Consider the following 120,849-nt stretch of genomic DNA (forward strand, 5'->3'; position numbering starts at 1 on the left):
ATACTTTTGGGTGATGAAGCCAAAAGTAATTCAAAGTTTACCTTAAATCAGTTTTTTAGCATATTTGGCCTAGTTTTAACTGTACTTTTCATGTGAAGTTCTCCCCTCCCTTGTCTCCCCAGTACGCCTAAGTGAGGGGTGTGCTTGGCCTGAGGACTTCAAGCATCATTTGGTAGGAACGACCTTCCTTGGCTCTCTCACCTTCTCGCAGATACATGGGTTGTGATCCCCCAGCTCATGTCTACAGAGGTTGTGAAGCCAAGATGAACAATTAGAAATGCGATCAGTTTCCTGAATGATGTGGAGATATTTTATAGTTGGTTTTTCTTTGCCTCTTAAAACATGCTTAAGTGAGAATTTAAAAGCAAGTTATAGAAGTTTCTGACAACAAATACATAAATGACATCTTTATTGACAGTGGGCCAATAAGAACAATCAAATTTTGTTTACACGTAACCAAAAACATTCGAAAAGCAAAACACTAAAACTTCCAAGATTCCTGTGGGAGCACAAATACACAGTCAGAACTGATTGAACTCCAAGCATAAAAGGAACAAATACTGAAACGCAAAGGACCAGAGCTCTCAGTAAAACTAGCTTAGAGTAAGTCCTTTGACACTAATTAAATGACAATAATACTTGAGTCTCTGGAACCATGGTGTGGCTCCTGGTTAAGTGATAATTAGAAGGAAAAAAGGCAGATTCCACGAGGTCTCCAGGAGGCTGTGCAGGGAGCTGCACCAGATGGAAGCAACAGCAGAAAGAAGTGAAGCCCTTCTCTACGATATGCCAGGCAAGCAGGATGGTCGGCTCTAGATCAGTAAGTAAAGGTGTGGAAGACTCACTCATTCTTAAGTCATTTCTGATTGATGCTTAGTCACTTGCTATAGACAGAATGTTTTGTGTCCCCCTCAAATTCCTGTGGAACCCCAATCCCCGAAGTGGTGGTATTTGGAGGCAGGACCTTTGGGAAGTGATGAGGTCATGAGGGTAGAGCCCCCATGAATGGGACGAGCACCCTCATGAAAGAGGCCCCAGAGGGCTCCCCTGCCCTTCCACCATGGTAGGACACAGCGAAAAGATAGCCATCTGAGAACTGGGGAGGAGCCCTCACCAGACACTGAATCTGCCAGGGCCTTGATCCTGGACTTCCCAGTCTCTGGAACTGTGAGAAGGTTGTTTATAAATAAGCCACTTAGTCAATGATATTTTGTTACAGGTAGCCTAAAACAGACTCACCACTTCATTAAAATATATGTAACAGTGGATCCTCCAACTGCATGGGTTTGAACTACTCAGGTCCACTTGCGGGGATTTCTTCAATAAATACTGTCGGCCCTCCGTATTCGAGGGTTTTGCATCAGCAGATTCAACCAACAGTGGATCCAAATTTCCATCCATGGTTGGTTGAATCTGAGGATGCAAAAGCCAAACATACGGAGGGCCGACTGTACCACACCATTTAACATAAGGGACTTGAGCATCTGTGGATTTTAGCGTATGTGAGGGCTCCTGGAAACGACAGAGAGAAAGCGAATGACAGAGGCGGAGGTCTCTCAATACAACTGACTATGTGCCAGGTTCTTTACATTCATTGTCTTATCCTCACAACAGCCTTGAGAGAGGGTGGATCTGTCCCCATTTTACAGATAAGCAAACTGGGGCTCAGAAACAGTAAGTAGCTTTCCAAAGTCACATAATTGCCAAGTGGAGGTGGCAGAATTCAAACCCATTGATTTTGGGTTAGTCAAATATTGGCCCCCAGATAAATTTCTTCTCACTCAAGCATTTGGCCTGTTGAGAAACAGCAAATATTTTCTGGGACATGTAATCTCTGCTCGAACTATTCAACTCTGCTGTTTTAGCACAAAAAGAGCCAAACACATGTAAATGATGAGTGAAGCCCAGTTCCAATTAAACATTATTTACAGAACTAGGTAGTGGGTCCAGGCCATAGCTTGTCAACTTCCACCTCAGACCGTTAATCTGAATATCGAGGTGATGAGAGGGCTGAGCTCTATTTTGTTTATTTTGTCCTGTGTCAGCCATTCTCCGACCCTCACCTCTCAGACCTCGGCCCCTTTCAATGTATTCGTTTTTTAAAAATTCTTTTCAAAGCCTCTTTCTTCCCAGTCCTTCCCGTCCCATTTCCTATTGTTTTGATTTCCATCGTTGCTGCATTAGACTTGACCTTGACCTCTTTTACCACCACTTTTTTAAACTCTATTCCTCTTCTTTTCCTCAGTAATAGAACTAAGGTCTACAGAGGAAACTATAAAAATTATAAGAAGTAACTGGGATAATGTGTAGGGGGAAGAGTGCAGGCTGATTGCTGAAAGTCCAAGGATAGGATTTAGGAGAGGAGAAAGAAGAAACCTGTAACTAATCTTTCCCTCTCTATCTTTTCTATAATCTTCTTTTCACACCGTATAACAAAGCAACAATAAAAACTGACATTTGTATAGTGTTTTGCTAAATATTTATTTGAACTTTTGCTTTTGTTTCCAATCCCATCACACGGTTCTTTGGTCACCCATGTAACTTATGTCAATCGATCACTGTGGCTTCAAGCCTTTTCTACCTTCCTTGGGGCCCTGGGATACAGCAAAGACCAACCAACATACAGGAGGACAACAAAAAAATGTGGGTAAACGTGAGGCCTGAGAAACGACAACTTCTTCCCAGGGTGCAGGGTAGGGGGAGAAGCCGCTTGTCCTGAAGTCACTGTCCTGTGACTCTCTTCCATATGTGACATGGTGTTTGTGCCTCAAAGCTGCTTCAGTTCTTCTTCTTGTCCGAGACCCTATATGTAACCACACATGGAACCCATCAACTTTTCACTCTGCACATCCCAGGGGCTTTCTCTCCAAGTGACAAAACATACTTTACAGACAGCAGAATAAGGTAAAGAAATGAAATTTCCCTAATACTGTGATTACAGAAAACCAAGGATTCATTCAGTGCCAAGGCTAAGAAAAGAGGGACTTGATCAAAAACTACAGTTAAGGTTCTGACTCTTTCTCTACCTCAGGGTAACTTCCAAGGAAGTGTAAAGTGAAGATGTACCCAGCGGGGGGATAATAATCATCTAAATCTCAGCGTAACCCATGTGAGCATAATTTAGACCTCTTATATTCATCAAATGAGATAGTAGCCTTTGGGATTGGGAGGGAATCCAAAGCACATTTCAGCTCTTAACCTTTAAGTTTTTATAGTTAATGTAAAAGAAATGACATTCTCTGTATATCTGGGTCTCCACTTTGGATTCAAAGAGGAACAGCTCTGTGTCTTCCCAATGATGAGAATATAAGCCCTCTGCCTCACCTACCAGATAAGAATGTCCTTACAAAGTGAGATGCTGTAACAGGCTTTGATGTGACAAAGAGAGGGGAACTGGATTTCACATTGATTGCATTGCTACCCACTCCCAAGGATTTTCTGAATTTCCACAAAAGGGTATTGGGGGCAAGGGGGGTGGGTTAGGGATCAATCTATGAGATTCCTGGATGGAAGCATTCAGAATGATCAAATCAATGGATAAAAGGAACATTCTGTTTATGCCTCAAAGCTATGTATTATGTAAGTAGAGTTAGATACACACAGAACTGGTCCTCAGACAGCAGTTTATGTGTCTTCCACACAAAATGCTCAGGTATTTAACACAGCGATAAAACCAACTCACATTTCTTCACATTCAGTCATTTTTCAGGGCTGCTCTTCCGTGTGAATCCTTTGATGTCTGATGAGGGATGAACTGCACTTAAAGCTTTTTCCACATTCGTTACACCTATATGGTTTCTCCCCAGTATGAGTTCTCTGGTGTTGAATAAGTGCTGATGAATGAATGAAGGCTTTTCCGCATTCGTTACATTTGTATGGTTTCTTCCCAATATGAATTCTTTGATGTTTAGCGAAATTTGAGCTCCGGCTGAAGGTTTTCCCACATTCGTTACACTCGTAGGGTTTCTCTCCGGTGTGAATTCTCTGATGCTGAACAAGATGTGTGCTCTGACTGAAGGTTTTTCCACATTCACTACATTCATAGGGTTTTTCTCCAGTATGAACCCTCTGATGTTTGGTAAGGGATGAGCAGTGGCTAAAGGCTTTCCCACATTCCTGACATTTATAGGGTTTCTCTCCAGTGTGAGTTCTTTGATGTTTAATGAGTGCTGAAGAATGAATGAAGGCTTTATCACACTCGTTGCATTCATAAGGCTTCACCCCTGTGTGGATCAGCTGGTGCTGCACGAGGTGTGTGCTTCGATTAAAGCCTTTCCCACACTCACTACACTCATACGGTCTCTCTCCAATGTGAATCCTCTGATGTATTGCAAGGGATGCGCTTTCTGTGAAGGCTTTCTTGCATTCGCTGCACTCGAAGAGAATTCTAGTGTGAGTTCTCTGATGTTTAGTTAAATTGGCCCTGTGGCTGAAAGACTTCCCACACTCAGTGCAGCTGTAGGGTTTTTCCCCGGTATGGACTCTCTGGTGTCGAATGAGCACTGAATGGTAAGTGAAGAGCTCACCACAGTCATTACATTTATGAGGTTTCTTCTCTTTGTAGGTCCTCTGCTTTTTCATTAAGGTTGATTTCTGTTTCAATCTTTTTTCAAGGGTATGGAAGGCACAGGATCCTTTGGGAACTCTGTCTTGAGTGAGAAGTACTGACTTCTGGTTCAAGTTTTTCCAGTAAACACCATGCTCACGAGCTCTCTCTTCCGGGAGTGAATTCATGTGGGTGAACATTTCTCTTAAGCATCTCTCCTGATTTCCTTGCTGATTCTCTAACCGGTTTTCACATGCGAGAGTTGTTTCCAAGTTGGAGTCATAGACACCATTCCTTGTCAGCCTGTCTATGACTGCAACCTGGCATGACTCTTCTTTGGAAAAATCTTGCACTGAAGTTGAATCTTTGCTCCCGGGTCTAGTCTCTGAGTCTGAAACAAATTGGAAATGCAAATTTCCTTTGTTTTCTGAGTTCAACAAAAAGGCAGGTCTGTAACGGGTAAGAGTTAATGAAGGTGAAGAGCATGGCTTCAACGAATAAGTGGATCTGACTCTTAGAAGATGACTTGCAAAGAGAAGCAAATGGAGGGAAACAAATGCACAGTAGATGCAGAGAAAATCAGCAGACCCTATCCAGGAATCAGAATGGGGGAAAGATGACCAGAAAGACAGGAGGAGGGATGCAGATGAAGCACCATTTCACCAGATGAGCAGGAAATGAGCATCCCAGATCAGGAAAGGGGAGGAACAACCTCTATAGAATATCAAGTGCTGTCATAAACTTCCAGGCAGTTACCACCTTAGTGCAGGGCACAGCGATGACTTCTAAATTTTCAGTTACCCAACCCTACTCACATCCTAATATGCATTCCATTTCCAGTTTAAAATCTTCCCTAAGAATTCTTTTATAATATGTCCCTGTTGAAAAATCAGTGATCTCCCAAAGATATAATGGCAGATACATTAAATTATATCTGAACAAGGCTAATCATTACAACACTAATTGAGGTAGCAAAAAACTGGTAACATCTCAAATATTAAAATACAGTAATATTTTAATACTATAAAGAACTGATTAAACTACGGTGTATACACATACAGTGAAGTATGTGCAACTTAAAATAATATGAGAATGACCTCTACATATTGCTACGAAGTAATCTTCAGGATACATTAAACTTAAAAAACCCAGCAAGCTGTGAAGGAGTGTGTATGGTTTGCTACTTTTTGTGTAGGAGAAAAAAGGGGAGATACAAATATATAGACATATTTGGCTATATTTTCCAAAACTAAGAACAGATAAATGAAATACTAATAAAAATGATTGCCTACAGAGAGAACACCAGAATAGAGAGGGCAAGGATGGAAGCCAACCTCTCTGAATATATCTACTATAAATCTATTAGAATTTTTATATTCAATATGAAACTATAAAGCTAAAATAAAGAGTTTCGTTCAAAAGAATAAGTAAATAGACCAATGAAACAAAAGGGCAATTTCAGAAGTCAAGTAAATACAGGAATTAAGGACAATACAAAGGTAGTATTTCAGTCAGTGAATTAAAGATAATTTGTTTTTACAACAAATGGTCCTGTGAGTGATTAAACATTCAAAAGACAGTTAAGTTAGATCTGCCCCTCATTCCACACAGCCAAGTGAATTCTGTTCCTTCATCCATATCCATATCCAATGGATATTCTTCTATCCATTTATTCAACGATTACCTATTGGATGTCTACCATACGCTAAGCTCTGGGGAAAAACACACAGTCCCTATGCACATGAAGGGAGAGAAAATTTAGTCTAACATCTACAAATACATATAAAAATGCACCTGTGGTAAGTACTAAGAAATAAAAGGCAAATAATGCTGTGAAGGATGATAAGGGGAACCCAGGGGGATGAGGAGAGGCCTCCCTGAGAAGGTAAATGACTGAGCTGAAATTGAATTGGGTTTGGGGCTCAGGTGAATGTTCCAGGTAACAGGTACAGCAGCACGGGGGTGTGTTCCAGGTAACAGGTACAGAAGCATGGGGGTGAGTGTTCCAGGTAACAGGTAGAGAAGAACGGGGGTGAGTGTTCCAGGTAGAGGGAATGACATGTACAGAAGCCCCGAGGTGAGAGGGGACATTTAGGAAGAGTACAGTGGTTGAGAGCAATGGACTCTGAAATCAGAATGCATGAATTTAATCCCAGCTCTGCCACTTACTAGCTGCATGACCTGGGGCATGTTTTTTTACGTTTCTACTTCAGTTTCCTTATCTGTAAGATGGGGCAATAACGGTACCTACCTCATGAGGAATAAAAACAACACCTACCTTAAGGAACACTTAATGAAAATATTTATAAAACACTTAAAACTCTGACACAGCATCGGTGCTACGTGTTTGTTAAATCAGTAAAACATAAATTGATACAAGGATAGTGTAGGTACGTAGAGGCTGTGACCTCAAAGTGCGGTCTGAGGACTCCTGGGAGTCTGTAGGTTCAAAACTATTTTCAGAATAATGCTTAGATCTTATTTGCCTTTTTCATTGTCGTGACATTTGCATTGATGTTGCAAAAGTGATGGTGGTAAAACTACCCACAACTTATGCACAAATCAGGACAAGACACCAAATGTACTAGTAGTTGTTGTATTTTTCCCCACCATGTACTCTCAGTTAAAAAAAAAAAGCCAGTTTCACGTAAAAATTTCTGAGGAAACAAAAGGAATCGTTATTAACTTAATAAATTAATTTTATTTATTAAACCTTGACTACATGCCTTCTTAATATTCTGGATGATGAAATAGGTAATATTCATAATGCAAGTCTGCTCATATCAAAGTATGATGCTTGCCTTGAGGAAAACCACTCATGAGACTGTTTGAGAGCTGAACTGGCCATTTTTTTTTTTTCATGGACCATCACTTTTACTTGAAAGAATCACTGACAAACTACGTTATCCATGTTGGGTATTTGGCAGATATTTCCTCAAAACTGAAAAAAAAAAACGAGCCTGTCACTTCAAGGAAAACAACTGACAGTATTTGATAAAACGTGAGCTTTTGGGCAGAAATTAGAATTTTGGAAAACTTTTATCTACCACTGAGAGCTTGATAGCTTCCTAATACTTAAAGGCTTTTCTGGTAAGGTCAGTGGTGACACTGAAAATTGTGGTTTTTAAAATATTGCATGATCTATTGTGTCAATTTTTGGAAGATATGCATAACTCAGTGAACCAATATTTCCCAAAAGATCAATAGATTTTAAGAGTAGGAAAAATTCATGGATATGGTTTCAGATGCACCTTGCACCTAACCTTTAAGAAACTACAACTCGCCCAACTTTGGTGTAGTATCAGAATAGCCAATTATCTGGAAAGTATATTAATTATATTTTGTTTGTGTCTTTTTTCTTTATTTTTTTTATTAGTAAGGTTGTTTCTTGATGTGGATGCTAGCTACATGAATGTGTTCAATTTGGGAAAATTCATAAAGCTGTACAGTTATGACATTTTAATCTATTTTACTTTACAAAAAGAAGGAAAAGAAAAAAGGCAAATGAAGCAAATGTGAGCATGCGTTTGATCTCAGTGTTGTTTTATTTCCTTGACTTTGTATGTATTCAAAATGCAATATAATTTAAAATAAGATATTTAAAAAATAAAAGCATGTTGGCACTTCTATATTCTTTCTTAAGCACTGAAGAGCGCCACTTCTTTACTGTCTTGTGGGGTTATTCTTTCCGAAGATTCCCGTCTATCTGACTCACCTGAACAGCTGCTTTTGGGGGCTTTTCTCTCAAGCATCAATGGTTCTTTTCCATTCTCCAAATTGTGGTTCTCAGGTTTGGAAACTGGAAGCCCTGCTCATTAAAAAAGAAAAAAAAAAAAGAAAGAAAGAAAAAAAAGAAAAGGGACTTAATTCTTTGTGATGGGCACAAAGCTCTATTCTAGAGCACGGTCCCAACCCCTGGATCCACAAAAAAGACAGGACATCATAGGAAGTTTTGGAATAAGGGAGCGGGGGGCCTCAAAATGAACCTTAAAACAGGTGCAGCAAGAGCCTGGGCCTCATAAAGAGTTACACGCATTTGAAAAGACAAATATTTAGCCTGTAAAAAAAATAGAAGAGAATTTGTCTTGTTTACTGTGGGAGTTCTGGGGAGATACTGCAGACCAGTCCTCAGCTGAGGGAAGGAGTTGGGTGAAGTGGGACCCCAGTAGCAGCACCACAAGCCTGTGACTCTGTGACTAGCTGTCTTCTGATGTTTTTCCTTTCTTCCTTCTTCAGTTACTAGAACCTGCTTTCTTAGGGAATTTATTATACGAGGTTTGGGAGGAGCTAACATAGTTCCTTCCACCACTGATACGAACACATACGTGTACATGCATGTGTCTACATGTGTACACATGCAAATACCTCCCCCCGCCCAGAGGCGGGCACAGTATCCAAACTGGTCAGAGCATACTCTATCTCCCTGGCTCGAGTTACTGCTTCACTGATGGACATGTGACCCTATCTGCTCAAACTCCCAGGATAGAAGCCTTCTTTTTTTCCTTAGCTCTGTAACTGGAAGAATAATGTAACCCTAGAGCGGCCAATGGCCATCTGTGCCACACAGGGAGATCAGGACAAGCTATACCACATAATTAAAAAATAAGTAAATAAAAAAAATTCCTGACAATATATTTGATTCCCTTTTACGCTAGTGTGAATTCGGTTTCTGTCACTTGAATCCAAAGACTCCAGATACAAAACAAGCCTAAACATTTCACCAAGAACCCAGAGCAGAAACAGATTTTCTCTAGGCCCAAAGGGATCACTTCTTTACGATTACTGGCTTTGTTATGCTACTTCATTGTCAATAAGGTAATGATGTCCCCATAAGCAGGAGCCGCAGTCATGGCAGGAGCCCATCCTTACAGAGTGAGACGAGGTTCCTGTAGTTCTCCAGCATCACGTCCCTCTGTGCAGGATCCAGCCTCCCCCACTCCTCTGGGGTAAAGTCCATGGCCACATCCTTGAATGTCACTGATGCCTAAGACACAAAACATACTTTTGTTCACCATCTGTCACTCCACAGCCTCCCTTTCATGCCCCAGTTTCTGTTGGCCCTGGAGTAGATGCGTAGATGTATTCAATGGGGGAAATCACTGTGAAAAATGACAAGCTTTCTCATGTGTCCTGGACATTCCATGGAAAGTCACTGGGCATCAATTATGTGCCAGGCACACTGTCGAAGATTCAACATGAGAACCAAACGAAACAAGACCACGGTTTCTCCACTGACAGACTAATTTTTCTGGGGAAGAAAGAGTTAAAACATGAATCAACAATGAATCAACAATGTAGTCTGGCAAAGTAAACAAAATATAGGCAGAGAAAAAAAGGCATGTGTCTGTATAATTCTCCTTGTGAGACCTCACCATGGAATGAACAGACTGGCACCAAATCCAGTGAAGCACGGAATCAATTCAAGGCAAGATGCATTAAATTGGAAAATGACAGCAACAAATTCATTAAGGGTACAGATATCACATATAAATGTTTATGGGTAAACACCATAGGATTATTTACACAAGACATAAAATACAAAAACTGTATGGAGATAGACACATACCAGTACTGAACATGTCTCTTTAAGTAAAGACATAGAGAATGGGAATAATATTCCAGGTTACTGAAATAAATATATACCAAATGCTCTAACTGGATAGAAAACACCTTCTATTTAAATGTTCATGAAGCACTTGCAAAAGTAACAAAGTAAATGTTAATAAATTCCAAAACAGAAAAGAAAGTGCAATAACTGATAACTAAAAAAAGTATCAAAATTTCAAAATAATAATGAAATAAAACGCAAAAATCAATGCCATAAGGCTAAAATTGTACTCAGAGGAAATACTTCAATTTCATTAAAAGAAAATCAATGTAATTAAATGAACAAAGCATACAAATCAAATTAGAGACAGAACCCAACAACAAATTAGGGAAAACAGAAGGAATTACAGGATAAAAGTAGAAATTAAGGGGAAGAAAAACAAGAAAAATAAGACAGCTGGGAAATCTGAATAAGAGCAGTGGGTTATAGTACTATACCAATGTTAACTTCCTGATTTTGGAAAAAGAATAATAAAAGTGAGGTGAAATGCTAAATTTTGGAGAATCTGAAAGGAGAGCATATGAGAAATCTTTCTACCACTTGCTAAATCTCTATAAGTCTCAAATTATTTCAAAATAAAGTTCCTCAAAATGGAAATAATCTGAGACTTAAAAAATATAAGAATCATCCTTGGAAAATAAAATGTAAAAATCATTAAGCTGCTACTAAATAGACAAGATACTGTGAGAAAAAATAACTTTGATCCTACAATCTGCATATCTATAGCTAAACTGACAGTGGAAATTAACTTCCAAAGCATAAAAGAAAAAAAAAAAAATCAGAACAAAAATGCGAACTACAGCACAAAAGGCACAAAAAAATACAAAAGAACAAAGCATAGTAAACAGAATTATAAAAATCACATAGCAAGAAAAATGTGAAACATACAAGTAATCATAATAATATGAATAAATTAATTTCTCTTATAAAAAGGTTTCTTAAAATAGCCACATCCTCTTTACAGAAAAAAGATCCAGACAAAACCCCAAAGTTGGGGATGGAACGGGGGGATGGAAGGAAATATAGTATACTACATATTTGAATACAGTACTTCAAGCTCAACAAAAACATATGGAAAAATATACACCAAACTGTTATCCTCAGTAGGGAGAGGTGGTGGACTGAACTTGGGAAAGTAAGGACGGGTAATATACTTTAATATTTATATACGTCTGTACCGTTCACCTGGTTATCATGAGCAAAAATTAAAACTCTAATTATTAAAAAAGTCTAATAAGTAAAAGATAAACAGCCCAGGCAAATTCTAATAAGAAAGACAGTTGCAGTATTAGCATCAAACAAAATCCAATGCAATGCAAAAAGGACAGTTTAAAAAATTTCCATAAAAGGTTTAATCAATTCTGAAGCTATACAAGCAGTCTTGAATCTAATATTAATGTGCTGAAATGTATAAAGCATTCACCCTTTTTCTGGTATCTGTACTCTGACTTTCCTCTGGCTGCTATGCCTGACCACTTTTAGTCCATGCAGTTCAGGTAGTACAACTCCATCTCTGACCCATGGGTGGGATTTGTGTTTGTATGTGTATGTACAGGTATATTTTCTAGTCTGATCACACTCAGATTTGCCAATAATGGTCCAACAATGGGCCTAATACCCATTATAGAGTTAACCTCAGTCCTTCTTCTGGAACGACCAGAAGGGAAGATGCCCCTTTTCTCTGATCTTCAACGTGGGAAGATGTAGGCCTAAATTTGTTAGGGGCTACCCTGCACGAGAAGAAAAGCCTGCTTGAGTGCAAAACACACAGAAAGAAAAGAAAAGGTCACTGAAATGGAGAAAATAGATTCTAATGTCACTGCCTGAACTGAATTTTAGCCAGACCTGGATTTTTCACTTATAATAGTCAATAAATACCTCTTTTTGCTTAAGCCAGTTTGAATCGAGTTTTCATCAGGTGCAACTTAAAGCTTCTTGACTAATAAAGTCTTCAATATTCACGTAAGGTATTTAAGAAACCAATGGAGGCAAGCAAGTATACAAGGATCCTGGGAAATCACGTTGACAAACGGCAGCAATGTGCAATGTCCACTTTCACACTTTGGATTAAAGTAGCAAAAAGAGAGGCTAGTGGAGGAATCTTTGCATTGTGGTATGACACACACCATGTGGTATGACACACTCCCGCTCAACTTCGTTTAAGAAAAATGTTCAGACATACAAAAAGTTGAGAGACTAACACACTAATCACCCATATACAACTACCGCTTAAATTCAGCAATTCTTAATATTTGCCCTTGGGGAAGTGAGAGTTTGGAAACTGAGTTGTAACTTGGTAACAGTTCACCTCTAAAATACATCCGCATTCATCATCTTGTTGGGCTGGATTCTAACTCTTTAAAGTAAATCTTCTATAGGCTTCCTTTTTTTTTTTTTTTTTTTTTGTGGTACGCGGGTCTCTCACTGGTGTGGCCTCTCCCGTTGCAGAGCAGAGGCTCCGGACGCGCAGGCTCAGGGGCCATGGCTCACAGGCCCAGCCGCTCTGCGGCATGTGGGATCTTCCCGGACCGGGGCACGAACCCGTGTCCCCTGCATCGGCAGGCGCACTCTCAACCACTGTGCCACCAGGGAAGCCCCTATAGGCTTCCTTTTCCAGCATTCCTTTGAACTATTTGAGTACTCACTATGTTCATAATTCACTCCAGCACTTCAGGTGTTTTCTTAAATTCCTACTTAACAGTCATGTGTATGTTGTTTCCCCTAGTGAAACATACATGTTAAGAGGTATGCACCACATTGTCTTTTAAAATCGTTTCCCAAATAACAAGCATAGAAATTAGCTAATGGGCTAAAGAAGGGCAATGCTTCTTCCACGCCTTCTGAGTGATAATAAATACTAGACGGACAAGATACCACGAAGAAGCAGAAAACATTTTCCACTGAGCCCTTTAGTCACTTGAGTCATCTCTTAGAATTCAGCTCTAGTGGACACAGAAGCTCCACATCAAAAAGAAGGGAGTGCATCTGCACTCTGAGAAATAAGGTGGAATTTCAATAACCAGCAGAGACTCACTCACCTGTGATCTGGCTGTGAGGCGCAAAGCTGCCACTTCTCCCTCTTCTGTGCTCTTTTCTTGGGAAAAGGGAGAATCCTGGGAAGACAGAGCTAAGGGCAAGAAAGCAGTCATGATAGGGCCTAGATCTACCTTGTGACTCAGATTTATGAGCTTAAAATCTCGGGACTTCCCTGGTAGCCCAGTGGATAAGACTCCGTGCTCCCAATGCAGGGGGCCCCGGTTTCATCCCTGGTCAGGGAACTAGACGCCACATGCATGCCGCAACTAAGAGTTTGCATGCCACAACTAAGGAGCCCTGGAGCCACAACTAAGGAGGCTACCTGCCGCAACTAAGACCCGGCACAACCAAATAAATAAATATTTTTTAAAAAAAATTCCCACCACCGTACTCCTTCCTGGTCGTCCCTACAAACACTGCAACTGAAGGGAGCCTGAAACAACGACGTCCTGGAAGATGGCACTCTCTGATCTGGAAATTAAAATAAGTTTTTCTCTGAGCTTAATCTACATTAAATTAATATGGGAAAAAGAGGCTCAACGGTTCTGAAAAATCACCCTGCAAGCTTAGTCCAAATGTAGCTTGCTGGATCCCATCTCGAAATAATTACCACTAGTTGAGACTGGGGTACAATCTAGAAATCCAACAAGCACAGGTAGGGGCGGGGTGTGGATTCTGATATAAGAGGCCACAGACCAAACTTCTAGGAGAACTGGAAGCCAGTCACTGACTCCTCTGCCTGGTGCCTCCTCTATTAAGCAAAAGTATCTGCTCTACTGAAACCAAAGGGTTTTCGTCCAAAGTGGAGGAACAGGAGTGGAAAATACTTTTGCCAACCAAAAAAAGCTAAACTGTCAGACCCACTGATGAGGCTAGGATGGTATAATCCCCCGGGAGGAAGAAGGTGTGAGACAAAGTACGAGACTATGCTCAAGCCTCAGAAGCTGACATTTCCCTCACATTTTGGGGGTGTCTTTGGAGGGTCCGCTGTGCACCCAGCTGGGATCCCACAGCAAGCCCTCCACTCTCACCCAAAGAGCCCTTCCATCCCCAGACAAAGGAGCCGGACAGCAGTGACTCCCGTTCAGGAGGAAGAATTCGGCCCGGCCCCCAGCACAAGTTCAACACCGGCCCCCCTCACCGCTCTTCCCAGGCATTTCGGCCATATCTGTCTCCATGGTCACCACCTCCCGGCCGCGAAGGTTCAGCTCTCCCCCCAGCGCAGCCCTCTCCGCGCGGAGGAGCGGGAAGCCCCGAGGCCTCGTGGTCCTCCTTCCCGCCTCCCCTCGGGGGGCTCCTCCGAAAGGCTTCGCTCCGTCCCGAACCGGCTTGGCCCTCGAGGCTGGCACCTGGAAAGCCGGGACAGCATCCCTGAAGCTGGGCGCTCGCGCCTGGCGCTGCCGCTCGGAGCTGCGCGGGGGCCGAGCGGCCGGAGGAGAGGCGCCGGGGCCGCAGCCAAGGAGCCGCCGCGCAGACCAAGCCCCCGCCCACCCCGCGCCCCGGGGCTTCGGGGATGGGGCTCGTGCCTGCCCTCGACGCCCCTTTCTCCAGCGCGCACTCCACCCGGCTCGGCGCAGACTAACGTCCCGGGGGCACCGCCGAGGCCGAGCAAGGAGAGCCGCACCTGAGCAACAACTCACCTCCCGCACCGGGCCTCACAAAGGCTACGAACTTCTCTGGCCAGCGGGGCCGCGCATGCGCAAAAGCGCAGGGCAAGGCTGGCGGGCCTCGTCCGGCCCCGGAACTACGATTCCCAGAAGCCCGCGGGAGTGGCCGGACTCCGCTCCTCAGCAGGTGGGAGCTCTCGTAGCGCGGTTTGGGGAATCCAAGCAGCTGCGGTCTCCCTACCTCTCGCGAGAGTAGCGGTCGCTTAGCTCGTGCGGGATCCCGCGGACACGCGAGAGCGTGAACCACAGAGCTGCGTTGTTGCCGGTCCGACGGTGTGTCTGTACTTGGTGCTGCTGAAGCTACGCACGCACGTCACTCCAGTGCAAGGTATCTTAGAGTATATGGCTTTCCCCATATTCTTGTCTTCCCAAGGCTCATCCGTTGCCGTCAATGTGAAAGGTGTACTTTGCAAACCGATGTGCATGCGTCCGTAGGCTACTTGTTATACTGAAAATTCACACGTGTGAGATAGGGGAGTTGAAAAGATTTAACCAGTTTCAACAAATTTGAGCAACAGGTTATTTGCAAGCATAAAAATTAGATTTATCATAGGAGGTGTTCTCTCAAGGGAGCACGTTTCGTCTCTAATTCTGTTACTGCACACACCCAAACTCAAAATGTCTAAATGACCCTCTTCTTCTTAGTGAATAATATTACTGCTCACAAACCCATTTGCAAAAGCCAGAAGCAGAATATCCTCAACTCTCGCTCTCTGTTCATCACGGAGTCCTATTTATTGTATTCTCCAGTTTGTCCATCTTTCTCTTTTCCCACCAGTATTACCCTAGTTCTAGCCACCGACATTTCACTAGGATTACAGTACCAGTCTCTTAGCTGATTTCTACAAGTCGGGTTTGCTTTCCCACCAATCTGTTTGCCACACGTTCTGGCTTGTGATCGTTCTAAAGCAAGAATAAGATGTTACTTAACCCTTCAATGGCTTTCAGAAAGTTTGGGAAAGATGATTTTTAGTTCCTACAAGAAGGCACCCCCTTATCCAGTTCTCATTTTCCAATGTGGTTCTCATCATCTGAGCCTCCTGGTATTCACACCTGTGTGTAATCCACCCCCCACTGACTGTGGATAGGACTTGTGACTCACTTTTAACCCATAAAACATAACAAAGGTGACATGATTCTAATGCTTGTTTTGCTAGGGTAATCCACTTTGCTGGCATTGGTGAAGCAAGTGTAATGTTGGGGAAATCCACATGACAGGGAATTGTCAGCCAGCAGGGACCTAACCCCTGCCAACAACCCCCAGGTGCTTGGAAGTGGATCATCCCTAGTAGAGTTCATATGAGAACCCAGTCCTGGCTGAAACCTTGACAGCTGGCTGCAGACGACCCAGCTAAGCTGTGCCCGGACCTTCAGCCACAGATACCGTGAGATAATAAGTGTGTGCTGTTTTGAGCCACTAAGTCTGTAGTAATATTGTTATACAGAAAAAGTAGCTAACACAGCATCCTAATGTAAGTGGCTAGCTCCTTGTCCAAAACCCAACCTGGAGGCCTCTGGAAGGAGGGAGGTTGTTGGATTGAGAAACTATTGAAAAACTGATTGGAGACCTTCTGGGAGACAGATGGCTACAGTTGGTCCTACAGGGTGTGTGTGTGTGTGTGTGTGTGTGTGTGTGTCTACATGGGGAGGGAACGGTAGCAGCAATGGATATCACCAGATGCCCCAAGGGGACTGCAGGGAGGTGCTTTCTGTTGTTTTGGGTGCTCCTTTCTGTTCACTCCCAAATTGCCCCAGGTAAATCTTTGCCCACTCTTTCACCATCACACAGGGTAACCTTAGAGCTGGTCTGGGAGAGGTGTGGATAGTAATACAAGATACAGGCAGCTGCACCTCAAAGGTTTTTATTCACCTTTCTCCCACCCTGATACACACAAACACCCACACACACATGTACATGCACAAACACACGGTGAGCCAGGTGATTATTGCAAAAAAGAGGTGGGACGATGAGATTCCTTGTGGGATAAGATCACCTGGTAGGAAGAGGGAGGTAAATGGGGAGTGGTCTTGCCCCAATTTTAACATCATAGATTCTCTGCTTTGAAAATAACTCAAATTTCCGTAAGCCCCCTTTTCCCTCCCCACATACACATACATACATATAATTCAGCCACAGCTTGTTCCCTTCCTAGTGAGTTGAAGGAGGTATAGGAAATACCCCAGGGTTTTGGTTCCCTTTGTCCCTACATTACCAGCTTATATCCTGGGATTGGGGAATGTGGACTCACAGTGAAAAAAATAAGACCTGAAGCATTCTATTGCTATAAAAGAAAAACAATAATTTGAACGATCTATAACAGATAAGGCAGAATTAGTGGGCCATTTAGAATGTATGTATTTTTAAAAAGCTATCCTAAAAGAGTTAAAGGAGGACATAAGAAATATTAAGCAAGAACTTGTAGTATTCAATTTTTTATTGACTAGCAGAATGTGTAAAACTGAAGAGTGAATTTGAAAGCTGGACTCTCGGATCAAGGAACTCTACTTTGCCATAAGATATCAGGAAGGGATAGAAACTTGAAAAATGTGAAAGGAATGTGAAGCAATGTAGAAACTGACTAGATATTCATATAATGAGAGTCCTAGAAGGGGAGAAAGAATAGACAGAGAGGAGGGCATGTTTTAAGAAATAACAACCACAAATTATGGAGAAATAAAGGTTAAAGAACTTGGATGGAAAGTGCTCATTGAAAGACAAACAGGAAATATAGGAAAAGACATTACACGTTATAATAAAATCTAACAACATAAATGTTGGTTCACAACTTCAGGAGTTTCCTGGGTGAAATTCGAAACTGGCCCCTGTATATGGGGGGCAAGGAGAGACCAAAGAAAGATGCAGACCACAATCCAGGTTGGTAGGTGGCAGGATTAATAAGGGAACTCAGATACGAGCCTTGTCTTGGGCCTGCCACAAGACGAGTTGATCTCTGCACCCAACCACCAGAGTCTTAAAAGGTTACACAGAGGCCTTAAGTGGGTTCAATCACGTATTCAGTCCAGATGTTCTCAACAACACACTGCTCTCTCAAGGCTGCATCCCTGAAACAACTCCTACTGTGGGAACAGTGGGCAGAATGTACATTCCAAGGACAGGGAGGACATGAGGAGCCTCCAGTTGCCTGAGTCTAGTTCTTGGGTCAAAAACCAAAGTGTCAAAAGCAGTGCCTGGCATTTTGTGGCCCCTCAATGAGTAACAATTGACTAAATAAATCTGACTTGTCAGTAGCACTGACTGCAACAAGAAAATGTAATGATATCTTCAAATTGTAAAAGATAAAACTTTGAATCTAGAATTTGATATTTTACTTAAGAATCATGTAAATGAGGTAAAATATAGATACTCTTATGCATGTAAGACTTTGGAAATATTCTTGGAGGAAGTATTTCAGCAAGAAGAGAAAAAATGAGGGAGATGCTTCAAGATACAAAGAAAGTAAGGATAAGAATAATTTAGTAAAGGGCTTCCCTGGTGGCACAGTGGTTGAGAGTCCGCCTGCCGATGCAGGGGACACGGGTTCGTGCCCCGGTCCGGGAAGATCCCACATGCCGCGGAGTGGCTGGGCCCATGAGCCATGGCCACTGACCCTGCGCGTCCAGAGCCTGTGCTCCGCAGCGGGAGAGGCCACAACTGTGAGAGGCCAGCGTACCGCAAAAAAAAAAATAAAAATAAAGAATACTTTAGTAAAGAGTTTGTTATCGTCTTAATAATCAAGGAGCAGAGATAGTGAGACAGGGTGACACCGAGTACATGTACATAACAGTGGGATACTAAAATTTTAATGATACCAGTGGGGAAGAGGGTAGGAAGTAGAAATGAGAAAGTGAGAGTAAGTTACTTGTCTTGATTAGAGAGGGGATGTACATATTCACAAGCTTAATAAATGGATAGGGAGAGAAGAAACATAGGTGTGGATTTTACAACTTAGGTACAAGTACCATGAGAATAAAAGTAGAACATATAACACTCAAACCAGAAGAAAACAATTGATTATTCAATAGAAAACTGGACAAGAGGAAAGCAAAAAACAAGAAAGTGGTAAAGGGAAAACACAGAATAAGACCTGTTATATCATTTATCACAATATATGTAAATGGGCCAAACCTACTGATCAAAAGGCAGAGAACTTCAGTTTAAATTAAAAAGAAACAAACAAATGGAAAAAACCCCCACAAAAGACAAACCCCAAGATGCAACAATATGTTCTTTACATCAGAAACCAAGCAACACAGAAAGATTAAAAACAAAGTGATGGCAAAAGATATACCAGGCAAATATGAATTAAAAGAACACCCAGACCACAATGTTAATAAAAGTAGATTCAAGATAAAACATCATATGGGACAAAAGAGGAACATTATATATTTGTAAAACTCATGAGGATAAGTGTAGTCAATTGTATTTGCCCATATTTCTGCTCTTTCCATTTTTCTTCTTTCCTGATGCTCCCTGATTCCTTCCTTTAGCATTCATTTTTTGATAGAACTTCTCTTAGCCATTCTTTAAGGGTAAGTCTGCTAAGTGACAAATTCTTTTAGTTTCCAGTCATCTGAGAATGTCTGGATTTCCTCTTCATTCCTGAAGGATAGTTTAGCTGGATATTCAATCGTGGTTGACAGTTCTTGTCCTTCAAGTTGACAGCACTTGAAAATGTGCCATTTCTTTCTGGCCTTCATGGTTTCAAATGAGAAGCCTGCTGTCATTCAGATTGGTGCTCTCCTGTAGGTAATGCGACATTTCTCTCTGCTGCTTTCAGTATTTTTTTCTTTGTCTTTAATTTGCAGAATTTTAATTATGATGTGTCTCAGTAGGGATTTTGTTGAGTTTATTTCTTGAATCTGTTAAGTTTATGTCTTTCACCAAATTTGGAAACTTATCTGCCATTGTTCTCTTGAATACTCTATCAGCTCCACCTTCTCTTTCCTGTGCTTTTGGGACTCTGATGTTACGATTGCTGGATCTTTTGTCATTGTTGCAACAGGTCTCTGAGGCTCTGTTCATTTCTTTTCAGTCTGTTTTCTCTGTGTTGTTCAGATTGGGTACATTCAATTGATCTGTCCTCAAGTTCACTGATTCGAAAATCTGTCATTTCCGCTCTGCTGTTGAGTCCATCCAGTGAGTTTTTAATTTCAGTATTTGTATTTTTTAGTTTTATAATGTTCCTTCGGTCCTTTTTTTTATAACTTCTTTTTCTTTGCTAAGATTTTCTATATAGTTTGTTTTGAGAGAATTTGTAAATCCTTATTGAACATTTTTTTCAAACAATGGCTGCTTTATTTATTTATTTACTTTTTGGCTGCGTTGGGTCTTCGTTGCTGCACACAGGCTTTCTCTAGTTGCGGCGAGCTGGGGCTACTCTTCGTTGCGGTGCGCGGGCTTCTCATTGCGGTGGCTTCTCTTTTTGCGGAGCACAGGCTCTAGGCACGCGGGCTTCAGTAGTTGTGCTGCACGGGCTTCAGTAGTTGTGGCTTGTGGGCTCTAGAGTGCAGGCTCAGTAGTTGTGGCGCACGGGTTTAGTTGCTTCATGGCATGTGAGATCTTCCCGGACCAGGGCTCAAACCTGTGTCCCCTGAGTTACCAGATGGATGCTTAACCACTGCGCCACCAGGGAAGTCCACGATGGCTGCTTTAAATCCTTGTCAGATGATTCCAATGTCCGATTTGTCTCAGTATTGGCGTTAGTTTGTTGCCTTTTCTCCTCCAGGTTGTGATTTTCCTGGCTCTTGGTATAATGGATGATTTTGTATTGATTCCAGGATATTTTGTCTGTTATGTTAGGAGACTCTAGGTCCTATGTAAATCTTCTATTTTAGAACATCGTCAACCTACTTGGAGGTCTTGGTGTACTTTCGTGGGCTGTGGTTTCAATGGCAATTTAATTTTCAGAGCCTTTGTGGTACTCATTTGGTCTGCTTGGTTTATCTGGTACTGCTAGGGCTCCTGCTGGTGCCTGCTGTTGCTGCCTGAGTGGGTGGAAAGAGCTTCCCCAGGCTGGTCCAAGGTGGGGAAAGGGGTCTTCAGCCCTTGAGGAAAAAGAGTGCTTCTTGGGTCGGGTGCTTTGTGTGGTGGCATCCCACTGCCAGTGCCACCCAACCACCTGCTGTCTCTAGGGGGTGTGTGTGTGTGTGTGTGTGTGTGTGTGTGTGTGTGTGTGTGTGTGTGTTTTGGGGGGGAGTGGAGATTCCCAGGTCCGGTTGAGACAGAGTACTTCCTGGGCCAGCCGATTGTTGTGGCAGGATCCCCCTGCTGGTACCATCTGGAGCCTGGATTCTCTCTGTGGCCGAGTGGGGTCTCAGGTTTGGGGGGACAGAGAGGCTTCTCAAACAGGATCCCCCTCGTCAGTGCCACTTCACCCCTGCTTCAGCCCTAGGTGGGGGAGGGAAGACTCAAGTCCAAGGGATAAAGAGGCTTCCTGTCTGGGTGATGGTTGTGACAGTTGCTGACTGGAGCACTGTGATGAGGCCGCAGCGTGGATCGCTGTGAGTTGCTGCCAGAGGTCTGAGTAGAGTGTGGGGCATGTGTGCCAGGAATCGCCATCCTTGTTATTTCTGCCTGAGGCTGTTGTGGGGGTCACTGAATAAGAGGGGATTTTCCTGTTAACTGAATTTAAAGCTCAGAACCTCACAAAGCTGCGAAGAGCTGCCGTGGGTTAGAGTTCACTCCTTCCAGCTGACATGAGGAACTTATCTCGCAAAGACTTTGCCTCATGTGAGCTGTTTGTGAGCAAATGAACAAACACATTTTATCTATTTATTTTGCATTCACAAGAGTCTTAGATCCATGGTTCTCAACCAGGGATGCTTTTGCCCCTAAGGGGGACAGTTGCCAGTGTCTGGAAACCTTTTGCCAGTGTCTGGAAATGCTTTTGCCCCTAAGGGGGACAGTTGCCAGTGTCTGGAAACCTCCACTTGGGGAGGGGGTGTCACTGGCATCTAGAGACAGAGGCAAGGGATGCTCTAGACATCCTACAAGGCACAGGGCACCCTCCCTGCAGTAAAGAACGATCCCGCCCCACGTGGCAACAGTGGGCAGGCTGAGAAACCCTCAGATAGGCAACCCGCCATGGCGGCATGTGACCACCAGGCGGCAGTCATGCCTGCTGCTGAGATGTTAAATCACAGGAGCTCACCAGCCCCATAGTTGATTGTAATAACAGTCCATCACTCTTAACATACACACGAGTTGTTTTTAAATTACAAAAGTGAAACATTCTTTGTAACAGGTTCAAATAACATAGAAGTATATGAAGTACAACATAAGGGTTCTTCTGTTCCCCCTTACCCTTAAAGTCTTACCCTTAAAGAATTGGGTTTGAATCTGAGGCTCTATCCCGATTCCTTTCTCAGATATGTGTGTGTGTGGACACACACGTCACTAGTATCATACTGTTTCTTTTGTTTAGCAACTCACTTTTAGTTCTCAACATCGTACTGTGGACACATTTACAAGTACTTTAGAGCTACCTCACGTTTCAAATGGATGGTGTATTAATGCACTATAATTTATTTATATATATTCTTATTGATGGGCGCTAGAGTTCTTTCCAAATTTTTTTTTTTTTTTTGCTGATGCAAGCAATTTTGCGGTCATGCTGCTATTTCTGTAGGATAGCTTCCCGGAAATGTGATAAGTCAGAGTGTATGTTCGTTGGAAACTTGATGACACGGCAGCACTAATTCATGTTCTAACAGTGCAGGAGAGGACCTGTTTCCCCTACTCTCACCTACATTGGATACTATTGATATTTTACTATCTTTAGTTTATATTTTATTGTATGAGTTGGGATATATTTTTATATGTTTATATTTTCATATGTTTATCAGTGTATTTCCCTTTCCCATTTTTATATTTGTTTTTTTAAAAAAATCAATTTGAAGTAGTTCTTTATATGTTTTGCTTATTAATACTTTGTCTGAATTTTGATTTTGAATAAGGGGTGAGTTAGGGATAAAGCTTAATATTTTCTCAAATAGCTAGCCAATCGAACTAACAGCCTTTATTAAATAATTCCTTCCTTTCCCCTTGTAATGAGTTGCATGCATCCCTGTGTCTGTTTTTGGACTCTGTTCTATCTAATCTTGTGCCAGCTTCACAGTGTTTTGTTCATGATAACTTTATAGCTGGTGAGGAGGGAGGGGAAGAGTGCTAGGATGAGTACTGTGATGTACAAAAGCCGAGTGGGAGGAGAAGACATGGCAAGAGACTCAAAGTCACCAGAAGCTGAGGAAGGCATGTAGGCGGGAGGAGAAGGGGATAGAGTTGGAGTGAGAGCAGACTCAGATCACACAGGGCCCTGCAGGCCGTTTCAAATTGGATCTTCATCCTTAGAGCCATGGATCCATAGACGGATTCTGACCAGAGGAGTAATATGATCAGCTCTATATTTTATTCAGCTTTCTCTGGACTTCTGTTTCCACCCACGATGGAGTAACTGGTACCAGACTAGCCCTCCCACCACACACAGCTCTATAAAACTTGACAAGATGTAAGAGATAACTATTTTCAGGCACTGACTGACAGGCAGCACAAGACTGTTGATCCCTGACAGAAGGAAAAACTCATGAGGTGAGCCCAATGGCCACCCAACTTTCTGTCTGGGAACAATTTCCCAACCATGACACGGAGAGCTGGAGTCCAGCAGAGCACAGAGGTCCCGCTAAGCTGAGGGTCTGGAAGAAATCAGGGTTCAGAGCAGCTGAAGCAGCTGGAAGCTGTGGGGCGAGGTACACAGAGGAGGGTGTTGTGTAAAGAAACACAACACTCCGATTACACCTCGGTAATGTGGATTTGAAAAATCTTTCCCTCGGGAGTTCCCTGGTGGTCCAGTGGTTAGGACTGTGCACTTTCACTGCGGTGGCCCTGGGTTCAATCCCTGGATGGGGAACTAAGATCCCACAAAATAATAAGTCAATAAAAAAATAAAAAAACTTCTCCTGGATGCACTATGGAGAACGGATTGCAGGGAGTGGTGAGTGGATGCAGGGGTTCCAGTTTGTGGGCTGTCACCGTAATGCAGGTGAGAGACAGTGGTGGCCCCGACTACAGTCATGGAGCATAAAGAGTAAAGGTTCCGGAGGTACTTGGAATGTAAAATGGTGATGGAATGGACGTGGGCGACGAGGGAAAGGGAGGAGCGAGGGGCGCTCCCTGGGTATCTGGTTGAGTGCTGACAGCAACCTCAGGGAAGAGAACCAGGAGGAGGGCCAGCTTTGTCTGGGGGGATCCGGAAAGGTCGTCAGTTTCATTCGGGCTGTGCTGTGTTTGAGGCGACTGAGAGCGTCAAGTCTTTATATTTAGAACGTAGTTGGAGATACGGATTTGAAAGTCTGAGCTGGAGACGTCAGTTTGTACCGACGGTAGCTGAAGTCCAAGGAAGGGGTGAACTCATCGAGGGCAGAGAGTAGGTCAGGAAGGGGAAGTGATCGTGGCTTGAGCTTCAAAGAGCTTCTCGTCTTTACCAGCCGGGGAGAAAGAGAGAAGTGAGAAGAGCAGATGGGAGAGTAGTGGCCGGGAGATGAGGGCGACTGGGAGAAAGGGGGTCCCTGGAAGGCTGTCTAGTCATTTTCGAACTTCCCACTACATCATCCTGATTTAAAATTTAGAATCTTGCCATAACCCTGAGAGTTAGACAAAGTGAGTACTACTCTAATTTTACAGGTGAAGGAACTGGAGACGCGGAAGGCAAATGACGTCTGGAAGTGGCTAACGAACAGCCGAGCTGCGTGCAAACCCGTCTTCTGACTCCTGAACCCTGGGCGTCTCTGCTTGGAAGACGATCACTGAGCGGCCACAGGAGATGTGCCAACAAACAGGTTTATTTTTTAAAGTTGCAGTTTTATGATTTTGTACATTATGAGTTGTTGATTTAAAAATTGGAAAATATGAGGGCTTCCCTGGTGGCGCAGTGGTTGAGAGTCCGCCTGCCGATGCAGGGGACACGGGTTCGTGCCCCGGTTGGGGAAGATCCCACATGCCGCGGAGCGGCTGGGCCCGTGAGCCATGGCCGCTAAGCCTGCGCGTCCGGAGGCAACAACAGTGAGAGGCCCGTGTACCGAAAAAAAAAAGGAAAATATGGGAAAAAAGTAACTACCCGCGATAATTTCATGGAGCTCTTTTCCCGCTGTCTACACGTAGACACACATACACTAAAGCTGTTCTTTTTGACATAATTAATCTCAAAGTGTACGATCCATTTTATAACCTTTAAGAAACTTAATATATTGTGATCCTTCCTCATACCTTTAAATAACGAGTAACTGGTTTGAATGACTTAGAAAGAAAAGCAAACAGAACGACTTGCCAAAAGCAAACAAGGCTTATTGGCTGGATGACCTTCAGTCCCACCCAACTGCCTGTGACCTTTTTATATACTTTCTATTGAACATTTGCATCGGCTTTTTGGACTGAGCGGTGGTGCAGGAACTGAAGCTTCCACGGCACAGACTTGTGATTTCCACCACTCTCGTGCAACCCTGGAGGGCGTGAGCCTCGGCCTGACCCGATGTTCCCAGGCCCGTGGGTCCACTTGGGCTTCTGGCTTATGGGGACAGAATCAACACACTCTTCCCCCATCCAGGCTTTTTTTTTTTATCCCCTTTGCTGTCCTACAGCTCTCATATTTACTATCCCCATCTGCTGTGCGTTATGAATCCTCCAACCAGTTTTGACCATCCTGATGCTGATTTAACTTTCAACTTCATCCAAGCCTGCACCCCACCGTGGGCAGGTGCTCCTTTCTGGGCCTCACCTGCCCTCCCCTCTGCCGCAAGTCGGGAGATGGGGTCACTGTGCTGCCTCTTCACCCTTACAGCTGACATGTCATCCCAGCAAAGTGTGAAACGCGCCCGTACCACCCTCTAAATTACAGCTGCCACCATATGAGCCCGTTTGTGCTTTTCAAAGATGATCCAGAACGGGGGGTTCAACTTGGCTCTTAAATCCCATTTTAGCCACTGTATTGCCCTGGTTGGCCTGTGTTCACCATAAGGGACCCATGAGGTGTGGTTTTAGTCAAACACTGTGCCCCTCCTTTGTGGCCATGGGCGGATTCAACGTCCAGTACTGCTTTCTGGGCTGCCCACCATTCTGTGATCCACCAGACTGACCCAGGGTATTACTGGTAGTGACCGACCTGGGGTGGGCAGGCAGGGTAAATGGCATTGACTAGACCTTCCATGACATTTGCTGTGCGGAGACTGGTGGGAAGAAGGTCTCTTCCCTTTTGGATCCCAGGCTGTAAGGGTGTAGATCGGACCTGCTTCTGGGAACCTTTCCTGCCACGTGGAGAGAGTGTACCACTTACAATGCTTCCAGCTGGACCTCAAGGACATTTATTATCTCATATGACTTGAAGCCTGAAAACAAGCAGTTTTGAACAGCTCAGCAGTGTCACCGAAGCTCTTCCCATCTTCCTGTTCCATCTTCCTCAACTACTGGCTTGGCCCTTGCCTTGGTCCTCACGACTGCAAGGTGGCTGCCGCAGCACAAAAAGCAGAGCTCTCAGCCCAGTCAAGGTGGAATTCCGGAGATTTTGTGAAGGTAGGACTGGCCAACTGTGCCCTTTGTGGGCAGGGCCTGTGGCATAGCCTGTATGTGTTTTGTGACCTGCACAGGATCTCACAACAAGCGTGTGATGGGTGCAGCCTGGATATAGATGGATGAATGAACCCATCCGGGGGTGGGGGAGACACATGGAGACCCTTTTCACTGGAGGGCACTTTGGTGTTTGGGAAAGAATTGAAATGAGGTAAAGATGTTTCAGGAGACAATGTGCCCGTTTTCTCCTCTCTTGGGGAGGAGGGCCTCCTGAGAAGATTCAGCTGAAGAACAGACAGAGCTCGAGCATGGGCAGCCCACTTCTCCACTACCAGCCACGTCAGAAGAAGCTTCCCCAAATCTGCTGGTAAGGGACCACCTCCCTGTCCGCGGAGATGAAAGGTACCTCAGAGCAACTCTGCCCCTCCCGAGGACCAGCTGGGGCTTCTCCTGGCTTTGGAGTGACCAACGTGCATTTAAATCCCAGCTCCATCATATGTGAGATGTGTGGCTACCCAATCTCATGTATAAACCCGCTCTCACAGAGATGTTATAACATGTATCCGCCACTCAGCACGTGAGCGGTCAGCGGTGGTGCTGGTGCTGGTGGTGGCAGTGGCTGGGATTTCAGAGACAGTCCTGCTGCCGGGCTCAGGAAGAACACAGCCTTGTCTTGGAAATGCTCTGTGATTGGGGGTCACGTGGACGTGGTCTGAGGGCCTGATTGTGTGAAAGATGAAGTTGGAGGACCAGAAACCGAAGGATTCAAAGCAGCATGTATGCAATGTCTGTAAATAGTGGACGAGACATAGGTGAGTCTGAACCAGGAAGTTCAAGGAAACCCCAGCAAGGTCATGGTACGGAACCTGGGACGCTTATGAAAACTGGGCCGGAATCAGTACAAATAGAGACCTGGTTTTGGGGCAGCCGTACCTGAGCTCACAGCTGACTCTGGGCCTGGCCTCTCACAGCCAGGTCTCAGGAGGATTCACTTTAACAGGTATTTATTAGGCACCTACTGTATGTGTTATGTAATCTGCCAAATGCTGTCTTTTTCGAATAGATGAGAAGCTCTAGGGGCAGTGAGGAAATGGGAAAACCAATATTTATTTATGAAGGGGGCAGCGCCTGAGCTGGTACTTGAGGGGTGATGTTTGGAGGGAAGTGGGTGGGATCTTGAGGCAGAAATGATCCCTTAGCTCAAATCTAGGACTCAGAGTTTCTTTAAGAGTCTGTCAGAGAAGAAGCCAGAGGAGAGAGTGTGGGGCTGAGAGGGCAGGACCGGGTCTGGAGGAGGGAGAAGTGGCCTCTGAGGGGCTCGGAGGCTGGTGGGAGCGTACTCAGCCACCATTCACCTTCTGCTAAATCCCCACATGGGAGTGACCCCGAGGACGCTGGCCTGCTGAAAAGGGAGGCTGTACGAGACATGCACCGTACAATCTAACGCTTTCAGCATCCTGGAGGCTGAGTGCTGGTATCGCTTCCATCTGGGGAAACGTGGAGGAGGTAAGGACGTGTCCAAGGTCACCCCTGAAGGTTTGAACCCAGATGACCTGATTACAGAGCACGCACTGCAGAGCTGCAGGAGTTGCCAGTTTCCCGGCCAAGACGAGGGTGCAGGAGCCGCCTCGGGTGGCCACATCACACAGGCAGCCTGAGCCTGCCATTATACCCCGAAAGGAGTACCAAGAGTTAAGGATGGACGAGGAAGGCAGGAAGCGTCAAATGCCATGCTGCGACAGGGGGTGGGGAGCAGCATCCGGTGACTGCCACCAGTAGAAATTATGCCTGTAAAGTGAAAGGGCTCCTGCGTGCTGAGGAGACCATCTCACGTAGCTCCAAGGGTGTTGTGATGAGCTTTGTGGTTGAGGTTGCCTGGCAATGTCCATTCCTCCCTGAGAAAAGGCCAGTAGCACCTGGAGGTACACTTGACTTAAAGTTCTTGTGGCAAAAGAATTCAAGCTGGGGGCTTCCCTGGTGGCGCAGTGGTTGAGAGTCCGCCTGCCGATGCAGGGGACACGGGTTCGTGCCCCGGTCCGGGAAGGTCCCATGTGCCGCGGAGCGGCTGGGCCCGTGAGCCATGGCCTCTGAGCCTGCGCGTCCGGGGCCTGTGCTCCGCAACGAGAGAGGCCACAACAGTGAGAGGGCCGCGTACCGCAAAGAAAAAAAAAAAAAAAGAATTCAAGCCGGTTTCAGGGCACATGTTTTTGAAAGTATTCCTCCGTCAGGTCAGATGTTTCAGGCTATTTGCTGACCAATCCAAACATTTAAAAATCATAATGAAATGCTTAGAAAGTGGATCAGTTTGATTCTGCAGCTCGATGGTGCCAAGGACGAGGTCCTCTTAGTCTCTCTGCTTTGCTGTGTGCAGTGAGGGTACCATCCTAAGCTGGTCCCTTCGTACCTAGGATGGTTGCCAGGAACAGCGCTTCTTAGTCCATTTCCAGAGGGAAAGAGGCCAGTTTCCCAAGTATCTCTTAGGAGCCAGGAAAACCCCAGCAAACTTCTCAGGTATCTTTGGCCTAAATTTGCATGGACATCCCCATCCCTGGAGCAGTCAGCATAGGCCAACGGGATGGAATGACCAGGCCCGGCGTAGATGAACAGAGTCTATCCCTGGAGCCCCCTGGGTGCTGGGGAGTCCTGTTTTCCAAGCTGCGGAAGAAAAAAAATAAAAAGCCATGTTCTGGTGATTTAGAGTGAAGCTAGAATGTGGGATTCAGAAAGTCTGGGCCTCTCTGGTGAACTCATGGGGCAGCCCCCCAAGGGGTCTCCGCACGAGAGGCCAAGGAGGGTCCCAGCAGAGCGCCTGTCCCAAGGGAAGGGGTCGACTATGGTGGGTTTGGCTGTGCACAGCTTCAGGGTCAGAGCGGAAGGTGGTCCTGAGGAGGGCAGAATATGTCCACAGCTAGCCTCTGTGGGGTCATGGAGTTTCAGGGAGAAAAGGGGCTCTGAGCAAAGAGAGAATGAGCAGTTTCAGGAAGATGGGAGGGACCCTGGGTTTGGGACGCCTCTAACAAAACATGTTACGGGACCTCCCTGGTGGTCCAGCGGGCGCTCCCAGTGCAAGGGGCCCAGGTTCCATCCCTGGTGGTCCAGCGGGCGCTGCCAATGCAGGGGGCCCGGGTTCCATCCCTGGTGGTCTGGTGAGCGCTCCCAATGCAGGGGGCCTGAGTTCGATCCCTGGTTGGGGAACTAGATACCGCATGCATGCCACAACTAAGAAGTCCACATGCCACAACTAAAAATCCCATGTGCCGCAACTAAGACCCGGTACAGCCAAAACCAGCAAACAAACAAACATGTTACAAATCCCTGGGCAACCCTGGGCCCCTTTGGACTCTAGAGCATCAGAGGCAGCAATGGTGGGAGAAGAAGGTACCCAGTGGACAGTGATGCCCCCGGGGACCCCCAGAAACACTGGGAGGAGGGGTTGTACGGGTCTGGGACCCTGGCCTTAGTCTACAGGGGAAGGAGCAAGGAAACAGGAATGGCGACTATAAATGTGACCCTCTTCATACTCACAGGCTTCTGTGACCGGAGGAAATTAGGGCTTCATAACTTTTAGAGAGAGGAGGGTCATCCTTAGCCTGTTCCTTGTCTCACAGCTTAAGAGAATTCATTTGAAGGAGTCTTCTGCTCATTAAATCCTGGTGTGTTTGTGACCATAATATCATTAGTATACAGATTCACTTGCATTATATGATGGCTTCACTTCCATTTTTTCACAAACCATACTATAAATTAGTTGGAGCAAATATTGCATCCCCATTTGTTGGATGAAGAAATGGAGATTCAGAGAGGTTAAGCTACTTACCAAGGTCACACAGCTGGCAGGTGCTAGGATCAGGGCTCTGACCACCTAACGCTTCTACTCCAGGTTCCCTTTCTGACTATATTTGGATTCCCCCAACATATACAGACACATTTCCTGTTTAATAAGCTTGTTTCTTTCCTACTAAAGTATTCGTGGCAAGACAGCAGTTATTTCATTCCCATGGAGGTAATAGCTCCTACTCTTGGTGTTTTATTTAGTTCCTGAGTCTGTGCACCAGGCTTTGGATCAGGGTGACCTCCTCATCCCTGGAAATCCAGATACAGATGTTATGCTTCCTCCACCCAGTCAGGGGTACAGAAATTCAGAGCGTTCTTCAACTTCTGGTTTGCAACAGTGAGGTGGAAATTGAAACCATTTGAGCAAGTGTGTGTGGGCTGTGGCAAAGTACAAGTAAGGATGCAGCTTCTATAGCTCCTGAGACACAGCATCTTCCTGCAGGGAGGGGGCTTTGGTGAGGAAGAGAGTATATTATGTATACAGACCTTTTGTCCTCAGACCCAGCCACAGACAATCCCTGGGGTGGGAGGTGGGGAAGGTCTGTGGTTTTTACTCTCTTTGTTCAGGGATCTAGGTCAGTAGTCCTTATTTATTATTAAAAAATGAGTAAATAACTAAGGAGCCCATTCCAAGATTGCTGGAGGAGAGTTAGCACAGTGCAGTGTGGTAATGCACATTGTAATAGAAACTGTAAACATGTCCTGGTTAGCATTGTTGGGGGAGGAAGACATTTCCCTCTACCCTTCTAGGTTCTTCCGGCTGGTCTAAGAATTAAAGTGACATGAAACAGATCAACAGGAGGAAATTAAATGAAAGTTTAATAACGTGTACATGGGAAAGACCCAGGAAAAATGAGTAACTCACCAAAATGGCTGAAACTCTCATCTTAAATACCATCTTCAGCTAAAGACAAAAGAGGATGTTGGGGGTAGTGGTTTGGGATGTCAAAGGGGAGGAATGCAATTCACATGAAGATGGAAAAGCGAATGTTTGGAAAACAAGTGTTTGCTGGGCCAGCAAGACAATGGGACTCCGAGAAGAATTTTAACAAACAGCCTTGGCTGGTTCCTCCCTGTCTGCCACTCAGTTCATACTATCTATATCTATGGGGATAGCTCACTTACTGGAATGGCTCCTTGCTCTACATTCTTTTAGGCTGCTCAGGGGAGGTAAACAGAAAGACTTCTTGAGTCTTCTGTTTCTTAAAAATAATCAGCCTAAATTAGTCCTCATGCCTAAGAGACACATTTTGGGGTCTACTTTTGCTCCCCTGCAGTGTCATGGGTTCTGAATCAGCCTCTTGGGTTCAAATCCAGCTGGTTCAGAACCAAGGGTCTTTGGGCAGGTTATCTAACCCCAGAAAACGTAGTTTCCTCATCTGCTAAATAGGAACAGTAGTGGCCGCTGTCTCAGGGCTGCTGTGCGACTCACCCAGTTGGTACGTGAGGGCCCTCAGCATTTATACTGGTGTCAGTGCTATCACCAGCACGCTCCTCTGGGCTTCATCTAACTCCACATGTAGAGATGCCTGAACCACCGTTACTGCATTTTGATTTTTTAAATACATTCTTTTCTTCCATGGCTAAAACCGATGTGCAGTGTATGTGTGACAGGCCACAAAGCAGACTGTTCTGGGTAGCGTAAAGTTTCAGTTAAATCACGTGTAAGCCAGAAAGACTTCTGCGTACTTCAATATGTGAAAATTTCCTCTGTCATTTTCCTCTTTTGATTGCAAGTATTTTGACAGAAAATATTGATGAGGAAAATATTTGTCCCTTGATGCCAGGGTGGTTGCTGCTTGCCCTGGGTCCATCATGTCCCTTGTTGCTAGGCAGAACACTCTGACATAAATTGTAACAGTATATTTTTGGATATGTCTCCTAAGGCAAAAGAAATAAAAACAAAAATAAATGGTACCTAATGAAGCTTTAAAGCTTCTGTATAGCAAAGGAAACCATTGACAACATGCAAAGACAACCTACAGGATGGGAGAAAATATTTGCAAATGATATAACCGATAAGGGGTTAATAACCAAAATATATAAACAGCTCATAGAACTCAACAGCAAAAAAACCCAAACAACCCAATAAAAAAATGGACAGAAGACCTGAATAGACATTTTTCCAAAGAGGACATGCAGATGGGCAACAGGCACATGAAAAGATGCTTAATGCCACTAATCATCAGGGAAATATAAATCAAAACCACAATGAGATATCACCTCACACCTGTCAGAATGGCCATCATCAAAAATAACACAAATAACAAATGTTGGAGAGGGTGTGAAGAAAACAGAACCCTTGTACAATGTTGGTGGGAATGTAAAGTGGTACAGTCATTGTGGAAAACAGTATGGAGTGTTCTCAAAAAACTAAAAATAGAACTACCATATGATCCAGCAATTCCACTCCTAGGTATATATCCAAAGAAAGTGAGAACACTAATTTGAAAAGATATATGCACCCAATGTTCATAGCAGCATTATTTACAATAGCCAAGATAATGGAAGAAACCCAAGTGCCTTTCAACAGATGAATGGATAAGGAAGATATGGTACATATCTACAATGGAATACTACTCAGCCATAAAAAAGAATGAAATTTTGTCATTTGCAGCAACATGGATGGATCTAGAGAGTATTATGCTAAGCGAAATAAATCAGACAAAGACAAATATTCTATGTTATTACTTATATGTGGAATCTAAAAAATGAAACAAAGGAATGAATATAACAAAACAGAAACAGACTCACAGATATAGAGAACATACTAGTGGTTACCAGTGGGGAGAGGGGAGGGGGAATAGGCAATAGGTAGGAGATTAAGATGTACAAACTACTATGTATAAAATAGATAAGCAACAAGGATATATTGTACAGCACAGGGAAATACAGGGGCTTTGGGGTCATTTTCTGCATCTTTCCATCTGAGGTGCCCATTCTGACTGGTTGGGGTTGCGCAGCTGTCCCAGGTCCAGAAAACTGGCCCAACAACAGTGGTACCAAAGCAACAGCTGTCCTGGGACCTCTGGGGTGAGCTAGACTTGGAACCCATCTTCCATCCCCAGGGAAAGAGAGAGCATTTGTTGTGCGTTTTAAAAGATTTGCTCATTTGGTCGGAATAGGTTGTTTTGCCATTTTAAGCCTAAGCCGTATAGGTGACTAGAGTTTACTCTGTGTAGTTACTTTGGGTTTTCTCAGACACAGCTCTCAGAGTTCGAGGAATGTGCTAACCGTGTGCCACATAAAACGTCATGTCTTTGGGTCTGGAATTTACGAGGGATGATTGCAGAGTGTGGTCCGGGTTCTGGGCTCTTCGTTTCTGGGACATTGAATGCTCCTGCGGGGGTTCCTGGGAGGTCCAGCTGCTAATTCTGGCCCTGAGAGCCTGGGTGACTGGAGGATTGCTGCTCAAGGGTGCACCATGGCCACACCTTGTCGGCAAACAAGAGTGAGCTGGGAACAGCCCCGGGCCAGACCTTCTGTGGCCTCGGCAGGAAATGACCCCGTGTGCTTCCTTAGTTGCAGGTGGTCTGTAGGCCAGTTTTCCCCACCCATCATCAGGAGTCCTGCAGGTGCTGTGTTAGGTGCTCACGGGCAAGGCAGACCCTATGCAGGCTCACAATCTTGTTTGCTGAACCAACATGTGTGCCCCCGTCTTTGTGAAGAGCAGGCATATGGAACACCCTGGGACAGCCCTGCCTTCCTTAGTGGGCCAGTCGCTACCTGACAAAGAGACAGGAGGCTTGGGGGAGGACCTGAGAAGGGGTTTAGGTGGTCACAACTGTTGTGCTCTGAGACTAGGAGCAAAGATCCTTTGAGTCTGTTCTCCTCTCCTGCAGTTTGTTCTCTTGTTTTGCAGTAGAATTACCAAAAACGATCTAAGAGGCTGGCTTCTCATTTTAGGAAAAAAGCAGGGTTGGGGACCAGTTTGCTGATGGCAACCCCAGGCCAGAAAGTCTATTGGGCCCACCCCCCTCAAGGTGAATCAGGAAAAGTCTGGGCTGGTTTCTGGAAGAGTGATGATGCAGCTTCCAGCTCTGTGGTTCTCTGATTTGGGGATTTTACCAGAAAAACTGCACAGTGAATTTGGAGGACTGACTTAAATGGAACTCTTCCAGGTAACTCCACCTCACTGTATCACCATCGTTTCATAAAAGATACGACTTTCAATTCCAGAGAAGGAGGAAGGACATACTCTTCATCAAGTATCATCCCTTGAAATCAGTCAGAGTCAGATCTGTGACTTGTTTATTATGTTATTCTTATTCTTCTCAGTCTGCTTTTTCTTAATTTGTGACGGACAAATATTAGCTAGGTTTGTGAATCACAGCTTGGCAGACACAGATGAAAAATATCTAGAGAGATTTTCGAAGCTGTTTCCTTAGGAGAGAGGCTGCGGGGCTTCCTCAGTCTGAAACTGCCCGATAGAGTCTTTGGGCTGAGAATGCTCTTCTTGAATTCTTCCAGACCCCTCAGGGTGATGGCCTTAAACCCGTAAACTGGGAGGGCATCTGTTGGCGGCCGTCGTTCGTGTGACTCCAAGGGAGTTTGTCAGTCTGTGGGATTATTCATCACAGAGTCAACCGGATGAAAGATTAATGATGACCTACCTGCCGACCGATTTCCTACCACATGGCTTGGTAGAGTTTGAGTTTCAAAATTCTGAGCAGGGAAACCTCCCTCAATTCTGGGAAGGAATACCAAGCCACAACACGTAGGATGTTGGCCCTAACATCCCTGGTGGCAGGTTTGATTCAGGAAAGAAGGAAATTACAAAATTTGTAATGACAAAACTTGTTTTGTGCCGAAGAGAGAGAGACACTCATTTCATGTGAGGTTGAGTGATCGGAGGCTGGCCTGGAGGACAGGAGAGGGCGGAATTGCAGGGCCATCTGACGTCCGGGGAGCAGGTGTGATGAGAGGGCCGGGAGGTGGTCTGGACATTGTGACGGGGGGTCAGGAGGACCCCCACCTCAGCTCTGAGATACGTTGGCGGGGGGCGGTGTGGGGGAGAAGGATAGCACCAGCTGAGAGGCGGCAGGAGAAACAGCGTCTTTGGCGAAAGCCGAGCTTCGGTTAAGGCAGGGAGGCAGGGGACTGTCTAAGAAGAGGCTGAGGATGTTGGGGTGCTTAGGGCGCAGCGGGGGTGGGGTGGTGACTGTGAGCGCTGGGTCAGTAGGGAATTAGGGTCTAGGAGATATGTGGGCATCAGCCCCGCCTTCCGGTGCGGGAGTGTTGACCCAGGAGGCCTGGGTGTGGTGAGGTGCCCTGCAGCTCCTGGAGGCTGTCCGGAAGGTGCTGTGTCAGGCCGGGCGCAGGAGGGGATTTAGAAATTGGGGTGGATTCTGTGGTCCTGGGAGGGCCAGAGGCCGCCACAGGGTCAGTGCTCTCAGGCCCAAGTCCAGGCAGATGTCACAGCTTAGCCACGGCGCCCTTTCCCCACAAGCTCAGGTGAATCTCAGACACAGCACAGTTTCCACGAGAGCCGCACCGGGAATCTGTTTCCCGGCCCTGGCTTCGGCCAACCTGCTCACTTCATAGATGAGGAAGCTGGGGTCGAGAGAGGACAAATGATTTTCCCAGTTCAGGCTGGGACTGAAAATTCAGGTTTCCTGTTTTCCAAGCTGCTGCAGAATGTCTGGTGGCTTGGAGCTCCGATGGGGCACCAGGAAGGGCTGAGCAAAGCTGTGGGCTGCCCTCCGGGGTCAGCAGGAGAGAGGGGGGGGGGGGAGATGAGAGAGAGCCTGGCTCAGTGTCCCCTGATTGGCGCCTGAGGTTGTGGAACAGGTCAGAATGGGCAGCCACCGCCCCCCCCTCCCCAGAAATATCAGAGGCTCTGTGGCATATGGGGTGGACCAGTTCAGCTTCCAGAACCAAGCCATTCAGAGAAAGGGGCAGAAAAGAAAGCAGCCCTATTCGTTAATGTTGGAGAAAACTCCAGGAATGTTCTGGGCTGCGAGAAGCCAGCTCCTTTCCCTCCTGGCCAGAGATTTAAAACCATGAAATGAAATGCAGGGGAACCTCTTCTGGGGTATCTTCAGCAGTGGAAGAGGACAGTCAGGTCAGGGATACTCAGGAAAATTCATACTGCTGAAAAGGGCCGCATCTAGGCCATCATGACATGCATGCTCTGTGCATGTTGACCATCAACAGAGCTGCCTCTGACATAGATTTTTACTGTCTTCCACGCCCTCCAACACCAAGCAGGAATTCTTGGTCAGTGACAAGAACTGCCCCTTGGTTTACGTGCTTTAATGCAGATCCCACCAAATCACACGGGGTGGAGAGCCATGGGGGAGTGCGATGGCTTGGACCCACCCCAAGCCTAATCTCAGGGGCGAGCTGGACTGGCCCCACCCCATTCTCTCTCTGTTCCATTAGTTTTCCAAATCCACTTGAGTGTATATGAAGAAATTCTGCGGGGGAGCTGGAGAACCTGTCCATGACAGGGGTCCCCAGTCCCTGGGCCACGGACCAGTAGTGGTCGGTGGCCTGTTAGGAGCCAGGCTGCACAGCAGGAGGTGAGTGGGGGGAGAGAGAGCGAAGCTTAGCCTGTATTTACAGCCGCTCCCCATCGCTCGCATTACTGCCTGAGCTCCGCCTCCTGTCAGCATTGTGGTGGGTTGTGTAATTGTTTCATTATACATTACAATGTAATGATGATAGAAATAAAGTGCACAGTAAAGGTAATGCGCTTGACTCATCCCGAAACATTCCCCCCGACCCCAGTCCGTGGAAAAATTGTCTTCCGTGAAACCAGTCCCTGGTGCCAAAAAGGCTGGGGACTGCTGCTCTAGGGTACAAATATTGGGGGCCAGGCACCCTGGAATAGTCCTGGGTTCCTTGGTGCCCACCTGGCAACCCCACCCAGTGGTGGTGCCCAGGAGCACCTTTCTTCTGAGGAGCTAGATGCTTCCCACCTTATCCCCTGGCATCTGTTGTGGGCTGAATTGTGAACTACCTGCCCCCTGCCAAAACCCCGCATCGTATGTTGAAGTCCTCACTGATGCCGAAAGCGCAGCTTCCCTGTACTGGTGCCGAATTGAATCTCGGAGTTTTGGGTGAAGTAGAAAGAAAAGAATAGCTTTATTGCTTTGCCAGGCAAAAGGGGCCACAGCCAGTGCCTGCCTCAAAGAACTCAGGAGGATCTGATGAGGGGTTTTATAACAGTGGTTCAGAGGTGGGATCTCTGACAAGATTCGGGTGTGTGCCGGGTCTCAGGTGGGTCTCCTAATTTTTTTTTTTTTTTTTTTTTTTTTTGCGGTACGTGGGCCTCTCACTGTCGTGGCCTCTCCCGTTGCGGAGCACAGGCTCCGGACGCGCAGGCTCAGTGACCATGGCTCACGGGCCCAGCCGCTCCACGGCATGTGGGATCTTCCCAGACCGGGGCACGAACCCGTGTCCCCTGCATCGGTAGGCGGACTCTCAACTACTGCGCCACCAGGGAAGCCCGGATCTCCTAATCTTGATGAGGTTCTCTGGTCCCTTGAATCTTGCCTCAGGTGGTTTTTTGACTGCTTCTCCCTTGATGAGCAACTGTTCAAAGGGAGTCTGCCCTTTGGATCTCAGGGAAGGTCATGGAGGCTGGAGTCTTGCCTACAGTAAATGCGGGACAAAAGAAAAAGCCCTCCATGTCTGGGAGCCCCACGGGGCCCCGTTCGGTTTCATAACCCCCAGTACCTCAGAATGTGACTGTATTTCGAGACTGGGCTTTTCAAGAGGTCATAAAGGTAGGATGAGGTCATGAGGTTGGGCCCTAATCCAAATCTGACTGCTGTCCTTATAAAAAGAGATTAGGACACAGATGTGTACAGAGGGGAGAGCATGTAAAGATACAAGGAGAAGACGGCTGTCCACACGCCAAGGAGAGAGCCCTCAAGAGAGACCAACCCTGCCGACACCTTGATCTTGGACTTCCAGCCTCCAGAACTGGGAGAAGATAAATTTCTGTTGTTTAAACCAACCAGTCTGTGGTACTTTGTTATGGCACTGGGAGCAAACCCATACACCTCGTCTAGGAAAACCTTAGTAAGTAGATAAAGTGCCCACCCCTCTCTAGGAGCCACCGGGCAGGTTGTGCAGCCCGGGAGGGCTGTCTGCTTAGAGCTTTATGTGGAAGGAGGCACGTTCTTCCTGAGCCTCCTGATCGCCACTGAATCCCCCTCCGAGAGAAGTCCATCTCCTGGAATGTGCCAGAAGGTCATATGGAAAAGGTCAGGGTCAGAGACACAGATCCTCTTCCCAGCTGTTTCACGTCCAATTCTACGAGGTGGGAAGGGATGAGGGCTGCCCTATTGCTAAAGTCCTTACATTCTGGGTCCCTTTAAAAATTGAAAACAGGCGACTTCCCTGGTGGTGCATTGGTTAAGATTCCATGCTTCCAATGCAGGGGGCGCAGGTTGGATCCCTGGTCAGGGAACTAAGGTCCCCCATGCCACGCAGTGCAGCCAAAAAAAATAAATAGAGAAAAACTGAAAACAAAAAAATCGAACCTGTCAAGCCACGTAAAGCAATGTCGGCTTTGACTGCAGAGCTCAGGAGTCTCCAGTCCTTTCCAGACCGATCCCCCAGCTTGGGTGAGATTATGGGGGGCGAATGATTCACAGAAGAAGAGCAGTTTCGGGTCTGGGCTGGAGGACGGGTCGGAGCCTGTGGGAGACAGCCTGGGTCTCCCTGAGCCTGGGGACCCGGGCTGCCCTGTGGCCACTGCAGCTGGCCGTCCTCTAAGCTGAGCAGAGTGGACGACCGACTGAGCTTCCTCTGTGGGGAGGAAACAGTTAAAATCCTGAGGCAGCTGCAGTCAGCTGGGCGTGGTGCTCGCATCGGACTGGGGCCACAGGATTCTGGGCCCAGGAGCAGAGGAAGCCCAGCTCTGGCGCAGAACTTCCACATGGCTGAGTTTGATCTGACGGCTCCAGGGCCGCTGCCCGGGGTTCCCGCTCACCCTCCGGCCACCCTCAGCCCAGACCGTGGGCGGGCCAGCCCAGCAGAAGAAAAGGACGCAGCCGCCCCGGGGAGCTCCCCGGGGGAGAGCTGGGGACAGAGCCATGGCTCTGCCTGGCAGGGGCGTCCTGGGGCGGAGGCGGGGGCGGAGGCGGAGGCGGAGGTCCTGTGCGACTTCTGCCTCGGGGCCAGCAGGGTGAGGGCCGTGAAGTCCTGCCTGACCTGCATGGTGAACTACTGCCCAGAGCACCTGCGGCCGCACCAGGAGAACAGCAGGCTGCACGGCCACCAGCTGACAGAGCCCGTGAAGGACCGGGACCTGCTCGTGTGCCCGGCCCACCACAGCCCCCTGGTTGCCTTCTGCTGCCCCGATGGGCAGTGCATCTGCCAGGAGTGCGGCCGGGCCGAGCACAGGGGCCATGCCTCTGTCTCCCTCGATGCCGCCCACAGGGACAAGGAGGCAAGTGCTGGGGTCCGTGCGGAGAGGGAGGTGGGGAGGCCGTGGGCCAGGGAGAGCCCTGGCCTCTGCCTCAGCTCCTGGGGCTGCCGGCTTCACTCCTGTGCTCTTAGCTTTGGCCCCTGGCCGTGCAGCCAGCAGCCCTGTCTCTTGCATTTGCTTTGGAAACTCTGAGTCGGTTACTCTGTCGCCATCTCGGTCCTGCTGTCCCTGTACCTCTCTGCGTCTGTCGCTCCTGTGGCGAGTTTCCTACTACTTCTCACTCAGCTTTTGGTGACTTATCCGGGGGTGGGTGTTGGGTGCAGAAGGTGTTTCCCTCTGGCTGGATCTGAGTGGCAATGAATGCAATGTAAAGCTTAGCAGAAATTCAAGAGAAAAGAGCCTAAACTTTGCCCGAAGTTCTCTTTTTCCCTTTACCCCAAACAAGAGATCAGTAGCAAGGGCCCCTTTGGAGATACCGGGTATGAAATCCAAGAGCTCGAATAGTGCCGAGATAACAGAGAACTGGAAACTTCCCTCCGGGTACAATGTCAAGGCCTGCTTACCTTAGGGAAAATAAATCTCCTCACCAGATAGAGGTATCAGGAGAGACTGAGAAATGCTGTGCTCACAGCCTGTAATTTTATTCCCATCAGGTAGGGCAACTGTTTCTAGAACAGCTGACTTTTCTTTGCCCTGAGAAAGCCGAGAGCCTGGAGAAGTTCCTGGGAATGGATTCATGTGCTTCGTTTCTCATACTCGGACTTTCCACGAGCACGTTTGTTCTCAGTGGGGAAGTGCAGTTCTTTTGTCCCACATTTCTTGTGTCCAGGCTCCGGGCAGCTCCCTGTCTGCGCTGAGCACGGCCCGTGGCCGCGTCTTGGCCCCGGGCTTCCTGGGCAGCAGACAAGGAGCTTCCTGGAGCAGGACCCGCTTCTCCACACCCTCCCTTAGTGGGAATTGTTCCAGAAAGCTCTGCATTCCAGATGCCAGTGAGTCACTGTTATCAACTCCACAGTCCACTTGCCAACAGTTCCCAGCATCTCCAGTGCCAGGAAATGTCCACTCAGGAGAGCAGGTCACTGCCACCTGCTCCCCATGTTCACAGCCACGTTCACAGAGGAGGCTCTGCGTCAGCAGACAGGTCAGAAATTAAAGCTCCATGTAACTGACTACACGGTCTTCATGGAGCCTTGCCGTGTGCTATGTGCTTTCCGTGGAGTTTCCCATCCAGTCCTGGAATAACTCACTGAGGTGGTGACTCTTTTCGTCTTCACCAAATTTGTCCAGACTCATACAGATGACTAAGCCATGGAGTGGGAATGGAAGCTTCTGGAAAGCCACCCCACTGGAGGAACACAGGGAAGGACCCCGAGGTCACAATATTATGACCTTACTTTAGTTTTTTGCACCCAAACCCTGCCACACATGTCGTAGAGAGATTAAAGCAGAGTGTACTGCTTTTCCCTTGTTCAGGGTATAATATCTGAATTCTGTTACATTTGACTGGAAAAGTGGTGCATGCCCCTGTTCAGAAACAATCCCCACCAGATACTGAGGTAGATTTTCCCAGAAAAGCCCTCCCTCCCAGCCTGGATCTGCCCATCTCCCTCCTCAGAGGCAGACACCACGATCTACTCTTTTCTTCTGTTTCCTTTCAGAAGTTCTATGCCTGTAGCAGCATAGCTACAATATGAATTTTAATGTAGTGTAAGCTGGTGCGTTACAGAGACATAGGGTAATTGCCATTCTGAGCAGGGAGAGTTGTGTTGCTCCTGTGTGGAACCCCAAATTCAGACATCCCAGGAGGGAGCTGTGTCAGGTAAAATACAGACAACTGGGGCAGTTCTTGGTGCTGAAAGCAGGCCAGTTACAGGTGCGATGCAGCAGCCCCGTACCCCAGATCCTTGGTGCGGGCCCAGTTCCCAGCCTCTGCTCCCTGGTGTGCCTATCAGAGTTCTGCCTTTCCACCCTGCATCCTTGCTTTCAACCCTGAGAGTGAGTGTGTGCTCTGTCAGCGCTTTTTGGGTGGCCCTGCCACGGCTCAGGAGCCAAAAGATTTCTTGCAAGGAGCCCAGGAGACCAGCTCCGAAGACACAGTACCTGGATGAGGCTTCGGCCACCACCAGGATTATTTTGAAAGTCTTACTAGACGTCAGTAAGGCTCCGGAAGCTCCATCTTTCCTCCAGCCAGCCCAAGCCCGCTGGGGCTGCTTACTGAAGGTCACTTTGGATCGAGTCAAGCGCTAGTCACTCAGGAATGTTGTGCAAGGGAAACCGTGAACAGCAGGGCCAGCCACAGGGACACAGAGCGGCCGGGAGCTGCATCGGGTCCACAGCGATGGATTTCTCAGTTCACCGACAGAGCCCTTTCTGAGGCTCCCACGGTCTCTAGCTATGCCAGTGGGCAAAAACTCTGGATTTGGGAATCTGGGTGTTCTCTGATTATTTGTTCTGTGCCGCTGGGCTTCCAGAGCCCAGCTCTTCCCAATGGGGACTCAGCTCTTCCCCTTGCCCAGGCCAGCGTCCCAAAGCCTCTTAGTTGTTTTTTTTTTTTTTTTAAATGGAAGTGTAGTTGATTTACAACGTTGTGTTAATTTCTGCTGTACAGCAAAGTGACTCCGTTTTACACATATAGACATTCTTTTTAAAATATTCTTTTCCATTATGGCTTGCCCCAGGAGATTGGATATGGTTCCCTGTGCTCTACAGTAGGACCTTGTTGTTTATCCATTCTACATGTAATAGTTTGCATCTACCAACCCCGAATTCCCAGACCATCCCTCTCCCTTAGCTTTTTTTTTTTTCTTTTTGGCCGCACCCTGCAGCATTGCAGAACTTCCCCGACCACTGTGCCCCCTGCAGTGGAAGTGCAGAGTCTTAACCACTGGACCACCAGGGAAGCCCTTCCCTTAGCTTTTAAGAGCAGCTGATCTTAACTCCACTCACCTTCTCTGAACTCAGGCTCGCTGCTGGGAAAGGAAGCTGTGGCACGCGTGTGTGTGAGTTGTGAAGTTTGCACTCTTTCTGTGACTGCTTTCCTGTTCTTTTCTGTTCCTTTTCAAGTTTATCAGACATTATGGAGCACTTTCTATGGGCTAAGTGTGCTACACTATCTCAGGGAGCGTGGGCTGTAGTCAGGAAGCCAGGGCAGGTCCACGTCTGCCTGGATGCCAAAGGGCTGGGGCAGCACAAGGGCCCTGCTGCGTGTTCCAAGGAGGAAGACCCCCGGCAGTGAGGTCAGGGCAGGTATCTTGGGGGAAGGAAGGCTCGGCTGGGCCCCGCCTTAGACCTTCAGGTCCATTAGTGGCAGGTCACCGCATCCGATCTCAGCATTGGTTCCAGAAAGCTCAGGATATGGCAGGGGTCTCGGACGCAGTCTGCAGCTAGAGCGGGAGCTGAGCTCTGAGAGCCACAAGTGTTCCCGCTTCTTGGGGGCGCCGATAACCAGCGTTGTTCACGGCCCGTCTGCTGCCAAAAGGCGGATGGCTTGAGGCTGTTCAGGAGAATTTCTTCTGGAAGTTCCGAGGAGTGCCTTGGACTCAGTATTATGCGACTTGTTTTATCCTGAACATTGCACCAGGCTGTGCGTCTTTCAGGAGCAGGGGCGGTGTCTTGTATAACTGGACTGACATGTAGTGAACTCTGATCAGCAGGCCAAGGGGTGAAGTCAGGGCCCAGCTGGGACCCTAGTGTTCCCAGACACAGACTCTCTAGAGGGAAACACAAAGCAACTGGCACCATGTGGAATCTCCTTCTCTCTTCTCCCTCCGTCTGCTGTTCCAGTTTGCATCTCTACCCGGACCCTGGCCACTGAGCTGGGTACCACCTTTGCCCTGGAGACAGAAGCAAGAACGATTTTGTTAACATATTCTTGAGGCACTGGAGGAGACGCTAAACCATCTGATGAGGGTCGTAGAGCCTGAGAGAGGCAGGTCTTGTACCCTGGATGTGGTGCCTTTTGCTGAAGCGGGGAGGACTCTCTGTGCCCTTGGACATGGGGCCGTCTACTCTCATTGGCACTGCTGTCCTGCTTTTGTGTGGGGCCTGCCTGGGCCTGCGACCCGGAGCCAGGGTCTAAGGCACCCCGTCATTTCCTGGGAACAGGAAAAACTGGAGATGCTGGTCTCCGAAGTGGCCCTGCCTCTTGTGATAAGCAGGAGTGCCTGCTTGTGGGGTGACTCACTCAGAAGTCCCCGTTAGGCACTTGGGAGTCCCTTTCTCCTTTTATGGTAATCCGCAGACAGTGGGGAGAAGCCCCCTCCCTGGACACTCTGGGGGTCTCCTGTGTCCCCGGATGGTGCTGGGGCCGACCGCTTTAATACGCTCTGCACTCGTTGCTAACGTGTGTTCTGTTGTGTCTCCCACCACCTTTCAACAAGCAGCTCATGTCCCCTCCGTCGTGGAACAGGTCACTGGGTAATAAGCCTTCTAGACAGACCAAGATTCCACGTTGCCCCCGAATAGGTCGGACCCCGCATCTTCCCTGCTTCCCCCACTCCCGGGCATCAGACCTCAGGCCTCAGGGGCGGGAGGTCACCCGGGCTCACTCGGCTCTGAGTCAGGGCCGCAGGGCCTAAGCAAACGTTGCCAGGCTTCTGCAGAGGGAGGCGAGTCCCCTGCCTGCCTGGGCTGCCACCACTGGGGCCTGGGATTCCCGTGGGCTTCAGTGGGAGGAAGGGGAGACGCGTCACGGTGCCCCCGCACCCCGAGTTCTGTTAGGGCGAGTGCAGACACGCTGCTGTGAAAGTCAGTGAAACCTCTTCTTTCTGTTGCTGCTGTCTCGTGCCCTTGTGGACGCAGAAAGTGACAGGGCCTCTGAAGTTTGCAAAGGCTCTGGTTTCATGCCTCGGCACGTTCTCGGCAGACAGTGCTTGGGGAGTTTCAGGAGGCGAGAGTGGGGCTGGGCAGGGGCGTCGACGTGGGCAGACCCGGGGTTCTCAGGCGGGCACTTGCCTCGGTGGGGAGGGTTCGCTCTGCCTGCATCCGGCAGAGCATAAGAGTCCGTGATGGAAAGCAGCCGAGGTAGTGCTAGTAGCGATGAGGATAATGACACCACCGACACGGATGGAGCGCCTGCAACGTGCCCGCTACTGTACAGAGTTCCTGCTGACACGCCTCCCGTCCTTGCGGAAACCCTGTGAATTGGGCACTTTAGCTGCTCCCACCTCACAGGTGAAGAAATGCAAGTGTGGAGGCGTTAAGTAGATTTTCCCGAAGTCTCATCTGCTAACTAGAAACCCTGGGATGCCCACCCCCGACTTCAAGCGCCCTGTGCTCCTTGTCAGGCCGTTCTGGGCCGGATGGGCTGGACTCAACTCCACTGACAACTGTGTGACCTTGGATAGGTGGCTCCACTTTCTCACCTGTACAAGGGAGATAATGTGTTTACCTGCTATGGGCATGGTCAGGATGATAAGAGGTGACACAGAGAAATGCTTGAAGCGATGCCCAGCGCAGCGTAAGCTCTCCCTGCATTTTAGCCAGTTCACCCCAGGAAGTGCTGGCACACAGCTGACCCTCTGTGCCTCCACTGAGGGTGGGTGCTCCAGCCGGGCTTCTGAGAGCAGCTTCTGAGACAGACTCCCCTTTCCGTGGAAGAAGGGCAGACGGTGCCCTTGCTCCTGGGGACCTTCCGAGTGCCCTGGGCTCCTTCCTCCTTGACGCTGACCTTTCCTCTTCTTAGGCTGAGCTTCGGATCACCCGGTTAGACCTGGAGCGGAAACTCAAGTTGAATGAAAACGCCATCGCCAGGCTCCAAGACAACCATAAATCCGTTCTGGTAAGGCTGGCCGGGGTCACCTGCCGGGCTTTGGCACACCTGGCAGCTGCTGCATGCCCAGCCAGCCCCACCCGGGGTTGTGGGCTGCAGGGTGCAGGCCCGGCCCCCATGTCCACGGGCCCCATGGGTTCTGTCATTGGGTGAGAACTGTGGGTACAGATAAGGTCGGCCACACTGCAGGGTGGCTTCAACTTGTTATGGGGATTTGCTATGAAATTAGTTCAAGATTCAGAACTGGCAAGTGATTTACTTTTTAATGTTATAGAGTAGAAGCAAGCTAGTCCTGTAATGACAGTGTCCTTATTTGTACATGTGTATATGCTTTTTTGACCGGGAGAAAAGGGTGTATGTGGGAATCAAGGGGGTGGTTAGCCAGAGCTCCAGAAATTATGCATAATCTTGGATTCTTCCGTCATAGGAGGGTGTTCTGCATGCAATTCTCACCAGTCCTAAATCCTGGCAGCCAGAAAAGGGAGGTGAGAGCTGCTGGATTAGTGGATGGTACTTGATAAGGCCAGTGGCGTGCCAGGCTACTTAGCTTTAGTCTCTCTGGTTTGTGACCACTTTCTATAATAAACCCTAAGTAGACCCAAACGGTTCCACAAAGGCTTCTCATTAGTGGCAAGCCAATAACCGCAACTCAGAGTAGAATGCAAAACAACTACCCTATGGCAGTCAGTCAGCAGCAGCATCTTTGCATAGCAAGAATGATTCTATCCATTCATCCATCAATCCACCTATGTATCCACTATCCATCCATCCACCCATCCATCCATCCACCCACCTATCCATCCATCCATCCACCCATCCATCTATCCATCCATCTATCCATCCACCCATCCATCTATCCATCCATCCATCCATCCATCCACCCATCTGTCCATCCATCCATCCATCCATCACCTACCCATCCACTCACCCGTCCATCCATCCATCCATCCGTCCGTCCATCCATCCACCCACCTATCCATCCATCCATCCACCCATCCATCTATCCATCCATCCACCCATCACCTACCCATCCACTCACTCATCCATCCATCCACCCACCCACCCACCCACCCATACACCTATCCATCCATCCATCCATCCATCCATCCACCCATCTGTCCATCCATCCATCCATCACCTACCCATCCACTCACCCATCCATCCATCCATCCATCCACCCATCTGTCCATCCATCCATCCATCACCTACCCATCCACTCACCCATCCATCCATCCATCCATCCACCCACCTATCCATCCATCCATCCATCCACCCATCCATCACCTACCCATCCACTCACCCATCCATCCATCCATCCACCCATCTGTCCATCCATCCATCCATCCATCACCTACCCATCCACTCACCCGTCCATCCATCCATCCATCCGTCCGTCCATCCATCCACCCACCTATCCATCCATCCATCCACCCATCCATCTATCCATCCATCCACCCATCACCTACCCATCCACTCACTCATCCATCCATCCACCCACCCACCCACCCACCCATCCACCTATCCATCCATCCATCCACCCACTTATCCATCCATCCATCCACCCATCCATCTATCCATCCATCCACCCATCACCTACCCATCCACTCACTCATCCATCCATCCATCCACCCACCCACCCACCCATCCACCTATCCATCCATCCATCCATCCATCCATCCATCCACCCACCCATCTGTCCATCCATCCATCCATCACCTACCCATCCACTCACCCATCCATCCATCCATCCATCCACCCATCTGTCCATCCATCCATCCATCACCTACCCATCCACTCACCCATCCATCCATCCATCCATCCACCCACCTATCCATCCATCCACCCATCCATCACCTACCCATCCACTCACCCATCCATCTATCCATCCATCTATCCATCCACCCATCCATCTATCCATCCATCCATCCATCCATCCACCCATCCACCCATCCACCCATCTGTCCATCCATCCATCCATCCATCACCTACCCATCCACTCACCCATCCATCCATCCATCCATCCACCCATCGGTCCATCCATCCATCCATCACCTACCCATCCACTCACCCATCCATCCATCCATCCATCCACCCACCTATCCATCCATTCATCCACCCATCCATCTATCCATCCATCCGCCCATCACCTACCCATCCACTCACCCATCCATCCATCCATCCATCCACCCATCTGTCCATCCATCCATCCATCACCTACCCATCCACTCACCCATCCATCCATCCATCCATCCACCCATCCATCTATCCATCCATCCATCCATCCATCCATCCACCCATCCGTCCATCCATCCATCCATCCATATCTAATACATGTAACCATTTCAGCTTAATTTCTTCCTTCTTGGTGTTTATAACTAACTGGCTGTGGAAGAATGAATACCTATTTCTTACCCATATAATCTTATGAAAAGAAGAACAATAATTATCCCTTTAAAGCCTTGGAAGCCTTCAGAGATTGTTGATTTCCGTGCTCAGCGTAATCTGGAGAACCGCATGGAGCATCTTGCCTTTTTCCAGCTCTTTATTTTCCAGACACTTTGATCCCTACTCAGTTCTTCTCTTAACTGCATGGTAACCAGGTGAGGTAGTTACCACAGTGGCCACCATGGAGGAGGTACATGAGGACACAGAGACAACAAGAATCGTCCAGGGTCCCTAGATTGATGGGACAGGAGAGCCTGCGAGTGTTGCTCCCTTGACCTAAGAATTACTCAGTCTGTTGAAATGGTGGTGCTTTAGTTTCTTTATCTAAGAAATGGGGACTGTAGTAGTACAGTCGTGCCTTGGTGTCCTCAGGGGATTGGTTTTAGGACAACCCCCGATCCCCCCACCACGGATACCAAAATCCACAGATGCTCAGGTCCCTTGTATAAAATGGCCTAGTATTTGCACGTAAGCTTACGCATACCCTCCCGTATACTTTAAATCTTCTCTAGGTTACTTACAATACCGGATAAAATGTAGATGCTATGTAAATAGTGGCCAGCTTGGCAGAGTCTAGTTTTGCTTTTTGGAACTTTCTGGAATATTTTCCCAAATATTTTCGTTCTGTGGTTGGTTGGATTCGTGGATGTGGAATCCGCAGATACGGAGGGACATCTGTATTTACCTTCTAGGGTTGCCATGAGAGAATATGTGTACAGTGCTCAGAACAGTGCCAGGCCCACGATAAGCACTTACTAAATGTGGCCGGTATTGTATTACTATGTTATGTAATTAAAAAATGACCAGGCAGGCAGCAGGACCCCAGGAGAACCGAAAATAGTACCTGGAGGGGCTGCTCAGAGGGCTCTCAGATGGGATGGTCATGGAGGGACAATGAGGGAGCTTGAGGCAGGCAGGGCATGGGCTCCGGGCTGTGGAGTGCGGTGAAGGGAGGGTGAGCAAAGGAAAGTGTTTCCAAGAACTTTACATGAAGTTTAACCAGGTAGTTTGTGTTGGGGCAACGATCTGGAGTTGGGCATTGTCAGAGGGAGCCGTCAGCACCAGGACCTAAGAACTACCAAAGAGGAGTGGAATCCGTTGAAAACGTGGATTGAAGTTGTAAATATGACATTGACTGAAGGCATTTGTAAAGGATGTGGAAGGATAGCATCCCACATGCACAAGTGCCGTCATGCAGATCCTTGCTATTCATCACATGGAATTTGTTTTATATGTTTTTGAACGTGGCATTCCATTCTGCATAGGTAGGCTGGTCCTGCGATGCTTAGGTGCTGTGGACACCTGCACACACCCTAAACATTTCGTGCCTGGCACAGACACCATAGGGTTAGATGTGCTTTTGGCTCAGATGGACCCGGTGGGCAGTTTAACTGGACATAAATGAAATGCTAAGAAAGCAAATTCATGCTACTGATTTGTACAAAGAAGCCAAATTATTGTTTTACCGCAAGAAACATGACTATCAAGTATACTGAATACGCACATTGTCCTGGTGGGAAGACTGATGTCACAGACTTGAAGAGCAGCCCAACTGTCAGAGCTGGACTCAGAAATCAGATAATTCACTCTCTCATCTGATGGATGAGAGACTAAGGGAATGATTGGTAAATAAGTCCTTATACCCTGGAGAGTCCTTCTTGTTTCCGGGAACCCAGGATTCAAATGAGAATAAAGGCTTCCTTTTACAATAGGAAATCGCTCCCTGATTTGCGGGTTTCTCGGGTTTGTGTTTCTGCGTGTTGAGCTTTGAGAAGCTTGGACGCCTCACTAACAGGTTCTTCACCCCCCCCTCCCCCGCCCCCGCCAGGTGTCGGTGTCAGAGGTAAAAGCGGTGGCCAAGGAGCAGTTTGGGAATCTCCTTGCTGCCATGAGGAAGGCCCAGGCTGACGTGATGCTTTTCTTGGAGGAGAAGGAACAAGCTGCCCTGGGCCAGGCCAATGGCATCAAGACCCACCTGGAGCACAGGAGCGCAGAGATGGAGAAGACCAGGCAGGAACTGGACAGAATCGCTGCCATCGGCAACCCCGTGCTTTTCCTGGAGGTATGGGCTGCCGTGCCGCTGATGCCGGGGAGACCTTCGCTCTGCTCAGCCTGTGGCGCACGGGGGAAGGGGACTGCCCGCTGATCAACGGGTGCGCAGGGAGCTGTGAGGGCAGAGAGGAGCTGAGTACAGGGGCACAGGAGGGAGGGCTTTCCAGAGCGGAGAGGCTGGAACCGGGTCGTGGAAGATGCATCCCGTGCCAGCAGAGGTAACGGCATGTGCAGAGGCAGAGAGGTTTGAGACAACACAGCTGATGTGGGGAACTAAGGTGCTTTCACAAGGATGGGGTGTGGGACGCTGGGCACAGGGTGATCGGAGGCGAGGCTGGCGGGGCCAGGTGGGCCTCTGGCTGTCGAAGCTTGTTCTTCATCGTGAAGTCACAGCAGCCCAGGGAGGACTTCAGCTGAGGGGTGATGAGCTCAGGCCTCAGTGTGCTTTATAAACCACTCCGACAGTGGGGGGATGCTTGCTGGGCCGGGGTGAGACCCGGGTCCTGCTGCCTTTCGGAGAGGGCTGCACGTGCTGGGGGTGACTGAGGACAGACAGCCCAGCAGAGAAGATGAGACCTTTCATTACAATGTGCCATTCATTGTATGTTAAGCCACCTGCCCTCAGACGTTCCATCCTCCTGGATCTGTCACTAGAGCGCTGTGTAGTTTTTAGCAAGTCACTTAACCTTTTTGGGTCTCAAATTCCTCATTTATAAACAAGCAGGTCGGAGTCAATGGTTTCCAAGGCTCCTTCAGTGCTAATGTTCCTACACACAAATAATTCTTTTATTGCATTTTGGGAAGATTCCCTTCTAGTTAATGGCAAACATAAATGTGTATTATGAAAAAAACCTTGGAAAATATGGAAAAATATGAAGGAACACGATCATTCATATTCCCATCACCCAAGATAATCATCGTTAGCCTTGTGGTGAGTGAGAGAAAGAGAAGCAGACAGAGACAGACAGACATACCAAAGAATGTCTTTCAGTTCCTTTACTTTTCAATATCAAAGCAAAGAAGCTGTGAAGAAAAATTTGGCTTCCCATGTCATGAGTTTCCTAAAGAGCATATAAATAATTTAAAAAAAGAAATAAAATCTCTTTATTTTTTTCTCCTTTTGTAACTTTAACATAAAAACTTTAATATGTATAAAATATATTTTAGTATAGGACAACTTATTTTAGTTAAACATAACTTCTTTTTCCACAAATTTTTAGCCCATCGAAATGACATGTATTGTTCCCCCGTGATTCTTTTTTTTAGAAATAGACCATTTTATTTTACTTTTTATTTTTTTGCTGTGCCGTGCGGTATGAGGGATCTTAGTGCTCCAACCAGGGATCCAACCCTCGCCCCCTGCCTTGGAAGCATAGAGTCTTAACCACTGGACCGCCAGGGAAGTCCCCCCAGTGATCTAAAATGTTACTTTTATCATATATGGCACTAATTCTGCATATGGTGTTAAAATGTTCATTTTCCTCCCTGTCTACTCTCTGGCTTGGCCTCGTTCTTCTCTTCCATTATTAATCTAACCATTCTGGTACAACTGTTTTCGTCACTAAGTTTTCTGTGGTACCCACTCTGTAATTCAGTGCTTCCATTGCATTTGAATTTTGATAATGTGTTAACACCTGAAAGCAACCTTTCCTGATCGCTGCAGAGTTTTGAAGCATGAGAGGCTTAATGTGATTATCTATGTGAAAACACTTTTCAAACTCTAAAGCACAGAACAAGAATTAGAGAACACGGTGTATTGGATTGAACTGACCAGGAAAATGCAGCAGCAAGCACTCCCGCCTGAGGACTTGTCTGTGAATCTTCCACGTGCTACACCCCTTCCTCCGTCCCTGTCGTGGTTTGTGTTTAAATTAGTTAAAAAAAAAAAGAAAAGTACCGATAGAATGAAGGTTGCAGGAATGTTACCGCCATCTGCGCTGTTGGTGTAACACGTTTGTTCTTCGATTCCCTGTCTGGGCTATGTATTGCATCTGCTCGTGGGTGCCTAGTATCTCTTGATTTTTGAAAGTCCACTTTCCCAGTTAAAAAACACGAATGCTTTCTACATGATCAGACGCTGAGCTGGATCCATTACACACACGTTCTTTGTGAGGTGCACGTCACCATCAGTCTTACAGTTTTACAGATGAGGAAGGTGCCGTATTGAGGAGGGCAGCCCTGTTTAAGAAGCACAAAAGCCAGGGCAAGTTCTGCCATGTGTCCTTTCCTGCAGGAGTACTGCAAGTTCAAGGACACGAAGGACGATGCTTTCCCCAGTGTCTACATTGGACTCAAGGACAAGCTCTCGGGCATCCGCAAGGTCATCACGGACTCCACCGCACACCTGATCCAGTTGCTGCAGAACTACAAGGAGAAGCTCCAGGAGTTCTCCAGGGAAGGTGAGAAGCTGTGGCTTGTAGTGTCTCGGCGGGGCTGACGCGGGAGGTGGGAGTTGGGAGGGAGAGCAGAACCGGGGAGCTTCTCATTTTCAGAGCCATCCTCTGGCTAGCCGTGCTACTGATGGACACTTACCTTGATGACAGAGACCAGAGGATGTGAGTCAGTCACATCACGCCCGTGGCCAGCATCTCCGAGACTAGCTTCCGAGGTTGCTGATGCCTGTACTTTCAAGGGAAATGCAAGTCAGGCTGGAGTCTTTCCTCGGCGTGTTTTACTTTAGTGTGGTCCATTGAGCAGGGGTCTCTGACACGTGACTAGTGTCCGGGCCCTTCTTCCCCGAGGAAGCCCAGGGAAGAGGGGCTGGGGGTTCCTGCTTCTTAGGTTCTCCTGCCCACCTGGACAGGTGTGCATTCACAATTCTCTGCTTTTCTAGAGGAGTACGACATCGGAACTCAGGTGTGTGCCATCACTGAACACAAACACTGGACCTCAGAACCGGAGCCCAGCACCAGGCAGCAGTTCCTCCTGTGTAAGTCGTGAACAGCTTCCCTTTCCCTGGGTGTGGGTGTACGTGTGAGGCTTTGGAAGCAAGGATGCCGTCTCTCACGTAGGTTTCAGGTTCTTGCAACATCAGGGTCTATGCCCAAATGGTACATTTTAAAAAGTTTAATTTAAAAAAATTTGAACTTTTCATTTTGAAACAGTTTCAAACTTACGAAAACATTGCAAAAAGAGGACCAAGAATTCTTGTATACCTTTCATCCGGTTTTTCCAAACGTTAACACTTTACGTTACAACGGTCCACTGAAACAAACTGGAAAATGAAATTACTGCAAGTCTATTAACTAATCTATGGAATTTATTCAGGTTTCACGAGGTATTCCTCCCAGTGTCCTTTTTCTGGCTGCAAGTCCAGTCCAAGGTCACAGATGTTTCTTTGTCTCCTGTCTGGGTCCAGTCCCTTTGTCCTTCTGTGTCCTTCATGACCTTGGCCCTTTCAAAGATCCTGGCTAGTTCCCAAATGGCTCCCTGTTAAGTCTGACTTGGCCAGAACTGCAAAACCCATTGTCCCGTCATGATATGGGAGTGTCCTGGGCTGTCAGCATTTTTGAAAACACGTTATTTCCAATCAATACTTCCTTATGGTTAACAAGGCAGGGAGGTTTCATCTCCCAGGAGAGGAAGGGCTGCATCTGGGTAGTCAAGGCTCACTTTTAGGACATGCAGCTGCTTCATCTCTTTGGAACGTGTGGTTGAACCCTGCTTCTGCTTGCTTTCTGGGGGTGAGCGCTGGCTGACCAACTCCTGAGCCCCTTTTGCTCTGGTCGTGACGTGGAGCCTCGGGTTCGATGACTGTCTCCTGTTCTTTCCACAGCTCCTCATTTTCCCCAGGACCTCTCAGTTTCCACACAGTTTCCTTGATTTATTCTTTCCTGCTTCCTGACACCAGCACATCTATTTTTTTTTTAAATAAATTTATTTATTTATTAATTATCTATTTTTGGCTGCGTCGGGTCTTCGTTGCTGCGCGCGGGCTTTCTCTAGTTGCGGCTAGCAGGGGCTACTCTTTGTTGTGGTGCACGGGCTTCTCATTGCGGTGGCTTCTCTTGTTGCAGAGTGCGGGCTCTAGGTGTGCGGCTTCAGTAGTTGTGGCACGTGGACTCAGTAGTTGTGGCACATGGGCTTCAGTAGTTGTGGCTCACGGGCTCTAGAGCTCAGGCTCAGTAGTTGTGGTGCACGGGCTTAGTTGCTCCATGGCATGTGGGATCTTCGTGGACCAGGGCTCGAACCCGTGTCCCCTGCATTGGCAGGCAGATTCTTAACCACTGCGCCACCAGGGAAGCCCCACATGTATGTTTTACTAACAGATATAGTTAATACAAGAAGCCAAACACCTTTTGTGCTTAACATTAAAATAAAAGTGAACCACATCCTATTATAATCTGTTTTCTGTTGCATGACAGTCGTCTCTTTTCATGCATGACATTAACTTTTGCTCCTAGAGTATTGCTGTGAACTTGTAGCCTTTTATGGACTCAGATCGTTTCACCTGTCCAAGTTCTGTCAAATTGCCAACTTGACTGGCCAGTGGGAGCCACTTGTAAGCTGGCCACTGTGACCTTTAAGCCTTGACCTTCTGCCCTTGAGATTCTAAAAAGTATTGCAGCTTTCTGGCACTAACAGAATGTTCCAGACCCATTCTGGTTTTCTTGTCCCAAGGCATAGAATCACCTACCCTGTAAGGAGCCCTGGGTCCCCCTAGATGAGAAGAGTACTAACGCACTCATTCATTTGGCACGTGTATACCGAGCATCTTCTCAGAGCTAGAACCCCAGGATAGAGTCCCGCATAAAATGTGGAGCTGACAGAGTAAAAGGAGAACATTCACGAAACAAGCACACTGATAAATAATTACACATTGTGATGAGTACCAGTAAGTTATAAAGCCAGGGTGCTCCGAGAGACATTGACAGGCAGGCATGGAGACCTCTTTGAGGACAGACTCACAACCGCAATCCGAACGGATCAGTTGGGATCTCCCTGACTCAGGTCAGGGCGAGGACCCCACCGCGGAGGGAACGGTCTGTGCTGAAGCCGCCCGAGCGGGTTCAGCGTTGGGTGGGTCTGAGGTCAGGGTGCTGGAGTGTGGAGGTTAAGGGGGAGAGGGCAGGAGACGAGGTTGCTGAGGCAGGCAAGCGCCAGTCTCGCAGGGCCGGGAGGCCAGGGAGGCAGGTCACCGCTTTTTCCTAAGGGCAGGGGCGCCATCAGAGGCTGTAAGCCGGGGCGACGTGATTCAGCTCGGCTGGCTCCCTGAAGCGAGCTCCTGTCGGGGAGAAGGTCTGGGTGGGGGAGGCGGGAGAGAGCACCCCGACCAGCGTGGGGCTACTGCACGCTCTGGGGGAGATTTGGGGGTGGCTTAGATGGGGGTGAAGCAGGGCACTGAGAGGACTCAGGGCTGCCTGTGTGTGTGTGGTGGGACAAGACGTGGGAGGATGAGGGAAAAGAAATGGAGTGTGACTTGGGCACCTGGGTGTGTGGAGGTGTTGTTCTCTGGGACCAGGAAGAGAATGTGTGGGGCAGGGGACTGCTTGAGGGTTCCCCTGCTGAATACTGGCCAGATATTTTAACAAATGAGTGAATCAAATGTGGGTGTATGAGTGCCTGTCTGCCCCAAACCCTTGCCAACGCTGGGTAGAAAAGTGCCTGGATTTCAGGACGTATTTGTCGAATGAATGAAAGCATGAGCCCATCCGTAGGTTTTATTTCTTGATTCAGTTCAGCAAATAATACAGCAAATTCCAAGCAATTTGAGCTTCAGGAAGGAAGGAGGTGGATTGACTTGTCAAAAGGGGTCTGGGACCACTTACGACCTGCGTGGGCGAGGTGTCCCCCGCAAGCAGTTCTCCGTGACACTGGCCTGGCGTCCCACAGTTTAACTCGGTTCTGGCACTGCCTGGAGATGGCGTCAGTTCCCACAGGATGGCTCCCACTTCAGATGCCAGTCGCCAAGTATTGGGTCTCCAGGTGACGGACAACTTCTGTCCGACTTGGCTACAAATCAGAGGTTCCCAGGACCACCCCCCCCCACCCCTTGGACTTGAGCATTTGCTAGAACAGCTCACAGAAGTCAGGGAGACACTTATGTTCACCAGTTTATTAAAGGATGTGGTAAAGGACACAGATGAGCAGCCAGATGGAGAGAGAGAGGCACGGGGCAAGGCCGGGGAGGGTCCCGATTTCAGGAGCTTCTGCCCCCATGGAGATGGGGTGCATCGCCTTCTGGTGTGGATGTTTGCCAACCTGGAAGCACTCAGAACCCTGCACTATTGAGATTTCATGGAGGCTTCATCTCATAGGCATGATGGCCCACTAACTCCATTTCCAGCCCCTCTCACTTCTCATGAGAATAGGAGTCAGGGCTGCAAGTTCCAAGCTTCTAGGCATGACTTGGTCTTTCTGGTGACCAGCCAGCCCCCTCCAGGAGCCCACCCAGAGTTGCCTCGTCAGAACAGAAGATACATGTATAACCTGGGAAATTACAAGGGTTTCTGGAGCTCTGTGTCGGGAACAGGGGCCAAAGACCAAATATTAGAACAACAGATGGTCCTAGTGCTCTTATCACTCAGGAGATCACAGGGAGCTTTGTGCCGGCAAACGGGAACCAGAGACCAAATATATATTTATTATAAATCACAATATCACACTTGCGTTCTATTTTCTGGTTTTCACCCACCTCTTTTCTGGGAAGGAACAGGGGTCTGGGAGACGGATGTCTTTTCGTCCTTTGGAGGCTCGCTAGGTTTGAAGTGTTGGGTCTGAATCAGCTGTCGGTCCCTGACTTTCTGTGTCCCCTCAGATGCCTGTGACATTGCCTTCGACCCCGACACGGCACACAGGTACCTCCGGCTGCAGGAGGACAACCGCAAGGTCACCAACACCACGCCCTGGGCGCACCCGTACCCGGGCCTCCCCAGCAGGTTCACACACTGGCGGCAGGTGCTGGCCCAGCAGAGCCTCTACCTGCACAGGTACTACTTCGAGGTGGAGCTCTCCGGGGCGGGCATCTACGTGGGCCTGACGTGCCAGGGCATCGACCGCAAGGGCGAGGAACGCAATGGTTGCATTTCCGGAAACGACTTCTCCTGGAGCCTCCAGTGGGATGGCAAGGGGTTCAGGGCCTGGCACAGTGACACGGAGACCCCACTCAGGGCCCGCCCTTGTCAGAGGCTGGGGGTCTATGTGGACTTCCCCGGAGGCGTCCTCTCCTTCTACGGCATTGAGCCGGAGGCCATGACGCTGGTGCACCGTTTCGACTGTAAGTTTTCGGAGCCCGTCTACCCAGCCTTCTGGCTTTCCAAGAAGGACAACGCCATCCGGATTGCGGATCTGGGAGAGGAACCCGAGAAGCCGGCACCGACCCCAGTGGAGCCTGCACCCTAGATGCCGGGGTCCAGAGCCCAGACCTGTGCTAACACACAGACGGGGCGGCAGCTTGCGTTTTAAGGCTGACTGGGGGGCAGAATCCCTGCCAGCAGTTGCTGGCTTTAGAAATTACATGGGTCAGAGGATGAGGAGAAGGGTCTCTGGCTGCCGCCTTGGGCTCCGTGCAGCGCTGTTCCCCACGTTTGCAATAATCCTCAGGCCCTAAGTCCCCCTCGCCATCTTCTCGTGATGTCCTGTCTGCGCGGGTGAACGGTGCACTGTGCCCAAAGGTGGTCACCAGGAATCCTCAGAACCATCAGAAAGACTGCAGAGGAATCAGAATAAATCGCTAACTTTATCTCGCTTCCCCCGCGTCCCCGGCACTGTCCTGAGCTCCTCCCGTGCGTCAGCCCTCGTGGCTCTCATGGCAGCCCCGTGGGGTAGCTGCTCACACCGTCCCCATTTTGCAGGTGGGGAAGCTGTGGTCCGGTGGGGGTCAGTGAACTTGCTCGGGGTCACCGTGGTCACGTGGTGAGTGAGTGGCCGAGCCAGGATTCAGACCTGGGAGGGCTGACGTTGAACTTCTAACCCCGACCCCACGCTGCCTTGCTCCTTAGACGGTGGGTGTTGTGTGCACGGGAATAAACCACATCATGAACTGCGTTCATAGGAGTAGAGCGTCTTACGGCCTCTGTCGCTTTGCACCCGCACGTCTGACCGGGCCTTGCAGCTGTGCCATGATGGAGAGCTCACTACCTCACCTGGAAGCTCACCTGGTTTGGGGACAGTGAGGATTGCAGGAATGTCTTAGTGGGGTCCGAGTCCTATAGTCCCTGTGACCTCAGGCGACGGGGCTCCTTCCTCGCTCCTGGAGCCACCCGGACGGTGTGGACGTGTCTGATTCCTCATTCAAGGGCAGTTCTCCACGTGTTTGGGGGCAGCTCTCACACCGTCCCCCCTGGGAATTATTCTTGGCTTCTCACTCTATCTCCCACTTTCCTTTGTGGTTTCCGGACCTTCTACTCCTCTGATCACATCCCCCTCCTTTCTTCAGACGCGCTCCCTAAGATTAATGATATACATTCATCAGACCTTTAGGCAAATGACAAACCGTATTTAAATGGGTTTCTGAGGACATAACCTGAGGCCCCTTTCGGGATTCCCTGGAAATACAACTTCTGGGTCTTTTCCGTGACCTGTGTCAAGTCAAATCCCTTCCTCTTTGGCCAGTCTGACGGTCCTGTGTCAAGAGTACTTCACTTCAGCGTCACTCGACTCGTTTCCAGAGACCCTGCCCTACATTTGAATTCTAGGATTTGTATAGTATAGGATTTGACTTTTTTAATTGAATTTAAAAGCTTTGAATTTTATTGACCTTGAAAATATTAAAAAATTTTTTTATTGGTGTATAGTTGATTTACAATGTTGTATTAGTTTCTGCTGTACGGCAAAGTGAATCAGTTATACATACACATATATCCACTCTTTTTTAGATTCTTTTCCCATATGGGCCATTACAGAGTATTGAATAGAGTTCCCTGGGCTATACTGTGCGTCCTTAGAAATTTTTAAATTTGCATTTTCAATTTCATCACATGATTGCTGCTTGCGGAGATAGTTTTATTCATGACTCTGTGCCCAGTGTAATAGCTCTCCTTCCTAGCCTGGTGTCACCTACAGAATTGGTAACCTTTTCTTCTTAAATCTTACTCTTGTTGATATACATATTGATTAGGTTGATACCTATATTGATTGGACTCTTGCAGTCCTCAGCCAATATCTTTTGGGTTTAGCTATTCAGTAAGTTATGCATCAGTAGAATTGTTTGCTAATGTAGCCCACCTTATGGCCCTTTATCCACTGCACACCATGAAGGGCTTTTCAGTGGCAGAGATCAGGATATACTATGTCAGCGTTTCCTCTCTAATGATGCCCTCTAGGGGGAAAGTGAGATCAGTGTGGCTGGGTTGTTGCTTGCTCCCTACTTTCTTCCCCAAATGCTCACATAATATTTGACAAACCATTTTGGAATTCTGGTGTAAGTTCACACATCATCTGTGGTTCCAGAATCTACCTTTTTTTTCTTTTAAAAAATCAAGACAACGTTGCCTGTCTTCGTCCTCCACCATTCTCCCTAATTTCTCAAAATTTACTGCCTGGATTTCAGTCACGTTGGTAAACTGTGTCAGTGTCGTGAGATGTAATTTGTTTAGGCCACACTCAGATTCATAAAAGGAACCCTTTGGGTGTCTCCTTACCTGTTTTGAACTTCAGTTCCTCTTTTTGTCCACTCATTTTTGGTTTTAAGACCTTTCTTCTCGAGATAGAAGATCAAAGCAAAATTGAGCATTAGCATTGCCTTAAGCGATGGGCATACCTTTCTTCTTCCCCTGGGTCCAAAAACTGAAAATCGCCTAAAATAAACAAAATTAAAAAAGATAACAAAGGCCAATTTTACGCCCTCTGTCATTTTCCCCAAGCTGTGTCAGTGTGTGCCACTCTTCTGGATGTCCCACAGAAGCCTCCACGGTCTTTGGCAACTCCCTAAGCATAGACAGGAACATATAATAGCAGATGCAGCTGATCCGACATTCCAGAGGTTCTGGGTCCTCTTTCCTCTTCACACCCACCGCTGGCTGCCGCGTTCCTTCACTGAAGTTTTGCTGAGGCCCTCGGGTTTCCTCTAAAAAGCTTAGGTTTGGGGACTTCCCTGGCGGTCCAGTGGTTCAGACTCCACGCTTCCACTGCAGGGTCGGGGGGCTCTGGTTTGATCCCTGGTCAGGGAGCTAGGATCTTGCCTGCCTTGCGACGCCGGCAAAAAATAAAAATTAAAAAAAATTTTAAAGCTTAGATTTTTAAAGTTAATGATGAGTAGGGAGGGCTTTGGCATTTTGAGGACCGTTCCCCATTTCTTACCTCATTTAATCTTTGCAGCCCTGTGAGATAGGGAGTATTTTTCCTGTTCTATGGAATGAAAATGAAAAGGTTGGTGGCTCAGAGAGTCAAAACTTGGTCAAGGACGCTCAGTAGGACGTCTTGAAAAAAACGTTTGTGTTTATTTCTAAAATGAGGTTACGTTCACAGGTTCTGAGACATGAACATCAGTGGTTCTCAGAGTGTGGCTTCCTGACCAGCAGCATCGGCACCACCTGGGAACCTATTAGAAAAGCACAGTCTCGGGCGTCAGCCAGACCCACTGAATCAGAAGCTCTGGGGCAGTGTTTTAACAAGGCCTCTGGGGGTTCTGATGCAGACTTGGGTTTGAGAACCTCTGTCTGCCCCATCTACTCTCTTGAGTCTGTTCCACCCTTCATACCAATGGCAAGTGGCCGTGAGTTTCCGAACAAGCAGGAAGTCACCCGACCTCCTTGAGGACCTGGCCGTGTCAGCCAGGTCAGAACTTTTCTGTGCTCTCGTGTTTCTCCCCCTCCCGGAGAGGGAGACATTTCTAGCCAATGCCCTCGTTCCCCACCTGCTTCTCTTTTTTTTTTTTTTTGGCGGTACGCGGGCCTCTCACTGTTGCGGCCTCTCCCGTTGCGGAGCACAGGCTCCGGACGCGCAGGCTCAGCGGCCATGGCTCACGGGCCCAGCCGCTCCGCGGCATGTGGGATCTTCCCAGACCGGGACTCGAACCCGTGTCCCCTGCATCGGCAGATGGACTCTCAACCACTGCGCCACCAGGGAAGCCCCCCACCTGCTTCTCTTTAAACCAAAGGGCAAATGGCAACTGGAAACTCCACGATTTCTCAGGAACGAAGACTTGTCTCAGTTAACTTTGCCAACAAGTGTGACGCCACCTGATGGGCAGGCGGTGGCTCAAACACGATGGTTTTCCCACCTTTCCTCTTGAGAACGAGCCTAGTACAGCTTTTCCCATGTGATCAAGTGCCTTTGCAAAGACATCACCCGCCTGTGAGCGAGGTGGACTCACGATCTCCATCTACAGAGGCGGGCAGCCGAGGGCGGCAAGGGAGTCGCGGGGTGGAGGTATGTTTGCTGCTCCGTAGCCGAGACCCTCCTGCTCTGCAGCCTGAGCCCTTCCCTGATTTCCCGCCATCTGACCCAGGTCAGGTGCACGTCGTTGGGCAGGACAGCGGAGCCGATGGGGGTACAGCAGCCATGCCCTCTGGGGCTCGCTACGCCATGCAGGGGGCGGGCAGAGGAGGTGAAGGCTTGGGGCGGTGTAGGCTTTAATCAGTCATGAACAAAACAGAATGCAAAGGGCAGAAGGCAGCTCGGGGACTGCGTGGAGCCTGCAGGCTGCTGGTAGCCTGGATATTTGAGAAATCTCCAGATGTACGTCTCAGCCCCAAAGCTTTCCTCTGAGAAGTGTTTTCCCCTCCTGGGTCTTACTCCAGCGAGACCTGTTTGCCCGCCTACCTCTCTGGGTACCACCGGCGCCACTTCCCCACCACTGGCTTACCCATCAGGCCGTCGCATCCCGCCATCCTCCAGGGTCACATTCTAAACTCTAACACCCGATCTCAAATGGCTCCAGCGTCCCTGCCTGAGCCGGCTGACATGCCGTGTGTGCACGTGTGTGCGTGCTCACACCTGTGTATGTGGGATGCGGCGGCAGCAGAAGTAACCACCAGGCTTAGTTACACTAACGAATGTAAGCCTCACCCTACGACACCCTGCAGGGCACTGGTGATCACACATCTTCTACAGAGGAGGAGAGATGGGGGCCCAGAGGGGCCGAGGGGCTTGCCCAAGGCCACAGCCCTAGTGAGAAAGCAGCAGGATTCCAGCCAATCTCTGACTCCAAGGCTGAGTTGGATTGTAAAACTGCTCCCTTGAAGTATGTCAGCTTCACAGATGAAAATCCTCATTTATTTGGACCTTTAGGAACAAGCTATTGTATTTTCAGTTTGTAGCATTTCTGGGGCTAATGTGGGGCTTATATACTCAGGTGCTTTGGGCCTCCCTCCTCTGTCTGGCCTTCCTGGTGGGTGAGATGCTAATCCACTCTGGCCTTTTCTCCAGGCATCTGTCAGTTAGAGGAGCTCGAGCTGTTAGCACTGACCTCCTTCCCGGCCCGGTTCCTGTCCCCACCCCCACTCTTTACAAGACCTTCACAGCCAACCAACCCAGCGATGACTCACGCTGCCTTTCTCTATCGGTGCCCGGTCGCCAGACGCGGGCGCTAGACATGCTCACGGTATTGCCAACCTTTTGGTTTAATGCGGGGTAGTAATAACAACACCAAGAGCAGAGGCAACTGGCCTCACACATTTGATCTGATGGTAGAAGGTAGCGTAATTTCCATCATCTGCCTTCATCTCCTTCCTCATCATCAGTAAGATGGAGAAACTGAGGCTCAGAGAAGCCAGGCAGGGAGCTCATGATCATCCAGCTCCGTGGTACCAGAATCAGTGTGTGAACCTGGTCCCACCTGAAGTAGCATTGTCTCAGTGTCTCCTCAAAACTCTTTTCTGGGTTGTCCTACGTTTGCAAGGGCATTTTGGCTGCGGTGGTGAGCTGAGGGGCTATGGTTACGTAGTAGTCTTTCACAGTCATTTTTCCTAATTTAGCAGTATAGCTTTATTAGTTATTTTGAAAAATTTCAGACCTGTGAAAAGCTGAAAGAATAGAATGATGAACACTCATATGTTCTTCACCCACTTCACCAGTTATTAGCAGTTTGTTGCATTTGTGCTCTCTTTCTGTGTATGCAGATATACACACTGAATATGCGTGTAGTGTGTGTGTGTGCGTGTGTGCGTATTTTTCTCAGACCTTTTGAAAATTATTTGGAGACACTTCATTCTGAGTACGTCAGCATTTAGGAGTGATTTTCAAGCTGTTTTCTGTGGACTCTCTGGGTTCTCTGGAGCTGCTGCTAATTTAAATTTTGTGGAGTCTGAAGCTGGTGTAAGACAATGTCTGTCATCTTTGGCCTCAGGTGTAGAGGTTTTGTCTTCAGAATAGCCCCGTGGCTCTCAACAACTGCCCTGCTAACAAGTCAACTTTTGAACTTCTAAATTTGTACTAATAGACTATCACTATCTCTATGTTGCATGTTGGGTTTTTTACAGAAGATGTAATTTGCAAACAGGCTTTTGTTACTAAAAAGTTTTGGAAATCTCAGTGAGCCCCTGGTCTCCTTCTGGGTTATCACTGACCATCTTTCGGGGGCCCCGAGGGCCGTGTGTGCTCGCGTGTTTGGCTGTAATGGCCCAAGTCACCACTTCTGAGTGGATCCCAAGCCAGTGCTAAATGGTAATGATCTCATGAAACAGGTAAGTCACTGTCATGTCATTTTTCTTTTCAAAGCTCCACACATACTGTTTCTTCCCATGCATCTCAATGTCTGTACATATGCATGTATAAACATCATAGTGGACATTGATTATGTGGCTGCCCAGAAGAATGATCGCAGTGACAATAATACTGATGACAGTAGGACGATAGTTAGCATTTATTGGGGGCTGAATATGTACCAGGCAGTCTTCTAAGTGCTTTGCATATAATACCCCATTTCATCCTCACGCTGCCTCTGAAGTAGGAACTACTGTTGTTTCCATTTTACAGACGAGGAGACTGAAGCATAAAGGGTTAAGTAATGTGCCCGTGTTCACAGAGCTAGTGAGCAGCTGGGCTGGGGTCCAAACCCAGGAGTCTGACCCCAGACCCCACACTCCGCTCAGCTGTGCTTCCTCCCAGATACCTGGGTTGGTGTGTGATTGAGGCTGGAAGTCCCCCAATATATTCTCAGGCCCACGGACATTTTTTTCCACTAGGGAGTTTTCCCTGCAGAGGTTTCTGGTTAACCTTCTGAAGCAGTTAAGTAACAAATATATATTAAACATTTGTGTTTTCACTTTGATGATGAGTTAAGAAGATGACCATAAACATATTCAAGATCATTCTAACCAAACAGCCATACACAGACGTTTCCATCTAATTTCATATTCACAAATATTTAAAAGTCACTCACAAACAGCAACAATGGAAGCTCAACACCAGGCTCCACGATGTTTTTTTTTTTCCCGCTTTGAAAGGGGTCCATACATTATTTAAATTTGACTACCTCTCTTCCTGTTGTTCTACAAACGACATGACCGGCTCTTTCAGAATATACAGCAACTGCCTCCTCCTGAGCAGCGCCAGGCTTAGGAGATTTACGGTAAAGGCATGTTTCCTAGGAGGTCGGTACGGAAAGCCAGACTCAACGGCAGTTTCTGGGGAGAGCAGCCTTCTGCCCATTGCAGCAGTTTCCTTTTTCTTTGGGAGGAAGAAAAGGCTCAATTGGGATATTTATCAGCCTCTCCTGTTCCTCTGGGGTTTGGTGCAGTTGACAACCGGCAAGGATCAAATGAGCTGGTCGTCTCGGGACCATGGAAAACATGGCATCGAGGCTCAAGAATGCCCCTTATTTTCTATGTGAGAAGGGGAACAATTCTGTCCCCGTGTGCCAGAAGTGTGAGACGTGTGTCCTGGCCTGGAAGATCTTCTCCACCAAAGAGTGGTTCCGAAGGGTGGGCAAGATGTCCCAGAGGAGGTTTCTGGTCAGCATCCTGCAGCAGCTGGATAGCTTGCATTTGTTACACTATTTTCAAAATATCCTTCAGACCACGCAGGGGAAGGATTTTGTCTACCACAGGTCCCGGCTCAACCTCAGCAAGAAGGAGGGGAAAATCATCAAGTCCTCCTTGAACCAAATGCTGGACAAGATGGTGCAACAGAAGATGAGGGAGATTTTGTACTGGTTTGGGAACAGCAGCTACCGGACGAAGACGAATTACACACTCTTGCTGCTGCAGATGTGCGACCCCGAGTTACTGCTCACTGCTGTTGATGTCATCAGAGTCCTGTTTCTGAGAGGGCGGAACGATGCCTCAGGTGAGCGAGTCCACAGGTAGAGACCTAAGGGTCCCCAGAGACCAGGAGGCCAGACTTCAGGAGCCCGTCAAGGAACGGGAGGTGTGGACAAGCTTAGGTAGATGGGGATCTTCCAGATTGCAGAACAGAGCGCTTTGTCCTGACACCTGATCCTGTTGACCGAAGGAGAAGCTGTTGAATGTGACTTCCTTCTAGAAAATTCTAAAAGGACAAATGCAGAAGGAACTTTCAACTGTCAGGCTTTTCAAAGGGATTTCTGCCTCCCTTAGGCCCAGAAGTGGCGGGTCTGCGCCTCTGTTGCTTAATGCTGGGGCGGTTCCTGCTTTAGCGGGTTAGGGGTTGAAGCGGGTTTGAGAAGGTGGTAAGGGGGGTGCTACTGAGTTGTCTTGCCCTTCGGTTTGCACTGCACGGAAACTAGGCCAAGAGGTCATTCATCCCACCGTATTCCTTGCTTGCACATAAAGTCCAACCTCGACTTGGAGTTTATCCAAGGCTGGAGGTAGTGGAGGGGCCACATCAGGCTGGGGTAGGCGTTCTCAATCGTCGCTTGTATCAGAATCACTGGGAGGGCTTATTAAAACCCAGGTGGCCGGGGTCCTCCCCGAAAGGTCCTGAACCAGCAGGTGCGATGTGGGCCACGAGTCTGCGTTTCTAAAAAGTTCCCAGCGGATGCTGCTGCTGGTCTGGTGACCTCACTTGGAGAGCCGGTGGTCTGGGGTGTCGGTGACAAGGTCTTGGACATGTTTGGCCAGCTGGACTGGGGCAGCAAAAGCAACCAGAAAGGAGGCAAGGGACTGGGGGTTGCAGGGGGTCCAGTACGAGAAGCAGAGGATTAGCAGACTGGGACAAGGCTGGGAGAGGGCGTCAGATGGAGGGATTCAGAGGTTGAGCTCTTGAGGGCGGGGAATTCCTGCTGTCCACGAGACCTGGTTTGTGGTCCTGTTTGCAGACTCATAGAATCCCGGGAAAGTTTAAAGCTACGTGACCTTGGGGGCAGTTAGATCCCGTTATATGCCCTTGATTTCTTTGGTGTGTCCAGGAAGTAAAAGAATAATCATCTGGAATGAAGAAGTGGTGGAGAAAATCAGAGGATCCCATAAGTTAGATTAGAGATTGATCAGTCCAGCTCCTTCATTGTATAGGTAAGGAAGTCGAAGTTCAGGGAACCTGAGTGATTTGGCCGTGGTCACCCAGTCGGCCCCCCATCCTGATCATCTCCCATGGGCAATGCTGGCCCCCGGACAGGGGCGGCAGGCTTGAGTAGCCTCATCTGTACACACAGGTCCTCACCCACCACAGGAATCAGCTCCTTGTATTAAAAGTTGTGTAAGTCCAGTTATGGGTTGTGGCAACCTTCCCCTTTTCCTAGGGGAGCTTCTCTCTTAAAAATTAAATTTTCTAGGACTTCCCTGGTCGTCCAGTGGTTAAGACTCTGTGCTTCTCCTGCAGGGGGCATGGGTTCGATCCCTGCTGGGGGAAGTTCTGCATGCTGCGTGGTGCGGCCAAAAAGAAAGAAAAAAAATTAAATTTTCTAATTTGATTCAAGGGCATTTATTCATATCATTGAAGAACATGACGCAAAAGCTTCAGAAAAGCAGTCCCTCTTCCAGCTCCTCGCTCTCTCTCTTCCTCTTTCCCTCCCTCTCTCCCTCTCATTCTCTCTCTGTCCTCCTGTATATAGAGCTCTGATGAAGTTTGCAGTGCAGGTGGGCTGGCAAAGGCTAACAGAGGCTCTCTGTGATTTTTATGTAGAAACTCAGAGGCCCCAAATAAAAACAGACATAACTGGCCTGGTCCGTTTTGTGTCGATGAAAAAGAAGGCAGTAGAAATAACACCATCTCTCTCTACCGCTTCCTTTCCACACACCTGTACGGAAGAGCCACTCATCTTGGCCTTTTGTTTTTCAGGGAACGACCCAGACTCCAAGGATGTGCTTTTCGTCCCTGAGAAAGGCCACACGCCCCCGTGCGAGACCTCACAAGTCTGCTGGGCAGCCAGACCCGGGCACACATCCTTCCCGTTCTCCAAAACTACAGGAAAAGCAAGCTTGCACGAAAATGTGTCGTGGGGACCAGCCACTACTGGTAAGTCTGCTGGTAGGAGGAAAGCCGATGGGGAGGGAGTCCCGTGGAGACGGAGGGGCTGGTAGGGCAGCCGTATCTGGGGAGGACAGAGGTGGGCAACTAACATTCCCTTGTCACCTACGAAGTGGGTTGGGCTCTGTGATAGTTATTCCCTCATTTAATCCCACATCTGGTAAAGAGAGAAACAAGGATTAAAATCAGTCAGTGTGGGACTTCCCTGGCAGTCCAGCGGTTAAGACTCTGCGCTTCCCCTGCAGGGGGTGCGGGTTCCATCCCTGGTCGGGAGCTAAGATCCCACATGCTGTGGGGCGTGGCCAAAAGATAAAATAAAATCAGTCAGTGTGAGCTTAAGTCCCCTTTTGCCCCAGGCCGGAATCTCTCGGTCTAGCCCCTGACCTCTGGTGTGGGGGGATAGGGGGAGGGGCACCTCCAGAATCCAACCCACCAGGAGCTATTTTTGCAGCATTGGATTCAGTCTTGAGGTGGAAACAAAAGTAGTGGGGAATTGGGCCCTGACCTCAGGGCCGTCCGCACTTGGGTTTTGAAGCAAGACATATACACGGAAAAATTACGGGAAACACAAAACGTAGATTCAGAAACGCTTTGTATACAGAAATTTTCAAGTTTCAAAAGTAGGTAGAACAGTGTAATCATTACCCACATAACCGTCATCCAGCCTCAACAATTCTCACCGCCTTACCAATCTTATTTCCTCCAACCCCCTCTTTTGAAATTGCGACTTTTTCTTGTTGGGCTCATTTAGAGGAAACTCCAGACACCATGCCATCTCACCAGCAGGGCAGTTTGGATGCCACAGACATCGACTTGAGCTGGGAACGTTGAAAACTGCTGGTGCGTTTGGTTGGGGAAGCTCTGTTTTCATTTTGGCGGAAGAAATGACCAAACCCCGGTGGCCTCAGGGTAGACCCTGGTGAGCTCTGTTTTGGGGAAAGCTTTTGGCAAGGACTTGCTCTCGGCCCGGAGTCACCCCAAAGACGCCCCAACCGTGCCCCCTTCTCCGGCTTTCCTCTAGAAGGACAGTGGAAGAGTTCACTCCAGTATATTTCCGAGATGAATAGGCTGTCTTCTGAAAAAGCAAGCGTGTTCAAAGCAGGCTCGGCCCCCGCCGCCGATGTGCTGGTGGATCTGGAGGCCGTCAGAGAGCTGTCTTCTGGGGTCAGCACATACCGCGACTTCATCCGTCACCTGCCGGTCCATCTCTCCAAGTATATCCTCGGTACACGGGGCCTGTTGGGGGATTTCTCAAGACTCGCCCCCTCACCCCCCGCCACCATCGCAGCGCAGTTGGGAGGTCCCCAGGTCCACCTCTTGTTTTCCAGGTATGCTGGATAAGAACAGCCTGAACAGGTGTGTGTTCGTGAGCCAGCACTGGGCAGTGCTGGCACAGCAGGTCAGGACCGACCTGTCCATGCAGTCTTTCATCCAGCACCAGATCACCGTACTGCAGGTACTTTCTTTGGGAGGGGACAGCTGTAGACCAGCCTCATGTCTGCACCAGCCTTTCCATCTGCGGTAGACCCTGAGCTGGCCTCCTGCTGCTTCCTCAACTGCCTTTTTGTCCGGACTCCCGATATCCCCATTTACTCTCCCCTTGTTGGTGCATCTAGCAGGGATGACGTGTATAGAAACCTCTTGGCAAGACAGAGGCAGAGCCTTTCCGGCGCCTCACAGAGCGGGGAACTTTCCCCAGGCAGCCATACTGCAGCTTGTGCCATGTAAGAAAGCCTCGTGTACACAGATGTTTACAGAGCCACAGAGTATTTTTTAGGTTAAAATGCAGTTTTCCCTGGATAGTAACCATCTCTGGTATTCATACTTCTGTTTCTTGCCAGAAGCCTGACCCTAAATCATGGGTTCCTGGTAGCTTGGATTTTTCCCAGCAGAGGGAGAGGAGGCCTTGAGCCAGGGGACATGCTGGAAGCTGGGAACTGCCCACCATCCTCGCTGGTCCCTCTCCGGATGTTTGGTGGGTGTTACCCTCCTTCAGCCAGTCTACACACACCACTGGCCTAGCTGGCCAGGCCCAGGCCTTCCTTGCCCAGAACTAACCCATCTTTCAGATCTTGCCAAACACTAGTTTTTCCCCTCCTCTTGGAGTGTAAGAACTAAGAGTAGCCATTTTCGGTTCTTTTCCCCCAGGGGTCCTACACCAGGGGAATAGACCCTACTTACGCCAACAAGGTTACTATCCCAGTTCCTAAGATGGCGGATGACGGGAAGCACCTATGCGTGAAAAATCCGAAACGGAAACTGAGAACGAAGGTGGGTTCCAATGGCACCTGGGGCAAGCGACTGTGGGCGTCGTTTCCTACTGGCCATTGAAGGCTGAAGTCCAGACTCGGCCCTCACATACGGATGTCGGATATGGGAGGATGTAGGGTGGGGCATATGACTGTAGGATATGGGAGGCTGTAGGTTAGAGCATATGGATATAAGGTATGGGAGGGTGTAGCACAGAGCATACAGATGTAGGATATGGGAGACCCTACATTCCCTAACATTCCCTAAGGGAGACCACAGTTGGGTGCTGTGTGTCCTTAAGGGGGCGACTTTCTCTCCTTAAGCCTTAACTACCTCTTCTGTTAAATGAGGGCGCTGATATGGTTGTCTTCTCAGGGTTCTTCCTGACTGCAGCTCCCACGTCAGGTCCTGTGTCCATGGCATCTGTCGTCTAGCGGGGAGCTCAGAGTCAGGAGCAATGTCAGGATCGCTGGGGTTTTCCTCACCACCTCTGTCCCTGCATTGAGAGGCTGCAGGGGGGTCTGTCGCTCGGGATTGAGGACATGAGGGCAGGGCTAGGGCCGTCCCCAAACGTCCAGGGTCCAGAATGAATTAAGCTTTCCGACCTTTCACTTCCAGGTTCATTCTGGTTCTAGGACGGAAGGAGAGCGTTACTTAGCCTCAGACCTCTCTACAAAACCTTGGGTAGTAACAAAAAAAGTGCCGTGTTTCAGATGGGAGACTCTGAGCTCTGGGTTCTGCCCATTCAGCCGTGGTGGTCGTTCTCCAGACCATTGGACTCCTGTCACCTCCTCTCTGCTCAAGGGCCTTCTATTTTGAAATCTATTCATAGGAAGACTGTGCAGTTTCAATTAGAAGTTGAGAAAGAGAAGGGTCCAGTTCTTATGTCTGTAGAGGCCGTTCTGGTGACACAAAGGAGGGAGGGGGGCGGGGAGGGCAGCAGGATGATGGGACCGTGGTGACTCTGGGGGGTCCAGTCAATACTCAGGTCCAGCTGAGCATTGCCACGGGAGACTGTGCACCCCGGCTTCCCAGGCTGCCTGAGCTTTCAAGGGAAGTGAGAAATCTGAATTATCACGGGACAACTCTTGCTTTTCTTTAATGCAGGCAACCAATTAAAAGCATTAAAAAAAACCCCAAAACTACATGGGCCAAAGAAAGCACATTTGTGGGCCTGCAATTTTTGAAATCTTTGAGTTGGCCCCTCCACTCATTTTATAGAAGAAGAAACAGAGTGTCAGGCCTCCACTGGAGGGAAAGAGACATAAGTTCAAGGCTGACCCGCTCTTTCCAAGCCCGTCGTTCTGTTAAGTGTAACACAGCCAGCACCCTTCTTCCTTAGGTGATGTAGCTAGTAATTGCCAGACAAACAAGGACTACCCGGACAGTGTTTGCTGCTTAGAAATGTATAATTAATTTAAGAAAAGAAAGAGAAACAGGTAAAGATATGGAGACCGGTAGGGAGGCAGTGGGACTCAGCAGAGAGCGGGCTGCTGGGAAGAGGCCGAGGCGAGTGGCGAGTGCTTCCGGGGGTGGTGGCTACAGCGGGTACTGCCTGTGCTTGATTTCCGTGATCTCCTTGATCTACTTGGTCCTCACAACGGGTCGGGTGGACAGCGTTGCTCCCAGTGTGTGGGTGTGGAAATGAGGCTGTGCTGTTAGAATACTTGCCCAAGGTCTCCTGGCTGGTCATGGCAGAGCTGGGATTCGAACCCAGATCTTTTTCACCCCATCGACTCCACCGAGTAGCCTCCAGGCTCTCAAAGCTCAGTGGGTAGGCGAGAGCCAAGGAATTCCAACCTGGACTGTGAGAAGCCAGGGAAGCCTCGTTTAATTCACGGCAGGATATCAGAGCTGCCTGAACACGCGAGGGGGAGCAGGCTGATGGATTCTTCTGGGGAGAGACTTCTATGTGGACGTCGGGACCTAGTGAAAGATCGAGAAGGAGGATGGGCTGAGGAAGAGTGGACAGGCATGGAAGAGAAGGCTGAGGTTGGGAAGGAAGACAGGTCCCCAGACACAGACGTCGTGCTGTGGTCCTCTTTGCTTTCATCATAAACTCACCTTGTCTTATCGGTTTCCTGTTAGTGTGATTGCTATTTCCTGCTTTTTGAGGTTGAAGAAAATGAGGCTGGGAAAAAGACTGGAACTGGAATTCCAGTTGAGTCATCTATACCAGAGTTTAGCATCCCTGGAGGGCCATAGCTACTCAGAAAGTGTGTGATGAAGGGAGGGAGTGGGGAGGGAGGAAGGAAGGAAGGAAGGAGGGAAGAAGGAAGGAGGGAAGGAAGGAGGGAAGGGAAGGGAGGGAAGGAGGGAGGAAGGAAGGCGGGAAGGGAAGGAGGGAGAGAGGAGGGAGGGAGGATGGAAGGAGGGAAGGGAGGAAGGAAGGAGGGAAGGAAGGAAGGAGGAAGGAAGGAAGGAGGGAAGGAAGGAAGGAAGGAGGGAAGGAAGGAAGGAGGAAGGAAGGAAGGAGGGAAGGAAGGAAGGAGGGAAGGAAGGAAGGAGGAAGGAAGGAAGGAGGGAAGGAGGAAGGAAGGAGGGAAGGAAGTGAGGGAAGGAAGGAAGGGAAGGAGGGAGGAAGGAAGGAGGGAAGGAAGGAAGGGAAGGAGGAAGGAAGGAAGGAAGGAAGGAGGGAAGGAAGGAGGAAGGAATGTTGGAAAGGGACGGGGAACACCCCTGTTGAGACCTGATAAAATTGATTTCCCCTCTCTGAGGCTCAGATGCATCATCTGTAAAATGGTGGGAATACTTTGTGGGGCAAGTGATGTACTTTGTGAGGCAGCTGTAAGGAGAAATGAAGGTTGCAGATGAATGAAAACTTTGACACACAAGTGCTTAGAGCGTGCAACAGGAATTTCACATGTGACTTGAGTTCCCACGAGTACGCTCTGTACTGTCTCGTGCACACACAACAGGAACTCGAAACCCCGGCTTCTGTGAAGTGGGCACCGGTGACTTTATTTTGTGTGCATCCTGGTCGTGAGCTCATTTTTGGAAAAGTTGTGCTATCAGCAGCATCGGAAGTTCACAGAATCAGAGGTAGAAGAAGGGTCAGGACCTTCAACTCAGTATTTTCTCACCCAAGGGTTCCTTTTGCTCACGGGTCCCTCCCCATCACCACATAGCAGTGGCCACAGCCTGAAGAGAAGGAGCTCTTGGGCCCCTGTACCCTCGCCATGGGAGAGTCATAGGGATGTGTGTCTGGGGTCAGGTTGCTGCCGTCCTTTGACTGTAAGTGTTCCCTTGTTAGAATGACTACAACCTGTGGACCGCATACCAGAACCAGGAAACTCAGCAGGTGCAGATGGAGGAGAGGAATGTCTTCTGTGGCACTTATAACGTCCGCATTCTCTCTGACGTGTAGGTACTGTGGTCAGAGCCCAGGTCTCCAGGGACCCCTGAACTACCCACACGGGCATCTGAGGACTCCCATGACCTTTGCTCACTTGGAAAGGCAGTCCTTCCTCACCTCAAGCCCCAGCCTCACACCCACATGAGATCCCATTTGGAGAATAGGTGCTTGATGTTTGCACCATTCTTGGCATTGGGTGGAGGTCGCTCTCCCCTTATAAATTTTCTGTACACTGACCAGCAAGCTTTTGCACAATTCACAGGCATGAAATCTTTTTAAAAAACATCTTTATTGTTTAATTCTTATTTTAGAAGTAATATATCCTTACTGGAAAAAAAATCCAAAAAATGCCAGGAAGTGTATAGAGGAAAGGAAAGCTCTCCTACAATCTTGTCACATAGAGATGACTACCATTCATATCGATGTCTACCCTAGAACTTTTTCTTTGCCTCTATAAATACGTATTTTAAGTAGAAAGGGGGCTATGCTATACATAGTTCTGTAACTCACTCTGGCAAGGTACTGTGAATGTCTTTCCATGTTAAACATGAAAATGGTATTTATGATAACTACCTAGTGTGGCATCGTTTGAATATGCCGTAAGAAGACCCTTTAATAGGCAACTTTCTTCCATACTTTAGACCTAGGACTTCACTCTTTACTCATAAAGTTCTGTGAAGACCATCATTGTTCTATTTTTGTCTGTGAACCTTACTAACATTGCTTCTTGACCAGCCAGTAGGGGGAAGACAGAGCAGATGGGAAAAGGCAGAGCTGAGATTTTATAGATAGTATGGTGATACGTGCTCTTTAGAAGAGAAGGTGACTGGTTGAACTCTAGATAGGACAAATGGAATGAGGACAAAAACGTCAGGAATTGCTTCTCATATTTAGAGTGACTTTATATCCCTGTTTACTGAAACAATTCGATTTTACTCTGTGGTCCTCAAATAATTAACAATAGTGTCCCCTTTCACAATAAAAAAACTCAGTTTGGACAATAAATTATTTGGTCATCCTGCTCATATTTTACCTATTTGCTAATAATCTTATGATTGGAAAATTAATTCAACTCACCCTGTTTTGTTAGACTGTAAGCTCATTGAGGGCAAGGTCCATTCATATCTTATTCATCTATCTTTGTATTTCCCATTAGCACCTATTATCCCAGGACTTTGCCCCTAATATATGCTCACTGGATATTGGTTAAGGGAAAAAAGGAAAACAGCAAAAAACCAACAATGGGACATGCAGTGGGTACAGGGCTTCCCAAGTGTGTTCCTCTGAGGTTTTCCATGAAAAAAGGTTTCCGTGGTCAAATAAGGTGGGAAATTCTGCATGCTCTGTTCTGTGTCTTGATGATTTATCATACATTAGCAGAAATTATTAAAATAGTTTTGCCTTTTGTGTTTAGGTTTTAAATCTGTTTGAAATGGATTTTTGTTATGGTGTGAGGTGGGGATCCATCAGGAACCATTAACATTAGGCCTTGCCTTCTGCTATATCCCTTGTTGGAAGGCCCTGTATTTTCCATTATAGTATTGCTGCAGGTGAAAGGCACTGTGCTAAGTGAGTTCTAGGAAGGACACTAACTCTTCTTTCCACGGATCATCCTTTTTCTGGCAACTCAGGTGGGACCGAAACAGAGTCGTCCACTATTCTGGGGGACATTTGTTAGCTGTGTCATCCAATCGGAAGATCCAGCTTCTGGACATCGTACAGATAAAACAGATACCTGTCAAGTTCCGAGGCCACACTGGGAGTGTCCGTACCCTCTTCTTGTGTGAGGAGGAAAACTTTCTCCTGAGCGGGAGTTACGACCTGAGTATCAGGTAAGTGGTCCAAGAAAGCTGTGGTCCCCAGCCTGCTGAGGCCTAAATGCAGTTTGTGGAAAGAGCATGCATGCTTTTACCTTTTTGTATTTATGCAAAAGTTATCCTAAATTACACTGACTTTTAGAATAACCCACTTTTTTTTTTGGCAAGATAAAAACCAAAAATTTGTATATTGTTTAAACTTTGGGTGAGATAGATGTATAGCAATTATCAGATCTATTTTCTAGCTGAAGGCTGTGACTCAAAAAGTATTTTCTTTAGCATTATTAGGTGAAGGCATAATTTATATATATTTTTATAGATTTCTTCAGGGGAAAGTAGTTTTTTGTGGGTATGGAAACCAAATAGTGTTAAATATATATATATATATATATATATATGTATATTTTTAAACAATATAATGAACACCCATGTGCTCATTACTCAGGCCAGGAAATAGGGTGTTACCATTCCCTAAATCCCCTATGTGCCTTTCTCTTATTCCTTCTTTCTTCCTCCCAACCAGAGGTAATGTTATCCTGAATTTTATACTAATTATTCCCTTGTATTTCTTTATAGTTTTGCTACTTATTTATATATACGCCGATATATTAGTTACTTTTGTCCATTCTTGAACTTAACATAAATGGAATTGTATCTTAAAAGTTCATCTGTACTTGATTCTTGCACTGAACTGTGATTTTGAGGTTCATTTGTAGGATGTAGGTAGCAGTAATTAATTTATTTTCACTGAGATACAGTATTTTATTAGATGAATACATCATAGCTCGTTTATGTACTCTTCTGTTGGTGGATATTTGCATTGTTTATAGTTCTTTATTCTTTCAAAGAGAACTGCCACAGACATTCCTGGATGTGTCTCCTGGTACCCATGTGCATGAGTTTTTAAATTTTTTATTGAGGTATAATTGACATAAAGTGTTAGTTTTAGGTGTACGGTATAATGATTTGATATATGCATGTATTGCAAAATGATTACCACAGTGAATTTAGTTATATCCATCACTACACATAGTGACAGTTTTTTTTCTTGTGATGAGAACTTTCAAGATCTACTCTCTCAGCAACTTTCAAACGTACAATACAGTATTGTTGGCTTGTTTTTCTGTTCTTGCATCAAAACCGCCTTTTTAAAAAAGATAGTTTTTATAGAGCAGTTTTAGAGTCACAGCAAAATTGAGAGGAAGGTGCAAAGGTTTCCCATATACCCTTTGCCCCATTCTCAAGATACCCCATCAGAGCAGTACATTTGTTACATTTGATGAACCTTCACTGACACATCATAATCACCTAAAGTCCATAATATACCTTAGGGTTCATGGCTGGTGGTGTACATTCTGTGAATTTGGACAAATATATAGTGACGTGTATTCATCATTATAGTATCATACAGAGTATTTTCATTGCCCTAAAAATCCTCTATGCTCTGCCTATTCATGCTTCCCCCTAACCCCTGACAACCATAGATCTTTTTACTGGCTCCATAATTTTCCCTTTTCCAAAATGTCATATAGTTGGAATTATACAATACGTAGCTTTTTCAGATTGGCTTCTTTCACTTAGTCATATGCATTTAAGGCTCCTCTGGGTCCTTTCATAGCTTGATAGCTCATTTCTTCCTTAGGCTGAATAATATTCCACTTTCCGGATGGACCACAGTTTATTTATTCATTCATCTACTGAAGGACATCTTGGTTGCTTCTAAGTTTTGGCTGTTATGAGTAAAGGTGCTATAAATATCCATTTACAAGTTTTTTGTGTGGACATAAGTTTTCAGATTCTTAGGGTAAATATCAAGGAGAACAATTGCTGGATCACACGGTAAAGTATGTTTAATTTTGTAAGAAACCTCCAACTGTCTTCCAACGTGGCCGCATCATTTTGCATTTCCACCAACAATCAATGAGAGTTCCTGTTCCTTCACATCCTCACCAGCATTTGGTGTTGTCAGTGTGCTGGATTTTGGCTATTCAGATAGGTGTGTAGTGGTGTGTTGTTATTTTTTTTGCATTTCCCTGATGACCTGAGATGTGGAGTATCTTTTTGGGATGTCTTCTTTGGTGAGATGTCTGTTAAGATCTTTGGCCCATTAAAAAAAATTGACGTATATTTGATTTACAATATTGTGTTAGTTTCAGGTGTACGGTAAGCTGAAATACATACATATATATATATTTCAGATTATTTTCCATTATAGGTTATTACAAGATATTGAATATAGTTCCCTGTGCTATATGGTAAATCCTTGTTGTATATGTATTTTATGTATAGTACTTTGAATCTGTTAGCCCCATCCTCCTAAATTATCCCTCCTACCCTCCCTTTTCCCTTTGGTAACCATAAGTTTGTTTTCTATGTCTGTGTGTCTGTTTCTGTTTTGTATATAGATTCATTTTTATTATTTTTTAGAGTCCACATGTAAGTGATATAATATTTGTCTTTCTCCATCTGACTTACTTCACTAAGTACATTCTCTAGGTCCATCCATGTTGCTGCAAATGGCAATATTTTGTTCTTTCTCATGGCTGAGTAATAGTCCATTGTATATATATATATACCACATCATCTTAAGCCAGTTGTCTGTTGATGGGCACTTAGGTTGTTTCCATGACTTGGCAATTGTGAATAGTGTTGCTATGAACATTGGGGTGCATGTATCTTTTCGAATTAGAGTTTTCATTTTTTCCAGATATATGCCCAGGAGCGGGATTGTTGGATTCTATGGTAGCTCTATTTTTAGGTTTTGTTTTGTTTTGTTTTGTTTTTTTGCGGTACGCGGGCCTCTCACTGTTGTGGCCTCTCCCGTTGCGGAGCACAGGCTCCGGACGCGCAGGCTCAGCAGCCACGGCTCACGGGCCCAGCCGCTCCGCGGCACGTGGGATCTTCCCGGACCAGGGCACGAACCCATGTCCCCTGCATTGGCAGGCGGACTCTCAACCACTGTGCCACCAGGGAAGCCCATATTTTTAGCTTTTTTAAAGGAACTTCCATACTGTTTTCCATAGTGGCTGCACTGTGGAAAAGTGCAGTGTAGGCAGGTTCCCTGTCCTCCACACCCTCTGCAGCATTTATTACTTGTAGACTTTTTGATGATGGCCATTCTGACTGGTGTGAGGTGATACCTGATTGTGGTTTTGATTTGCATTTCTCTAATAACTAGCGATGTTGAGCATCTTTTCATGTGCCTGTTGGCCATTTGTATGTCTTCTTTGGAGAAATGTCTATTTAGCTCTTCTGCCTAGTTTTTGTTTTGGTTGTTTGTTTTCTTTTTGTTGAGTTCTGAGAGTTCTTTGTGTATTTTGGATAATAGTCCTTTATCACATGTGTCCTTTGCAAATATTTTCTTCCAGTCTGTGCCTTGTCTTCTAATTTTCTTGACATTATCTTTTGCAGAGTAGCTATTTTAAATTTTAATGGAGTCCAGTCTATCAATTCTTTCTTTCATGGGTCATGCCTTTGGTGTTGTATCTAAAAGTCATTGCCATACCCAAGGTCATGGTTTTCTTCTATGTTATCATCTAAGAATATTATAGTTTTGTGTTTTATGTTTAAGTCCGTGATCCATTTTGAGTTAAATTTTGTGAAGGATGTAAGGTCTGTAGCTAAATTCTTTTTTTTTCTTCTTCTTCTTCTTTTTTTTTTTTTTCATGTGGACGTCCAGTTGTTCCAGAACCATTTGTTGGATAGACTCTCTTTGCTCCATTGTATTACCTTTGCAATCAGTTGACTGTGCTTACATGGGTCTGTTTCTGGGTTCTCTGTTCTGTTCCATTGATCTATTTGTCTATTCTTTCACCAATACCACACTGTCTTAAGTACTATAGCTTTGTAGTGAGTCTTGAAGTCAGGTAGTGTCAGTTCTCCAACATTATTCCCCTCTTTCAATATTGTTTTGGCAATTCTGGGTCTCATGCTTCTTCCTATAAACTTCAGAATGAGTTTTCAATATCCGCAAAATAACTTGCTAGGATTCTGATTGGGACTACCCTGTTTTGTTTTGTTTTAAAGATTTTTTTTAAGTTGTTGTTGTTATTTTTGATGTTTTCATATGTGATGGTGGGGCAAGTTTTACATTTCACTTTCCTTTTTTTTATATAACTTAGCTATGGTATATATTTTTTGAGTTTTTAGGGTAAGTTTACCGACTTGAAAAATCTAACTAGACTTTCAATTGGAGTTGCATTGAATTTATAAACAATTTGGGCAACACATTCATTTCTTTGTTCTTTCTTAGAACTTAAAACTTTTTCTTTATAAAAGTCTTGTGTAGTCTTACTTAATACTTGTAAACTTTATAACTTTGTTGCTATTTTGAGTGGTATCTTATTTTCATTTATATTTTAAAGTTGGTTATTGCTGGTATTGAGAAATGGTATTGATTTTTATAGGTGGATCTTGTATCCAGCAACCTTGCGAACCTCTCTTGCTAACCTCAAAGTATGTATGTTGGTTTGGTTTTTCCATGTAGATGATCTCATCAACTGAAATAATGGCAATATATTATCTTCTTTTCTGAAACTTACACTTTTTTCTTTTTCTTTCATTCTAACTTTGCCTTGGCCTTACAGTTAAACAGTAGCTGTGAAAGCCATCTTTATCTTTTTCCCCTTTTTGAAGGGAGTACATCTGTTTTTTCTCCATTAAGCATAATGTTTGCCATTATGACTTTCTTTTATAAGTTTGCTAAGGCAAGGAAATCCCTTCCATTCCTATTTTTCTGAAAGTGTTTCTCAAATATCAATACCTTTTCTGCATGAATTACGAAGACAACCTGGACATGTGGTTGGCCATGTTGCTAGAAACAGAAGTTCAAAACATGCTTTTTGGGACTTCCCTGGTGGCACAGTGGTTAAGAATCCGCCTGCCAATGCAGGGGACACAGGTTCGAGCCCTGGTCCATGAAGATCACAAATGCCGCAGAGCAACTAAGCCTGTGCGCCACAACTACTGAGCCTGCGTTCTACAGCCCATGAGCCACAACTGCTGAGCCCACGTGCCACAACTACTGAAGCCCGCAGGCCTAGAGCCCGTACTCTGCAACAAGAGAAGCCACTGCAATGAGAAGCCTGCGCACCACAACGAAGAGTAGCCCCTGCTCGCCACAACTAGAGAAAGCCTACGTGCAGCAACGAAGACCCAACACAGCCAAAAAGAAATTTAAAAAAAAATGCTTTTTTTTCAGACCAGTGGGACATTGTTGAACGCACTGTGGGTGCGGAGCAGGCTCTGACGAGCAGGTAAAGCCATAGGACCTTTAGGAATATTAGAAGGAAAAGCCTAACAAATCTAAAGAAAAACAGAACCAAAAAAACCATTTACTAATCATTTATTATGTGCCAAGTCTCATAATAACTATGAGGTAAGTACCATTATTATCCCCAATTTACAGATGACGAAACTGAGGTACAGAGTGATTCAGTAACTTATTCGAGATCACACAGCTAGTAAGTGATGGACCTGGGATTGGACCTCAGGCAGCCTGGCTCCGGAGCCCACCATCTTGACATTATATTGATACTTTGTACTGTCATAAAGGCATTTGGCTGAAGTGGAAGTCAGTATTAATGATAGTTGAGAAACCTCAGGCAGGTTTGCATATTAAAAAACAGTGTGACTCCGGGAATTACCTTTCGGTCCAGGGATTAGGACTCTGTGCTTTCACTGCCAAGGGCACCGGTTCAGTCCCTGGTCAGGGAACTAAGAACCCACAAGCTGCGTGGCCAAAAAACAGACAAAAACAAACAAACAAAAAAACAGTGTGACTCATACACGTTCCCACGTTATCTCTTAGATATGCTTTAGAAATGCACATAAAATATTCTAGTGGCTCTGGGTCAATTGTTGTGTTGTTCTTGTTTGAAGGTCAGCTCTACCACTGAATCAGTGCCACGGATTCTGAGCCTGGTGACCATTCTAGGGACCCTTCCACCTAATACGAGCTAACAGTTATCAATTATTTTCTACTCACTGCTCATTGTTCTAGTGTTACATGCATTATTGCAGAGTTTCTCAACCTCAGAAGCATTGACATTTGGGGCTGGAAAACTCTCCCTGTGGGGGGTCATCCTGTGAATTGTAGGATGTTTAGCAGCGTCCTTGGACCTTGCATGCTAGATACCAATAGCACCTCCCTACCAACTTGTGACAACCAAAAATGCCTGCAGACATTGTCACAGGGGATGGAAATCACCCCTGGGGGTATAAATCACCCCGGTTGACAGTCACTATGTTAGTGTATTTAATTCTTCCCAAAAACCCTGTGAGGTAACTACTATTACTATCATCTCCATTTTATCAATGGGGAAATGAAGCTTACTCAGAAATTAAGTAACCTTCCCAAAGTTACAGCTAATAGGCCCTGCAACTGGGATTCAGATCCAGGCCTTGGTCATAAAACTCTGCTGCCTTCCAACTCCCTATTGAACTCTATACCGTCTGATCCCTTGGGCCCTCAGAAAATCTCAAAAACTTATTATTATTATTTTTTTTGGCCTGATTCCTGCAGATACTGGGATCTGAAGAGTGGGGCTTGCAAACGCATCTTCAATGGCCACCAGGGGACTATCAGTTGCATGGATGTGTGGAAGAACAAGCTCGCATCTGGAGCAAGAGATTGCCAGGTAAAAGGTGAGAAAGAAACACCTCCACCTCTCTAAGAAGTTTCCCCAAATCCATGGGTTGCCAAAGGACTTGTTTTGCTCATTTCTATGGGCGGTCGTTTATCCTTTCAACCGTCCATGTATCCATTGACCCATTCACTGAACAACTATTGATTGAATGCCAGGTGCTGTGCTAGACGGCAAGGAAAAAAGCACTTATGATATGGCCCTTCCGACGTGGCTTTTTATTTCCCCAAGAGTCTCATGGTCTTCTAATGGACACACACTTAGAAATATATAATGGGGGATTATAGTAAATATGTGAATGATAACAGTTGCCATTCATTGAGTACTAACCTTGAGACAGGCACTGTGATAGGTGCTTTGCATACATTATCTTATTTAACTCTCACAAGAATCCTATGGGTTGACTGTAATTTTAAATTACAATCAATTTTAAAAAGAAGAGAATAAAAAGAGGGAGAGAGAAAAAAAAAGAATCCTATGGGATGGATGCAGATAAGGAATCCACAACTCAGAAAAACAACTTGCCCCAAATCAAAGCTAAGTAGTCGGGTGGGGATTTGAACCCAGGGCTGTCTGGCTCTAAAACGTGTGCTCCAATGAGCTTGTGGGGTACTAAGGGACCGTAGATATAAGGGTAAAAGGGAAAGCACTGCAGGCAGGGTGCTTTTTGAGTGTGATCTTGAGGAGTAGTTCTACACGCAGAGGGAGAGTGTAGAGCATTCCAAGCAGAAGGAACACCTCAGGCAAATCACAGAATACTGAAAAACATGAAGAATTTGGGGAATTTCCCTTTGCTCTGTACAGCTGGGCTGCAGCGTGTGGTGTTGGAGATCAGGCGGATACGTTTGTCTGGGGCCAGATAGTCAAGGGCCTTCTGCGTCGTGGTTGGAAATTGAACTTTATTCTATAAGACGTGGGGGCCGGTAGATGCGTTTTAAGCTGAGGATTGATATGATGAAATGTGTATTCGAGAAAGATTGATCTGGTGATATCGTGGAAGAAGGATTTGGAGAGGTGGTGACTCCGGGGGACAGGGGGCAAGTTAAGGGACTTACTCAGTCTAGAGAACCTGTGATGTCTTCAGAATATCCGAGAACAGGCAAGTGTGAAGACAACAGATGGATGCGAGTTTACACGAGATGGTACAAAGAGAAGGGAGACTTCTAGAAGGAGAACTGGCGGGACTTCAACACTAGCTGGAGATGAAAAGGGAGAGAGGAGGGCAAAGGGTGAGGCCAGACTTTATAACGCAGGCCTCTGGGTATCTGGAAGTACCGCTGATGGAAACGGGGCTTCAGAGGAAGAGTCGGGTGGGGGAGGGAAGCAGGAGGGGGTGAAGGCTTCCATTTTGGACACGTTGAGTGTGGCAAGCAGGAGGATGGCCGACCAGAGATGGTCACGTTCTAATCCCAGACACCGGCGTCTGTGTCATCTTGTGTCTCGCATGGCAGAAGGGACTTTGCAGAGGTACTGAAGTTAAGGACCTTAAAATGGGGAGACGCTCCCGGGTTGTTGGTGTGGGCCCATGGGTGATCACGTGGATCTATAAAAACAGACATTTTCTTACCTGTGATCAAAGGGAGTCATGACTATGAAGAGTGGTCAGAGAGATACAGTGTTGCTGGCTTTGGAGATGGAGGAAGGGGGTCGTGAGCCACGGAATGTGGGTGACCCTAGAAGGTGGAAATGGCAAGGAAATGGGTTCCTTCCCGCCCACCCCCCAGAGCCTCCATACACGCACACAGCCCTGCTGACGCCTTGATTTCAGCCTTGCGAAGCCGTGCCGAACATCTGTAAGATAATCCATTTGTTGTTTTCAGACACGGAGCGGGTGGTAATCTGTTACAACAGCAATAGGAAGCTAACACGTTGAGCGTGGGATTACCGTGGACATCCGGGGGAGGGCAGCAGGAGGTGGATGCAGCCCCAGATGGGTCAGCTTGGTGGTTACCAAGTAACAGTGAAAGGGGGAAGCCCCGGATGTGGGTGGGATTTCCTTCGCAGAGCAGGAGGAAAGAGTGAAAGAGAAGAGAAGCCAGGGCCTCAGGAACCCACAGCATGTTAGGTGTGGGCGGAGGAAAGTGACGGGAAAGGGACAGTGGGCTGGTGGGACACACACGGATGCTCAGAGCTGCCTGGGAAGCCTTACTCCCTACCTCTTTGCCCTCCCCAACTGACTGAGTGTCTCATTGCCGTGATTGCTTTGAGGGGTGGAGCAGAAAGGATGAAGGATGAGGCTCTGAAGATGGAAGGGTGGATGTGACCTCCCACTCACCTGAGAGAGTCCTGTGGGCCGCCAGCAGGGCTATAGGGCAAGGGGAGTTAGGCCCTCACCTCTGGTGCAAAATTTAAGGGGATAGAAAAAAAACCTCAGTGATCAAGATGGTTATTTTAATGCAATACTTTAAAAGTCAAAATTAACGTGCAAAATACACAATGAAAAAAGTATCCGAAGGTCTCTCACTCCACCCTAATCCTGGCCCCAGCTACCAGCCAGCCTGCTTGGGCTCTTCCCACCTTCCTGGGTTACCAAAATAGAACAAAAAGGAGACAATTAGAGACCTGAAGGGTACCCCCCCGCCCACACTTTAAAAATTCTTTAAGTCAGGACACCTTACCAATAACTCCTTTAATTCATCTTTCAATTTTCCCACTCCTCATTTGATAAAAGGGCCAATATATATTTAAAAACAAGTGTAGAGAAGTGTATTCACATAGTTCTGGTTAGTGGTTAGGAGCGTGGCCTGTGGACCCAGACGCCCTGGGTTTGAATCGCAGCTCAATCTGCTCACTGCCTGTGTGATATTGAGCAGGTTGCAGAACCTCTCTGGGCCTCAGTTTCCCCACCCGTACAGTGAGGCATAGTAATCGCTCTGCCTTGTGAAGATGAGTTAATGCCTGTCAGGCACTTTGAGTGGCATCTGGCTCACAGCCAGCGCAGCGTGGATGCCAGCTATGGTTACTCTCCGGTCCTAGCGTACGCGTTCTGTTACCCGAGGAGGAAGGTTCTTCGGGGGCTTTAACGCCCTCAGCCCCCTGAAATCGTGGTGCCTGCTTTCAGCCTCTTCCTTTAAGCTCGGCTCTCCCACCCACCCAGGGACACAGACCCACCCAACACTTACAGTGTGGGGTACAGTGGCTCTGACGCCGTCTGTGTAGCAGCAGCAGTAGACCTGCCCTGAGCTGTGACAGTCTCGCAAAAGTAAAATCAATCCAAAAGTCAGATTCAGAACTATTTTAAAATGTAAATGAGGAGAGACAGCTTTCTTTCCTTTGGGGGATAGAAGGTGGGGGTCAGGAGGACAGCATGCGGGAGGAACGAGGACATGAACATCTCCCACGATTTTCCTGAAATCCACTCCATAGGAAGCATTTTTCAGGCTTATTAGAGCTGAGGAGGCTTATCAGAGATGAGCTGTCCACCTCTCGGACCCCGAGGCTAAGTTCCAGGGTCAGAGCCAAGGTCCATGCGCTGCTGGCTCTCCTAAGGGCTGTGTTCAGGGAGTGCTGGGTTGCAGGTACATGGAGTGTGGGTCAGCCTCTGGAGCTGCCGGGCCAGGTGAAGCCTTGCAGGGTCTGACACAATGGGCTCGGCTGGTCTTAGCTTCTGCGATGGGGTGTGGAGCTCCACTGCCACCCTCTCCGTGTACCTACCCCTCTCTCTCCCTCCCTTTCAGAGTGGGATATAGAGACAGGAAAGTGCCTGAAGACCTTTAAACACAAAAACCCCATCCTGGCCACCAGGATCAATGACACGTACATCGTGAGCAGCTGTGAGAAAGGGCTGGTCAAAGTGTGGCACGTCATCACAGCCCAGCTGGTAAAGGTGAGGGGTGGGGACGGGGGGTCGGGGCACTGGGGGTGAGGGGCTGGAGGACACTGGCAGTCCCCCTCCAGGTAGCTCCCCAGACTGCCCTAGAGCAGTTGAGTGGCAGTCACCTAAAGAGGGTGGTCCTGAAAAGGGGGAGGGGAAGGCCCCCCAAGAATGGGCCATTCTGAGCCAGTAGAAGGTCAAGGCCCGCGTGAGCCGCCTCGTCATGGGTGGGTGGCGGCGGCGGAGGCTGCATTCTGACTCCGCATGGTACGTGGGCTCGGGGTCTTTTAACAGCAGCACGAGTAAAGTGCCTTCTCCTCTTCTGGAACATTCCAGCCTGATTCTGGTGTGGGGCATAGGAATGAACAAAGCCACAACTGTTTTCCTCCTTCCTCTCAGGAGAAGAGAACATTGGCTGTCTAGAAAGTGATTGTTCACACACAAAAAGCGTTCTCGCTGGATTGGAAGCCCCCTGGCCCTGGTGGGCGGTGGGGAGATGTCATTTGTGCCGGGACACAGGATCACAGTGAGAAACACTGACCTGGCTGGCAGGCTCTTGCCACCAGCGGTGTCGTCACTGTGGTCTGCCCAGCAGTTGCAGGCACAGAGAAGCCCAGCTGCCTCCGGGTCCTGGCAAGGAGCTGGGGACGGAACACCTGAGCCTTGCCCTTCTGGCAGCAGAGGAAGGTGAATCGTGGCCCTCTCTGGCACTCTAGAAAGGTGGGGCCTGCCCTGCCGCAGACCCGCCGGGAGCAAGGCCTCGCCCTGCTCACCTTCCTCCTTAACTCGGGAGAGAGCTCCGGAGAGCGGGGGGGCATGGAGTCCGCTGGCCTCATCAGAGCCAAGGCGCGGTCAGCTCAGATAAATGCTAAGTGGTGGTGGCCACGGATTGGTGGAGCGTGGCTTTGGGATTCATCTCGAGAAGCCTCCAGCTCTGGCCTTTGAGGAGTCACAGTCTGAGTTGAAGACGGGCTGAAAACAGAGGCATCTTTTCTTGCAGACACTCAACGGCCATGAGGGAGCTGTGAAGTGTCTGTGCTTCGACCAGTGGCATCTCCTGTCGGGAAGCGCTGACGGCCTGGTGATGGCCTGGAGCATGGTGGGAAAGTACGAGCGGTGCCTCATGGCCTTCAAGCATCCAAAGTAGGTGCCAAGGAAACCGGGACCCAGCTCCTGCCCCGCTGTTTCCTGCCAGAGCCCAGACTTCGCTCTTCGGCAGATCGGTCCCCTCTGCTGACCACCTGTTGCCTCTGCTCCTCGTCCGTCTCTGCTCCCTCTTCTTCTGCGTGTCGTCCACTGTGACCACCCCCTCTCCTGTCCTCCCTTATTTCTCTTAAGAAATAATACTAAATGTGGATTTTGAGAGGTTATTGGAACTTTACACTTACGGCACATGGGATAAATTTGTATCTGTTACCTACCAAACCTAGGAATATTGGCAGAACTGTCCCCCAAATAATGCCAGCCCCACTAAGCTTAAAATCTTGGAATTGCGTGTTCACAAAAGCTTAAAATTATCCAAGTGCCAAAGGTTTAAAAATAACCAAGGGCTTAAAGAAGGAGCTCCCTTAAAGCCTGCGGGCTTGATTCTATTCCAGGACAGCAAATGGATTTCATGGTACACTTCCAATCCCAGTTTAGTGATGGTGGCTGCTTGGAGCCAGTTAAGAAGTACTCTGAGGTCACATCTAAGCTTATTTGAAAGGGGATTGTGGTCAGTTAATGGTTCTGCCACAGTCATGGGTTTTACAGGCTGCTCTATGCCACTTCTGTACTGCATGAATAATGCTTCTTCCCCTGAGTGCATTATAAGAAATACCAGGAAACTAAGTGCTGTCCCAATCGATTGAAAGAGTAAATGGGCCTTCCAGGAGGATCTATCACGGGATAGTTATTTAGTGAAATATGGCCCTATATTTCCTTGTACCCTCACAGGAACCTCTTGAACAGGCAGACTGACTTTGTGGGCGGTGGAGGGGGATATGGGCGTTTATGTGTATGTTCTCTCTCTGGCGTGTATGACTGCATTGTTGACAGGTGGGTGTCAGGAAAGGCCGGTGTTCAGTGATTTCCCCAACCCTTGAGTGATTATCAGTAAGCTTCTCAGCATATCATCTGGATTGTCAAAACTTGACCTCAAGGAGGGACTCAAACTTTGTGATGTCACCTGAAAATTGTAACTCTGCGTTTTTAAAACCTTCCAAGCATGATTCAGTAAGATTTAGTTTACTTACTGGAAAATAATTGTTCCCAGCAAACTCAGCAGTATGTTCAACATTTCATCAATCTATGAGCCTCCCACTCTTCCTCAGCTATGAGACCTTAGACCATCCGTCGAATGACAGCCCAACATACCATTCACATTGGCTCTTGATGCCTTGCACAGTTACAGCAAATCCCTAGACAGTTACAGCACACCTGGAGGACATTGTCAATGTTCTCATTTTTAGGGACCTTTCTCCCACTCATCTGTAGTAGTGCTGTGTATATGTAAGTGCTTAATAAATATTTCCAACTGATTGATAATGAGGACTAATTTGACAGATTGCCTTCCTGGAGGGTTCTAATGATGCACTGATACCCATCTTTAGAATATGACATGGATGAAAAAACATATATTTGCTCTCTGTCCTTCATGGAAGAAGGACCAGAGAAAGAGGGCTCCTTTCTGTTCTCTTGGTCCAACATTTTTTTTTATCCAAAATTAAGATTCTGTATACAGTGTAGGAGAGAATGGTTATGAGGAATGAAATTAGAGGATGCAAAGTAGGGCTGACAAAAATGATGATCCTTAGAAAAGCTTCTGTACCCTGGAGTGTCTTTTTTTAAAAACCCCTTATTCTTTAATGTCTTTTCCATAGCTAGTATTGTACTAATATTTTTTTTGCAATTTTAAAATTAAGATATAATTCACATTACATAAAACTTACCATTTTGTAGCATACAATTCAGTGGTTTTTAGTATATCCATAATGTTGTGCAACCATTACCACTATCTAATTACAGAATATTTCCATTAGTCAGTAGTAATGTCCTCTGTTTCATTTCTGATTTTAGTAATTTGACTTTTATTTCTTATTTTATTGGTCAGTCTAAGCAAAGATTTGACAATTTCTAGCTAAAGGTTTGTTGATCTTTTCAAAGAACAAACTTTTCATTTTATTAATTTTCTCTATTGTTTTTCAATTCTCTTTTCATTGATTTCTGCTCTATATTTTCCTTCCTTCTGCTTGCTTTGGGTTTAGTTTGACCCTTTTTTTTAGTTTCTTAAGGTGAAAGGTTAGGTTATTGATTGGAGAAATGTGAGTATTTACTGCTATAAATTTCCCTCTGAACACTGCTATAGGCTGCATCCCATAAGTTTTGATATGTCGTGTTTTTATTTTAATTTATCTCAAAGTATTTTCTAATTTCCTTTCTAAATGCTTCTTTCCCCCAGCGGTTATTTAAGAGCATGTTGTTTAATTTCCATACATATTTATGAATTCCCCAAATTTCCTTCTGTTACTCATTTCTAATTTAATTTCATTGCAGTTGGAGAACATACTTTATATAATTTCCATCTTTCAAAATTTACTGACACATTTTATGGCCTAATGTATGGTCCACCCTGGAGAATGCTTCATGTGCACTGGTATGAATGTGTATGCTGTTGTTGGTGGAATGCTCAGTATATGGGTGTTAGGTCTACATATAGTTTATAATGTTGTTTATGGCTTGTGTTTTCTTGCTGATTTTCTGTTCTATCCATTTTTTAAAGTGTTGCATTGAAGTCTCCCTCTATGATTATTGAGTTTTCTATTTCTCCCTTTAATTCTGTGAGTTTTGCATAGCATATTTTGGGGCTCTTAGGTGAAGATGCATTTATAATTGTTATATCTGCTTGGTAAGTTCACCCTTTTATCATTATATAATGTTCTTTTTTGGTCTCCATTAGCAATTTTGTCTAAAAGTCTATTTTGTATGATATTAGTCTAGCTACTCTGGAGCTTCTTTGGTATGGAGTATCTTTTTCCATTCTTTCACCTTTATTTGTGTCTTTGAATCTACAGTTGAGTCTCTTGTAGACAGCATATCGTTGGATCACATTTTTAATCCTTTTTCCAATGTCTGCCTTTTAATTGAAGAGTTAGCCCATTTACATTAAGTATAGAATGGACTTAACGCTACCATTTTGCTATTTTCTAGATAATCTTTTGTATTTTTTTGTTTCTCAAGTCTTCTATTATGGTCTTTTTGGATATTAAGTGAATATTTGGATATTTTCTAGTGTGCCATTTTAATTCCCTTGTCATTTTTTTCCTCTATATTTTTGAATTATTTTCTTAGTCGTTGCCCAGGGGATTACAATGAATGTCTTCATTTATGTAGTTCACATTAATATCAACTTAATTTCAATAGTATACAAAAACTGCTCCTATACAACTCCTTTTCCCCCCTCTTTATACTCTTTTTGTAAACAAATTAAGTCTTTATATCCTGTGTGTCCATTATCATAGACTTTTAATTATTGTTTTATGCAGTTGTCTTTTAAATGAGATGAAAAAAAGAGTTATAAATTAAAAAATACATTTATGCTCTGTTTTAGATTTTCCTAGGTAGTTGTATTGATAGTTACCTTTACTGATGCTCTTTATTTCTTCATGTGGATTTGAATTACTGTCTAGTGTCCCTTCAGTTCAACCTGAAGGACTCCATGTACCATTTCTTAGTAGGTAGGTCTGCTAGTGATGAACTTTCAGTTTTTGTTTATTTCGGAATTTCTTAATTTCTCCATTTTTGAGAATGGTTTTGATGGATATAGAATACTGGGTTTACAGTTATTTTTTTACCCTTTCAGCACTTTGAGTAGGTCATTCTATTGCCTTCTAGCTTCCATGGTTTCTGATGAGAAGTCAGTTATTAATGTTATTGAGGATCCTTTTTATGTTATGAGCTGCCCTTCTCTTACTGCTTACAGTTTGATTATAATATGTCTAGGTGTGGATCTTTTTGAGGCTATCCTAGTTAGAGTTGAGGTTCTGGAATGTGTAGATTAATGTTTTTCATCATGTTTGGAAAGTTTCTGGCCATTATTCAAATATTCTTTCTGCTCCTTTCTCTCCTCTTTTTCTGGGAATCCTGTTATGCATATGTTGATGTTTGATGATGTCACACAGACTTCGGAGGTTCTGTTCATTTTTCTTCATTCTCCTTTCTTTCTGTTCTTTAGACTATATAGTCTCAATTGACCTCTCTTCAAATGCTTTCCTTCTTCTGCCTGCTTGAATCTTCTGTTCAGCCCCTCTAGTGAATTTTCATTTCAGTTAGTATAGTTTTTCAACTCCAGAATTTCTGTTTGGATTCTTTTATAATTTCTAATTCTTTATTGATATTCTTTATTTGGTGAGACACCATTCTTATACATTCCTTTAGTTTTGTGGGCATGGTTTTCCTTAGCTCTTTGAACACATTTAAAATAGATGATTTAAAGTCTTTGTCTAGAAAGTGCAACCATTGGGCTTCCTTATGCACAGCTTTTATCGATTACTTTTTTCCTTGTTTATGGGCCATACCCTCTAGTGTCTTTTTACACTTTACAACTTTTTTGCTGAAAGCTGTACATTCTGAATATTTTAATATGACAACTCGGGAAATCAAATTCTCCCCCATGCCCAGGGTTTCTTTCTTTCTTTTTATTTTTCTAGTTGTTTGTTGTAGTTTTTATTGTTTGTTTGTTTAGTGAGTCTGTATTCTTTGTCTTGTTTGGCCACTGAAGTCTCTTTTATTACCTTGGTGGTGTGCTCATGACTGGAAAGAGATTTATTGGAACACCTGGAAACAAAATACCCCCCATTCTTTGCCAAGGGGCTCTGTGTGCCTGTTGAGGGAAGCCTTCAACACTCAGCCAGACAGTTTACAACTCTGCCTTAGCCCTCATTTCCTGCTTGTGCAGACCATCAAGGTCATTCAAGAGTGAGAGCTTAGGGCTTTTTCAAGTCTCCCCCAAGCATGTGCACAGCCCTGGGCGTGTATGTGGCCAGATAGAGTCCCAGAAATACATCTGAGCTTTTCACAGCCCTTACAGACATTTCATTCCCCAGTTTTCCCTCCAAAGCTTCTTGGTTAGTGTATTGTTTGCCCCAGCAGATATCTATTGCCTTAGGCAACCATGACTAAAATATTTGCCTATGTTTTAGACAAAACATTCCCCCCACCCCTGCCCTCCCCAGGTAGTAGTTTTAGCACTGGGTAAGTTCCTGGTAAGATGAAATAATGACAAGTTTTTTGAGCCAGTCTCCCAGGAAGCCACCAGACAGGGCAGATAATTCATTGTGAATGAGGTCTGTTCTGTTTCCTCCAGTACCAGGAATGCAGGCTGTTATTGACGTTTTCATGGCTGCCACTGGGCTGGGGAGTTGGGATTGGACTAGGGTAAGTTAACATGCCACAAAGACCACTGTTCCTACTGAGACTAAGATCATTTTCTTGTCTAAGTGCTCCCTGGGTTGCTGCAAGCCTTTGGTTATTTTCCAGAGTTCCAAATAGTTGATTCTGACAGTTTTTGCCAGTTTCTTCGTTGCTTTTATGGAAGGATGGAATTTTGGAGTTCCTTCCTCCACCATTTTCACTGACATCACCCTCTGCAGTCTCTTTTGATAAAAGAGGAACAAAGAAGGAGACAAATGACTTATTTTTAGAACAGAGATAAACCTGAAAGGAGACTGGGTTATGTCAGGACCATGAAAACCGCTCTTGTGTCAGGTATGGGCTAAGTTTTTAAAATACCTTGATTGATTTAATCCTGACAGCAATCCTCTGAGGCAGTTCCCCCTTTTCATGCAATAGAAAACTGAAAACTGAGAGGTTAAGTTATTTTCTCAAGGTTATATAGTCAATAAAAGGTAGGATCAGGTTTTGATCCCAGGTTTTCTGATCCCAAAGCCTGTGCTTTTAATCACCAGGCTATAATGGTATAGGTTGAACCACCAAATGTCACAGGAACCCATGAGAAGTGTAGTCTTAGCTCAGCAAGATCCAAAGAGATACACAAAGAGGCAACCCTTCTATCACGAGGCATCTCTCCTAGTGCTGGATTCCCCCACAGGTGGACCGAGGTACATCAATATAGTTATTGTATTTCCATCTTAAGAAAAAACTGGAACTTTGTTGGACTTTCTTATACTTGTTTTATACCTTAGATTGATCTATCTATCTATCTATCCATCCATTCATCATGTGAGGTGGGATTCAAACCACATTGGCGTCTTTGCAGCTTTCTGAATATCTCCTGTCTTTCAAGGTCTTTGCTATTTCTGTTTTGTTAGTTGCTGGGGCCTTGAAAAGTCTTAATATTGGCTCTGGGATCTGACCAAGGCCAAATGGTGTGGGGTGGATGTCATTCTTTTAACGTATTGTAGCAACAATCATACACTGAAACGTGAGTCGACATTCACTTTTCTAACAAGTATTTATTGAGGGCCTGCTATGGGGCTAGGCACTGTGCTGGGTGTGCAAAGATGGACAAGATGTGGACTGTGCCCAAGAGGTTCTGACAATATACCCGAAGTTTGTGTATGTGAGTGGAATGAGAGGAGAATGAAGGTAAGGGATGGTTTTATGGAGACGGTAGCACATGAGCGAGGCCATGGATGGACTTGGATGGGTAGAGATGGCAGGGATCAATGGATTGGACTTGGATGGGTAGAGATGGCAGGGATTGATGGATCTGCTTTACATATAAGATCTAAGAAATTGGTGGCACTGGTGGCATCAAGGTCCATTTTTCAGTAGCATTAACAGCAATGGGGTAATTACACTTCTCAGAATTGAATACTCCAACTTACCTGGAGCCCAAGTTGGAGCCAGCTGTTGTAGGGAGAATTTTGTTGGAGGCATCTACCTAAGTCTTCTCCTGATCCCCTCTCTTTTCCTGCTGGTTGTCACAAAAGGGAGCTCCAAAATCTCACCCCTGGGTACAATTTTCCTTAAGGATGTTTCACTGAAAGAATTAAAGCCACTAATTTAAGAACCAAAAGAAACTGCTCAAATACCAGGTTTTTGCTTCTTATAAAGATGATCATTTTCCCTTGTTTTTTCTTTCTTTCTTTATATAACAGTGCTACTTTTAGAAAGATTCAAAACGTTAAATACTTCTCAGCATGAGAAGTATTAGCTAGGAATCAAATTGTAAGAGAGAAGCATGGTCATCTCTGTATCAGATCAAAAAAAGAAAAAGAATCTGTGACTTAAGCTTTTTTGTTTTGCCACCTTGTGGCACTGTGACCAGATTGCAGGAAAAATAACACAATAGGGTGGGAGAGTCCATCTGTGTCTTGAGGGTTAATGGTTTACATCCAGAATCATAAAATGATGGCAAACATCGTTTCAAGGACAGTCACGACCCCTGCCTCCCAACAATACCCAAAATGCCCCAACTCCAGACACACCCACACAGTTTGCCAGAAGGTGGGTACTGCCCATTGCTCTGTTCCCTTCCAGGGAGGTTCTCCACGTGGCCCTTCTCTTCCTCCGGGTCATCAGTGCCTGTGCAGATGGCAAGATCCGCATTTACAATTTCCTAAATGGGAACTGTCTGAAGGTGATGAAAGCCAATGGCAGAGGTTATCCTGTGCTGTCCTTCTTTATTCAGGGCAACAGGTGGGTGGTAGGTCAGAGCCCTGAGCATTTCTGTTTGGATGATTATTTTTCCTCCTATGGGACACCGGCCCCGGATTTGCTGGCAGCAGGAGAGAGTGGGCCGTGCTCCCCTCCAGTCTTGGCTGCAGTCATAGGCTCATGGGGGACTCATGGGACTTCACACAGAACTTAGCAATCAGGGACCACACTACTCTTCATTCGTTCTGGGTGTCTGATCCAGTCACGCAATGGGCTCGATACAGCTCTGCCGTGGGGACCGAGGTTCTGCCAGCCTGCAGCCCCTGATCCCACGTCCAGCCCGAGAGCTTCCCAGCTCTCTGTGTCTCGCTTCTGATGCAGAGTGACGTGCAGGAGGGCGGGAGTGGCATTGGCAGGCGGCCCAGTGTCCAGTGGGGCAGAACTGAGCAGATGAGTTTACAGAAAGCAGAACCATGACGACACTAGTTGTATATAATACTGTGTCGTTAGACGCTAGGTTCAGGGTGATGTTATGTGAAAATACCCAACTAGACTTAACTTTTAAATTCTATCACAGCCTCCCTTAAGACATCACTTAATCGCTTCGAACCACATTGCCTTCCTCCTAATGATTAGTCCTCCTTGCTTAAAGCAGGGGGGTGCTATATACTAAGGCTCAATAAATTAATGCTTTTCAGTTACGAAGTCAGAAGCCTATAAAAAAAGGTCACCTTTGACCTTTTCTTAATCATGACATCCGAAGAGAGACGTCAGCTTGAGCAAAAAAATGTCTCAAAGAGATTCCTAGTTGGAACGATTCCCCAGGTTCCCTTCCAGTGCTTCCAACCGTAACGAGTCCCTTTTAGGGAGAGTTTACGCTAACAGTGACAGTCTTAAAATCGCAGGCTTTTGGCGCAGAAAGGAGCCCGCACATAGCATTTCCATTTCTTGTGTATGGTTATGGGAGACCTAGGAGCAGAGGTGGGGGAGGGAAAGCAATGCCCTGTAACCGCTGTGAACCCCAGGAACAGTGGGTGGGTAGCAGGCGATGGTGGGGACCCCGGGTTTAGAACCCTTTTTTCTCTAGTGGCATGAGAGTGGGGATTAGGGAAGACAGAAATCCGCCTGCTTTACAAAGTACAAATGTTCTGTCTGAACGTAGAGCGTGCGCAGACACCCAGAGCGATGGCTTGAAGGGGGTGGGGCTGGAGGGTCAGCGAGGGCTTGAAGGCCTCCCCCATTAGAGTTTTCCCCATCCCATCACGGCAGTAGAGCCATGGCATTTGGATGCTGTGCTTAAGAAAAAAGGAGTGAACTTGAAGACATCTGCGTGCAGAGTAGCTAAGCCTTCTGACTCGGGCACCCCGGGTTCTTGGCACTCACTCCAGGAATGGAAATTCATTAAAAAATATTGTAATCCGAGAAGCGAAGTAATCAGGACGTGTGTGCCTTGTTCACATCTAATTTCTAAAGAAAACGGCTACAGAGCTAACGACCCTTGCTGCACAGCCTGCCACCTTTCTCCGCCCGTAGACCCTGCAACAACCTACACCACCCTGTCTGTGCGGTCATTTCCCGGGCACTGGTCCCTTGGCCTCAGGATCGGATGGGACAGTAGTCCAAATGCATATTTGGAAGCCGGGCAGTGGCAGCCTCCACACTCCTTTTGTGGGCAACCCTGTTGCTTTGGTTCCAGGATGGTGATCAACACGGAGAGCAACATCCTCATGTTCCAGTTCGAGAATATCAAGTGGCAGTACTCCCTGGAACGGGCCAAACAAAAGAAGACGGACAAAGAGGATGACAGGGAAGAAAACGGCCTCGCAGAAGTTCTCTCCAAGTCGAGCACTCAGATTCACAGCCCTCAGGAATCCATACGTAGCAAACACACGGCCCAGGAGTCCCTGTTCAGCAAATCTCACAGGTCCCCAGTTCTCCTGAGGGCATCCAGGTTACCTACAGGTAAGAACCGAATCCCAGGCAGCCCCAGTGGTACCCAGGGGAGCAGGTGAGGGGCTTCCAGGACCAGTTTCTCTGTGGAATATTTTGGTCAATGGTTTCTTGATGATATAAATCCCAACCTGTATGTCATTCTCTTTGATGTGACAATTTGTTAGCCAGCTCAAGGGGATCTCCTGATTTTCAAGGCCTAAGTTTTCAGACTTATTAGAATCTTTCTGCAGTAGATGACACTAGCCCTTCATACTTGCCATTAAAACAAAAACCAGACAGCCAGCATCTTCCCCCTTGCCCCTGATCCAAGCATATAGTACATGATTATTTCCTTAGGACACAGACAAGATATATTGTACTGCAGAAAAACGTCCTCTGCGGAACGTATTCTCTGTAGACCTCTGACTGGTAACATGCGTACCTGGAAAATACTAGATCAATAGATCACCTCCAAGAGTATTACACCACAAACGGTCAGTTAGGACAGAGGACCGAGAATTTCAGATAATGCATAAAGCTTGATAATCAGTAGGAAACAGGGGTAGGAGGGGGGCGTCAGGAGGTGATCTAGATGGACCTTCGGCTCCAGGTGATTGCCTAGTTTCATGGGACAACAGGAAGCAACAAACAGTAAAGTGATCATTTGGGTGAAAATCAGTTGAATTATCAGCTACGCCCCCAGTATTCATACCAAATTGAATCACATAATTACTACAGTTTCCTCCTCAACCTTAATTTAGGAGTGTTAACGGAGGCACCTCGAAGTCAAGGAAAGCCAAAGTCACCCCGAAGAGATGGCAGGAAGAGACCGACTTCTAGGGAAGCAAATGGCACGGGCACCGAGCAAGAGAGTTTGGAAGCAAAACCCCTCGCCGGAGATAAGAAGAGCGGTGATCCTTTATTCTGAATTCATGTGGCAAGAGTCAATCTCTCTCTCTCTCTCTCTCTCTCTCTTTCTTTGTTCAGTCTGATTTTTCAGCAGGTTGATCAATCAGTTTGCTTGCATTCTGAATGGATAAAATGCCCAGCTTCTCCTAAGAGTGGTGGGTTTTCCCTAATCGTCCCCTTACTGACTTGAGGCCACACAGAGCGAGCGCCTTTCTCAGAGCTGAGCCTCTGGTTTTGGGCTCACAGTCAGCCTCCTTACTTCTTGGACTGTTGTGTCATCAATCTGAGTAATGGGCACAGCGGAAGGGAGAAGAGGCAGTGGGGCTGATTGCAGAGGCATTTTAGGGGGTTTCACGGGGGAGGAGCTGGATTGGGGGGTGCTCTACATGTGAGATAAGGGGGTCAGGGAGATAGGCGGGGAGGGGCTTTGGAGAAGAGTTACCATGAATCAGGTGTCCCTTTGTTGTTTTTGAGAGACTCTGGTAAAGATTTAAAAGGCCTTTCAAATATTTTTGGCTAATATAATAGTGTTTCTTTGAATCAGACTCCCTGCAGAGACTAGCTTCAAGGTGAGGGTAAAACAATTGAGTTTTGTGAGGTCTGTAATAACAATGGGCATCCTTGCATATACCTGTCTCTGTGTACCTGTATAGCTATACCTGCGGGGTAAAGTCCTAGGCGTGGCATCGCTGAGCCACGAGGATGATTGCATTTTAAAAGCTAGAAGGAGATCGCCATAGTTGTCTTTAAAAACTGCTGTGTCACTTTTCACTCCCACCAGCAATGCATGAGAGCTCCCACTGCTCCCAAGCCAACACTGGGTGTCCACCGTCATTTTGCTCATATGATAAGTAAAGATGCTCTTTGCATTTCTTTAAGGTTGATCACTCACAGACTAAGTAACTAAGTAGGTGATGACAAAGCCATACTATGACAAAGGCATTTTATACAACAGCTAAAAATGGATGACGAGCCCCATTTTTCTTTTTTTTTGAGGTACGCGGGCCTCTCACAGTTGTGGCCTCTCCCGCTGCGGAGCACAGGCTCCAGACGCGCAGGCTCAGCGGCCATGGCTCACGCGCCCAGCCGCTCCGCGGCACGTGGGATCTTCCCGGACCGGGGCACGAACCCACGTCCCCTGCATCGGCAGGCAGACTCTCAACCACTGCGCCACCAGGGAAGCCCATGGAGCCCCATTTTTGACTTGGAAAGAGATCCATAATATATTATTATATGAAAAAAAGACAAGTTACTGAACAATGAGCCCATCACAATTCCTTTTAATAGAAGGAGAAAAACTGTTTTGTCTCTCTCTCACACACACACAGTGGTGTATTCTGGAATTGGACGAAGCACGGGGAAGACTTTGACATCTTAATTTCATTTAGATAAGACCTACTTGGTCAAGGAAAATTATACACTGTTATAAAATTGTGAAATCAATACCCTGTTGCATTTTCTTTGCTAGTTTTATTGGTGCAGTTTGAGGTGCAGATTCTACTTGCTAGGTCAGACTAGACAAATGCCTTCTCCTTTTCATGGTTCAGTTATGCCTTTTGTAAAAGGAGGATAACGTTTTCAGTGTGTCTGTGAGGTATGGCAGGGATTCAAAAGCCCAAATGAGAGACATAGTAAATTTGCTCACCTGTGAAGACATCGTTGCTAACTCAAGGGCCTTAGGCATCTTGGAGGCCTTGACCCTAAAGTAGCGTGCCAGAATGAATCTCTTGTCCTTGTCAGTGGCTTTTGGACCTACGAAATGTTCAAAACATTTAGGGGACTCCTGTTCAGGAACTGCTTTTGGCCATTTGATAGTTTCAGTTTTGCAGGGGTGGCATGTTTTTTGAAGGCAGTTTTGATTTTGAGAAACATCCAAAGATCATTTGGAGTCAAATTTGATGAATAAAGTGGAAATCAAGCTTTGCCATCCAGGTTTTATTTAAAAATATAGGTGTGTTACTGAAACTCTGTAAGGCTATAAATGGGGTGTGAAGGTCCTTCCCACAGGGAAGTTTCAGGAACTTGTGGAGCACAGGCATTACATATGTTCCTTCCAAAATATGCGTATCTAGAGGTTCATACACACTTGTACACAAGTACTAGCATATTTGTTAAAAACGTGTGTTAAATATTTTGTAATTTCTCGTCTCATAGAGGATCTTTGCTCACATGATGGCAGCACGTCCATTGGGCAACAAAGACCATAGTCTGCATAGCAGTTGGAATGGATTTAACTTTCATACGTAAGTACTTAATGGTTTTCATGGAACACTGGTTTGTTTTTCTTTTCTTTTTTTTAAAAAGCAGATGATGTGGAGAAAATACCAAAACAAGGACAACTGGGAACTTTGGGAGACTTGATCAATTGCTCAAAGAAGAAGTCCTGGTGCATCCCTATGTCACCTGACCAGTTCCTCCTGACTGTGAATGCCCTGCAGAAAGCCCATAATTCTGGGGAGTTTGCCTATCCCCGGAGGCCCCAAACCCAGGTCATCGATGCCTGGGGACCTTCCATTTCATACCCAAGGAAGGTCCTGAGTTTGAAGGGACGATCGGTCCAACATGCAGTCGATCGGTTGAGATTGAGCAACCCTCCCATAGACGTGAAACAAACCAGTATTCCCCTTGAAATCCAGAAGCTTCAGCTTAACCTGAAGAACTCTGTGCACAGCCCCAGAGTCCAGTCTGCCATCCCCCAGCCGGTGCTTATCTGCCCCAGGTTCTCTGGCAGCTTAAAGGCTGAAGACCCGCCAACCAGTTCAACTGATGGGGCAGTGCGCAGCTTCAGCCCCTTAACCAGCACACAGGTCATCCAACCAAACCGCGTGCTGGCTCCGCCGATGGGCACGACGGCCCAGGCTGCCAAGAGAGATTGGCCCCGCTTCTACACGGCCCTCGACCCCTTCAGAGTGAACACGGAGTTCATGCTGCTGACTGTGAAGGAGGAGAAAGAGTACGAGGAGGCCAAGATGAAGGAGTTTCAGGCCATAAAGCCGGCTGGAGGGGTTGATCCGGAAAAAGCCAGCAGAGCTGCCTGGGTCAGGAAGATCAAAGGCCTGCCCATTGATAATTTCATGAAGCAAGGAAAAACAGCAGCCCCTGAACTTGGGCAAAACGTATTTATCTGAACCAGCCTTGGGAAATTACAGCGTTTTATAATAAACAAAAAACCAAGTGGATGTTGGTGTTCGGCCTCTTTTTGTTTGTTTTCAACTGCTCCCTGGCAATTAACATGGGGACTCTTTAATTATTTTCCTATAAGCCAAAGAACTGATATTTATCAAAGTAAGAAAACAGAGAGAGGCTGGGGATGATTGGCATCTGTAGTACCACCGAAAACCATTCAGTGAGAGGCATGGAAGCCCTGTTTCATTGATGGGAGATGTTGGAAGTTTAATACCACTCATGGCTACCAATTTAGGGCTGTCGTTTCTTCTAGCAAATGAACTGATGGGATTATATCAGAATAATGCACTGGAGTTCCCTGGTATTTTCGTATGGAAGCCTGATGAAGCTCAATGAGTTCAATTAAGAATCTAAAAGGAGAAGCGCTCAAATTGCATTTTTCCTCCTCAGGGCTAACTCCTATGGAAGAGAATTAGGCACATTCATCCTTTCTACATTAATATCATGTGTGTTGAGGTTGCTACTTAAGCCTGCTGAGGTTGGTGTCAGGGGCCAGGCAGGTGATTTAGATGTGAGCAGCCCAGCATAGGGGCTGTGGCCCATCAAAGAGCTCAAGCCCCATGTGAAGGGGGTAGCTCCTACTCAGTAGCTCAGCATGGCGTAGGATGGAAACCCTTGAAGCAGAATGCAGAACAAAACAACAAAACACCAACCCCACAAAACTCCACAACCCACACACTGAGTGGGCCACCAAAACCCTGGCATGGGTAGGCTAGATGCACAGGCCACCTGTTCCCAGCCTTCGCTTTCACCTCCAGGTGCAGGAATACCATCATTTGCCAAGCTTTCTCTCCCTGGAGAATTTTTTCTCCATTCTTAGGAAATCAGGTTTAAAGTAGCACTGGCAAATAGCCATGTAAAAATTGTGATTTGAATGGAAAGAATCCCTTCAATTAAGGAAACGTGCTTCTACACATTATTCCATGAGCCTTCCAACAGCAGTTTGACAGCACGCTGGGCAGATAGGATATTGTTATAATCACAGTTTCAAAGATGACATGAAGTCCCTGAATTTCAGCTCCTTCAAGGGGCAAGATCACAATATTCGCGGCTAAACTTAAAACCGTGATAAGAATAACATCTACTGAGTAGGTATGGACCCTGGAAGGGAAGGACACATAGATGTTAGCTAGATAATTGGTTAAGTGGAGTAGACGGGCTCAAACCCAGGGGGCTCAGACTCCGGGGCCCACGCTCTCAGCCTCTCTCCTTACTGTTTCCCAGGTCTACCTTCCTCCCTTAATAAGACCCGCCATATTTAGGGTCCTCCTGCCTAGTTCTTCTTAATAACATTTACCCCTTCGCAGGAGGACATTTATTTCTTCAACTGCTTCCACTATTTAAGGTACAAAAGTAATCCTGTACGGAATTACACGTCATCGTAAAACACTCAAACGAAATGAAAACTGGAATCATGTCCCTGACCCCCACCCCTGCCCTCAGGACATCCACACTAGAGGAATGACACTCTGTAGGCGGCAGCAACATCTCCAGGCAACAAACCATGAAGTCCCTAAAGCAGCATCTTTTACGTTCCTCTCCTGCTTGGACCTGCCCGTGCCCCAACCTGAGTCCTGGCTTCTCGCCCCGCCCCGCCCACTCTCTAGCCCCGCCCACTCTCTAGCCCCGCCCGTATCCTCCCACTCCGAATCGCCCCGCCCCCACTTGCTACGCCCCTGAGGGCCCGGAAGCGGAAGTGGGGTCGGGTTGCCGCTGTTACTCCGGCTCCTCCAGGCGCGTAGTGACCCCGCCTCGTCTGTTCTGGTCCCCGGCCCGCGGCTGCGGCGCTGACGTGGCTCCCGGAAGTGGGGCTGGCGTGGGCCGCCATGTTGCAGCAGGTGAGGGGCTGTTGGCGCGGAGAGAGGGCCGCGGCGGCTGGACAGGGCCTGCAGGGCCTGAGGGGCGCGTGCTGAGCGTCCGGGGCCGCTGCCGGAGCCCGAGGAGGAGCGGGTGGGCGGCGGGCGGGGCCGGGGTCCGGGCTGCGCTGAGGGCCGGCGCGGGTGTGAGAGGCGCGGGGTCGCGCCCGGGCGGCCGCGGAGACGCCGTGTGTGGCCGGGCGAGGGGAGGGGGGCCGCCACCCCGCACGTGGGATTAGGGGACCCCCCCCCCCGGCCTTGCGTTCAAGTTTGTGCTGTTACAGCAGCGTTGGAGGTGGCTGGTCCACTCCCGTGACTGCATCTGCCCCTCCGAGCTAATTACAGCCCTCACGTGTAGGACCAGAGATTAGTAAGAATCATTTCGTAGTTTCTTCCTATTTTTAAAAAAGTTACACTTTTAGTTAGCGTTTGTAGGCGTCTTTTCCTCTTGAGGGGTTACTGTGGCCCAAGCACTGTGCTAGGCCCCGGGGAAGGGCTGCGAATCGCACAGACGATTTCCTGCCCTGAATCGGAGGGAGGATTGGAGGGTGCCGGCAGTGGGGAGGCAAGATAAGTTAAAGACTGAAGGTAGTTTTCACAGGGCTGTCACAGAGCCAGGGTGATGTGATAGCAGGTGTCTGCGAATAGGACGCCCTCGGGATTTAGTGTCGGAAAGGACCGCTCCGGGGAGGTGACCTGAGTGGGGAAAATCCGGTGATGGTCTGCACCTGCGCCCCGGCTGAAGGAGGCTGGAGAAAAACAACAGCACTGACTGTTCCCACTTAAGCGTGTGGCCAGGCACCTGAAGCGAGCCCTTAGGGCCGCCAGGCAGTCGTCACCCTGCCCCCTCCGTAGCCCCCTCTCCCTCCCACCTAGGCTGCTCTCGAGGGCTTCTCCCTCAAACCTTCAGCGTTTCTTCCTTATCTGCTCTCAGCCCCTAGCCTTGCTGCTTGTTTCACTGAGAAGGTGGAAGCCATCGGTGTCCGCACCGCCTGCCATCTCCAGCTTTCCTCAATCTCCTGTTTACTCTGCCTTTGTTTTATGTAACTGCACTGTCTGTGCTGCGTTTTTTTTTTGATATGGGCCATTTTTAAAGCCTTTATCGAATTTGTGCGAAAACAGTATTGCTTCTTCTTTTTTTTTTTTTTAATGTTTTGGTTTTTTGGTCACGAGGCATGTGGGATCTTAGCTCCCTGACCAGGGATCGAACCCACACCCCCTGCACTGGAAGGCGAAGTCGTAACCACTGGACAGCCAGGGAAGTCCCGGTGCTGCCTTCTTAAGTCGAGCCCTCTCCTTGTGCACTGGTTTCCATCCCCTCTTGCCTAAATAAAGTACCCCCAGAGAATTCTAGCCTGTCGCCAAGGTGGAGACCACTGGTCTCATAGATGTGAATCCATTTTACATTTTCTAGCTTCAGCTGTTCCTCCACTCTTCCACCTTCATTTACTATGAGGGCTTTCTCCATACGTACTCTGTGTGTTCCCACTTCTGTGCCTGTGAACAGATACCTAGTCAAGGGGCCAGAGGGAGGCCCAGCGGGTGAACTCTCCTGGAAGCCTCCCCACAGCCCGTCCCTCCATCTGCTCCTGTTTGCGCTCAGGTTACTTCTGGCACTGACCACAGTCTGCCACGTGTCGTAGGTGATTGCTTCTTTGTTTATTAGCTCATGCCTTCCACGAATACTGTAGCACCTGGCCTGGTGCTCGGCTAGACACTAGGATTTATTACAATGCAGGGACGGAACTTGCCCTCCGGTAGCTTGGAGTCTAGGAGGAGGTAGGAGGAGTAGACTTCCAGTAAGACTATCCCGAGATAATTGTTCAAGCGGAGATTTGCCCAGGTGCTGTGGGGACGTGGGAGGGGGGATGCCTGGGGATTTCAGGGCAAGTTTCTCAGCCGTTGCAGTATTTGAGCTGAAAGTTGGAAGATGATTTGGCGTTTGCCTGATGGTCCGCTTCATAGGGGATGGGGAAGGGAAGAGCTTCTGGGTAGAGAAAACATGAAGGGCAGAAAGGTGGGAGGGCCCGAAGTGTTTTCCCAGAGCAGGTAGTAACAGCGTTGCTGCAGTACTCAGTGGGAGGGGGCGTTGTCGGGAGGTGGGCACGGCATCAGGTCCTGAGCTGTCGCGAGCTCTGGTTTGCTGTGCCTGAGGGATTTAAGTCTTATCCTGTACAGGGAGGGGCGCCACTGAACAGTTTGGGCAGGGGGGTGACATGGTATGCTCTCCATTTAGGGAGATACTCCGGGTAATGAGGGGCTGGAGTAGAGCGGGGGTGAGACCAGAGATGGCAGGTGAGTGGGGAGGGGCTGGCACTGTGAAGGTGTGAAGCATGACTGAGGCTGCAGGTGAGTTGCAGTGAGCTGAGGTGCGAACCACTTAGAGACCTGAGGTTGAGGAGGGAAGGGAAGTAGAGGACAGAAGGGAGATTCAGCATCAGGACTTTAAAACATCTCTTCACGCTGTAAAGGACACCTGAAGAAGCTTGTATGCTGATGAGAAAGATCCACCAGAAAGACCTGAAGATACAGGAAACTGTAAATAAAGGGGAAGAGTGATGGAACACGCCCCCAAGGAGGCCGGAAGAGAAGGGATTCTGACTACAAGTAGCTGGTTTAGCCTTGGAGAAAAAGGGACAGAGTTGAGAGAAGGGGTCAGGAAAACAGGGCTGCAGTCAGATGGTTTTGTGGAGGAGCCAGAGACAGTTTATCTCGGCAGCCTCAGCCTGCTCTGACCTGGGAGCCACCTGAGGGTGGCTGCATGGAGTTTGCGCTTGGCAGCTTCTTGGGTGGGATGGAGACGGCAGGTGCTTGGGTTGCCGTGTGGGGTTTGGCCAGGTGATCAGGGTTGGGGGAGGGAACTGACCTCGCCCCTTCCCTAGGCTGTGAGTTCCAGGTGGCCGTGACCGTGTCCTACCGTCATCTTCCGTATTGACTAGCGTGCTGCCTTGCATGTAGTAGGCATGCAATACGGAGTTTCATTCTGCTTCATGAATATTTGCTTTTCCTATCAGGACAGTAATGATGACATTGAAGATGTCTCACTGTTTGATGCAGAAGAGGAGACAACTGGTAGATCAAAAAAATCTAAAATCAGGTACGACGATAAGTTACAAGACTCGGGTTAGTGTCTGGTGCTGTTCTGTCCATCGCCTGGTGCCAGCGACGGGCTTCGGGGCAGAGTGGTTGTGATGTGCTGGTGAATATTTTGTATTGCTGCTTTGCTCTTTAGTCTGATATGAGGTGACATCTCACGTTTTCCCTGGGAATAATTGACTTATGGCATTTTACTCAATACTGAGTTTTCAAATCTGCAAATCCAATTTTTTGAACACTGGTGTTTTTAATTCTGACTTTTGTACCAAGAATGCACCATTTCTTTAGATAGTTTCTGTAGATATATTACATTTTGATTTATTATGCAAATTTCAGAATTGTGTCTTTTGTATCAACTAATGTGAGAATATCAAGCCAAATATCTTTCTATTCCAACCTTAGTTATTGCTAAAGAAATTCACTTGATGAAATCAAATTCTACCTGAACCTTGAGAACATCTCTAAGTGAGAGATGCCCGTCACAAAAGACCATGTATTATATGATTTTGTTTATGTCCAGAATAGGCAAATCTATAGGGACAAGAAGTACATTAGTGGTTGCCTAGGACTGGAGAGGGGTGGGATTGGGGTCAGTGGGGGGGTGACCGCCCATGGGTATAGGCTTTATGTTTGGGGTCATGAAAAAGTTCTAAAATTGATGGTGTGATAATTGCACAATTCTGTGAATATACCAAAAATCACTGAATTATACCCTTTAAATAGGGGAATTGTGTGGCGTGTGGATTATATCACAACTAAGCTGCTGTTAAAACAGCAACTATGCCTGGTGGTCACTTTGTCTTAACGCCTGAAGTGATTTCTGAGGGCCTAGAAATTCTTAGGGCATGATATTTAGACATGTGAAAATAGGAGTCAGTCCTAAGAGTGTAGTTTCCTAATTCCTCTAAGCTTGGTAAAGTTTCTTGTTATATATTTTGTGAAAGTATATAATCAATGAGTTGTTAAAGTCACGTTTATATAGTGTATTTTCTGTGACAGCAGGGCCTAGTCAAATAATGGGACTTATGAAAAAAGAGAGGTAGGCGGTTTGCTTCTTCCTCAAGTCATCTTTTATTTTGGCAAGACTCTGCATGGTTCTGCTTTGGCTGAAACATTTTCATCTACATCTGCAGTACCTGTTGTAAATGTAATTGCATATCTTTTATTATGTTTTGGTTTTCAGACACCCAGTGGCATCATTTTTCCATTTATTCTTTCGAGTCAGTGCAATTATAGTCTATCTTCTCTGTGAATTGTTCAGCAGCAGCTTTATTGCCTGTATGGTGACAATTATCTTGTTGTTGTCATGTGACTTTTGGGCAGTCAAGGTAGGTTTGATTGTTTTTATTTTAAAATCGTATTTATATGATGAGATTGAATGACGTGTAAACAGTAAAAAAAAAAAAATGACACTTAACATTTCCGATCGGTGTTAATTTATCTTTTTGTTATCTTAGGCCTCACCTGTGTCAAAGTGCCAGTTGTGGCAGATCATGTGTAGGTTTACTGACTTGTCTGTGCTTTACGTTAACCTATGTCAGCTTTAAAGTTAAACAAATAAAAATGTGACCAGCAGCTACAGACTAAACATATTGCTTCTAATCCTCACCACTGGTTTTGCTTCAGGGTCACCTCCGGCTATGCCGTGTATGATTTCTAGATAAGACCCCAGGGTAGTTTGTCCACCATTACAAGTACCGCCCATTACAAAGGCTCCTGTTTGAGCTTGAGGGCAGTGTTTCTCAGCCAGGGCCAGTTTTGCCCTCCAGGGGGACGTTCGTTTGTCAGTATCTGAAGACATCTTTGGTTGTCACAACTGGGGGTGGGGGAAGTGTGCTATTGGTATCACACAGGTAGAGGCCAGGGATGCTGCTAAATATCTTAAGGTGCACACACAGGGCAGCCCCCCACGTCAGGGAATCATCCGGCCCAAAATGTGGTTAGTGCTGAGGCTGAGGGATCCTGTTGTAGGGGATAGAAAAGAGTGTAAGAAATGGTTCAAACTCAGAGGCAGTGGTAGGTAGAGGGATGGATGGATGGAGAGATAGGTATATAGATAGAGGGGCATGTGATAAAGTAACTATGGTAAAATATTAAATGTAGACACTAGGTGATAGGTATTCACTGTAAAACTTGACTTTTCTGTGTGTTTGGAAATTTTCATAATAAAATAGTAGGGGGAAAAATTGAAGGCAAAAAAAAAAGGCAAAAGCTACTTTTGGAATTTGAGGTATGTATATTGATTCAAAAACCAGTAAGATGTTACAGGTCTGCTCATGTCCACCAACGCAGCCATTTTTAGATCTTTTGATTGTTACAGATATCAGAAGTGGTTGGCTTGGTGGTGGCCAGTTTCCATAGGCCACAAAATGCTGAGAGTAAAGATTACAAAGGTCTGTTTCCTGTAGTCTTTTCTTTTGTACAGTCTTCTTTGCCTTGTATTTCTTTGAATTTCTTCTGTTGCTTTATGCTCTAAAGTGTTTACTGTATCCAGGTCACAGTTTCGTTTTGAGGAACATTTCTTTTTGTTGTTCATGTAATTTCTGCTTAGCCAAATAGAACACCACCTTCAGTCAGTCTTCCTGGTAATTTCCAAAAATTATATAATTAGATCCTTGTGGGTTTAGAGTTTTAAAAAATGTGGCCAGAGGGAGTTCCCTGGCGGCCTAGTGGTTAGGATTCCGGGCTTTCACTCCATAGCCTGGGTTCAGTCCCTAGTCAGGGAACTGAGATACCGGGATGCAAGCCGCAGCATGACCAAATTAAAAAAAAAAAAAAAAAAAAATGTGGCCAGAAAGTATATTTTCTGATAACATTTTTTTTTTTTAAAACAAGGGCTTAAAAAATACCCTTTCATCTGTGGCAGAATTACTTACAGATATGCAGACAATTGAGATATGAAATTAAGAAGTCAAGAATGGGGAAATTATTAAATGGACTTGGGGAAGGGGGTGTGCAGGGTTCTGAATGTAGTTAGAACAGCAGTGTGTCGTAGTTGTAAATCTCAAGGCAGTTGTCAAAAGAAGAGATAATTATTAAAAAAATAAGAGATAAATAAGATAAAGTTATTTAAAAAATGAAAAGAACTTAAATGTTATAACCTATATGGGGCTTTTGTCTTATTCTTTATTTTGAGAAATATAGTAAAAAAAAGAATAAATAGTTGTTTTCAAATTTTTATGGTAACTATTAGTAAAATTTAAAACATTGTGTGTCTTCCACAACATTGGAGAAGACAGGAGCAACTAAAACATCAAGAGAAGGAGAGCAAAGCAAGCGTCCAGGAACCTGAAATATCATAGGGCAGAGTGCAAGGGGATGGGAGCAGTAGCACATTAGTTACAGCTGTAGATATAATTTGATTAAACCCTCTTTTTAAAGATAAAAATTCTTAGATTTGGTCAAAAATCAAAGTCCAACCCAAAAGATCTAACTATAATTGTAACATTAGAAAAAGTAAAGGCAAAGATAACATAAGACCAATTCAAACAAAAAGAAACTTGACGTTATATTATTATCAGACAAAGCAGAAATGAGAGTAAGACAGCATTCAGTGGAACAAGAAAGGTCAGTTGATGAGTCACAGTGAGGATCATTCACAGAAAGACATCACATCAAACTATAGTGAAAAACTACTAGAAACACTAGAGAAGATGGAGGAACACTTGTGATAGAAGTCTAACAAACCATTGTCTCTGCAGATCAGAGCAACCAAAAATACGTAAGATTTGAAGGATCTGAATGAAATAACAAGGTCACTTCCATAGCAGTATTTGGAAATCTGTATGTAGAGGCATAATACCTTCTTGTTCAGTTCCTGTGGAACATTTACAAAAGTTGACTAAATATCACTATGAAGAAAATCCAAAGAAATTGCCCAAAGCAGCTACATTTTCTAGTCCAGTACCACAGAACTGGAGACTAATAAAAAAAAAATGGTTGTCAAAATTGGGATTTTTAAAAAGAGCCATTCTGCTAAATATCTTGGCGCAAAAAGGAAATAAAAACTGTAAATATAGATTATTTATACCTTAATGATAATGGACATCTACATTCAAACTTTTGAAATGTGTCTAAAGCTGAATTCAGAGGAAAAACAATAGACAAAAGGCTTTTATTAGAGGTCTAGAAGTTTCAAAAACAAAAATAATAAGCTTGAGAGAAATTCGGAAAATAAACTAATAATGACAAAAACAAAGTAAAGAATTGGAAAATGGGAAAATGGAGGAGTTTGAGACTATTCGAAGAGCTGTTATTTGAAAGTGCCACTACAATAGACTTCTGGCTGTTCTCGGTCTTCTTTGCCAGCTCTTCTCTTTTGCTTAGCCTTTGATTGGTAGCGTTTCTACAAAATGAAGTTTGGTCTCTAAGGCTCCTCCTCTTCTTCTCTTCTGTATTCATTTCATTATGTTAGGAAAGCTATCAAAGCAATTTGTTACATTAGTAAGAGGGAAGGAGCTTGGTGCATTTCAAGTACTGAATGAAGGTCAGTGCGTATAACCATAGTCTTCGTTTGGACTGCTGTACAGAATACCAGAGACTGGGTGGCTTACGAACAATAGGAATTTATTTTTCCAAGTCCTGGAGGCTGGAAATCCAAGGTCAGGGTGCCAGCATGGTCGGCCTCTGGTGAGGGCCCTCCTCGGGTTCCAGACTGTTGATGTCTCGTTGTATCCTCACATGACTGAGAGCAGAGAGAGGGTGAAAGCTGTCTCTTGACTCTTATGAGGACACTAATCCCATTCACAAAGGCTCCGCCCGCATGGCCTCATCTAATCCTAATCACCTCCCAGAGGCCCCCTCTTGATACCATCACTTGGTGATGGAGTGGGGGCAGAGTTTCAACCCATGAATTTGGGGGGACACAGTATTCAGTCCATAACCTTTTTTAGAGATACATAGTTATAAAGTATATGTAGCTGTGGTCAGGATATATAGGAAAAAGTAGGTCCCAGGAGCTAAAGAGCAAGGGGTTTAGAAACACATTAGGGAACTGGAGAAAGGACAAGAGTTCGCGAGGGAAAAGAAGGGTAATGTTTATGGGTGTGCTGACCCTGTCACCTCTGCCCCCGTGGGGCCTGCCATGGCATTTTATTTACTCTTTTGTCCAGGCCTGGTACGTAGTGGTCTTTAATTGGATATCATGGCGGGAAAGCTGATGATTTCTTGTTTGTGAACTGTTACACTAAGATATGATGTTATGGTAGACCTGTAAATAATGTTTTTAAAATGTGTGTGCATATATTAATCTTTACCAGAATGTCACAGGTAGACTAATGGTTGGCCTGCGCTGGTGGAATCATATTGATGAAGATGGAAAAAGCCATTGGGTGTTTGAGTCCAGGAAGGTAAACTGCCTTTGTTTTGTTTTTTGTGGGTTTTTTTGAGCGTCATTCAAAAAATTATGTGTAGGGCTTCCCTGGTGGTGCAGTGGTTGAGAGTCCGCCTGCTGATGCAGGGGACATGGGTTCGTACCCCGGTCCGGGAAGATCCCACATGCCGCGGAGCGGCTGGGCCTGTGAGTCATGGCTGCTGATCCTGCGCGTCTGGAGCCTGTGCTCCGCAATGGGAGAGGCCACAACAGTGAGAGGCCTGCGTACTGAAAAAAAAAAAAAAAATAATGTGTAGATACATTTGAGTATTTAAGGGTCAATTACCTAAACACTTCAGATGCATCTACACATAAGGGACCGCCCCGGGTCGCTTGGCATGGTATAGCACAGAACCAGATGGCCTTCTAAACTTGCCTTGTGTTTCTCTTTAGTTCCGACTGGAAACAGGGCGTGTCCAGGAAAGAACCCTGAGAGGGCTTGGGCTCAGGGTTTATGCCGCGTGCTTAGCTGGCTCCCAGGGGCTGCTGCTGAAGGGTCTCTGTTTGGGGTCCCTGTGTGCCTTGCCTAGTGTAGCTCCCTCCAGTGGCTCCCTCTGTCCTTCCCCCCCGGGGTCCTCCTCCATTCGTACTCAGGAGGAAGAAAGAGGAGGTTTGCAGCTGGATAGAAAATCTGAGTTAAGCAGAGAGCAGTCTGTTCTTCAGGCTGTGCCTTCAGAAGCCCTAGGGGACCTTGCTCTGTTTTGGGTTAGCCTGCTTATCTGTAGTGGAAATCAGTTTGGGAGCCAGAGGACAAAACTCCTGGAGACAGCACCGATTAAATTGCTTGCTTCTGCTTGTTAGGGCCCTGACTAGGACTCCTCAGAAAGCAGCATTGTGCTCGGTGAGCCCATAGTCCTTTATATTATAAAATCTACCTTGGAAACCACTCGGCGCCCTTTTAAATTCCTGGGTGTTGCTGAGACATTCTGGTCATTGTCCGGAATCCCTTGACTGCATTTCTTCCTGTGGACCCTGATGGACCTTTTAGTCTCCAGGATGAACATAGCCTTGATTTCCTGAATCCTCACCTAAGAAGGCATCTTTCAAAGCTTGCTTATGAATAATCAGTATAAGTGCAAGAAGGATTGACTAGAAGCCTATCAGAGGCCACCCTTACTGTCTTGGGTGATGACAAACTGTCCACTCTGCCCTGAAAATGAAACATTCTCGATTTAAAACAAAGTATGTTAAGACCAGTTCCAAAAATTACAGTAGTGGTAGATCTACTGTTTTGCTTGAGGGAGATTGTGGGGCGGGGGGTAGGAGTTCTAACTTGGGATTTGGGTTGTCTGTATTCATTTATTTGAATTTGAGGGTAAGGGGTTTTTCATTAAAAATGTGAAACTTTTTGCTGATAAATACCACAGAACGTTGGTTATTAAATTCATGTTCTTTTGTAGGCCTCTCCTCAAGACAGTAAAACTGTTTCAGAGGCTGAATCAAGAATCTTCTGGTTAGGACTCATTGCCTGTCCGGTGCTGTGGGTGATATTTGCCTTTAGTGCCCTCTTCTCCTTCAGAGTGAAGTGGTTGGTGAGTATCAGTGTGGAGCTGTCAGTAGCCCGCTAAGGTGGCTGGTGGACAGTCATAATAAGCAGCACCTGTGTTAACATCAGGGACCCGTCTTGAGTAGGCAGCTTCATCATGTATTTCCCAAGTTTGGTTTCTCAGCTCTGCTTTTCTCTAAGTACAGAGAGCAGAGTCCCGTGAAAGACTCCATCTCACCAGTTCTCCAAGTGCTGAGCAGAATTTGATTTAGCCCATCTTTCAGTGATTACCACGTGTATCACATAATCTTGTCGGTCGGGGATGGTCAGTATACTCCAAACGTGCTTAGCTTGGTTGGAACTAACAGAGTGGTCTTTTCTGAAAATACTGGTAGGTAACCTGTTCTGGTTATCTACTGCAACAGTCATTTTATGATCTCTCACAGTTTCACTGGTTCAGAAGTTTGGGAAGGGCTTGTCTGGAAAGTTCTGGCTTGGGATCTTTTGTACTTGTGGTCAGACAGTGGCTGGGGGCCGCTGAGGCTTCTCCTCTTTATGGGGTCCCATGGCCTCTCAATGCGGTCTTTCCACATTGCTGGTTGGGGCTTCATTACAGTCTGGTGGCCTCATATGAGGCAGTTAGACTTGGAGGGTCACAGCTTACTTGGAGGGTCATAGCTCCAGTTGAGAGTGTTTTAGCTCACAAGCTGTATTACTTTGTACAGCTGTATTAGTTTTCTAGGGTTGCCATAACAAAGTATCACGGACTGGGTGGCTTAAACAACAGAAATTTATTTTCTCCCAATTCTGGAGGTCTGTCTCTGGCTTGTTGACTGTCTTCTCCCAGTGTCTTCATGTGGTCTTCCCTCTGTACATGTCTGTGTCCTAATCTCTTCTACTTATAAGGGCACCTATCATATTGGATTAGGGCCCACCCTAGTGACCTTATTTTTCCTTAATTCTTTAAAGACCCTGTTTCCAAATACAGTCACATTCTGGGGTCCTGGGATTATATATATTAAACATATACATTTTGGGGGAACAAAGTTCAGCCCATGACAACCACCTAGCCTCAGAAGTCACAGCATCACTTTTGGCACCCGTCCACATTCAGGAGAATGGAAATTAGGCTCTACAGCTTGATGGGGGAGTAAGAAGGTTCTAGAAGAGCATGTGGAGATACAATTGCCACCATGTTTGGAAAATATAATCTGTCACTTAGCCCAAACTGTGTGTCTTATTCTTTTAACAATTGATTTTATGTCACTTAATACATATTGGTGTCAGATGTATTTTGGCCTTAATTGTGTTTTTTTCTCCTGTTTTTAATATTTCCTTGTCTAGTTCGCTGTATAGGTTCTCTTTTCCTTTGTGCATACACGTACATAAATACTTTCCCTTTTGAGATTTGGAAGGTTTATTTTCTGTTTTTAGTTTTTTTAGTAGTTATCTGTATCACATAACCCTCTTTCATGCATTTCATGTATCATACCCTCTTTCATGAATTAAGAAATGTATTTAATGTCTTGATTTCCTGCTGTGAAAGATGTAAAGTTAACATTCATGCCTTCTCCCACCTTTCCTCCCTCCTTCCACTTCTGGATTTTTGTTGGTTGTAGTCTTACTTTAGTTATTTTAAGTAATATAGTTACTCCTGTTTATTGACTTAGAGACTGTTTAGAAAGGGAATGAAATAAACACTCTTATATTCCCTCCTTTGTTTCTTCCCTTTCTATGCCTGAGCTTTGTTTGTTCCAGTATTATTTTTGTTGTCAAGGTTTATAATAATTACCTTTTGAGACGATATTTGTTACTGGTTGTTCAGTCTTTGATCTACTTTTAAATAAATTGATTCAGTCCTTTTATTGCAGCTTCTCCTTTACCTCTTGGTTGGCTGAATTTCATTGTTGGGTGATTTTTTTCAAAAAACTTGTGGGTGTTATTTTCCTTTGGCTCTGTCATGTTTAAGAATATGAGCCTGTTGACTTTATTCTTGAATAAACTTTTCTTTTTTCTTTCTGAATAAACTCTTTATGCTTGAATAAATTCTTTATTTCTTCATTCTTGAAAAAAGATTCTTTATTCTTGAATAAAGAATTGGCTAAGTTAATATTCTTGGGTCACAACTTTTTTCTCTCACCATTTAGAAGACATTACTTCCTCATTTTCTAATATTAAATATTGTAGAGAAATCTGAGGCCTGGCTTACTTAACCTCCATGTAAGGGAGTGAATTATTTTTCTCCCTGGACAAATAATTTTTGTTAATCATTCTTGAAGTTTTAAAATAGCATACATAACCAGATTGTCTTTGTGTTTATCTTTCTGTGTTGCTTTTTCTGGAAACTGTGCCCCTCTAATATGCAGGCACAGGTTTTGCTTTGAATCAGGAAAATTATCTTCTGTTGTCTTTACATTTATTTATGTTCTGTGTTTTTGGTGTCTCTGATTCTGAGGTACCAGTTACCTCTGTGTTGGATCATTTTTATCTGTTCTCATCTACCATCTTAAATGCTTTCGTCTCTCATCTTTTCTTTTCTGGTTATTCACTCAGCACATCTTTTTAAAAGAGTCTGCCATACACCAGAGCTGTCCTGGGCGCTGGGGATATGAATAAGGGCCTGATAAACAAGATGACTGCTCCGATAGCACCACTTTCTAGTGGAGCAGAGTGTAGACAGACAGTAAATAAGGGTTGTTAGAAAGGTGACACACGGTAACGGAGTGGAGAGTGCCAGGGAGAGCGGAGTGGGCTGCTTTAGCAAGGGCTTCTCTGCGTTTCCTGAGCTCTGCCAGCTCCGTTTTCAACTCCTTCTAGTGTCTTGTCTTACCTTCATTCTCTTTGAATTCTTGTCTTTAGGTTCTTCTGTAGGGTGAGGAATGCTTCAGGAATGCTTTTATTTTGGTGGACTCTCTTTCTTTTTAGAATGATTCTTCGTCTGCCTTTTGCATACTGTGTTCCTTTCTTCTTTTTGTTTTTTGCTGTGGTTCTGCGTAGCTGCCTTTCCCTGTTCCCCTCCCCATTTTGCTCCTGTTTGCAGTGGCAGCTCTGTCCAGACCTTCTCTTTATGTTGGTTTCGTGTGGGTGAGTTCTCCTTGCCTGCCTTCCTTGTTGTCTGAGACACCTGGGCTCTGCTGTGAGCTGCGGTTTGGTCGCCTGAAGGCGCAGGTGTGAGGAGGGGACCGCAGCCCTGCCGCCGGCTGCTGCCGGCTGCCTCGGCTGGCTTGCTCGGGTTCCTTCCCTTACATAGTGGAGTTCTTGTTGCCTGTCGTGGTTCTGCCCTCCTGCTTTAGTTCGTTTGTGAGCCCTTGGAGCCTTCACCTCTCTCTGGGGAGGCAGCCCAGTCTTTCTCTGGCAGTGTTTCCCCTTCCCTAAAGCAGAGCAGGGAGAGGGGGGTGAAAGGTGGTTTGGGCTCCTGTTTTAAGACCACAGGGCAGGAAGGGGGCATCCCGTCCCTCAAGCTTCCCCACCCACTGTTCTCTGTGGTGATGGGCTTGATGACCGTTGGTCCTCCTGCCTACTCAGACCATTTGCTTATTCTAGAACAGGGCTTGGCAAACTGTGGCCTGCAGGCCAAATCTGGCCTTACGCCTGTTTTTGTAAAATTGTGTTGGAACACAGCCTTGCCTGTTTGTTTACATATTGCCTGTGGCTGCTCTGGGGCTAGAATGGCAGAGTTGAGTGTTTGCAGCAGAGACCATATGGCCTGCAGAGCCTAAAATATTTATTATCTGGCCCTTTACAGAAAAGCTTTGTAGAATATTTAACCGTGGGATCCCCTCATGTTGTTCTAATTAACTTTTCTTTAATAATATTTAAATAGTAGGCTTGCGTTTCTTTTTCTCAATCCTTAGCGGTCTTAGTGGGGTCACCTATAAGATTGTGGCCACAAGGAAGAAACAACTCTGCTGAAGTGCATTTCTTCCTAGTGCTGTGTCCCCCTCTGCGCCCTTCCCCCATCTCCTTGTCACAGAAGGCAAACCCCTGTTGGTTGCTACCTTGAGGCACCGGTTTGCTTTCTTAGAAGCCAGTTGTTGCCCACACAGTAGCATAGAGCAGAGACTCAGCTCTGTGTGCTTTCAGTGTGTTGAACTTGATCTATCTCTTGACCATTCTTTTGGAATTCTTAAGGAAACAGTTAACATTTGAGCCCCTTCTGAGTCTCATTTACTTTTTTTATATCTTTACTCACAGAACCATGGAAAATATTAGAGAATGAATGGTCCCCCTACTGCACCCCCGGGGCTGGCACAGAGCATGTGTGTTGATGGGTGCTTGTTGGGTGGTGCAGAGCGCGTATTGGACGGGTCTGCTCTGGGAGGGAGGGCGCACGGGAGTCTCACGGCCACAACCCCCCTTCACAGAGCTTCCTCTTCCTGCTCTTTCCCGAGACAGTCTCCGCGTTTTGTTTATGGCAGAGAGACGGTCAGTCAGTGTCAAGCCCGTAACTGTTGGTTATTCCCCTCTCCCAGGCGGTGGTTATCATGGGTGTGGTGCTACAAGGGGCCAACTTGTATGGCTACATCAGGTGCAAAGTGGGCAGCAGGAAGAATTTAACCAGCATGGCTACATCGTACCTTGGAAAGCAGTTTTTAAGACAAGTAAGTGTTTTCTGGATGTCAGGGTAATTTGGATGCGGTCAGTGACTAATGCAATGAAGATTTCTAACTCTTGGAGAGTTTAATTTCTATGAAGTACTTTAAAAAAAGTTTTTTAAAGGGACATACTTATTTAAGTACGACATGATGACGATAAAGTTATTTTAATTTCTCTTTGGAGGCTTTTAGGGCATTCCAGAAATGTATTGTCGATATCCTGAAATTATTTTAAAACCAGAGGGATAAATGTTCATTGATAATAACTTCTTTTTTTAATTAGATGAAGTTCAGTTGCTTTCCATTAGTTCCAGTGGCTCTAAATGAACAGTTTTGAAGCATGTATCAATATATTGTATGGTTTTAGGCTTTATAGTAAGAACAAGTTAGAAACATAATAAGACCGTATCGTTAAAGATTGCTTTAAAGTACTCGGTTTGGTTTTGAAGAATGTATAGGTTTTACTATAGTTCCTCGATATGAAGATTTAAATCGGAGTTTTCCACGGGGTAAGTGGTGTTCATAGGTAAATAGTAATTGGTAAAACCTTTGGGAAATTGATTAGGTCTTTGTATGAGTGATGTCTCGTGTTTGTGTTCATGCAGTAGGTTGGGCAGGTAACGTTATACAGGACACTTACGGGTTCTCAACCTTGGACATGCATCAGAATCTCCTGGAGGGCTAGAGCACAGATTGTGGGGTCCTACCCCCAAAGTTTCTTATTTAGTTGCCCTGGGGCCGGGTCTCATAGGTCGCGTGTTTGCAGGTTCCCAGGTGGTACTGATGTTGCTGGTTCAAGGATTACGTTTGTGACTAAAGCCCTGAGAGGCTAAGTGACTTCTCAGGAACATACAGAAACAAAGTGGTGCAAAGCTAGGGCTTAACCCAGCTCTCTTGAAATCCAGTGCCGTTTCCTGTACAGTTTCTCTTATATAAAAGTTAAGAGGTAGGGAAAATGAGGATTCTTGTAGGGACATGACTCTCCTCCTGAGGGTTTTTGCAGAGTCCCAGTATACCTTTGCTGGGTAAGGTCCACCTCATGGTAATTGTCAAGTGTGTGCTTAATAGGTTTTTTTTCCCTTACGATTACCAGCATTCAGGTGAAATTGAACCTTGAGCTGACATACATGGACAGGGTCAGTAGACTTACATGGCACTTGGTGATGCTCTGCTCAAATGCGAGTGACTTGCTGGACATCTGGGTGGACCCATTGCTGTACTTCTCTAGCATGACAGTAATTTTTAACGTAATTGGGCCATGGGATGCCAGGTAATGTAGTAGCTGGCTGTGCTGGCAGTTACGAAATGTTTTCCTAGTGCTTTAAATCTGGTATGTTAAGTCAAATAGCTTTGAGTGTTAAGGAGTTGTTTCTCTTTTGCAGACCACTGGAGACGATCAGACCTCCTGAAGAGAGTGAGGGAGTCTGCGTGTTCTTTCCTTTGGGAACAACTGAAGGGGGTCTTGACTCTGAACCTTTAGAACTCAGTACCTATTGCAAAGAGGAGTGTTGGGTTTGTTTTTCCATTTTAAAGTTTACTTTAAAAAAAAAAGGAAAAGTAGTTTTCATATTAAGTTTTTACTTTCTAGCATATGGGGCTTGAAGGTGTGGTGTAGCTAGAAACATTGTTAACATTTGGTTCATGGTGTACATATGTGTATGCACATAGTCGTGTAAGATCCATGTGTCTTAAATTAACAAAAGTGTTTGTGTTCATGCCCATATGGAATGGAGACCTTTGCATTTTGATCCACAGAACAAGAAGGATGTTCCTAGTCTATCTCAAAACTCTCTGTGTTTACATACTATTTCTGTAGATTATTTTAGATTTTGCTTCCATGGTAAGAGTGAGCACTTTGGCTTATATATAGAGTTAGAAATAATTGTTAATTTTACACTTAATATATACTTCATGATGAAACTTCTTATCCTAGGCGTTTACAGGCAGGTAAAAACCAAATTTGGGCTATTGGTGTTAACTAGTTTCTAAAATTTTGTTTATTTTTATTTGTAATGAGTCACGTACTTAAGGCCCAGTTAATATAAAAGGAATTTTCATAGTTTATGTTCATGGGATATGTAGGCATTGCTGCTGTTCTATTTATTTTGGGGGAAAGATAGCCAGATTTTACTTTGGAACCTTCCAGAAGCTCTTCAGTGGTCCTTGGCCTAATGAAATCTGTCTTTTACCACTAAAAGAGTATTATTCTTATGTCATAGTGAGAATAATCATTTCAATACTTGGCATTGTAAATGCCTAAAAGACGTTTTATTTTACGAATCTATTTTTTTTCTTGCTATAATGGGGATATTGTAAATCATGTATTTGTATTAATGGTATTTCTTAAAACTGTGTAACAATCCGCAAACTATTGTAGGCGTCTGTAAATTCTGTTGTAGGTACTGTAAATTTTCTTTCAATTGGCAGATAGATTATTTTCTGATTGTATTTATACATTGTTAAAAATTTTTGAAGATGTTTTGTTTAATTGAGTGTATCTTATTGGCGTGATAGCTTTGAAGGTGCATAACTTTATATTTGTATAAAACTCTACTGCTTACAAAGCACTTTGACACTCGTAATCTCATTTGATCCTCACGACAAGCCTGTTATGTGTGATGCTGGTTTATAGGTGACGAAACAGGACTTCAGGTTATTGACTGACTTGCCCAAGGAGACACTGATTACAGGAAGACCCATCAGGACATATTACTGATTTTAGAGGAAATATTTGTCTCTAAATGTCCTTTCCTTTCGTACGAATCATTAATTTACTAAGTCATTAATTTGGTAAGTGCTTGTTTCCCATTTTATTTATACTTGTCTGGTGAGGAAAGTGGATGCTGCATAAATGTTTTTATTTAACCTGAAAGATCTGGTGTCAGTCTGTAGAGCTGAGAGTCTCATGGGGGGGTTGCTCTTGAGGTAACTATTGTTATTTCAGGCTTCAATCCTACACCAAATATGAATTGAATTTTGGAATATGTACGTGGCAAGACCTACTGTTTATCCCCCAATATTCATTTTTCCCTTCTATTCATTTCCCACTTATTAGCCAGGACATGGCAACAAAGACAGTTTTTCCCAGATTTTCTTGCTGCACCTTGGCTATGCTTCCAGGAAGTATTCTTAGAAGACCGGCATGCGCGTCCCCTCCCCTTTTCACCCCTCTTAGCTGAAATGTAGACAGAATAGATGGCGCTTGAACAGCTGTCATGGACGATGGGGTGATAGCCTTATTTTTGAGAACAGCAGAGAAATAAGGTAGAGATTGAGTTCCCGCTGATGGGGCCAGCAGCCCTGAACTGCCTGTCTGAATTTTTAAGTGAGAAACAAACTTCTGTCTTGTTTTAAGTGTTATTGCTTTGGTTTTTCTGTTACTACAGCCTAAGTGAATTCTTATCAATACAGTATATTTTCAGCAGCCCCCACAATTGTTTCCATTAGTATAGTATTTGAGATTTAATAGTTCATCAAATACATATTTGCTCTTTTCTGTGAGTTAATTAAGCTAATATTATAGATTCTAACAAGTCCAGCTGTTCCAGATGCTGTTGCTGCATAAAAATTCACCCCAGAACTTATCAGTGTACAACAGTCATTTTCTTATGCTTACACAAGCTGTGGGCCAGGAATCTGGGGGGAGCTCAGTGGGGACAGCTTTCCTCTGCTGCACAGCCTGGGGCTCGGCTGAGAGATTTGAAGGCTGGGTTTTGCACATTGGCCAGGAGGCAGGAAACATCTGGGGGCATCTTCACGGGTCTGGAGATTGATGGCGGCTGTCAGCTGAACCTCAGCCAGGTTGCTGATTGGAACACCCACATTTGTGACCTCTGGGTCGTCTCTCTGTGGAGGCTCATCTGGGCTTCTTCACAGCCTGACAGCTGGGGTCTGAGACAGGCTTCCCCAGGGAGCCAGAGAAGTGTGTGACGTTTTTATGACTAGTCTCGGGGTTCACATAGTGTCACTTCTGCCATACTCTGGTTGAAGCAGCCACTAAGGTCCCCCTGAGTTCACGGGGAGGGGACAAAGCAGCCATCTTTTGAAAGTAAAATCTGCCACACATAATCGTTTCAAGACGGGAAAACTGCTTGAAGAGACCGAGGGGAGCAGGTGTTGCTTTCTTTTTTATCTTCCCTGGTCAGCCTTGAGCACAGGTAAACTGACTGAATGGTGCAATTAAAATGAAAGTAACATTGCATTCTGGAGCCCCCAGTGTGCCTGTTGTTTGGCCCACAGCTCTGAAACACAGGCAAGGGGGTGTGTGGTTGTGTGGAGGTGATGGCACAGTAAGTCCACCATGGTGTCAGTACTGTGGTCCTTTAAATTTGTAAAACTCTTCAGAGCTCATTCAGAGTTCTTTTATGTCTATTACCTTATTTGATTTTCCCCCGTAACCTCTAGAAGGAGGAGAGATCATGAACAACCTCATGTTACAGATGAATAGCTAAGATGGAGAAAAGTAAAATAATTTACTGACGATTGCAGGTAGTAGAGACAGTGATGCTCCCCCAGTATTCCCTTTGTTCTCCTGTACTTCCCACCAGCTCCCTAATTAACTGAAGCTATGAGATCAGTTATGGCCCGTGTGATGTGAGTGAAGGTGACCTGCATCGCTTTTGGGTGAGGAAGGTGAAACTGATGTGAGAGTCTCTAATCTTTCTTCCCTTCTGTGGCAGCCAGTGGTGCTCGAGATGGTGCCTCGGCCAGCTGGGTCCCTGGGTGGCTTGTAGAGCAGAATCTCCCACCTGCTCCTGTTGGACGAATGGCGTAAG

The 120,849-nt window shown here is 46.4% G+C and overlaps 4 protein-coding genes across 9 annotated transcripts; 3 read left to right on the top strand and 1 right to left on the bottom strand.

Annotated features, from left to right (window-relative positions):
- Positions 1–423: 423 nt before the first annotated feature.
- On the bottom strand, positions 424–14,785 carry ZNF286A (zinc finger protein 286A). Its single transcript, XM_079903614.1, has 5 exons — positions 14,332–14,785; positions 13,193–13,281; positions 9,416–9,530; positions 8,262–8,354; positions 424–4,937 (listed from the first exon to the last, which is right to left on the bottom strand). Exons 1-5 carry the CDS (start codon positions 14,366–14,368, stop codon positions 3,706–3,708), a joined length of 1,566 nt encoding a protein of 521 aa, XP_079759740.1. The 5' UTR covers positions 14,369–14,785; the 3' UTR covers positions 424–3,705.
- Positions 14,786–15,097: 312 nt separating this feature from the next.
- TRIM16 (tripartite motif containing 16) lies at positions 15,098–59,856 on the top strand. 2 transcript variants are annotated; one of them, XM_079903869.1, is made up of 7 exons: positions 15,098–15,185; positions 24,537–24,691; positions 45,317–45,412; positions 49,677–49,910; positions 52,134–52,299; positions 52,734–52,829; positions 56,658–59,856. In XM_079903869.1, the coding sequence occupies exons 4-7, from the start codon at positions 49,737–49,739 to the stop codon at positions 57,239–57,241; spliced, it is 1,020 nt and encodes a 339-aa protein (XP_079759995.1). In that variant the 5' UTR covers positions 15,098–15,185; positions 24,537–24,691; positions 45,317–45,412; positions 49,677–49,736; the 3' UTR covers positions 57,242–59,856. The 2 variants fall into 2 exon arrangements, with proteins under 2 accessions (XP_079759995.1, XP_079759994.1); XM_079903868.1 differs by lacking the exons at positions 15,098–15,185; positions 24,537–24,691 and adding an exon at positions 38,531–39,654.
- A 4,261-nt stretch (positions 59,857–64,117) lies between these two features.
- On the top strand, positions 64,118–99,982 carry FBXW10B (F-box and WD repeat domain containing 10B). Of its 3 annotated transcripts, XM_079903859.1 has the most exons (14): positions 64,118–65,068; positions 66,977–67,153; positions 68,187–68,390; positions 68,494–68,621; positions 69,314–69,436; positions 72,669–72,778; positions 74,402–74,602; positions 81,111–81,232; positions 84,909–85,057; positions 86,046–86,188; positions 93,527–93,685; positions 95,340–95,605; positions 96,337–96,486; positions 98,789–99,982. In XM_079903859.1, exons 1-14 carry the CDS (start codon positions 64,564–64,566, stop codon positions 99,610–99,612), a joined length of 3,261 nt encoding a protein of 1,086 aa, XP_079759985.1. In that variant the 5' UTR covers positions 64,118–64,563; the 3' UTR covers positions 99,613–99,982. The 3 variants fall into 3 exon arrangements, with proteins under 3 accessions (XP_079759985.1, XP_079759983.1, XP_079759984.1); XM_079903857.1 differs by lacking the exons at positions 64,118–65,068; positions 66,977–67,153 and adding an exon at positions 67,869–68,084; XM_079903858.1 differs by lacking the exons at positions 64,118–65,068; positions 66,977–67,153; positions 68,187–68,390; positions 68,494–68,621 and adding an exon at positions 68,828–69,140.
- A 1,355-nt stretch (positions 99,983–101,337) lies between these two features.
- On the top strand, positions 101,338–118,973 carry LOC307177097 (Golgi apparatus membrane protein TVP23 homolog B). Of its 3 annotated transcripts, XR_013824973.1 has the most exons (8): positions 101,338–101,508; positions 104,541–104,623; positions 105,806–105,950; positions 109,881–109,970; positions 111,394–111,525; positions 115,952–116,080; positions 117,457–117,586; positions 118,707–118,836. XR_013824973.1 is itself a non-coding variant. In XM_079903879.1 (7 exons), exons 1-7 carry the CDS (start codon positions 101,497–101,499, stop codon positions 117,481–117,483), a joined length of 618 nt encoding a protein of 205 aa, XP_079760005.1. In that variant the 5' UTR covers positions 101,338–101,496; the 3' UTR covers positions 117,484–118,973. The 3 variants fall into 3 exon arrangements, 2 of the variants coding, with proteins under 2 accessions (XP_079760005.1, XP_079760006.1); XM_079903879.1 differs by having other exon boundaries at positions 117,457–118,973; XM_079903880.1 differs by lacking the exons at positions 101,338–101,508; positions 118,707–118,836 and adding an exon at positions 101,880–101,896 and having other exon boundaries at positions 117,457–117,584.
- Positions 118,974–120,849: the final 1,876 nt, after the last annotated feature.

This window comes from Stenella coeruleoalba, assembly GCF_951394435.1.
Source record: "Stenella coeruleoalba genome assembly, chromosome: 19".
NCBI classification, from domain to species: domain Eukaryota; kingdom Metazoa; phylum Chordata; class Mammalia; order Artiodactyla; family Delphinidae; genus Stenella; species Stenella coeruleoalba.

Excerpts from the sequence above, each read along its gene's own strand:
- ZNF286A (XM_079903614.1), bottom strand. The coding sequence starts at position 14,368 with ATGGAGACAGATATGGCCGAAATGCCTGGGAAGAGCG. Across the intron at positions 9,531-13,192 it reads GCCTCACAGCCAGATCACAG|GCATCAGTGACATTCAAGGA; the intron begins GTGAGTGAGTCT and ends TTTGTGTCTTAG. Across the intron at positions 4,938-8,261 it reads CCCCAAAAGCAGCTGTTCAG|ACTCAGAGACTAGACCCGGG; the intron begins GTGAGTCAGATA and ends AATTTGTTTCAG.
- TRIM16 (XM_079903868.1), top strand. The coding sequence starts at position 39,142 with ATGGCTGAGTTTGATCTGACGGCTCCAGGGCCGCTGCCCGGGGTTCCC. Across the intron at positions 39,655-45,316 it reads CCGCCCACAGGGACAAGGAG|GCTGAGCTTCGGATCACCCG; the intron begins GCAAGTGCTGGG and ends TCCTCTTCTTAG. Across the intron at positions 52,830-56,657 it reads CAGGCAGCAGTTCCTCCTGT|ATGCCTGTGACATTGCCTTC; the intron begins GTAAGTCGTGAA and ends GTGTCCCCTCAG.
- LOC307177097 (XM_079903879.1), top strand. Across the intron at positions 104,624-105,805 it reads TCAAAAAAATCTAAAATCAG|ACACCCAGTGGCATCATTTT; the intron begins GTACGACGATAA and ends TTTGGTTTTCAG. Across the intron at positions 116,081-117,456 it reads GAAAGCAGTTTTTAAGACAA|ACCACTGGAGACGATCAGAC; the intron begins GTAAGTGTTTTC and ends TCTCTTTTGCAG.
- FBXW10B (XM_079903859.1), top strand. The coding sequence starts at position 64,564 with ATGGAAAACATGGCATCGAGGCTCAAGAATGCCCCTTATTTTCTATGT. Across the intron at positions 65,069-66,976 it reads AGGGCGGAACGATGCCTCAG|GGAACGACCCAGACTCCAAG; the intron begins GTGAGCGAGTCC and ends TTTGTTTTTCAG. Across the intron at positions 69,437-72,668 it reads AACGGAAACTGAGAACGAAG|AATGACTACAACCTGTGGAC; the intron begins GTGGGTTCCAAT and ends TTCCCTTGTTAG.